Source organism: Hibiscus syriacus, unplaced genomic scaffold, assembly GCF_006381635.1.
Source record: "Hibiscus syriacus cultivar Baekdansim isolate YM2019G1 unplaced genomic scaffold, ASM638163v2 tig00003041_pilon, whole genome shotgun sequence".
NCBI lineage: Eukaryota > Viridiplantae > Streptophyta > Magnoliopsida > Malvales > Malvaceae > Hibiscus > Hibiscus syriacus.
In genome coordinates this window covers 9,682,750-9,819,258 of record NW_024061960.1, presented here as the reverse complement: position 1 = coordinate 9,819,258, position 136,509 = coordinate 9,682,750, and the positions used below count along the sequence as shown (strand labels likewise).

Below are 136,509 nucleotides of genomic sequence, written 5' to 3'. Positions count from 1 at the left end.
ATATCGACACTTTGTTCGTGCACTTGGTTTGGAAATACATTCTGGACAACATATATCGACACAAATGAATAAAGTGTCGACACATATTGTAGACCTATTTTCTCATAAAACCGGTAAATTTAAACCGGTTACATTGTAAAGTGACCTATTACATTATAATTACGGGTTTCGATGTTTTTAGGATCGACACTTTTTCTAAATGTATCGACACTTTTTCGTGAACTTGTTTGGAAAATTTATTATGGACATAAAGTGTCGACACAAATGTATAAAGTATCGATACATTATGTATACCTTTTTTTAAATAACCAGTAAACTTAGACCGGTTACATTGTTATGTTACCGATTACATTATAATTATGTGTTTCGATGTTTGTAGGATCGACACTTTTTATAAATGTATCGACACTTTGTTCGTGCACGTGGTTTGGAAATACATTCTGGACAACATGTATCGACACAAATGAATAAAGTGTCGACACATATTGTAGACCTATTTTCTCATAAAACCGGTTACATTGTAAAGTGACCTATTACATTATAGTTACGGGTTTCGATGTTTTTGGGATCGACACTTGATATAAATGTGTCGACACTTATTTGTGAACTTGTTTTGTTTGGAAAACACATTATGGACACAAAGTATCGGTACAAATTTATAAAGTGTCGATACTTTATGAATACCTCTTTTCTCATAAATCGGTATATTTAGACCGGTTACATTGTTATTTTACCTATTACATTATAATTACGGATTTTGATATTTTTAGGATCGATACTTTTTATAAATATATCGACACTTTGTTCGTGCACTTGGTTTGGAAATACATTCTGGACAACATATATCGACACAAATGAATAAAGTGTCGACACATATTGTAGACCTATTTTCTCATAAAACCGGTAAATTTAAACCGGTTACATTGTAAAGTGACCTATTACATTATAGTTATGGGTTTCGATGTTTTGGGATCGACACTTGATATAAATGTGTCGATACTTATTTGTGAACTTGTTTTGTTTGGAAAACACATTATGAACACTTTTGCCTTTGTTTTGTACCCCCAAGACGGCTGCAGCAGTCGATACCCCCAGAGGGAATGAATAATCGCCATATTTAGCAATACATTGTTTGACATCAAATTGCTCCATCAAGGATCGACACAATTCATTCCGAATTGGTCGATCCTTTACTCCTATCAATGATCCAAACCCAATTTCACTCAGCACATTCAACTGATCATTCTTTTTAAGGTGTTCAATTAATGAATACACCCTTTTTATGCTGCACCTTGTCGACACATCCTACATTTTTTAACAATATATAATGTTATTGTTCTTATATATCTTGTATCGACGTATTTACAAGTTTAATGAATACCTTCTTTTCATGTGCTTTCCTCCGTTCTTTGTATTCTTTACTATCATTCCTTGACAGTGTGATGTAAGGTTCCTTTTGAGCATCACTCATCGAATTCCATTTCGACCTCACATCTTTTTTCACCTAATATTAAGCACAAACGTTTCTTAATCAATACATTAACACTAAATAATACTCAATGTCAATTTCATTTTACATACCGAACCGCTGTGTGTGCCATCTTCCTTCATCCTTTTGCATTCGTCTATATTGTCAACATTTAAAATTTGTAATCAATTTAAAGTTCCTAAATACTTTAATCCAATTACCATTTCAACAATAATAACAAAAAGAAATTGATATTTACTAGAAGTACATATATCCACCCTTTGGTTGCTTTCCACCCATTGACTTCATTTTTCCTTCATATATCAGTTTACGCAAATCAAATCAAATACTTGTATACAAAAATCGATAACCACTCTTGTGGTAAAACGGTTGGTCTTCAATAGAATTTGAATGGCCACTACAACAAGTGTCGGCATATTTATACAAACATCAAATATCATTTTCTACCTATAATATTATATACATGTATCCATATTTATTTTCTACCTATAATATTATATAATAATCGGTCCCAAAACCTCCCTATTTCCTTCAAATGAATGGGAACACTCAATACTCAAAGTATCGGCACATTTATACAACATATAATATCATTTTCTACCTATAATATTAAATAAAAGTATCGATATTTATCATCAACCTAGAAGATCACTTTTTACATGTAATCGCTCCCAAATGCTTCTTTACTTCGAAAACCCCAAACAACAACACATAAAAACCCTAATTATTGTAATAATAAAAAACTAGGGTTTCAACAACGTACCTTTCGATTTGAAATGCAGTAACAAACAAAACAAACTTCAACGTAGAAACGCCTTCTGAAATGTAGCAACAATTACGCTTCGATTTCAAAAACTCTATCTATTTTCAGAGAAAATTTAGCTATGCCTTTATATTTACACCGGATATGTTATTTATATTTAATCGATACAATTACATAAGTGTCGATACTTTCGAGAGGATATTTACCTATTTCTCTTAAAGTGTCGATACTTGTTTACACGTACTTATTAAAGTACCGACACTTTCAACATAACCGGTAGCGCTTTACCGGTGTTGTCATTTCGATACCGGTTTTATTATATTTTTACCTATTATATTGTTATAGATCGATACATTTTCTTAAAGTATCGACACTTTTTAGGCGCTATAATTTCTTCTCTTTTAAATTACGAAAGTGTCGATACTTATATTAATTTATCGACACTTTCAATATATCCGATATCTTTTTACCGGTTTTATCATTTCGAGACCTCTTTTGTCATATTATTACCGGATACATTACTATTGATCGATACATTTGTATAAAGTATCGACACTTTTCAGGCGCTATAACTTCTTCTCTTTTAAATTACAAAAGTGTCGATACTTATATTAATTTATCGACACTTTCAATATATCCGGTAGTTTTTACCGGTTTTATCATTTCGAGACCTGTTTTTTCATATTATTACCTGTTATATTGCTATGGATCGACACATTTTTATAAAGTATCGATACCTTTTAGGCACTATAACTTCTTCTCTTTTAAATTACAAAAGTGTCGACACTTATATTAATTTATCGACACTTTCAACATATCCGGTAGCGCTTTATCGGTTTTATCTTAATGACACCGATTTTATCATATTTTTACCTGTTATATTGCTATGGATCGATACATTTTTAATTTGTATCGACACAAACCGACAAGCTAAGTTTGTCGGTTGCCAAATTTTTTAATATTTTCTTCATGATTTCCACCTATAACATTGTTATTACTCGATATTTCAAATAGCGCTAAATCAAATTTATTAAATATATTAAAATGTATCCGGTAACACCATATATTGACCGTATATTAACCTGCATGAGACAATCCCAAAATTCCGACAGTCTAAAAGACAGTACTAATCACATTGCTTTTTGGAAAACAATTTATTTCCTCTGCATAATTTTACGTATACTGTTACTGACATATGTGTTTATAATTAGGTTAAACTATACTTTTAGTATATAAACTATTACTTTTGTTTCATTTTGGTACTAAAACTTTATTTTTCTCAAAATCATACTTAACATTTAGTTTATGTTTCAATTTGATATCACGTTATTAGAAAATTAACTGAACTATGACATGGTGTTTCTTAATATTTTTCAATGATGATGTGACGTTACCTTATGGTGACACGTCAACATCACCGTTAAGTTTTTAACGGTAGGATACCAAATTAAAACTTAAACTAAATGTTAGATATGATTTTAAAAAAAATAAAACTTCCGTAAATCATAACAAAAGTAATAGTTTATATACTAAATGAATAATTTACCCTTATAAATACATTGCCATGTGTTTAAATATTGTCATATTTTAGGGTAAACTAAGTATTTAGTCATCAAATAACTTATGTGGTTTCGTTTTGTTCATATTATTATTATTATTTAAAATAATATCTAACGTTACGTTTTTATTTCGTTTTGATCATATATTGTCAAAAAATTAAACAAAAGTATTAATGTGGAATTTTTTCAATGATAATGTGATATTACATGTGGTAACATATCATCATCATAGTTATTTTTTTAACCTTGGGTGACCAAAACGAAATGTTAAATATGATTTAAAAAATTGATGATCAAAACGGAACTATAGAAACAAGTGGATGACTAAATACAAAATTTATCTTATATTTTATTTGAGAGTTAAGAGAAAAACTATAAAACTTAAAATTTATGGTGTAAGATTTGAATGAACAGATATAAATATATATATATATATACATATTTAACTAATAAATAAGATGCATATTTATTTTTCCAATTAGTAAATATATTTTATAAAATTTTATCCATCAATATGTTTGAAATTCGTAAAATTACGGGCTTGGGATGATTAAATGCATAATGTGCGTCTATTTATTAAAAGTTGAAGGAATTTAGAAATTTATTAAAAATAATTATAGTCTTTGGGAACAAAAATACATAATGGTAAATATGAAAAATGGGTAATAAGACAGTATACTCTCTGGTCTATGTGAAGGGGATACCAATTATTTATTTTAATATAGTTTATTTATAATTATTTTAATATAGTTTATTTATAATTAAAATCATCCATAGATAGAGTGGTGGAACTGGAACCAGTGAAGATTGAATTGTAAGAGGGCAGAAGGTGGGGTCTAATTTCCATCTTCTCAATTGTCAAGTGACGATAAAGCTTAAATGAAAAGTAGATGTTGAATGGGTCAAAATTGTAGGATTCCTAACGATGGTAGTTAGTTATGGGATTCTCATTACAGCTAATGCGAGTGAAGTAAGGAATTTCCACGCACGTGAATAGGCAAAAGCAGGGGGGTCGAGGGACAACGCTACATGCTGATGCTCATTACACTCCCTCTACATCTTCTAATTGTTTTTGTTTGGTAAAAAAGGGGGAAATTTAGAGATTTTGATACCCCAAACAAGAGACAGCACAGTGCACTACCACTCGTTTTCCCAATACTTTCTACCCTATAAGAACCAGCAGTTGGCTGATTAATAACAACTTTAATCACCCACTTGAGTCATTTTCAACGGTTAGATCTAACATTAATTGTTTAAATGAATAAGGACAATAAATCGGGGATTATAATCAACTTAGTTGCATTGGTTGAAAATAGTGTTACATCAATCAAATACAACACAATTATAGGCAAAGACCACCGAAATTATGCTCTGTTGTTTGCAGCTAGCAGATCCGTGGGAAGTTTTTGATCTGCAGAACTTAGCCCAACACGGTAAAAATGTAAACGCAGACGTGCAATGTTATATATTGACTGCCTTCTGTCTGTATGGTTAGGAGGGGAAATGCCCGGAATCCGTTGAGTGAACTAAGTAAAAGAAAATTAAATATTATTTTTAAAAAAAATATGAATTTGAATAATTATTTATGTAAAATATGTGTTGTCAATTAATTAAACTTTTTTAAATAAATACTTTATTATGACAGCTTGAATTATTTGGGGGAGAAAAAACGTGGCCGATCAAATCAAACCAAATTATTTGGTTTGGTTTTTCTTCACCTACATTATAACAACGTATTTCCATCATTCAGTGTAGTGCAACTGCAAAAGGACAAAGATGTAAAGAAAACAAATTTTTCTTGCCCCGACAAAAACTTGTTATTTTAAAAAAATTCAGATTACAATTAGGGTTGGGCATAGATCGGGTTTGGTTGGGTTTCGGCCAACTCGACCCAACTCGAAATTTGTTTATCCTTCACCCGGCCCGACCCACCCCGAAAAATATATACCCTCCACCTAATCCGAATCGATCCGAATTTTTGAGATAAAATATGAATCCGACCTGACCCGAAATAATAATAAAAATATTATTTTATTCAATAAAAATAGTGATTTAATTGAAAAAATATATAGAGGGGGTATTATTGTAATTATTCCTAAATATATAAGTAAAATTATGTTTTTTTGGAGGTCGGGTCAGATCGGATAATTTTTATCCTAAACCCGAACTAGATCCGAACCTGCATTTTTTATATATAAAAAATCCGACCTGATCGGGTCAGGTCGGGTCGGAACCATGCCCATCCCTAATTACAATATATTTTTTCCAAAAAATTATTTAAGTAGACTATATAAATAATCATCTTTTAAACTTTTATTCTACTCATTGAAAAAATATGTATTTTGGTCACCACCACTATTGGATAATTTGCTCATTTTAATCACCCTGCAGTTAAGGGTAAGATGACGTGGTGTTTTTAAAGTGGAGTAATGACAGATTTAGTCTTCAACCTTTACAAAGTCTCATAATTTAGTTTTTAAACTACAAAAATTAATATATATATATATATATAGGAAAGCATAAAATTTTTAAAAATAAAAATTATTTAAAAGTTACTTTTGGTTAACCTATAGCACTTTTTGAATAATTAAGAAAATGAATTTTAAATATTAATTTTAATAGTTTTTTAATAATTTTATTCTTTTATTTTGGTATTATTTTTTTTATTTTAAAGATGATCCAATGTTATGGAGTGTTAGGTCATTTATATAAGATTATTGATAATAGAACAAACCAGATTGAAAGAGCCATCTACATTATTGAGATTTTACAATGTTTTATTTGTATTAATTAATCAATGTGTCAAACTTGATGGTTATGAAAAGATATAATAATCTTTTGATAACAAATTAATTTTATTTAAACGCAAACCAAATTACATTATACCAACTAAACCCAACCCAATACATAACCGAAACCTATATAATAAAACCTAAATATCCAACCAGCATGTCAAATTGTTGTATTAATCTGACATGTATCTGTGCACATCGATTCATATAATTTGGCTCAAACATCTTATATTTTAAATTAAATTCAATGTTTTTACTATTGCATCAAATAATAATCAGTAGATTAATTATTACATCTAATTAATCGTTTTTATATTCTGTTCGCATATAAACATTTTATAGGTAAGTAATCGAGGTATATTTATCTGTATATATAGCTTTTATTATTATTATTATTATTATATATATATATATTATTGAATAATATGTGATAATTATAAGGTAATATTTATTTATATTTTTTTTCTTAAAATCATTGATAATATACACACATCCAATAAATACAATTGTTTGAATTCAAAATCTCTAATTAAATAATATTATTTTTTAACTATTAACACCGCTGAAAAATATATATTTTTATCCATAAATCCAAAACACATCAACATTAATGCATAGCAAACATTGTGTAAGTTTGAATATGGCTCCCTCCCACCTGACTGAATGCCATTTTCCCTTCTTTATCATTCTGGAAATGGACTTTTAAAATGTCAAAATGTTAGGCCCCCAAAAGGCAGCTCCAGAATAGGAAATATTATTGTGGGGTTGAGTTTCAAGCTTTCCGACCATTAATTATGCCAACAAATTACCATCTAAATTCTTCCTTCAACATTAAAAAAAGAAGTAGCACTCACTAGGTTGCAACAAACATGTTTTGTTCTTTCTAACTAACTAATCATCTCATAACTATAAACCTAATTTAGCTATTAACCTTGCCCATAAATATTATAGTGTATAGTGTATGAACAACATACTTGATACATGTATTAATAGTTAGGCATTCTAAAGAGAAGCACATGCTACATATGCTACTTTTTCATCATTATTTTCTTCCCCCACCACATATCTCGTTTTCCTCAATTGGCGCAAGATTTTCCGGCCATGACCGCGGGAACAATGTCTATAAAACAAACTTGGTAACTAATGGCAGCTTCCCACCATCAACTCATTTCCTCGCCATGGCTTCCGTTGCAAAGCACATTGTTTTGTTATTCTTTATCGTGCTTTCTTCCTCCGTCCGGATTCAAGCCAGGGAGGGTAAGTTCTATAGCAAGATCATCAACCTCGGGGCCAAAATTTCTGCTCTAGTGGAACCTACACCATCACCGGCAGTAGCACCAGTACTAGCACCCGCAACGGCACCCGCTAACATCGGTAGCCAAGATCCTTATTACGGCCTTTATGGTCACGGCTCGGGCATGTTCCCCCTTCAAAAGAGGGTGTCACCACCAGCAACACTCCCACAACTACTTCCACTTTCGAAAACGATCTCTTCGCCGAGGAGTTCGCAGATGAAAAATACGACTCCGGCTACGAGAAAAGCAGCTACAACAACAACGGCTACACCAACAGCAACTACAACGACAATGGATATAAACTCAGCAAGTATAACAATAATGGTTACGAAACCGAGAGACAAGGAATGAGTGACACCAGATTTGTGGAAGGTGGTAAGTATTATCATGATGTGAAGAACGATAATTACTACCCTACTGGATATGAGTATTCATCGAGCTATGAAGCTAGTAAAAATGGAGGTTACTATGGAATACAGAGAACTCAAACGAGTTCAACTCGATGGAAGAGTTTGAGAACCAGGAGAGGCAAGAAGAGTCTGTGCCCTAGACAGGGCCGTGGCTAGGTATAAAGGGCTATGTGCAAATTCTTATAAAGGGTCCTATTTTTTAGATATATTGACTTCGGGGCTCTATTTTTATACTTATTAATGGGAACAACCGATAGATATATTTGATTTAAGGACCTTTATTTTTATACTTATTAATGACAACAACTGATAGATATATTTGATTTAAGGACCCTTATTTTTATACTTATTAATGGCAACAACTGATAAATATATTCGATTCGGTGCCCCTATTTTTTGGGAGCCCTATGCGGTCGCTCAGCCATGCCCCCTCAGCCACGCCCCCTAGATATTGATTAATCATTTTACGAGTGAAAGAAAAAAAAAACAGAGTTTGGGATAGTGGTCCATATGTTTTGAAGACGAGGGAGACTAAGGTTTGTGGAGAGTCTTTCTTGTGTTTATTATTGTTCTAGCGTCGGTTGTGTTTTGTTATTTATGCTTTACAAATCAAAATGAATATAAGACCACACAGTTTCACATACTTGGACTTGATTTCGACTTATATGTCGTATCAATTTTATCAATTAAGAATTAAATTTGATGAATTTTGAAAACAAGATCTATATATATAAAATTCGAGACTAAATTTAATATCATAATTGATAACATTGTCATATCTATTAATTTCAAGTGGCCGAAATAAAATAAAAACATAATGTTAATTAAGAAAATATCAGTGACTAAAACAAAACAGATTAATAGTTTATACTCTTTATCCATTATTAAACTATCTTACTCATCCGAGAATTTTTTTCTTCATATATTAGTGCTTTAGTAACAAAAATCAAAGGAAGGATCAAATCTATTACTTTTGGATTTGCGGGGAGAGAAGCAACATGGTGAAAGTCATATGTTAAACCTTTTTAATTCTATTGGCATTGTTTGAAATATTTATTCATATCTTTATCCCTCTAAAATTAAAGATGTAGTATATAAAACGATTTTTAAATTTATTGATTTTGTTATAAAATTGATAATTGACTTATTTTTAAATTTCAAACTATAGATTTGTATTGACTCGACACCTTAAAATTTAATTATGTTGGTGACATGATATTGATATGTTAAAATAGTAACATCATTGAATGTATTATGTCATGATCTGATGAATTTTTAAAATACCACATCAATATCATGTATCGATTTGACAAAAAAATTATAATTTAAGTACCAATTTAAAAATTAAATCAAAATCTAGTTACCAATTTGAGGTAAACGAGTTTAGTATAAAATTATAGGGTAAAATATGCGTTTAGTATTTAAACTATATTTTCTAGTTTGTTTTAGTACCTAAACTTTTAATTTTTTCAAAATCATACATAACAGTTAGTTTTTGTTTCATTTTAGTATCTCGCCGTTAAAAACTTAACGGACGTGGATGGATAACCATTCCAAATAGTGGACCAATAGAGAATGATGGATCGACCAACATAGTTCAATTTCAGGCCTATCGGATAGTGGACCATAGGGATCAGAGGATGAATAAATCGAAGAGTTCGTCATCAATTTGAGGAGATTGAGGCGTTTCCTGGTGAAACGAAGGCCATAATCACGTTTAGGGGTCGAAAAGGTGCCACTTGAAAAGTTTGGGCTCCATCAGTCAATGGATGCGACGATCGATGACTGTAGAAGCAACGGTCGTCGAGCCTGTCCGTTAAGTTTTTAATGGTGGGTAATAAAATGAAACAAAAACTAAATGTTAGGTATACTTTAAAAAATGAAAGCTTAGTTATTAAAACGGATAAAAACTAATAATTTAGGTACTAAACGCATAATTTAGCCAAAATTATATATTAAGTCGAAAATTAAGAGTAAAGATGAGGTGGACCTCTTATTGGGCTTTATTTAACTAAACCCAGTCTATCAAGTCGAGGCGAAATCTTCTAGCCGTTTGGACCTTGCTTTCCTCTGTTGTATTTCTGGTTCTAGGGTGTAAGTTCGTCTCTCCAAGCCATTAGGGTTTTTCTTTCTGAGGACTGAGATTCTCTGGAGAGAGAGAGAGAGAGAATGAAGGTGAAAGTCATATCGCGCTCCACAGATGAGTTCACTCGAGAACGAAGCCAAGACCTGCAGAGGGTGTTTCGTAATTTCGACCCCAGCCTACGATCCCAAGAGAGAGCAGTCGAGTACGTCCGTGCTCTTAATGCCGCCAAATTGGACAAGGTACATTCACAATTCAGGATTGAATTATTTTTTTTTATCTTTTTTATATCTAAATTTCACCCACTTTTTGATTATTTTGTTTAGATTTTCGCAAACCGTTTATTGGAGCAATGGATGGTCATAGAGATTCCATCAAGTGTATGGCTAAGAACCCTAATTATTTGAAAGCAATTTTTTCTGGTTCTGACGACGGAGGTAATTTTTATATATTTAATATCAGTAGTACCAAATTTTAATGAAGTTGCTGCGAAAGATTCTAAGTTCTCATCTCCCATCATTACAGATATCCGACTGTGGGACATAGCTTCCAGGTATTCATAGTACATATATATATATATATATATATATATATATATATATATATATATATATATATATATACAATTTTTGTTGCATTACTACAATGATTGGTAGCAATTGTGAAGTCAAATATCAATTTAGTAACATTTTTTTCTTCACCTTTGATAGATTTTTTATAGTTTGTAGTTTGTTGCATTATTATTTAAAATGAATCGCGGTTGACATTTATTTTTGAAAAATTGATTTAAAGGCAAACAGTTTGTCATTTTCCTGGTCACCAAGGTGCTGTACAAGGTTTGACAGTATCGACAGATGGAAGCATTCTTGTGTCATGTGGAAGTGACTGCACATAAGACCCAAATTTTAATAGTTTAATTTGATTTTCAATATGGTGTGGAAGTTGGTTAAGCTGGAATTTAAACACAGTTTCTATCTGAAAGTAGCAACTAAACTTTTTCACTTTTCTATTCTGTTTGGGTTTTCAGTGTTAGGCTCTGGAATGTTTCTGATGCCAATCTTGCTGATTCAGATAGCCTTTCTGATAATTCAGCCAAGGTTTGTCTCTTCATATATTGTTGTATTTCTGAAAAAGCAATAGGTTTTGGTTATAGTTCTTCCTCTCTTAATTCCTTCTCCTAAACCCTGACCTGTCCCCTTTTCACTTTCTATCTTTTTTTTAAACCAAGAATTTCATTGCTACCATCCTAATCTATCTACAACTTGTATTGTTCAGCCGCAAGCAGTTTACGTTTGGAAGAATGCATTCCGGTAAGGATCACGACTTGTCAGAAAATATCTATATTCTTTTGGCCTTTTCTTCTTGTGGGCTATGGTTTCTGTTTTTTTCTTTCTTCTCAGGTGTAAACTGTAATATTTACCTTTTTCTTTTCAGTGCTGTTGATCATCAGTGGGATGGTGATCTCTTTGCCACAGCTGGTGCTCAAGTAGATATATGGAATCACAATAGGTTTTGATCTCCTTGCATCTTATTTTTTTCTTTTCTTTTTCTTTTTCTCCTTTTTCCTTCTGCATAATGCAGATTTATATATTTGTTTATGAGTTTGTGGCTTTCCTTAATTAGGTCTCAGCCAGTGACACGTTTGATTGGGAGCAGACACCACAATATCTATTCGATTTAATCCAGGAGAGCCAAATATCTTGGCAACATCAGCTAAGTACCTGTGGATGTTTGATATAAATTGAATAATGATGCAAACTGCAGAGTTCAAACCGTTTGATTTTCTAATCGTTGTATGCTCTATCCAAGAAAGTTGAAATAGATGACTGGAACAGAACAATGATGTTCATATTGATAGGTCAAATTATACTAAACATAATCTAGCATCTCATGTTTCCGTAAGTCATTTTCCAAACTTTTCGCTTCAAAGCATAAATACTCAAAATAATATTACTGGCCCTACCAACTTCCTTTTTATCATACTGAGCATTGGAACTGGTGTTTCACTGTTTCTTATGTCTGCTCCCTTGTTGGAAAGGGCGATTCTCTTTCAACTAGAGGAGCTGGCTAGGAACAAGGGTGTTATTCTTAGTTGCTGTTTAGTCATTCGTAGTTGTTTTGCTCTTTAATGAAGCAAGAAATTTAGCTAGAGCCTTTCTGGGAATAATTTTTTTCAATGTGATTGCAATTTGTCTATATCATGTTAATCAGCTATGCAGATTAATGTGCATTAATCTAGGTTTTTGTATCTTCTCATTTTCAGTGTTTTAGTATGTATTATAAAGAATTTATGGTTATTTGCATTCATTTTTCTTTTCCTGTTTTTAGTGACCGGAGCATAACATTGTATGATCTGCGGATGTCATCCCCAGCAAGGAAAGTTATTATGAGGGTAATTCTTGATACATTGTGTATGAAAACAGGGAATTGGTATTCTTGTATGAAAACAGGGAATTGGTATTCTTGTATGAGAGGATAATCAAATAATTTTTATTGCAAATATGAACCTTTTGTTCCCTTTTTATTTAATTATAAATGGTGGTGGTTTTCCTTAAAAGAGATGTATAACTTGTTAAATGCAGATCTAATGCGGAATACTTTCTTTTAGTAGTCAATGGTTGGAATTTTGCTTTTAGTGATTGCTTATCAGTAATACTGTAAAATCGATGATTCATCAAAGGCAATCTGATTTTTATTTTGTTACAGACGAAAACCAATTCTATTGCTTGGAACCCAATGGAGCCTATGAACTTCACTGCGGTAAGGGCAAACAAGTTGGAGTTTCTTTTCTTAAAACATATGGTGACATTTTCTTACGGATGCTTCTGCCAATTCTTATATGTTATTTGATATTTTTTGGCAAATAAAAGGAGAGAAAAAGGAACGAATTATTTGTTCTGAAGATCTCTTTTAAATGCAGGCAAATGAGGATTGCAATTGCTACAGCTATGATGCTAGAAAACTGGAGGAGGCCAAGTGTGTGCACAAAGACCATGTTTCTGCAGTGTACGACCTGTAGACTTGTTGCTTGTTTAAGTAATATATTTTGTTGAAAATATTAAGTTCTCTCCTTTTTTCCAGAATGGATATTGATTTCTCACCAACTGGTCGGGAATTTGTAACGGGATCTTATGATAGAACTGAGTCTTTCTTTTCTCTTTTTTGTCCACTGTTTTTGTTCACCAGGGGCATTGTTAGTGTCTAAACATTTTTTCTACAGGTCAGAATTTTCCAGTATAATGGTGGTCACAGTCGAGAAATCTACCATACAAAGAGAATGCAAAGGTTTAATTTCCAACTTTTTAGATATAATAAGGATCTAATAAGGAATTTTCAGTTTATTGAATCTGTTATTAGTTTCTGATTGCTTTCCCTCTCCTTTTAGGGTGTTCTGTGTCAAGTATAGCTGTGATGCCAGTTATGTCATTTCGGGAAGTGATGATACCAACCTTAGGGTCTGGAAAGCTAAAGCATCAGAACAATTGGGAGTAGTAAGAATCTCTTCATTTGACATGATTCATTGGGATTTCTCCACTTGAATCATATTTCCTAGCTATTGTGAAATTTGTTGAGGCTGTCTTATCAACTGAATTAACGTTTATAGCAGAGAATATTTGGTCTGTTTAGGGTCCAAACTCTTTCTTTTGATTCCAATTTTCAGTTGTAGCTGCTTTAAGATGGGATCTTCTTGGATATTCATTGTCACGGTCGGATCCTATTCCATCTCACTTAAGTATCTCATGATCATCCATTCTTCTGCCCTATGCAGGTACTTCCAAGGGAAAGAAAGAAACATGAGTAGCTTGAAGCTGTTAAGAATCGCTACAAGCACCTGCCTGAAGTCAAGCGTATTGCGAGGTAAAATTGAAACTGAAGATTTGGTTCACATTTATAAACTCGTGACAATGTCAATAAAATGTCCATATTGCCGTTCCTTTTTTTTGGTGTTTACCTAGTCTGGGCATTTTAAGGATTTTTGAACTGCACTTAGGAAATTTTTATCAAGCCCTATTTTCACCTCCTGGTATTTTTTTATATTAGGCCAGGTTTTTGTTTCCAGTGTACTGTGTTTTCATCAACTTAGAATGAAACATGGAGCAGGGGACTTTTTTAATGTTATCTTTGATGAATACAAATAATGTTGTATTAAGTTTTTAATGCCACTGTGTTGGTTATGATTGTGCAGGCACAGGCACTTGCCAAGACCAGTTTACAAGGCGGCCAACCTCAGACGCACTATGATTGAAGCAGAAAGGAGGAAAGAACAAAGAAGGAAAGCTCACAGTGCCCTTGGAAGTATAGTGACTGAACCGGTTCGTAAAAGGAGAATCATCAAAGAGGTCGAGTGAGTTGCATGTAAATGTGTCCTCAGAAACTGCACTTTGAACAAAGATCAACACTGCGAATCTGCAGTTCTCTGTTGATTATCTATTAAGAGTTTTCTCAATCAATTGACAATGAATGTATATATACCGTACCATACAAATGTAATTGCTTGGACCTAATTTTTTTAAAGAGAATAATACTCTCTTGAACTACTGAGGAGGTCGCTTAATGGGTACTAACTTGTATTATCAAAATGCTACAGTGAACATTAGTACAGTTTGAAATGCAGAATCAAGGCCAATATAACAAAAAGAAATCACATTAGTTGCAAAGAGAGAAAATTCATTACTTAACTTTAAACATACAACAAATGCCTAAAACCAACATCTAAGACGGTTGCAGCATACTGCCCAAAATCACAAGTCAAGCGCAAAAGCAGCACCATTTGGTGTTATATTGTAGCATGAAAACCCTAAACGTTCTACATCTGGAGCACCTCTTACAACTGCATGAAAATACCAACAATTCCTCACCCGGATATTACACTTCGTAAGACATAAATTATCCGTTAAGGCCGTTGCTTACGATCATCTTCTTCTTCATCATCAGAATCACCACTCTCCCGGAAACGTGGATTCTTCTCCTTTTGAATCAAAATTATGGTTTAAAATGTGCAACAGAATGTAAAAGTGAAAACGACATTGACACTGGAAAATGCAATTAGCATCATATCATCTTTTATTAGTTTAATTTTAAATTTTCTTCCTCCTTTCCTAAAAGCATTTTATCTTAAGCATTTTATCTAAAGCATCCATCTGCACCCCAAAGTGTCTCCTGACGGCTCATATATAATTAAGAGCAAGTAGAGGTACAATAATAACTCAAAAATAGTGTGGTGAAGCATTACCGGTCTAGAGTCATGGTCAGAGGCTCTCCTGGATTCATGATCCGTGGATCTCTTTGAGGACTCGCGTAAATAGCGGTCATCCTCTCGGTGTCGCTTCCGATGGTAATCTGCTTTATAAACAATCAATCAAGTCCATGAATGGCTTAAGCAGGTGTCTACATGACAAGAATGATTAGACATGCAATTCAAAGATAAATACCTCTCCCATGACGATAAGGACCACCATGCCTTCCATCTGTAATTATATAACATGTCAGTATGTTTTATCTTTTCTCCGAGCATATAAACACCCAAAACAACAACAAATGCACATGAATGGACAGAGAATTCTATAAACACAAAGTTAAAATGGTATCCAGGAGATTTTTTCTTCGGTACAAAAGGTTAAACCATGCAGGGAACAAATGATGAGTAGAAATGAAATTTGTATAAACTAAGAGAGCCAAACATTTTCCCCCTCCACTCATCATCTTCCAGTTTTCATTTGAACCATTAGCTTATCTTTTTCTCGGTTCTTTAATATAGAGCATGCGGACTAGAGTCTATAGATCCATATTTTAAAACGAGCAGAAAACAATAGGCAACTTCATGGTTTTATGAGACGAACAAAATGCAAACTATGTAGATCTATAATCAGAAGTATGTAGGAACTCACACTGAGGGGCCATAACAGGTGGGAAAGAGCCCAAGGACCCAGCACCATAATCTACAAGCTGCCTTTGTGCTTCCAACTCTCTTTGAACTAATTTTCCATAGCCACCTCTACGTATAGCGCGTTAAGGTGGGAGACAATATATAGACAAAAAAGCATTCTGAAGACATCACAATGCTTTATTTAGGAATCAATGATCGTATTTCTCAATGCATAAGATCTCACGAGCGACGAAACAAGTGATTATCCAAAATTCTGAACTGATATTAGACTTCAGTATTAATATACTTATGCATCTTATTTTAGTTTCGGAACAAAATAAGAAATTACAAGAATCAAATTTCAAACAAACAGTTGAAAGGATATCAGGATCGTAATCAGTTCGATATTCATCTCGTACCTGCATAAATGTAAAACGAGAAATAGAAGTTTAGCAATACTCTTCATCCCATTTTACATATCATAGATCCATATTATACTAGTCCAAAACTATACATCCAATTCTACAAGACAAAACAATGTAAATTTTCATCAATATATGCATTGAATCAAGCATTTGCAAAGTTGCAGGCAAAACAAAAAGAACTTACTTGGCCGCCGCTTCGACCACGGCCCCATTGCCTTCCTTCAACAAATCCCCAATCGAAATCTACACGAATCGGGCGGTCGTCAAGAATAGTCCCGCTAATATATTTAACAGCATCCTCTGCATCTTCCCTAGAATAATACCTGATGTAAAAAAAAACGCAGCAACCAATTAAGAGCTGTAAGATGAAAATTAGCAAAATTTACGGGGAAAAGAGAGTTACAAGACGAAGCAAAATCCACAAGGTGTTTTAGAGTTCTTGTCAAGGCCCATGATTATTTTCTTAATTTCACCGGCTCTGGAGAAAAGCTCGTAAACTTGTTCTTCGGTAGTGTAAAAAGACATGTTTCCAATATAGACGGTGGTCGAATTGAGGAGTGTTTGCTCGAATTCCTCTTGAGTGCCATTGAATCTTCTGTCACGGTACGCTGAAAGCTTAGCTGGGTCCTATAATTTTAACACCAAAAAATTAGAGAAAAATTATCATCTAGTAATTTACATTGAAAGCAGCTGTGAAGCAAATAACATACCTTGAACAGAGAAGCCATTGCCTTCTTCAAGAGCTCCCAAAAAATCGTTTGGTTGCATCTAATGAATTATAAAGGTCGAGGCTTTTGCCCTTTCCTTTGCCCTTGATGAACACTACAGTAAAGTAGGTAGCCTTCAGCAGGATAATAAAATATTATTGGGCCGTAACTTTTACGAATAAAAAAGGGTTCTTTCTTCTTTTTTTTAGCCTTTGGCCCATTATCGTTTACCCGCTTCGCCTTGACTGGAAAAACTTCCAAAACCCTATTCCTTGCAGCAGCAGCAGCAGCAGGAAGAGAAAGGTAAATCTTTTGATATTTCGGTACCTAAATCATCCCGAAAAGATGCCAATGACATCGTTTTTGGCCGGCGCAAGATCAGTTCTCCGATCAAGTTTTGCTCGCAACGCTGCAGCTGGACTCGCCCCAAAATCCAGAGCTGCACCATCGCTGTTTCGTGTCTCCTCAAGGATTCCTCTCTCCAACTCCATTTTCAGGTTTGCCTTTCAACTTAAAATAGCAGCAAAAAAATCAAATTTTTTTACTATATATAAAGGAAATTCTCTCTTGGTTTTGGGTGTTAAAAGGTGTCCGGTTGAAGCGAGTCTCGGTTTGCAATCGGTGCTGCCGTATCACTCTGCGACTGCTTCGGCTTTGACGAGTTCGATGCGCTCTGTTTCTCGCCGTGGCTATGCTTCGCTTTCGGAAGGTATTGTGATTTCAATCTTTTACATTACTTGCTTTCTGGTTTGTTTATTATTGAGCTTCGACGAGAACTGGATTTGCTACAACTTAGGTGCTTTTCCTTTTTGTTTTGGCTCATTGGTTCTGCTTAACCTTTTGAGTTCTCTTCTTTGGTCTTGTTGGATTTCTGAATGATTCCTACATCTCCTGTTGCAAGTTGAAGAGATTACTTTTTATACTTTGTGTGCATTTGAGGATTGAAATTTGAAGTAATAGGAAGGATCCATTTGAAAATCAAGTATAAAAATATACATCTGTTGTCTGTTTTGTAGTGTCCTTGCATTCAATAGAGAAGTAGTGGTTTTATCAATTTGTCTGGTAGAAACTTCTCATTCTTAGCTATCTAGGATGTTACTTTGTCGGTCTTTTCCTCGGCTCGATTTCTGGTAAGTTAGCATCTCCAATGTACATGTTTGTAGTCCTAGGAAAAGTAAAGAATTTGTTTGTAGAATCTCGTTCCGTATATTCGTTCTTTCAAATTTCTCGTATCGTGTTTCGTGGATTAGCCTCTGAAGGTTCTTTGATGGGCATAAAGAAAGCATCTTGGTAGAAACCACCTAACCAATAGAACAAGGGTTAGCTGGCGCCAAAAGAATCACTGGACTTATTGTTTTCTAGCTTTTGAGCTACGGATTGCATGTTTCTTAGACTAGACATATTATGCTTTTTTATTTATGAGAAGTGATTGAAGACAACATAAATTGGGCGTTTTTCCTGAAATTTCACCGGTGATCGGTATATTTATCGATCTAACACCTGTCATATTATATTTCTCGATCTAACACCCGTAGCAGTAAAGCGCGCCTTCTGACTCGCGCTATATGTTGATTTGGCGTCACGTGGGGTATATCGCGCCCCCTACACCGCGCTATATGCTGACTGGGTTACACGTGGTTATAGCGCTCCCCTGCTCCGCGCTATACCTATTTATCTGACACGTGGGGTATAGCGCGGTGCAGGAGGCGAGCTATAGCTTTAATAACCCGGCCTTTCACACCCCACCCTTCCCTATATATACCTCATCCTCAATCACTTTCATCACACCAAATTCTCTCAAATACTCTCTCGTTTAAGATTTATTTTATAATATTTTTAATATTATGTATTTAATTTATTTAAGTATTTTACTTTATTTAATATTTTACTAATATAATTTTTTTGCAGATATATAATGGAAGGTGGTCTACTTCACTTAGATGTAAATCATATATCTCGATACTTTGCTGATACGGTAACATTTTAACGTTTTAATTTAATTTTAATTATTAGTAATAATTTTTGATTTATTTAATGCATGATTATTAGATTAAGAATTAATTTTTTGTAATTATTTAATTTTAGGAGAAAGATCGTATATTAGATTTTTTTTATTAGGAATCTTAAGTTAGTGATACATAGCCGTGTCTTGCTGTATTTAGTAGAGGCTGGATTTGGTTACATAGGTAGATATCAGGGTCACTGTAAGATAGAACCATACTTTATTTCTGCCTTAGTAGAGCGGTGGAGGCCGGAGACCCACACATTTCATCTTCCGTGCGGAGAGTGCACGTTCACGCTTGAAGATGTTTCTATGCACCTGAGGCTTCCGGTGGATGGAGATGTGATATCAGGGATAGTTTCCGGTTCTTGGACTACTTTGTGCCGGGAAAATCTAGGACGTGTCCCGGAAAGTTTTATCGGAGGTAGGATACCGTTAAATTGGTTAGATGTCAATTTTCGGGAGTTGAGCGCAGACGCCTCTGAGGATGAAGTTAAGATGTATGTACGGGCATGTATACTGCAGTTGATAGGAAGGTTGCTGATGCCGGACAAATCGCGCAACCTAGTTCACTGCATGTGGTTGCGACATCTTAGCGACTTTCGTCTGGCTGGATCATTCAGTTGTGGCTCGGCAGTTTTGGCTTTGCTGTACAGAGAGATGTGTGGAGCCACTGACTACAGGCGTAATGTTATCGGCGGATCTCCTGCTCCTGCAGTCTTAGGCATGGTATTGATTGCCTTTTTTATGTCCCGTTGTGAAGAACACATTCGTATTTCCACTACTTCTGAGGTAATTATAAAATTGATTTTGTATATTAATAATTTTATACAGCGTATAATAATTTTTTTCCTTGAATAGGTGGTCTACTAATAGTAAAAATCATCAGGAACTACCTGATGATTTAAAAAAAATTAAGGTGCTAATCAATCAGAAGGCTGGCACACATGTATGAATTTTAATGTTTAAAAATTAATTTTAGATTATAGTTATATAATTAGATTATTATTTTAATAAAAAATTATATAAGATTTGTTTTAGTTTGAATGGGTGTATATTGTACTGATGATATGAGGGCGGTGATCCCACCTGAGTTGAGGGGCCCATCAGATGTTTGTATAGCGATTGTCCCTCTGATCTGTTATGCGACCGTCGAGTGACACTCTACTGATTGCGTGCTTCGGTAGTTTGGTTGTTTTCAACCAATTTCGGAAGCACCTCGTAATATGGACAAGTTGCATAGCTTAGATAAACGCGGCAAGACAGATACAGATTGGTTGGTGAGGCATCATGAGTTGGTCGTGTTGTGAGAGGATCGACATCGGCGTCTTTCCCGTAGAGAGCCCATTTTTTATGACCTCTTGATGTTTGCTGATGGTTATTATGAGTGGTTCAACAGTAATGAGAAACCGTTTCTGCTTCCCGAGGATGCACGAGGGCAGACCTTTCTGCGACGTCGACAGAGACGTGATCCGACACAGCACCATCGTCCCTCAACTCGTGGACGAAGAACAGGTGCTTTCGGTTCATCCTCAGCTGCACCAACATGACCTTCACAGCAGCCACCGCAGTCATATATGATGCCGTCATCGCCTTTCCATTACCAGATGTCGCCGTCGCCACCGTCTTCGCCTGGTTTTATGACCTCGTCGTCGCCGCCGTCACAGATGATCCCTCCTGGAGGCTATTATGGGTCTATGTTTGCAGATTCGAATTGGGGTTCATATGCTAGATATTTGGCGGGTTCAGTCTCATCACCCATGTTCGCAACACAGACACCTCCTGTACAGTTTTCACACTCAGTAATGTCTGGGTTTTATGAGTTTTCTCAGTTTTCGTAGGCTGGTGAGATAGTCAGTTATACACCTCCAGGGTCCTTATTCTATGGAGGTGTTTCATCTTCATCAGTTCCTCATCAACCTAATGTACCTGCTCAGAACGATGACGACGACGATGATGACAGCGAGGAGTCAGAACCAGTGATACGAAAAAATCCTCCTCGAAACTGACAATCATCGCCTTGCGGAACACATTCGCGTCGCAGGCACCGATAGATTTTTATTTTTATTATATTTGTATTTACTTTATTTTGTTAAATTGTAATTTTTTATTATTTCTCATTTAATACTTATTTTATTTTGTTAAATTTGTTGTACTTTTTTTAATGTATTTCAGTTCATTTTGTTTATTACAATTTAATATCAATTATTGTAATTTGGTTATCATTTACCATTTAATACTTATTGTAAGTTTGTTATATTTAAAATTATATTCAAATACCAAATTGTTATTAGTTTAATAAAATTTAATGATTGTGTTCATTTTTTAATCTTTATCATCGATTATCGAATGACATTAACTTGAAGTAAATGCAAATTAAAGTACAAGAATTATTATTTGATAAACAAATACATCATTTCCTCATCAATTGTTACTTGATGACAACAGAGTTAGACATGTTTTTCTAGTATGTCTCGGGTTTCTACAATGTCTACATCTTCTGTCTTGTCTAGATCTTTCTCGAATATTCATATCACAATGAATTCGATTGGATTTTGGACGACCACACTCCCTCAATAAACTCGGATTTGGTACAATCGGAAGTCAATCTTGAACCTCATCAGGGCCTTTGTCATTACCTATGGGGGGAAACTCAAATTTGTATACCTTAAAAACTTCAGATAGTAGGTATACGGGATTCACAAAATGGTTATAGTCTTGACGTGTATGCGAGCAAGTTGCTATCACATGAGAGCATGAATACTTCAGAGCTTGAAAAAACCTACAGTCGCACGTTCTGTCCCTTAGATTTACTCTTAACGACACAACTTCAATCCCTTGAAGAGGTCGCGGTAACTCTGTATTTTTTCCCTCGTGATAACATGTGCACGTAAATTTCGGAGGAAAAAAGCCCAAGAATTTGTATCTTCTCCTTCGACAAGAGCAAAAGCAACTGGAAGAATGTTGCGATTTCCATCTTGGACAACTGTCAATAATAAAACTTGCTTGTATTTTCCATACAAGAAAGTCCCGTCGATCTGGACTACAAGCTTGCAATATTTGACAACATTAATGCACTGTGTGTAAGTCCAAAAAACCCGGGTAGAATTGGCATCGATCGCGGAGAACTCGATCATTATGGTATGCATAGGAGGTTTCGAAGTCCACAATTATCCCAAGATTCAACCTCCGCACCAGCCTAAACCAGCCTGGAAGTTCGTTGTAAGATGAATCTCATTCGCCATGAAGTTTGACAATGGTATTTTGTTTTGCCAACCAAGCTTTTTTATAGGAGACAGTGTACCCATACTGCGATTGTATAGCTGAAATCAACACTGCAACAGCTATATGAGAGTTTGCTTTTACCATGGGCATGATGACTTTGCATATCACTTCAGAGTCCAAGTTGGGATGATCTTGGTTGACCCCTCCAGCACAACATTTGTAAGGACCGTTGTATACTGTTAGTTCACATATGTTGTTTTTCCTTTTCATTTTCGATACGCGAATCATCCATTTGCATTCGTTTTCGCGTCAGGCACAGTAGCATACATATTTTTCGGTCGTCGATCGGGTTTACTCTGGACTGAACTGAATTACGGATATTGTAATTTTTTATAGCCATCACCGCTTTTTCTTTGCTTAAAAACTCAATGCCTAAAGATAACTCACCATTATTTATTAATGAGTAATATCCATAGTCACCGAGATGAGGCATATCCGCAAATTCTGGCTCGTACATTGCACCATAATCAGCTTCATATATATGTGCAGGAGGGTCAGTTTATGACACATTTCCTGGAACTTCATCATCATCGAAGTTGAATTGCGTCGATTCTGGGTGAATGAATAGTAGAGTCTCAGCACCATCCACACCAGGCTCACGAAGCGGTTCTTCTGGTGGAGATGATGGTTCCTCCATGCTCTCCACATTTAGGTCGAAGAACATACTACTTGTACGTCTTCCCCTTGAACTGAAAGGCATATCGACATTGAGATCGAAAAAACTCGCAGTCGAATGCCTCCCCTAGAGCTTGAAGCCATCGTGTCAAATGAAAACTGCACAGATGGTTGCGTCGATGGCATCTCCATATGATCAAAGAAATTTGCAGATAAATGCCTTCCCCATGAACTGGACGCGGTGTTGCCATACAGATTATTCGTGAACCCACCTCGGTACATATCGTAAGGAGTTGCGGATGAATGTCTCCCCATTATGGCATTAAAATCATTACACATTACTGTAGTCGGGCTGTCAACTTGATCAACTTGTTCAGCCATCCTATTGTGGGAGCTTAATGATTGACCCCGAACATCAATCACTTGAACAAAATGTGCATACATCTCAATAGCGGCGTCTGAATAATTACTTTGAGCTTCAACCATCATTTCAACATCATCATTGTTCGAAAGTTTGAACGCTGTATAAGTTAATAGCAACAATGATGTTGGAAATTTGTACTACAACGACGACATTCTTCTACTACTTCTATCATGAATCTTCCTCGAAATCTTCGTTATCAGCTTCTCAAGAGTTATGTTTCTCTTTAATGATATTTTTAACAAGCTCATTTGATACGAAAACAATGTCGGTTTCATCTTCTCGAATTTCACCATCATAATAAACAATAGTTGAAAGTCGCGCCATTCTTTGAGTTTAAAAGTGCGGCAATATTATATCTGCAAAAAAATAACTGAAAAAACATGATTAAATAAATTATATATGAACGAAAATATAACACAATAAATTTTTACACATCAACGTAAATAATTTAAATAATATAATTTTATATTATTACCTACACCGTAAAACTATTTCGACGTATACTCTCGCTTTTCAATTTTACAAACATAAAAATTAATTGAAAATAATTAGTATAATATTTTTTCAAATAATCATAATAAATAATAAGTATAATAAAAAAAATTATAACAAAATTACCTTATAATGAAAAATCGCACGAACTTCTAAACTAAATATGAGAAGATTGCCAAAATTATTGACTCGTTGACGGAATTGTTGTATTAATTTATAAGTTGAGAGGAGAGATGTGATGAACTTAACCGGGGGAGAAGGATATATATAGTCATACAAGGCGCGGTACCTGCACCGTGGTATTATGGTATAATTGTCTAGATACACAGATATTGTAACACCCCCAACCCATACCCGACCCGGATATGAGTCAGAGATACTACATTGACTTTAAAACACAACTCTTAATAAATAAATAGTAAAATATTTGAACTTATATTAAGAGAATACAATAATATACATACTGTAATATGAGTTTACAAAAATATTCAGAGCATACACAACTTAACCCTTTAATTACATGACAACTGCTATTACTTAACAAAATGACCTACTGATTAAGTTGCTTCTGATCTGATGGTTGCAGGAGTAATACTGGCAAGCTGTTCACCTGTCTCTTCTAATTCCTCGGATCCTACGTGTGAAACACTCACACGCTAAGTCATCGACTTAGTGAGGCAGCAATAATAAGGCAATGTAATGTAATGAAAATGTCAGGATCATATGCGATGAGATGCAAACATGTAACTAATCAATGTAGTATACTTCATCAATATCCATACCTGTAAGAGTATGACTGTAACATTCATTATTCAGTATTAATAAGTTTATTGGCCCATGATAGCATATTGAGAACCTAAGGTATTTGAGTAATGTGAGGTTGTGCACTATGCTGTCACCACAGCTCGTATAAATGCACCGAAGTGCCCGTAGAATTGCACCGAAGTGCCCGTAGAATTGCACCGAAGTGCCCGTAGAATTATGTCCATAAGGACCACGTAGAATTCTTTAAGAATCATATACATATACTATGGATCAAGTATGTGTCTTTCAAGACTTCACACAGGTTCCAAAGGATATACATATGTCCTAAAGAACCGAGTATACCCTCTACCCTTGGCATGCCAACTATACCTATAGTTCTCATCTACATAACATGGGCTTATACATTTCCCGTAGTTCATATCGCGTAGCCATAGTATTTTCATACCTTTAACACATAGGCATCTCATTTACATACCTTTATCATATAGTGCATATAACTTTTTCTGCATATTCATGTCATGCAATACGTATAATATGAATTCATGTCATATAATACATTTAATACAAATTCATGTCATGTATCATAATATGGAATGTAATCATATGTCAAATATGGAATCTAGACTTATCACAAGTCTAGAACTGAATATACTACTATATTCATGCTATGCATATGCACTCACCTATACTTCTTTGCCTTTTCCTCGATCGATTCTACTTGTAGATTGTTCCCGAACTCGAGTAGGCTCGGTATCTACATAAACATAATTTTTAAGATGATCATCAGATGTCTATGTCTTACAATTAAGCTTTAATAGCTTACTAATTTAAAGAATTTATAGCTTAGTCTTGCTTTCTTTTCTTTCTTTCTTTTTTTTTCTCATGGGGGAATCGGTTCCCCCCCTAGGGGTATCGATTCCCCTCAAGCAATCTGGAATTTCATATACGATGAGGGGGTATCGGTTCCCCCCCTGGGGGTACCGATTCCCCTCTAACATTCTGGAAATTCATTTCGTTGAGGGGGTATCGGTTCCCCTTGAATGGGTACCGATTCCCCTAACCCAGAAATCCTATTTTTAGCCCGAAAATCATCTAATTTCAACTCAAACATACATATTTCAATCCCTTTACTACTCTTAGCTCTCATACACTTACTTAAACTAACTATTATCCATTAAATACCTCTAAAACTTAGAAATCTAATTCTCCATATAGCATTAAGAATCCAACCCAAATTCCAATATGTTCTAATTTGAATTCTAACACCTCCTACTTCTTAGTTAGCTTCTTGACAAGTCAAAAATCTGATTCAAACATCAAAACTCATTCCTATCAAAATTTCCCTAAAATTCATTTTCCAAATCATTCTCTAAAACACTTATCTTGTTGTTTTAATGTCATATAAGCTTTCCTTTAGCTTATATAACATCCAAGCTTTCATTTCCAATCTTAACAATCAAAGAAACTACTAAGGTTCAGATTCTTACCTTAATTGCTAGCCCCACGTTGAGAGAAGGAAGAGAAGAAAATAAGGAAGAATGAAGAAGAAATGGGAGGTTCTGGAACCTAAAATCACACGTGGTTATCATATATACCCCATAACATTTTATTTTAATTAAAATTTTCCTTACCAATGACCATTTGGTCCTCATCTTAATCTCATATTTACCAACCTTTATTTTTAAACTATATAATTATTCTACTTTAATCACCAAATGTTGAAACTTTGCAAATTAATCACTAACCCGGCATGGAGGATGTTACAAATCTCTCCCCCTTAAGAAAATTCGTCCTCGAATTTTTCATTGCACGAACAAATGAGGGTATTGATGTCGCATATCCTCTTCACGCTCCCACGTTGCTTCTTTTACTCTGTGATTTCTCCACAATACTTTGACCAAAGGAATAATCTTGTTCCTCAATTGCTTAACTTCATGTGCTAAAATTTGAATCGGTTCTTCCTCATAAGTCAAGTCAGAACGAACCTCAATCTCTTCTGGTGTCACGATATGAGAAGGGTCAGATCTATATCTTCGAAGCATTGAAACGTGAAAAACATCATGTATCTTTTCCATTTCAGGTGGTAAAGCTAGCTGATATGCTACCGGTCCTACTCTCTTTACAATCTCATAAGGTCCAATAAACCGAGGACTTAATTTTCCTTTCCGACCAAATCTCAACACCTTCTTCCATGGAGACACTTTTAAAAACACCTTATCTCCAACTTGAAATTCAATTTCTTTCCTTTTAAGATCAGAATAGGACTTTTGCCGATCAGAGGCCACTTTGAGGTTATGCTGAATTTCTCGAACTTTCTGTTCTACATCTTGAATTAAATCCGGACCAAGAACACTTCGGTCTTTGAGTTCATACCAATTTAATGGAGTACGACATTTTCTTCCATATAATGCTTCATAGGGGGCCATCTTTATACTAGACTGATAACTATTGTTGTAAGCGAACTCTGCCAGCGGTAAAAACTTTTCCCATGATCCTTTAAATTCCATTACGCACGCTCTCAACATATCTTCCAATATCTGAATAGTTCTCTCTGATTGCCCATCAGTCTGAGGATGAAAAGCCGTACTAAAGTTTAAACGAGTCCCCAACGCTCCATGCAAAGATTTCCAGAATCTAGAAGTGAATCGAGGGTCCCGATCCGAGACTATGGAAACAGGTACTCCATGCAATCTAATAACTTCTCTAATATACAGCTCTGCATACTTCTCCATAGAGAAATCCGTTCTAACAGGGAGGAAATGCGCTGACTTAGTTAATCGATCAACAATTACCCAGATTGATTCTCTTTTGTTCGGAGTCAAGGGTAACCCCGAAACAAAATCCATCGTAACATTTTCCATTTCCATTGAGGAATGAAAAGCGGTTGCAATAATCCTGATGGCACTTGATGCTCGGCTTTGACTTGTTGACAAATCAAACACTTAGACACAAATTCTGTGATGCTTCGTTTCATCCCTGACCACCAAAATCGATCCTTCAAATCCATACACTTGGTTCCACCCGGGTGCATCGTTAACGGACTGCAATGAGCCTCTGTTAATATCTCCTTCTTCAAGTCGTCATTGCCGGGTATTACAATTCTTCCTTTACAATAAAGATTTCCATCTGACTTAATCTCAAAGTCTTTAATCTCTTTGTTCTTTACTTGCTCAATTCTTTTCAAACACATTTCATCTTTACCTTGCAATTCTCCTATTCGTTCCAACCATGTTGGTCTAAGGATTAATTCTGCACAAAGACCACCGTCTCCCGTTAAAGATAATCTTGCATCCATAGCTCGTAAAGCTGCAAACGTCTTTCTACTCAGAGCATCTGCTACCACATTAGCCTTTCCGGGATGATAGTCAATTATCACATCGTAATCCTTTAAGAACTCAACCCATCTACGTTGCCTCAAATTCAATTCTTTTTGAGTCATCAGGTACTTCAGGCTCTTATGATCCGTATAAGTAACAACGCTCCCCATAAAGATAATGACGCCAAATCCTGAGAGCGAATACTACAGCAGCCATTTCTAGATCATGAGTGGGGTAATTCCTTTCATGTGGTTTCAACTGTCTCGATGCGTACGCTACCACTTTTCCTTCTTGCATTAATACACACCCCAACCCGTTATGGGATGCGTCACTGTATACTACAAAATTCTTGCCAGATTCCGGTTGAACCAATATCGGAGTTTCCGTCAAAATTCTCTTTAAAGCTTTGAAACTTTCTTGACATTCAGAAGTCCAAACAAATGGTACGTTCTTTCTCATTAGCTTTGTTAGAGGCAGCACAATCATAGAAAAATTCTTAACGAATCTTCGATAGTAACCGGCAAGTCCAAGAAAACTCCGAACTTCAGACACATTCTTAGGAACTTCCCAATCCATTATAGCTTTAACTTTCTGAGGGTCTACTCTAATCCCAACTGCCGAGATCACATGTCCCAGGAAAATTACTTCCCTTAACCAGAACTCACATTTGGACAATTTGGCATACAACTTTTTATCTCTTAAAATTTGCAAGACGATCCTCAAATGTGTGCTATGTTCTTCATGGGATTTCGAGTACACCAGTATGTCATCAATAAAGACAACGACAAACTGGTCCAGATAGGGCTGAAAAATCCTGTTCATGAGATCCATGAAAGCAGCAGGTGCATTCGTTACTCCGAATGGCATTACTATGAATTCATAATGACCATATCTCGTTCTGAAAGCTGTCTTCGGAATATCTTTCTCCTGGATCTTCAATTGATGATAACCCGAACGTAGATCAATCTTTGAAAATACCGAAGCTCCTTTTAGTTGATCAAACAAGTCATCAATGCGCGGAAGGGGATACTTGTTCTTGATGGTCACCTTATTGAGCTGTCGATAGTCAATGCAAAGACGCATTGATCCATCCTTCTTTTTAACAAATAACACCGGAGCTCCCCAAGGCGATACACTTGGTTGGATAAATCCCTTCTCTAGCAATTCTTGTAATTGATTCTTTAACTCTTGCAATTCTTTCGGAGCCATTCGATAAGGTGCCATTGCAATCGGAGCTGTTCCCGGCATTATTTCTATTTGGAATTCTACCTCTCTATCCGGAGGTAATCCTGGCAATTCAGCAGGAAAAACATCAGGGAACTCTCGAACTATTGGAATTTCCTCTAACCTTTTCTCTTGAGCTCTTGAATCAATCACATTTGCCAGAAAACCCTGACATCCTTGTAGCAATAATTTCTTGGCAGACATCACTGATATTACATTCGCTAACGGATTAAACTTTTCACTGTTCACACTTATCTCTATTCCGTCTGGACTTTTCAGAGTTACCTTTTTCAATCTGCAACTAACATCTCCATAATACCGGAACAACCAATCCATTCCCAGAATCACTTCAAACTCATCAAAGGGTAATTCCATCAGATTAGCAGGGAATTCAATTCCCTGAATCTTTATGGGACACCCCTTACAAACTTTATTCACCCGGGCACTCTGGCCTAACGGAGTTGTGACTATAATCTCATTACTCGTAGCTTCTAAGGGAATCCCCAACTCCTTTACTAACTTACTTGTAATATAAGAATAATTAGAACCCGGATCAATCAGTACCAATACTAATTTATCATACAACTGAAAAGTACCTGCTATAATATCAGGGTCATCACGATCTTCACTTGTCTTTAGGTTGTATACTCGAGCAGTGGATCGAACTTCAGGTTGAGCAGAGAATTCAGACGGGTTCCTTCCTCTGCCTCTTCCTCGTCCTCTTTGTGAGAAAGAACCAGCTCTTCCAGATGGTGCCGGCTCACCAATAATCAATGGACAATCACGGACAAAATGTCCAGCCTCTCCACATCGAAAACAAGTCCCAGCAGCCATACGACAAGTTCCATAATGGTTTTTCCCACACTGCTGACACTGTCTCCCTTGACCCGGAGTAGATCTCCCAACACCAGATTCCACTGACTGCGTCTGTCTAGGTCTTGCCTGACTTGCTCCCCTAGCAGACGATGCAACTGATTCTGATCTAGCTTGTGATCGAAATCCCGAGTCTCTTCCCCTTTTTGTTGGTGTTGAACCAGAATAAGTAGTCGTCCTCTTTGATGTCTGAACTCTTGAGTCCCCAAATCGTTCATTCTGAGCCCTTTCAAGAGCTTTTGCACGATTAATCACTTCCTGGAACGAGGACAGGTTTAATACTGTCAACATTTCTTTAAGTCTAGGGCGCAAGCCCTCCACGAACCACTCGCAAGCATCTTTTTCAGTAGGCACCAGCTCAGCTGCAAACCTGCTCAGCTTATTAAACTCACATTCGTACTCATACACAGAGCGGCTCATCTGCTTCAAACTCATAAATTCCTGCTTCATTTGGCGGATAAACTGATCTCCAATATACTTGCTTTTAAATTCATCTAAAAACAAAGACCAAGTCAACTGGTCGGTTGACATCCTCATGGTGACATTCGTCCACCATATCCTCGCCTGACCCCTTAATAAAGACACAGCTCCATCTAATTTCTCCACTTCGGAACAGTGGAGACCATCTAACATGATTTTCAAATCATTCAACCAAAGATCCGCTGACACCGGACCTTCCTCAGCTTCTCCCTTAAATTCGGGAGCTCCTAAACTTCTCAACTCTTTTGCTACATTAATTCTTGGAGTTAGTGGAGCAGGAGGTTGAAGACGCGTCAGAATAGCGTCTAACGTTCTAAAGAACGTATCTTGATCTTGCACAGGCACTCCTTGAGATGCCTGTTCTTCACCTTGCCTGGCCAGGGCAGGTGAATTACTGCTTTCAGCATGCCTATCTTCTCCCGCTTCACTTCGGGAGCTATTATGTTCGGACATCTAATAAGAATAACCACATTATCCTATTAGCAAAAACAGCATACTCATACTATACCAGATCAGAAGTTCTCACTATTTGTTGGCATGTATTCCATTTAAAGACTCCATAGACTCTGGTTTATGCCTAGAATCGGCTAAACCATAGCTCTGATACCATTAAATGTAACACCCCCAACCCATACCCGACCCGGATATGAGTCAGAGATACTACATTGACTTTAAAACACAACTCTTAATAAATAATAGTAAAATATTTGAACTTATATTAAGAGAATACAATAATATACATACTGTAATATGAGTTTACAAAAATATTCAGAGCATACACAACTTAACCCTTTAATTACATGCCAACTGCTATTACTTAACAAAATGACCTACTGATTAAGTTGCTTCTGATCTGATGGTTGCAGGAGTAATACTGGCAAGCTGTTCACCTGTCTCTTCTAATTCCTCGGATCCTACGTGTGAAACACTCACACGCTAAGTCATCGACTTAGTGAGGCAGCAATAATAAGGCAATGTAATGTAATGAAAATGTCAGGATCATATGCGATGAGATGCAAACATGTAACTAATCAATGTAGTATACTTCATCAATATCCATACCTGTAAGAGTATGACTGTAACATTCATTATTCAGTATTAATAAGTTTATTGGCCCATGATAGCATATTGAGAACCTAAGGTATTTGAGTAATGTGAGGTTGTGCACTATGCTGTCACCACAGCTCGTATAAATGCACCGAAGTGCCCGTAGAATTGCACCGAAGTGCCCGTAGAATTGCACCGAAGTGCCCGTAGAATTATGTCCATAAGGACCACGTAGAATTCTTTAAGAATCATATACATATACTATGGATCAAGTATGTGTCTTTCAAGACTTCACACAGGTTCCAAAGGATATACATATGTCCTAAAGAACCGAGTATACCCTCTACCCTTGGCATGCCAACTATACCTATAGTTCTCATCTACATAACATGGGCTTATACATTTCCCGTAGTTCATATCGCGTAGCCATAGTATTTTCATACCTTTAACACATAGGCATCTCATTTACATACCTTTATCATATAGTGCATATAACTTTTTCTGCATATTCATGTCATGCAATACGTATAATATGAATTCATGTCATATAATACATTTAATACAAATTCATGTCATGTATCATAATATGGAATGTAATCATATGTCAAAATATGGAATCTAGACTTATCACAAGTCTAGAACTGAATATACTACTATATTCATGCTATGCATATGCACTCACCTATACTTCTTTGCCTTTTCCTCGATCGATTCTACTTGTAGATTGTTCCCGAACTCGAGTAGGCTCGGTATCTACATAAACATAATTTTTAAGATGATCATCAGATGTCTATGTCTTACAATTAAGCTTTAATAGCTTACTAATTTAAAGAATTTATAGCTTAGTCTTGCTTTCTTTTCTTTCTTTCTTTTTTTTTCTCATGGGGGAATCGGTTCCCCCCCTAGGGGTATCGATTCCCCTCAAGCAATCTGGAATTTCATATACGATGAGGGGGTATCGGTTCCCCCCCTGGGGGTACCGATTCCCCTCTAACATTCTGGAAATTCATTTCGTTGAGGGGGTATCGGTTCCCCTTGAATGGGTACCGATTCCCCTAACCCAGAAATCCTATTTTTAGCCCGAAAATCATCTAATTTCAACTCAAACATACATATTTCAATCCCTTTACTACTCTTAGCTCTCATACACTTACTTAAACTAACTATTATCCATTAAATACCTCTAAAACTTAGAAATCTAATTCTCCATATAGCATTTAAGAATCCAACCCAAATTCCAATATGTTCTAATTTGAATTCTAACACCTCCTACTTCTTAGTTAGCTTCTTGACAAGTCAAAAATCTGATTCAAACATCAAAAACTCATTCCTATCAAAATTTCCCCTAAAAATTCATTTTCCAAATCATTCTCTAAAACACTTATCTTGTTGTTTTAATGTCATATAAGCTTTCCTTTAGCTTATATAACATCCAAGCTTTCATTTCCAATCTTAACAATCAAAGAAACTACTAAGGTTCAGATTCTTACCTTAATTGCTAGCCCCACGTTGAGAGAAGGAAGAGAAGAAAATAAGGAAGAATGAAGAAGAAATGGGAGGTTCTGGAACCTAAAATCACACGTGGTTATCATATATACCCCATAACATTTTATTTTAATTAAAATTTTCCTTACCAATGACCATTTGGTCCTCATCTTAATCTCATATTTACCAACCTTTATTTTTAAACTATATAATTATTCTACTTTAATCACCAAATGTTGAAACTTTGCAAATTAATCACTAACCCGGCATGGAGGATGTTACAGATATAGCGCGGTTCAGGGGACGCGCTATACCCCACGTGGCGCCAAATCAGCATATAGCGCGTTACAGAGGGCGCACGTTACCCCACGTGGCGCCAAATCAACGTATAGCGCGGGTCAGGGGCGTGCTTTACTGCTACGGGTATTAGATCGTGAAATATAATCTGACTGGTGTTAAATCGGTAAATAGACCGGTCACCGATGATATTTCGGGAAAAACGTCCATAAATTGAGGATTAATACTTATTTTTTGTGTTTTCCTCTACATGCTTTATTGGTTTTGATAAGAAGCCCATTAGTTCTGAGATAATATCATCAACGGCTACTGTTGTTTTTATTCAACAATGATGTAAGTGTAAACTCATGCTTTAGCGTAGATTGCATCTTTTTCATTGTAATGTTTCAGATATGTTGAGGCAAGATCCTCAATGCACTTATAATCTAACTGTTTCATGTAAACATTTCAGTTTATTCAAATTGATATAAGAATAAATTCAACACAATCAATCCCTAAGCATAGTCTAATTGTCTGGATGGTTTTTCTTGACACACTTCCTACTAAAGAAAGGCTTCATCGCATGGGGCTTATCACTGATTTCCATTGCGTTTATTGTGGTGTTGTTCTGGAAACAAGGAATCACTTGTTCTTTGAATGTCCTGCAGCAACTTCTTTATCGACAACTCTTTTCTCCCTTAATGGCTTGCGGTTTAGACATTTGTCATGGGAAGCTCTCTTTGATTGGGCTTGTGTTTATTGGAAAGGAAAATCCTTGCTTACTTCTACTATGAAGATTGCTTCGAATGCTTTAATCTACATCCTATGGGAAGAAAGAAACAAGAGACTTTTCCAAGGTCGATCTAGAAATGTTGAAGAAATGTTCCCTGCCATCAAGGAAATTGTTGGGTTACACTTGAGGGGTAGAAATATAAATAGATTAGAGTGTGTAATATTACTCTTTGTAATCATTGTGGATAGTTGAGTTTTGTTTGATTGCCGGTTATTTTTTTGAGTTAGGGCGATCTTGTAATCAGAATTATGATTGTTTTGTGCAGTTTTATGCTCTTTGGGTAATAAGAAATGAATTATCCAAAAAAAAATCAACACAATCAATAAGGAGCTTAGTTACAGTTTCTATTCAATCAAGCTTGTAATGATTGTGTGTGACAAATAATCCTAGCAGCGGAGTAAGTTTAATGCCAACACAATTCTCCCTTCTAAGAGAGTGTCTGTTTATAACATGGAAGTTGAGCTGGTAAAGAGCCAAGTTGAGTTTCCTAGTCTTGCCAAACCTACCTAGACCAGTAGATGACATTACACTTTGGCTCCTAAAAACTGCTACTACTTTTTTGTAACACTCCTATACTTGGATCAGACGTTCGATGGAGCAGGTTAGAGGTTAGTTTGGTTTAGTGAACAAAAACAAAAGAAACGAATGCCTTATTATTATACATGTCAACAAGAATGCATCATGTTAGTGTTTATTGGGAAAATCCTACTTCATTTAGAATGACTAGAGAACCAAATTAGTTTTTCTTTGATTCCTCCTGCCACCACCAACGCCATCTGTGACTGCTCTCATTCCACTTCTTCGGTCTCCCCTTTAACCGAGTCTTGCCCTAGATGTTGCCGGCAATACCGGATTATTGCCACAGCTATGAACGCTGTGAGAAGAATCATCAAAGTTAGCCAAAATAGAGGATGAAAACAACCTTACACATGATTTGATTGATATATTCAACTTACCGGTGAAAATACGGGTTTTTACACTAGAGAGATTCCAAAAGACTGTCGCTGCCGAAGCTGCCACAAGCTTTTTATGAGAGCAAGCTCTCCATGCATCGATGGCCAATTGTTTCATGTACTCAGCTGCATACCCACAAATTCATTTCCATCACTAAATTTCAAATACCAGAAAAAATCTTCAAATGTTGGGTGGTATAATTGCATACCCTTCTGGTTTATCGGGCCAGAGTAACAAGTGTTACAGTTTTGGCATGGTGAAGCTGATAAAAAATCCTGCTCCAATGCAAACAATGATTCCGCATCAAAATTTTAGATAAACACAAACTTCATTAACAGAGATTCAATGAAAAATTATATACCAAATGCACAAAGTCTCCACAGGGTTATAATGTGGCCATACTCGGCTCCGAGGAAAAACAATGGAGCTACCTGCAATCAGAAGAAAATCATGCTTCATATATAGTTTTCCATTTTGGTATCATCATCAACCAATAAGGGAAATTTTTATTTTGGTAATCACCTTGAGGGTCATGGATGGTTCCCCGGAGAAGATTTTTCTTATCACTGAAATTGCAAGATTTGTAGCTGGAAGTACCAGTTTAGCTAGTGTCAGAAAATCTTCTTCCTTCAGCTTGAATTCATTTCTCTTCTCAACATTATAACACACTGAGTTGGAGAAGAAGGAACGCCTAAAACAGAAGACCAATGTGGGATAGCACATAGAAAATGCTACAGGCATGAAGAAAAATGTCAGAGTTAGTGTAAAACTGCAAAATGAAAATCAATGGAAGATGAAAAGAGCAGGAGACATATTACCTAAAAGTAACACCTTTGGTAAAGCAAGAAGATAGGAAGCACAGACATCCGAATCCAAACCAGAGACTTGATTTTGCAACATCCGTCCACTTGACCATATCAGTAATCATCTCCCCGATCCGGTCAAGATTACTCTTTTCTCAATCATCAGCTTCTAAAACCATTAAAACCCAACGAAATGTCAAGAATTAAGAGACAAAAGAAGCCAAAAACCAAGATACATAGAAAGAAAAACATAGGGAAATATGCATACTTGGGGACAAACTCGAAGAAGAAAGAGAAGGGACCGAACTGGGTTTCTCCTTCTTCGGTTTCCCGCTACTCCTTCTTTTCCTTGGTTTCATCATCTCCTCCCCCAAAACCAAATTCCTGTCTTCTCTCAATTCCACCTCCATCCTCCTCCTCGACCTTCTACTGTTCTTAGGGGTCCCATATCCCAAACCACCCGTCTGGGCAGCCCTGGTTTTGCGATTCCTACGACAACCACCACCGTGCTCCGCCGCGGAAACTTCCTCCGCCATTTCGATCCTATCGGCAAGTCGGGTTCTTGATTTTCGCAGGGGAGAGAAGCAAAAGTTCGTGGAGAGGCAAAGAGCTGGTAGAGGATCTAAGAGGAAGAGGGGACGGTGAAGCTGGAGTAATTACTTTCTTGGGGGAAGGCGAAATGTGGTCCAAAGAAAGAAGTGGGATATTTGGTCTTTCTGGTTCTCCGGATTCAGCAACGGAGTAGCCGATTCTTGGTAGACGAGATGCTGATTTGGACTGAGCGTTTGAAGGTGGGGTCGAAATGGGATCCATTATTTGATAGATTGCTGATTTTCTTCGAATTTATTACGAGCTAAATTTCCGGGAACCGGTGAGAGAAAAGTCGAAGAATTAAAAGATGCGACGAGGAATCTTGGGGGTTGCGTTGAAGAAATATAGAGGGATTGTTGAAGAAATGGAAAGAGCCGTTGGAGAATATTTGATTTCTCTTTTGGAATTTTAAGGAAAGGGAAAGTGGGACCTCTCCTCACAACGGTAAGAAAAATGGAAAGGCCCATCTTGCTTTTCCTTTATCGTTGGTCCAACCATTTACAAGGTTTGAACTCGTCTACTGTATCTTATTTATTTATCGTCTTATATGTCGAACATTATGTGTTTGATTTTTCAATACGTACATTCTTTAATTTCATATAAATTTATCTTCTTAGATAATATGCAAATTTTTTAATCTCATATAAATTTTGATTATGCAATTCGCACAACTGTCGCATGGATGTTGACTTATCATACAATCGAGGGTGACATGTTAAGATGAACGAGTAAAAATATATTTAATAAAAAATATAAAATTGACACGTGGTACAAAATATATATCACACGGCAGCTAGCGGTTGATATAAATATATTTTAAAATAGATATGCTTAAAATTAATTTTTTTATATTTATTATTTACTTTATTAAAAATGTTTATCTTTAAGTTTTTATTAATGTTTTCGTACAAAAAAATTCTATTATCAATATATATATATATATATATATATATATATATATATATATATATATATATATATATATATATATGTCTGAAAAATCATCACTGTATTCTATAACTATATTTAAACTAGAATTATTTATTATATGTGGTGTGGTCCCGCGCTTAAGGTAGAATTATTTATTATAACTGTATTTAAACTAAATTATTTGGATAATTTAAATTATTAGGTGTAAATGATGGTTCACTTTTTTTTCGCCGTAACTATGAGATTAATTGTTTATTTTTTAAAATCATATAGAGTAAGTATATTTGGTTGGTTGAATAATTTGTCTATTTTTGTTCTCACCTATTTTCTTAGGTCATGAGTTATAAATTCACTAGTAGGAGCATTCTCATTCTTTTTCCTAGAATCTCTCATTCCCCTCCCCTCTAAATATAATTAAGATTATATTTAGAACTTGCAAAAAAAAATCAAGCATGTACGTTAAAAAAACATAATATTGAAAATGTCGATTAAAGAAATCATGTTGGTTTGGTTTTTTTAGTATTTTAGCCATTAACGATTGACTAAATAGTTATTTCACCTCTTATTATTTTTCCTTATAGCATTTTAGCCTTCAATATTTCATTTTTAAGGCAAAAAGACTCATATTTTATATCGTTAAGTATTTATTAACTAATGATTTTTATTGACGTATGATCTTTTTGTCTAAAAATGAAATGCTATGGCCAAAATATTAAAAAAATACGGCTCAAAATGACTATTGAATTGAGCTTAGGAGAATTTTTGTCATTATACCTGAAAATTAATCATTTTTATTGATATTAGATAATTTTTTTAATAGTATGTGATGAAAAACTAATATCAAATTGTTTATAAGGTATTTTCTGTGAAAGATATACCTCGATTGTTAAAAAGCTAATAATAAATAAGAATATATATATATATATACATAATTGTCGGTCTAAGTCTAGATGAAATAGAAAATTATATCATTAAATGCAAAATGGATCAACGTTTTTTTGTATTTAACCCGTCAATTATGATGAATAATATATGCAATTATTAATATTTTCGGACGGCAAATCGGAGATTAGTTGACAAGGACGAGGGAGTAGGCGTTTTTTTGTTTTGGTTAACGATGATTTAAGACCTTCATTTAGCTGACCAAACTCAACGACATTATGGTTGAAGAGTTGAGCCAAGTAGATATTTAATTTCACCTAAAACTTGCAAAACCCTGCCTTATTCTTTGTATTGAGACGCCATTTGCCACCACCCCAATTACCCATGGAGATAGATCGAAGAACGACCGGAAGTGATCATTTTCTAAAATTTAATTTTTTATATAATTTAATTTTTAAAAATATTATTAAAAACTTCATATAAAATTTTAAGTTTATTACCGTCACAAATTATTCGAGCATGAAGAAGAAAATGCAGGACCCAACATAACGTCATGCTTCACTTTGCATTACAAATAATTGGTCTTTGCAAAATTCAGCCCAAGGCGTAGCAGTGTAATTTACTTCACTTGACCGACTCCACCTAAATTGCGAGAAAATTCAATTCTATTATGTATAGGCTGTTGCTTAGGCTAAGGCTTGTGCTATTGGCATGACTACTTCAAAAGCAGATGTTCAGTATTTTGGACACGCTGATCATTTAATGACGGTCACATGCTGCCGGGCCAGAACAATGCCGCCCATTTTATATTGTCGAAAGATATTGAATCTGAGGTGAAATTGGTTAGATTTTTATTTTTTGGTTTATTTGATTTTGAACATTAATTATATTATTTTTAAAAAAACACCGTCTGTCCATTATTAATGTAATCAGTCAATATGATATGGCTCCATAAGAAGGTATCAATGCTTATTGATTGGAAAGTGTAATGCAATAAAATATTTATTAAAAAATATTTTTTGTTATTTTATATTTTCTCGATAAAATTTAGGGAGGCTAGAACTAAATTATATCTTAAATTATAAATAATTTTATCATCCTATTAATTTGTAATTTCTCAAATATTTAATGGATTTAAAAGTAATTGACCCTTTCTAAGAATCACAATGCCTTTGCCCCCGTCAAAATCAAATTCAAACTAACATTTGATAAATAAATCTACATGCATGAACCCAATTACTTGAATAATAAACTGATTGTTGTTATTCTATGAGTTTTTCGATTTGAGCACTATGAATGTCAAGAGCACGAGTGTTCAACGTCAAATGGTTGAGAGTTATTTTTAAACAAATATTATCTTATGCTTATCCCGATTAATAAAAAAAAATTTGACATAAATTGAAATACACGTCATTAATATTTTAAGAGTTGTGTAAGAGATTTCTAAACTAACAAAAAGAAATATATATGTCATTAATATTTTAAGAGTTATCTTTGAAATATATTGTCTAACATCTCTCAAGTTTGATTATCAAGACCTTCAAAAACAAAATGGTTTTTTAAACTAGCAGTTAACTATATGTTAAAAAAATCAAATTGAAATAACCCTTGTAATTTGAGGATTGGGATAAAATATTTTAACGTTTAAAGATCAATTTAGAATCAAATCATAGTTTGAATATTGATATAAAATATCTTGAAATTTAGAGACTAATTTAAAATAAAGATTATAATTTGAGGAGCTATTATATAATTAAATTTAGATCCTAATCTAATGACCGAAATGATTTCAATTCCACATATACAGAGTTAGGGAGATGTGCAGTCAATTAGGTGTTTGACTGAGGCGCCGCCCAAGTTAGGAGACAATGCGATACGTTGTACGAGTGTTTGTGTCACGCGGAAATTTCGAGACAAGCGGCGAGGTAGTTGATGTTATGCCGGCTTTTGCATTCACCGCTTTGCACTTTCCCTTCACGCTTTTCCCTTTTTGAGTGGATTTCACTCTCCACTTAATTTCAAGTTTCAACCTCCAACAGCCCACGTATACCCCAATCCAATGATACTAATTCAAATTCAATTAATTAATAAATCTACTATTTATGGGTTAGTGGGGAGCGCGTTGAGCACGACCGTTTTGGGAAAGTGGGGAAAAATGACAACCCTCCTTCGATGCTTTTAAGTGATGACTGATGATCAATTCAAGTGACTGACAGTATCAGCTAATATTCGGAATTTACTTTCCTACACCGACAGTTAAGAGAGAGAAGAGCTTAGGATCAAAGTCACAGATGAAGCGACGCGTGTCCACTGCGCTTCTCCCTTTTGTAGCTTCTGTCATCTGCTCCTGCTTCTATTTATTAAGACTGATCCACACGCATTTGACTCAGAGCAAAACAAAGGGGGAAAGAAAGCTGTTGCTATGGCTCCCAAAGACAAAAGTGGAAGCAAAATCTTGATGAAAGCAAACGTTAATGGAAATGTTAACAGCAACAAAGAGGTGCATTTTAGGGGTGTAAGGAAGAGGCCATGGGGGAGATACGCCGCCGAAATCAGGGATCCCGGCAAGAAGAGCCGTGTTTGGCTCGGTACTTTTGATACGGCTGAGGAAGCTGCCAGAGCTTATGATGCGGCGGCACTTGAGTTTCGTGGACCTAAGGCTAAGACCAACTTTCCTTTACCGGATGAAATTATCAACTACGTGAGTGACAACAAGATCCGGAACCAGAACCAGAACCAGAACCAGCAGAGCCCTAGCCAAAGCAGCACGGTCGAGGAATCGTCCAGCCCAACGGTGGCGCGTGAACTCAACACTGTGACCGGAGCAGTATCTAGATTCCCTTTCGCGTACCACCAGCAGCTGGCTCTGACTGGTGGAGTTGCCAATGGTAGGTTTGGCGGTGTGGCTCAGTCGCGGCCGGTTCTCTTTTTCGAAGCGTTGGCGGGAGCTGAAGGAGTTTCTCGAGTTTATCCCGTTCGGTTCGAGCCTGTCGGTGTTCAGTTGGGTTTGGAATTCGCCGGCGTTGACCGGAGTGAACCGGACTCCTCATTGGCCAGTCCTTGTAAGGCAAAGATACCAGCCCCTGCTCTCGACCTCAATCTTCCTCCTCCGGTCGATGCTTGACATTTTTCAATCTTTTTTACGGCGTCATCTTAATCCTCTACATCTGAAGACGTAGGAAGCTTAGAAAAAAAAACAAAAAACTGATATTAATCCGTGTATTTTCTAATCTTTTTAGCCACGGTTTAATCCTTACTCTGATGTAAATAACGACAGTAATTTGTGTTCTATTTTAGCAACCTAGAGGAAAATATTATACATTATCCTAGATGTTTTTGGTGTTTCCTCTCAATCAAGATTAACCATCACTTTATTTCCAAGATTAATTTTTGAAATATCAAATCTTTATTATTCAGTTCTTGGCACTTCAAATCTTCTTATCAGATGATGGATACAACCCAATAGCTTAAAATAGGATTCAAATAAAGAGAAAATGACTCGGCAACCGTTTCCCCAACCAATTCATACTAACAGTGACGATATTAAAAAAAAAGGAAACAAAGAAAGCTCCAGTTCAACGTAAAAAAAGCAGCGATCAGGCGAATAAGACGCGTGTTGGCACTTGACAGATGGTGGTGGCTTATGGTAATAGCCGGCAAGCGGCAGGCACGTGTACTTTAATTAGATTTTGGTCGCCCAATTAAATTGAGGGTCGATTAATAAAAAAAAATATTTTTAAAAATATATATAGATACATAATTTAAATAAAATATTAATATAATAGAAAATAACCTAAGTGACCAAAAATTCTATATAATATACGATTTTAACTATTTTTTTCGGATTTACCAAAATGACCAACAAAATCGTAATGCGATCGCTAATTCGCAACGCGATCTCCATTATCGCAAATCAGTTTCCAGATTCGCAACGCGATTATGACTATCGTAATGCGATTTTCCAATTTCGCGTTGCGATTTTCCCAATTCGCAATGCGAATTAGGAAAATCGCAATACGAATACGTAAATCGCAATGCGCATCTTACTATCGCAATGCGATTTACATAGCGCCATTCGTATTAACGCGTATTTTTTTTTTCAAATTCCAAACGCGAATTTTTTTCTTAATATATCGGAAACTGAACCGCCCACAGTAATCGTAACTCATAACCTCAAACCTAAAATCACAACAATCAGTCTCATCTCCATCTTTCACTCTCTACGGCGAAATCCGTCCCCATCTCCGAAGATTTCCGTCCCCATCGCCGGCGAAATCCCTCACAACCATTCACGGTCAGAAATCCCTCACAATCATTCAGAAATGGAAAATCAACCTCCGATGGTTAGTTTTTTTAATTATTTTTATTTTGAAATTTTTGCATTATTTTAGGTTTTTCATATTGAAATTGATGATAAGTTTACTGGTAATTTCAATAATAGATTAACCATTTCACTTAGCTTTCTTATTAAATTCATTCGATTGCTGCCAATACTGCTAAACTGTTTAGCATGTGAAGTTAGTATTTGTCTTTGTTTTGTCTTTTGGTTGAAGTAATGCAGAAGAAGAATAGTTTCGAGAATGAAAATCGCAACGCGGAAATAACTATCGCAACGCGAAATGAAAATCGCAACGAGATAATCGCAACGCGAAACCAAAATCGCATTGCGATTTTTATTTCGCGTTGCGATTCTCTTGTTGCGATAGTCATTTCGCGTTGCGATTCTCTCGTTGCGATAGTCATTTCGCGTTGCGATTCTCTCGTTGCGATAGTCATTTCCGCGTTGCGATTTTCATTATCTCGTTGCGATTTTCATTTCACCAAAAGACAAAACAGTGTTGCAAATTTTAGTTTCAATAATAAACTACTATTTATGTTTATTGTTTTTGGTATATCTTCACAATGTAGTTTTTGGTATATCTAACTTGGTATGTTTATTGTTTTTGTAGAAATTTTTTTCGGCTTCATTGACATTAAGAAATAAAGTTAGCCTAGCCACTACAATTGCTTCGAAGCTTTCACCTGCACAAAGAAAATTATTTGAGGAAACCTGCTTCGGGCCATGGCTGAGAGTATAGAATCCGGGTGGAGATGCTAATTTGACCCCATTTGTGTCTTCAGACCATGACTAGCGATCTACCCGACAGTATACAACGTGGTGAGGAAGAGATATGGTTTCATTTTCCACCGGCGTATACTTGTTTTGGGCGGAAGGAGTTCTGCTTAATCACTAGTCTACGATTCGGACAAGATGATGTAGGCCGGTACACTCGTCATATCACCCGCCCATCATGGTTATCCAGTGTTTTTCTTGATGAGTCAATAGAGAAGTCGAACTTAGACGTCGACGACATTAAGAAATTGTTTAATAAGAAAGATGGTTTTACTCGGATGAATGACGTCGATGTTGTCCGAGTATGCCTTCTACTTCTTTTGTATGCCGGCTTTTTAGGAAGAGAGGCCAGACAACCTATTCCTCATGAGCTAATATTATTGGTAGAGGACCTAAATGCATGGAATCTGTTTCCGTGGGGTTCGTATATATGGAAAGCTACCTGGACTAAGTTGTCGTCTGCCTTTGATGACCGCAAAAGTTTGCGGGGGCGATGGGTCGAAATACACTTTGTCAGGCTTTGTTTGGGCATTTAAGGTAAGAATTTCTATATAATGTTTTCAAAATTATAATTAATTATTTAACAATTACTAATGTTTGTTATTATATTGTTTGTAGATTTGGATATTCGAGGTTTTCCTCAGCATGCGGACATATGCATTAAAAACCTCAAATGATATTCCTAGGGCTATTTCCTGGAAGAGGAAACGTCTGTTGGATTGGGAAGACTTAATACCATATGCGATAATAAATAATGTAAGTTAACACAAATACTAACATATATAAACAAGTTATTAATAGTAGACGTTTAACTTTGTTTGAGTTTATATATTTTTAGGAGGCCAACACTCCATTACAGAGGATGACACCCACGGAGGCTTAGCTTGCCACTGATTGGTGGCAAGCTAGTCAGCGTTTTCTTGATGGCACGAATGATGAGTAGCCTCCACTTCCTCCACTTCGAGAGCCATCACCTCACCCAGAGCCATCACCTGATATTAAACAAAGACAAATATGTTTCAAACTTGCATTGTATTCACCCAAGTCATTATTCTATCATAGTTCACAAAATGCATCAGATAACATTCCAGAAGTAAGCACTTATATAAACATTTAAAAGGACAACATATATAAACATTTAAGAAGAAGAATAGTCTACTTTCGCAACACGAAACTTACTTTCGCAACACGAAAATGACTATCGCAACGCGGAAATGGCTATCGCAATGCGAAATGAAAATCGCAACGACAAAATCGCAATCCGAATAAGTAAATCGCATTGCGATTTTCATTTCGCGTTGCGATTTTCATTTCGCATTGCGATTTTGTCGTTGCGATTTTCATTTCGCATTGCGATAGCCATTTCCGCGTTGCGATAGTCATTTTCGTGTTGCGAAAGTAAACTATTCTTCTTCTGCAAATTGAAACTTGAATGGATTGCATTACTTCAACCAAAAGACAAAAACAAAACCAAAAACAAATACTAACAAAAATAGTTTAGCAGTATTGACAGCAACCGAATGAATTTATTAAGCAATCTAAGTGAAATGGTTAATCTAAGTGAAATTACGAGTAAATTTATCATCAAGTTAAATATGAAAAATCTTAAACTTACCTCGTTGCGTAGAGTATGAACCTCATTCTACAACGATGCTACCATCTCATGTAGAGCGGCTACCTCACCGCGTAAAGTAGACACCTTAACACGCCATGCACCATCGTCTTTGCGTAAAGTACCGACCTCCTCACGCAAGGAATTGACCTCATCACGTAACTCTCCTAACTCATCCCGTGGAGGTGGAGGTGGAGAACAGGGAGATAAACATCGTGGCATCTTTGTCGGTCGCCTATCTTGCGGTGATGGTGGAGAAGAGGCTCGATGATGTGATAGAATAGGTGATGGCTGTCGTTGTGGAGGTGTATAGTTGGGTCGATCAGGTGATGGCTCTGGGTGAGGTGATAGCTCTGGGTGAGGTGATGGCTCCCGAAGTGGAGGTTGCTCATCATCCGTGCCATCAAAAAAACGCTTACTAGCTTGCCACCAATCAGTGGCAAGCTCAGCTTCCGTGGGTGTCATCCTCTGTAATGGAGTGTTGGCCTCCTAACAATATAAAAGCTCAAACAAAGTTAAACGTGTACTAGTAATAACTTGTTTATAAACATATGATAGTATTTATGTTAACTTACATTATTTATTGTAGTATACCGTAGTAAATCTTCCCATTGCAAGGTCCGTTTCCTCTTCCAGGAAATAGCCCTGGGAATATCATTTGAAGTTTTTATTGCATATGTCTTCATGGCGGGAAAGACCTCAAATATTCAAATCTACAAACAATATAATAACAAACATTAGTAATTGTTAAATAATTACTTATAATTTTGGAAACATTATATAAAAATTCTTACCTTAAAGGCCCAAATAAAGCCTGTCAAAGTGTATTTGGAACCATCGCCATGCAAACTTTTTCGATCATCCAAGGCAGACGATAACTTATTCCATGTAGCTTTCCATAAATACGAGCCCCACGGAAACAGGTTCCACGTATTTAGGTCTTCTACCAATTTGATTAGATCATTCGGAATAGGTTGTCTGGCCTCTCTGCCTAAAAAGTCGACATGCAAAAGTATTATAAGGCATACTCGGATAACATCGACGTCATCCATCCGAGTAAAACCATTTTTCTTATTCAATAATATCGTCAGGTCTTCCACGTGTAGATTCGGCCTCTCCAGCTCAGGAAAAACCCGGGATAACCATGATGGGCGGGTAATGTGTCTAGTGTACCGACCTACATCATCGTGTCTGAAGCGTAGACCGGTGATTAAGCAAAACTCCTCCCGCCCAAAACACATATACGCCGGTGGAAAATCAAACCATATCTCTTCATCACGACGTTGTATAGTATCTGGTAGATCCCTAGTCATGGTTTGAAGAAACAAGTGTGTCAACATCGCATCTCCACCGGGATGTTGTACTTTCAGCCATGGCCCGAAGCAAGTATCCTCAAACATTTTTCTTTGTGCATGTGAAAGCTTCGACGCAATTGTTTTGGTCAGGCTGACTTTATTTGTTAAGGTCAATTGAGCCGAATAAAAGTTCTACAAAAACAATAAACATACTAAGTTAGATATACCAAAAACTACACTGTGAAGATATACCAAAAACAATAATAAACATAAAGAGTAGTAGTTTATTCTTCAAACTTAAATTTGCAACACTATGAATTTCTTATTTGTCTTTGTTTTTTGGTTGAAGTAATGCAATTCATTCAAGTTTCAATTTGCAGAAGAAGAATAGTTTCTGAAAATGAAAATCGCAACACGAAAATGACAATCGCAACGCGAATTTGACTATCGCAACGAGAGAATAAAATCGCGTTGCGATTTTGTCGTTGCGATTTTCATTTCGCGTTGCGATTCTCGGTTGATTTAATAAGCAATTTAAGTGAAATGGTTAATCTATTATTGAAATTACCAGTAAACTTATCATCAATTTCAATATGAAAAACCTAATAATAATGCAAAAATTTCAAAAAGAAAATTATTAAAAAAACTAACCATCGGTGGTTGATTTGGTTGATTTTTCATTTCTGATTGTGAGGGTGGCTCTGAGAGATGGAGATAGACGGATTTCGCCGGAGATGGGGACGAATTTTGTCAGAGATGGGTGAGAGAGTGAGAGATGGAGATAGGACTGAGTTGTGATTTTAGGTTTTAGGTTATGAGTTGCGATTACGGGATATACTGTGGACGGTTCAGTGTTCCAATATATTAATATTCGTGTTTGGAATTTGAAAATAAAATACGCTTTGCGATACTAATGGTGCTTTGAAAATCGCATTGCGATTATGTATTATCTCGTTGCGAAAGTCAGTATTGCGCTGCGAAATTAAGTATCAAACTGCGAAAGTCAGTATCGCGTTGCGATTTTGTATTATCGCGTTGCGATTTTCCAAATCCGCATTGCGATTTTCCAAATTCGCATTGCGAATTAAGAAAATCGCAACGCGAAATTGGAAAATCGCATTGCGATAGTCATAATCGCGTTGTGAATCTAGAAACTGATTTGCGATAATGGAGATCGCGTTGCGAATTAGCGATCGCATTGCGATTTTGTTGATCATTTTGGCAAATCCGAAAAAAGTTGGTTAAAATCGTATATTATATGAGATTTTTGGTCAGTGAGATTATTTTCTCTTAATATAATCATGTTAAATATTAAAATTTTGCCATATAATTTGATAAAATATATATTTATTATTAAATATAATTAAATGACTTAAGCGTAGTTTACTCTGACATTAATTATGATTTGGATTAATGAATTTGGTGTTAAAAACGGGATTAATAGGAGGAAAAGGTCGTCTGTCCTGAAGCTGTTGGACAAACAGTGAATGGCGGCAGTAGCGGGTAGCGGGTAAAAAGGATTCCACACGGAAACAATAAAGCAGCACGTCACTCGGGACCTCTTTTCGATTTCAGAAATTCGTTTCCCCCGTGGGTCCCGCTGTTCGTCGGCGAAATATGTGGAGTAGATTTCGCACCTCTTGTTTCATGACGGTACCGTAATTACACGCGACTTCAATAATCATACATTTCATTTCATTTTTGTCAAATTCTGTAGTTAGACCTTATTTTTCAAATAATTTCGTTGGTGGGAGCGTTACCTTTGGTTCCATCTCGTAGCGCGTGGGATTCAAAAATAATGTTAGAGGGAGAAAGGACGATGGGCGGCACGTGAAGGGGGAGCGGTTGAGTACGGCGCCCAAAAGCCGCAGAAAGAAAAGAAATATATGGTAATACATGTATTTAATTATTTAACTATTATTTTGATCATTTAATTTTTTATTTTAAAAATATAATTAATGTTATATTTTAAATTTAAATTTAATTATTTATTATTAAAAAATTAAAGGTAATACTTACATATTATTATAAGATAATATCATAATATTATTATTAAAAAATATAAAAAATAAAATATTATATTAATTATACTGTTATTTTTTAATATTAATTAATTAAAATAAAATTAAAACGTAAAGATAATGATGATAACAAAAGAAAATAATAAAACGGAAATAAAATAATGTTGGGTAGTTAAATACAAAATTTAGCCAAAAACAGTGTGACGTGTTGGAGTGTGAAAAGGCAGAGTGTAAAGCATGGCCGCCGCTGTGGGTGTATTTGTTTGTTTTTTGGGGGTCATTTTTTGGGTGGTTGTTCAGTGGGGTCGGTTCCCTTTATTTTGTGTTGTTGCATGTTTGCGAGCCAAGTGTCTGGGGCACGTCGAATGCAACCGTCAATCGTAAGGAAAAGAAGAATAAGACAAAATAAGGTGAGTGGGCGCGGCTACTATTACCAAGTGCTAAATTGCTATCAAAATCATCACCGCCCTGTTTGGGGGTTGGGCGGGGGACTCGTGGCCCTATGACAGCGAGATGCCGTGGCTTTGGTGGCGCACGGACCTTTTTGCCTATCTTTATTATCATGCCTTCATTTTGGAAAGCTCGTTTCAACACATCACATGAATGTCAATCCCGTAATTTGGCTATAATAAAATCATACACTACACCTGTTACTCTTCCATTTTTTTACAAAATTTTAATTCTCAAGAAAATTAAAAAATCACAAATCGGTAACTGCAGTTAGACGTTATTTTTATTTTAGTCGTTAATGTTCCATTTTATTTTCATTCTAGGCACTACTGTTAATTTTTTTGTAAATTTATTTTCGTCACTCATCTTAAATCTTATTATTATTTTAGCCATTTATTTTATGTAGAGTTTTTACTTTTTAAAGAAAATATTGGGTGTATTTAAACACTAATTATCCAAGATGCATAGGGTCAAAATTTATTAGACAAATGTTTGATATTTTTTTAATTAGAGGACAATATTTCATGAAACAACTCAATCGGTCTTAAATGAATAATAATAAACAAATCCGGTTCATGTGTAAATATTTTAGTTGTTGGTTGAAAATAAAAAAAAAATACATAAAATTCTCGTTACAACCGAATTTAACACGGGTGATTAATCTATAATAAAATCTAAAATAATTTATTTTACAAAGTTTAACGAGAATGACTAATGAAAAAAATATATATCTAACGGCGATGGTGCTAAATTTACATTTATTATTATTGATGATCAAAATAAAAATTTATGAAAATTGGCTGACTGATGTAATTTACCGTAAAGGAAATCATTGAGTAAACAATGTCTTATATGAAATTTGAGTAAATGGTGGTCCGACACATTTAATATAAAGTTTTGATTACAAAAATTGAAATGGAAATGCACCGTAGAAGATAGTTGGGTTTAGAAAGCGGCTAGGACCACCAATTGGGTTATCAATGCAGATGCAAGGGTTGAGCATGTATAGATCGAGGGGTGTTGAACCTCTTAGGAATTTTAGATTTTTTGTATTTTTTATTGACTAGTTAATTTTGTATCTCGTAAAATTTTATAATTTCACGTTTTAAAAAGTTTTAATATAATTTCTTAACTTTATATTTTATAATATAAATTTTTGGGTCTGTCTCATTTTCTTTGTTTACATATATGGTTCATATTTTGTGATTTTGGTCATGAGTAATGTTGGGTTTATGATATAATGATTACAACCTTTTAACTTTATAAATACAACATAAATGATTATTATATGGTCTAATTTAAAAATTAATTTATTTTTTAAAAAATATGCTTTATTGGATTTATGTGATTTTATTAACTATATATATGTGATAGCTTTATAGGTCTGGGACGTGATCGTACTTTTTAACATTTTAAAATTTTCAATATAATTTAATTTTTTATTAAAAAAATAAATTTTATACTCTTAAAATTTTTATATAAGTTTTCAATTTTATTCCTTTAATATAAAATTTTACATTCGTTCATATACAAAGCCACATGTGTATAGGAGAGAAACATATAAATTAGAGAACAAAAACCTGAATCAGTTTCAAATGTTTTCATAATTTGATTAATTTCTCTAACAAGGCTTATATTTGTTACACTCTTGTTCATATTCAATTCAATTATTAATCTTAAGTTTTAAATAATTAAATATATTTAATTATTTATTTGATATAAATTTTTGTTTTTATTATTGAGCTCGCAAAAGTACTTAATATATATATATTTCTTATATGATTTATTTTTTCTCTTTTTTCATAAATAATTACAAAGAAAGTATATAATACTTTAAATTAAGTAATGTAGCCATAAATTAAAAAAAAATAGAAGTGATCCTTTACATGTATACATTGAATTCATCATTTGGTTTAATGTAGCCATAAACATGGATTTGACTCGATGCATGATTCAAGCAGAAGAAATACAAAAATATATACCAAGGCTCTGCAATTAGCACCAAGAAAATCAAGTACTTGGGTTGTTTCTGCAATGGATTTCACGTTCTCCCTTAACAAATGACGACAGTTAGGGGAGGGGGGGAAATTGAAGTCATGGATGTGATCTAAAACAATTTGCACTTTCTTTTTTGCCCTTTTTTGAAAAGGCCATCAGTACTTGGTCATGAAATTTATACAATTATACAATGAATACACAAGAATTTCGACGGTTTTAAATTTTGCTTATGTTGTATCTCAGTCATCTTCTGGAAATGGAACCAGGCAAAATGTGGGCACTGGACTCTATTCTCAACCTGAAAAATATATGTATACAAGTGATTTGGGTTGATATAATCAAGGGATAAACAAAACGAAACCGCAAACTCGGAAGAATTTTTGAAACGATATCTTGGAAAAGAACTAAAGTTTGGATGTTCAAAGTTTACAAGTTGATTCTGTGTAGGTTTGAAGGAAATACAAATCCTATGAGGTAGAAAAGCAAAACCCGTTTCTTCTCACATGTCAAGACTGGCATCAAGTCGTTACCTCAATGATAAAGTGGAAAATTTTTCTTTAAGCTGTCGGTAACGAACGGCGGCAAGTTGGGCATTCCATCTTTATGTCCATCCACCGTTGCAAACAACCGGAATGAAAGAAATGATCGCACGGTGTTACCTGTTAGAGAAATGCAGTTTAAATCAAGTCCACCGGTTCAAGAAAATGATCTTGAATATCCCACCAATTGAAGAATAAAAAAACACAACAGTATACCATGCAATCTCTTGAACGTTGCGTAACATCAATGGCAGTCATACAAATGACGCAGTCTGTGGTATGATTTGTTTCTGGATCAAATCTTCTGTAATAGCTATATTTCTCGGGTAGTATCTGCAAACCAAAAGTTCATAGTAAAATCTTCATAACTAGTCCTTGGAAGCTTCAGATAAATTCTAACACACTTGAGAAAATGAACATCCAAAATTGCCAGCAGGTCAAGCTCATATCACTATAGAACAAGCAGGTTGTAAAAACGAACAATACACGATTCACTGAATTAGAAATTTAGAAACGGCTAGAAAGGAACAATCTACAGTGATAACAAGTTCCACAAGAAAATGGTTCCCCTATCACAAGGGAGGGTTGAGAAGAAAAATGAATTCGTTAACCACAAGAAGACCTTCATTATAACAGTCCTAAACTAATCACAACCAACCCTGGCCTACGCCCCCAAGGTGTTTTCAGTCGAGTCGGTATTATTGGCAACAGAAGTGCACTTACTCAGGTTAATGAGTTATCATAAAAGAGTTGAAGAAATGAATAAAAAGGTTATACATGAAAAGAATAACAAAACTGCAACTGACCTGACGAGGAATAAACCATCGAGATCCAAGATAGTGCTGAAGAAGAAGAATGGATGCTTGAAGTCCAATGAATACACCCAAACAGATACACCAGCTCTTGTCAGGCTCGATTCGCATGAAGTTGTGAGGACATCCAAATATATATAATGGAATTGCTAGCCGAGTAACAGTCATGCCTAAGATGTAATGAGGATGCAAAGGTTTTCTTGAATCACGAATGACATTGGTGATTATTTGAGGTATCCAAAAGGAGTACAGAAGGAGAAGTATGGGCCGCAAAAAATTATGAAACTCATACATGATCAAAATGCCTCCTAAAAGGATCCCATCTGCAGATATTTGTACTAGTTAGATCAGAGCAATGCATCAACTAGACATAAACTTCATAAATTAACAGATTCCAAAAGCAATTCATAGGATATAGTATCATTGAAAAAGTAAGGGCATTGAGCAGCTAACATTGAGGACCGTTTAGAACAAAGAGGGATCAATTGCACTCCCTTGATCATTTCTCAAACTATTTCTAAAAGTATCGCTCGTAAATGATATAATTTCCTTTTAGTATGTGACACCCATAATCCACTTTAGACTTTCTAGCATCATTTCCTATGTTAGAAAAGTAGTGCTTATGCCATCCACAACCCCCTTTTCCACTCTCTCTATACCTTTCAGTTTCAGGTTCAGGATGATGTTCTACTATAACCGTAAAGACGGTCAAATTAGTTTTTCAAGAAACCATCTTTTGGCTTTTACTAACACTAAGCTTCCTACAGATTTACAATTTTACACCGGCCTGGTCTATGGCTGTATTATCCTCTAGGTTTTCAGCTCTTCTACCTATGGAAAGAAAAAAAATTAAGTGACCTTGTATTATCAGTCAAGATAATAATGCTAAGATTTATATAAAGATACTTGATTTAAAGAGATCAACTAGATTTGCTTATTTTAAATAGAGATGCAAGGGAGTGCAAGATGGACATGTAATCTTTTCCCAGGTATATCCTATTGATAGAATATGGTGTATGAATAGTGAAATTTTTAAGAGCATCAAATAACTGGGAACACTATCAGGATTAGACCGAGTATCAAGGACAAGAAGCATGATTTATGAAAATCCATAGAAACAAAAATAATGATTGTGAATGGTGGCCAGGTAAGTTTATGCAAGAGAAAAAGACAATAATCATTTGTCTATACTCCATACATCACTTTTGGCAAATCATATGTACAAAAAAATTCAATCCACAAATGCAAAAGCTTTTCTGGCACTTACAGAAACGGCTATATAGAACAGATAGCTCGCGCCTCATTGTCTCCCAGCCTTCACCGTTATTCATAGGCCTACTTGCCTTCCATATTGCGAGAAGGTACCTCATCTCAAAAATGGAGAAGACTACAAACTTGAAGAATGCCGCCGTTGCAAAAGCATTAAATAAGGATTCTGCATAAAGAAATGCAACATGAACTTAGTAGACATAGACCTTTGAAAAGAGCAGGGTAGTAGAAGAGATCTATTATTCTTTGTTAAGCCATCAGCCTACTATCAGGTGCAGAGCAGATTCAATGTGCGCTTTCAAATGAAACCATTCACATTTGATACTGGACAAGACTTGCCCACAAGTAAAAAGGAATAATCTTTGAAATTTCTAGCAATCATTTTTAATCTGAGAACTATAGTGCCCATAGTCCATACCGAGACCAATGCAAAGATAATTCATCAAGTTCTAGTCTTGGATCCCCGTTCTGGTTGCAAATAGAGTTCAACCACTTCAGGGAATGGATATAATTGAAAAGGAAAAGGAGAGACCTTATGTTCTTTATATATTTATATCTTTGCAAACATATGTCAGATGAATTAAATAATATTAGCATTTCTTTGGGACAGTAAATTAATCCTCACCAACCAGTATTCCTGCAGTGAGATGTAAGAGGCAAAGATAAGCATCCATGATAGCTTGTAGACCAATCGTTAAAATTGAAACTTTTGCAGCTCCCTGATAAATAAGAGTAAAAAAAAGCTTTTATTAATCACTAAAGGTTAACGCTATATCAAAATATAGCACCCATGCAAAATAAGCTTGTTCGGTTATCCTTTACAATATATATACTTTAAGTTCTTACCGATTGTGTGTTGCTATGTTCCATTTGTCTGATTAACAGAAGGACTTGAAGGAAAGAGACCTGATGATAAACAATTAAGGAATACAGGCAAAACAGACCAGTTATATTGCATTGAAAATGACAAGGGACGACATATAAAGGATACAAAGGTGACCATTAAGGTGTAGTTAACTGCTTTGTTGTAATAGACTTCAATATTGACAGAAGTCGCATTTAATAGTATAGGTGAGAAACAATCTCCATCATCATCCACTGTAGGACTCTCCATCAATCCTTCGATGTGATAACGATCATGATCTCCATCTATAAAAGGTCAAAAAACTGAATTTGAATACTCATAATGTCATAGTAGATAGTAGTTAGTACTATCTGTTCCCAAGAGACATTTGTGGTCAACATTAAAAAAATTGTAGCCGTAAAAAGTGACCCATGTATAACTCGCGAAATTAACTTGGTCTTTTGCCTGCAAGAATTATCTGGTAAGTTGCTTCCGGTTGATGCACATTCCAATGACATTTTGAGATTTATTTTGTTCCAAAAAGATGAACGAGAGCAGCTATATAAATAAAACACCATCTCCCAGGACATTTCATAAATTAAACCATCAGCCCTTAATCCCAGACACAATCCAGATACCTGGGAACCCAATTGTTTGCAATGACAATTTACTGATTAAGCCTATGAGGAATAATTCAATATTTCTTCTTGAATTTCTTAATTTAATAGATTTGGTAAAAAGTGATTCCCATACGCTGGACAAGAAATAGACCAGAGAAGAATGTAATAGTACAAGAAGAGGATGAGGCATGATGAATGATCTAAGAAGTTGAGATAACTCAAATACCATTTTGGCTTGATGAGATGCGCGAAATTTGGGCAGCAATTTCTATATTGCAATGTTTCTCCATCTCATAAATCGGTGCTGCAATAAAAGAAAACAACATTCACCATATTGCATACTTAACTTGAGCTTAAGCAAAGCAACATAGTTATAAATTACAATATTTTCTTCTCCATATTTTGTCACGTGGAGAATCTTGGAACACTTGAGATGAGAAAACTCCAAGCTGTTCAAAGACATTGCAAGTTAGTAATCACAATAAATAAACATCTATAAAAAAGGACCACAAAAACTGTTTGCTACACACAATACTAATTCAAACATTAACTAAAAAGCAACTTATGGACATAGTCATCCAGAGCCTACTGCAAAATACGCGGTTATAAATAAAAGCCCATAACTCAGAAATACAAATTCAAAGTCTTGCAAGACCAAAGAGACCTCAGGCTGAAGTGAAACATGAAAGGAAATTATTTATTTTAGCCACGTATCAACTTTCTTCAAGTTAAAAAGCCAAAAATCTAATACATAGGATAAATAGCCCCAATCCGAGACTGTAACTATATAGATAAAGTAGCAGTCGACTGTTTTGTCCTATTGACCAGACACTCAGATAATACCATTACTCTAAAGAAAAACTTTTGGAGACAAAAGCAACAAACTAGCAAAGCATTATATGGGGACTTCTACATTTGAACCCACTCTCAAATTCCAAATATGATGTAGAATCAACATTAAATGCTAGTGCCAACCTCTTAGCCTAGTGGCAAGACTTTGGTGTTGTGTGAGAAATTGGGTTCAATCCCCTAGCATCCCTAGCTCCTTCCCCCAATTATAAAAAATAAATAAATATATTCCAGCGAACCACAAATGAGTATGATACGAAGCACTACCAAATGGTATGGGTTGGACAAAATATAATCTTCTTCCTGACTCAGCTCTCCCTCCTTTCCACTGCAATGGTGTGCCAGTAAAATATGTCAGAATTGAAACACAATGAGCATTCGCAAAATGTCATCTTAAAAGAGATATGCATGGACGTGAGAAAGTTAACAAACATATTTCATTTGCCTTTGCTGGTAATTTGGTGGATTTGAGTTCTGAACCCCCCCCCCTCTTCCCCTTCTCCCAAAAGTTTCCCAAGTCAAATAGAATCTCTAAAAATTAGGTAAAAACGGTTTGGAATACTTTTATTTGCACCCTTTTGTTGCAGCTAGTCGACTAGTATGCATTTCTTAGTCAAGCAACATCCAATCAGGATGAAAGCACTTTTAATGAGCAATCAACATATTCCAGATTTACCTGTTAGCTACCATTCGAAGCTGTCTGAAAGGCCATATATATACACCCTCTACCCTTATCTGAGCACCACCAATATTGTGTTTGTTATCAAACACGTCATGGAAAATAATTACACCCTGTTAACGCCACCACGGATGAGAAACAAAGTCAGATAATAATTAAAAATGGTAAGATACAGCCTACACTATTAAGAAGCTATAGTCTTTATAGAGAGTGTTCTTACTACAAAGAAAGGAATAAATATGATTAGGCAAAAACCTAAAGAGGATGTAAGAAAATCAAACTCAATAAGATAGCCAGGGTATCATCAGTGTCATGGAATTTCTTATCACTAACAACCAAATCATGTCTCCGGGCCAACTATAAAAAATATCTCGTGTGTGTATATATTTTGCATCTACAACACAGTTCAAGTATCCTAACAAGTTCACAGGGCAAGCAAAATAAGAGTGAATTTCCTTAATATGATCAAGAACCCCCTTACCTGAACATAATGTACACCAGTTATTTTTGTTGGTGTGCTAACTAATTCAATGACTGAATCACCAGCTGATTTCCTGAAATCGGCAAATTTGGAAGAGCTATTCATAGACTCCAGAAATTGCCAATTGCCTGCAATTTCCAAGTCAAACCAACAAACAATTGTCAACACAAATAAACTTGCTTAATGAACTCGATGATTGAAGTTAATCCATTCTATTTCAGTGATAAACTAAATACCTCAGAAAAATATTTTTGGAAGCTAGACAATTCATTAGTTTCCCTCATAAATAAGGCTTCTTTTTTTTTCTTTAGTCATCAAGAAAAAATTGACACAAAGCATCCGGTTTGGTAAATAAATTTGCATTTCCGTTTTACTTTGAGTGTTCATGGAGTGTGGGTTTTGAGTCTTTGGCAAAAGATAATTTTACCAATATTTTCCAGTAAACTCATCATCTAATCATGAACAACTGAAGTGATATATAAAATAAAATACAGTGTTGGAAAAAAAGAGATGAAGCAGGCAAGACAACACAAGCAATCAATCACAAAACCGCATGCTACATCAGCCATATGCAATAAGATCCAGAAAATACCCCCATGAATCAACTCAAATATGCATATGATTGAATTTGAGAAAATTTCCTTACCTCGATAAGTTCCTGTTATGTTCCATGCATGAAATGGACCCAATTCGCTTTCATCTTTTCTAACAAACAGCCACTACAGGATACAATAAGAATATCAAGAAATCTACAGCACCCAAAATGAAGAGGATAAGGGGTGAAGAACACATGGAAATTTAAACAGCGGCAGAAGACCCAATTTTTTTTCTTAATAATTTGCACCAGACAAACAATTAACTTTAGATCAAGGTGGTCAAATTTTTCAAAATATTAAACGATCATAGAACCCCAAACTTCGAGCATTGGAAATTAGCTCTCCATTATGAAATCTACACATAAACGCAACCTAATTTCCGGTTCCAACCACATATGTTATCTGGGCAAGATTGTTAAATTCCATCATCAAACTTGACATTTCCCATTTCCATTTTGCAGCATTTCATTATACATAAAAAAAAACAATAGCTAGTCAAAACCTATAAAACTGCAATGAGTAAAGCACTAATGCGGGAAAAAAATCCAAATTTGACAAAAATCAGAAGCACAATAAATCAATAACAACTATGAATTTCACATCCAGAAGCAAAATAAAAATTTCATCTTTGCTTAATGGAAAAAAGAATCAAATTTAACAAATAGTTAACATCAAAAACGAAAAATCATATGGAATTAAGAAGCACCAACCTCATCCCCCCATGACCGAGCCCTCCCTTATTGGTCTCAATCCGCCACTGGCTTTAACATAACAAAACCAAACCATAATCCAAAAACAACCCTGAACACAAACCCTAATCTCCTCCTCCTCGAAATCCACAAAAAATCCAAATATTCCCCGGTGATCATATCAAAACCCCAACATCCCATTTCACTAAAAACAAAACCAATTTGCTTTCTCTTCAAAGGAAAAATAAATATCCAATTTCAATTTCCAACAAAGAAAGCAAATATGTTCAGAAACTGATTTAGGTGGTAGATTATCCGAGAAAATAATACAAACCCACTGCACATCAAGGAGAGCGCTAATAAAAGAGATTGCTTCAAGTAGAGCTATCTGAACCAACAATAACCAAATATCAAACAGTAGAAAACGAGAGCTCAACAAACTAATCCCCCCTTCCTTCCTCTTCTGGTGTATATAAAATTCAATTCTTTTATAATTGGTTTAATTGAAGCAAACCCGGCAAAGAACTTACACCAGAAACAATTTTGGACCCAGAGACAGGAACAACACACTTATTCAAAAATATTATTATCAGAAAATACGTGAAGAATACATAAGAAAATTTTAATCTAAAAATAGCTTGGCTAAGTGTTGGTTTGTTGTTGTTGACATGTTTGCTTAAGTTTTGGTAATTAGAAGTCGAGAAAGAGAGTCTCCGCCCTCTAGGTTTTAGTTGGTTCCGTTACGCGCTATGTAGCGGGTTGGAGTTACGTACCAATCAGGGAGAGTCAACCATTATGGTTGGGTCATTACCTTTTGAATAAACTACACTATAGTCACTGACCTTCTAGGACAATTTCACTTAATCAATGTAATCTAAAATTTTTGTTATAATCACTATTGTTAAGAAAATTTTTCATTTTGATCACTAGACTATTTAACCATTAAAAAAACTAACGTGACATGTTAAAAAAACTTAAAAATTAGAAACTTTCATTTCTTCTTTTGTCTTTCTTTCTATTATCAATCGATGGTTTATTCGGTCAAAAAGATCATCGAACTACTCATCTTCTTTTTATTAGAATTAATCGGCGAAAATTAAGCTTTTATGGAGTATGTTAATTTTGAAATCTTGAATTTTTTTTAGAAAGAAGACTTTAACATACTACATTGACTTTTTCTAAACAATAGTTAATGACAGTGACCGTAATAAAAAGTGAATTACAAGTTTAGTAGTTATAATACAAGTTTTGAAAATTTGATGATTAAAATGAAATCATCCTAAATATTTAGTGATCATCAAATGTAGTTTACCCTTACCTTTTTTGGTGTATTAATTAAAAAAATATTTTTTTTAAAATTTTTAATGAAAATTATTTTAAACTTTATTAGTTAGAGGCCAAGACATTAGAACAACCAAGAAATTTTATTCTTTTCTATTAAACTATTTTATATTTACCGAAAATAAAAAAAATTAAATAAAAAGGCGTAACGGAAGTTTGGTGATCATCAAATGTAGTTTACCCTTACCTTTTTTGGTGTATTAATTTAAAAAACATTTTTTTGAAATTTTTACCGAAAATTATTTTAAACTATTTTTTAATGAAAATAAAAAAAATATTAAAATAAATTCACATCTAATTTTTGAATTTGATAATTTTAAATTTAATCTTCACAAGAAATTAAATTTAAATAAAAAGGCGTAACGGAAGTTTGGATTAGTGTCTCGTCCGTTGAAGTTGAAGTTGAAATATTTAAAATTTGTAAACAGAGTTCATTCGGCATCTGTCTTCTACTGCATCGTTATCTTTTTAAAATTTAAGTGTAGGTTTGACATAGTAAACTAGTTGCAAATAAATTAATAATTACGCTGTAGTTAAATAATCTATTTTTATTGATAAAATGTAATTAAAATAATTTAGTATATTTATATATTTATAGTTTATATAATATAGATAAAAGTATAAATTTAAAGAAACTTTTCAATCAACGGAATTGTCTTTTATTATTATAATATAATTAAGTTGACATTTAAAAATATTTTTTGAAATTTTTTATATAAACAATAATAATAATAATAATAATAATAATAATAATTTAGATAAAATTCATATAATTATTGAAGTAAATAATTTATAATCAGTTATTTGAAAAATGACTCTTTATATAAACTATAGAATTTGTTATTAATAATTAAGTGTGTATGTACATTAATAGAATTATTATAAAACATAATAGTTAAATGTTTTAAAATAGTTATAATTTAATCAATAATTTCATAAAAAATTAATTATTCATATAACCTGCAAAATTTATCTAGTTCTTCAAAGAACAATTATCAAATCATGTTCCAGTAATAATAACAACATAGAAGGATAGAAGATCATATAAATCGACAATGAGATAATATAATAATACAATATTTTAAATTTTAAATTTATCGTAGATAATATGCTTTTTAAAATATTTTTAATAATTTTAAACATGATAAACATATAATAAATTTATATCGTGCAGTCACTTAAATTAGAATCATCGATTCTTTATATTTTAAAACTTTATATTTATATATTTAAATTGTCTTTATAAAAACAAATCATTTATTAAAGAAGTGCATAAACATACGGAAGGAGTAGGGGTGAGAAAAATTAATCTGGACTCGACTCGACTCGAGAAAAAAATTGATTTGAATTGATTTCGAGTTGTAATTTCATAATTTGAATTGACTCGAAAAATTTCAAGTTCAAATCGAGTTGTAAAATACAACTCGAATAACTCAAATTTTTTAGTAATTAGTGGATTGATTTTTAAATTTGAGTCAAATCTCTTAACTCAACTCCTTATGATATATGTATATTACATATAAAAAAATATGAAGATATATATATATAGTTATAGTTATAAAAAATCATTTAAAATAGAATCAAATAATTTCATAATATTATAAATATTTACAATTAAATTTAAACAAAAACTCGAAAATTCGACTCGATTTATACAATTGCATTTTATACAGGGGTATAAATGAACAGGGTTTGAATTAATAAATTTGTGTTTATGTTTGTTTGTTTATTTTTAAAAGTGGCGTATTAGGTTCGTTCAGTGTTCATGAACATATTCGTTTAATATTCGCGAGCCGAACATGTTCGTTTATATGTTCAGAAATATTTAGAATTTTGTTGAAATTACACCACTACTCTTTAAGTTCCATAGGTTTCACAATTTCAAATCCAAAGTTCATCGTGTGTTTAATTTAGTCCCTACTTTCACTAATATTTAATATGTCAAAAAATAAAAGAAAAAAGACAATCAAATAAACAAACCTATAAGCGGTCAATAAACGAACTTTCAAAGGAGCTTAATCGAGAACATATAAAAAATGATATATTGTTGTTTGTGTTCTTCCGTTTATTAAATGAACATAAAATTTTTATTCATACTCATTTATTTAGCTTCAAAAGCGAACATAAATGAATATTATACAAACGATTTACAAATAATTCATTGAATGCTCTATTCATTTATTTCCCTAACTTTATTAAACATTAAGAGACTCTCGTATTGAGTCTAAGAATGTTATTTTAATGTTGATATGTGATTTTATCGAGAATACAAGTGAATTTCGTTAACAATAACTTGTGAAATATCAGGTAAGATATAGAATAGCAGAAGTATTAAGAAAGTGTCCTCAATGTAATGAGATTACAAACTCTAATCAATCCACAAAGTTTTAGGAAAGAAATAAATATATAATTAAAAATAAAACAGAAGCGAAAGGAACGGTGTCCCTTTCCCCCTCCTTTTATGTACGCAAAAGGTACATAACAAATGCGCATCCGGGGAATCGTACCCCGGTCAGTACCGTGGGAGGGTACTATGATACCACTACACTAGATGCGCCTCTATTCTCTAGTTGTTGAATATTATACATTTTAAATATTTAATTAAAGAAGGAGCACAAAAAATGTTTCTGAACTCAGGAACATCTGTATTTAGACTACAAATAGCTGGTGAATCTAAAAATAATACACGTATAAATGTGACAAACTACAAAATTTTTATTTGAATTTATTTCTTTTACAAAATTTGATACATTATTTATTATATGTTTAGATATTATTGTAGTCAACATGAACAAGTACAATATATCTTACCATTACAATTAATATATGAAAATCAGTGAACCAAAAATGCTTTAATCTTAATTTTAAAGGGTTTAGCTGCATAACCGTTAAATCCGCATCTGCATGCTAGCTACGTGTAAGAACTCAAATAGGTAAGATAAAGGTGCCCTACGAAACGTCTCTGCTAATCCAATTAAGAACCGACTCGATTAATTATAATTCCTGCTAAATCACTCGCCATTTGCCCCTATAATCTCACGCTCTTTCCTTAAACCGTTTGCATGCTTTACAACGGTAACTTCGTCCCTCGATCCCATTCCCTTATAAATACCAATCCCCAAGCTTCAATCTTCTTCAACATAAGCTATTGCTTGCTTTCTTTGAGTTCCTTTTGTTGTTTCAGAATTGCAGTTCCAATGGGGTATCTTTTGATTGTGATGCTGCTGTGTTTTTTAACTTCAACTCATGGTTACAAGTTCTACGTTGGTGATGGAGATGGTTGGGTTGTTACTCCTTCTGAGAATTATAATCATTGGGCTGAAAGGATGAGATTCCAAGTCAATGATACTCTCTGTAAGGATATATAGTTTTTTTCATGTCAATTTGCACTTCTTTTTGGGGTTTATCGTGCTGTTTTTGTTGCAGTTTTTAAGTATAACAAAGGGTCGGACTCGGTGCTATTGGTGACGAAAGAAGATTACTTCGCCTGCAACCCAAACCCGGTTCAGTCCTTAACAGAAGGCGATTCAATCTTCACGTTTCATCACCGGCAACGTTGAAAATTGCAACAAAGGGCAAAAGCTCATCGCCGTGGTCATGGCCGTACGACACAAACCACCCCAGCAAAAACCTCCTCCTGCTTCTCCTTCTCCATCGGCATCACCAGTTCCCGATACTAACGCTCCGGCAGAGTCGCCTAAGAGCAGTGAGGGTCCATCGGATTCGGATGCTGGGATACCAGCTCCGTCGTCGGAGCAGAAATCGGGTTCATTCGGAGTAGTATGTTCTACTCGGTTGGTGTTGGGATGTAGCGTTTTGGTCAGCATGGCCTTGGGGGACGTAAAAATGGTTTGTTTTTGGAGCTGAATTGTTAGTGTCAAAAGGTGGAAACAAAAATAGAGGGGAACCGGTTGTTAATCAACTTGTTATATTTATTTTGTTATTTATTTGTTTTCAGATAAACTCTAAATATATATAATGTGTCTTTTGTTTAAAAATAAGAATAAATTATTTATTAAATAAACAAAGATAAAAGTTAATGAAATTATAAATTAAAAATATAAAAAAGTAATACATTCATCAAAATTCAAATAGATCTTGTTCATAATAAATTCATAAATTCTACCATTCTTTTAATAAAAAAAAAGTTAATTCTACCACTTAAATCTATAAGATTAAGGTTAAATTGGTGAGAAATCTTAATCAATAGGTTAAACATGGAGATTTGATCCAATTTGAGGAAAAACAATAAAAATGTCAAAGGATGTTTTATTTTGAGGGTGATTATTTATTTCGAGGAAAAACATATAATATAATTGAATGAAATATAATTATTATTTCATACATTTAATTTTTAATATGTTATTGTACAAACTTCAGTGACCTTGGTGGTAAAGTAATTATTGTTATTTATTGAGATCCTGAGTTTAAGCACTAGAAATATCATGATACGAGCGTTCAATGTCAAAAGATTAAGAGTTATTTTTTAATAGATACTATCTTACACTTACCCCAGATTAATAAAAAAAATATGTTATTAGTATTTTTTTTTATTTTAGTTAAAAAATAATTAATCAACGGGTCGGTTGAGATTAGTTAAGGTAAAGCCTTGAGGATTGGAAGAGCAAAAATAAAAGAATAAGTATTCGAAGTTATTAAAAGGTAATACGTGTTTAACATATTTCTTAATCATTAATAACATATAAAATCTTATAAACACAACTGCTTAAACTCAATGTCAAAAGATTGAGAATTATCTTTGAACAAATACTACTTTGTACTTATCACATATTAATAAAAAATATGTTAACAGTATTTTTTTATTTTAGTTAAAAATAATTATTCAACCGGTTGTTCCGAATTAGTTAAGGCAAAACTTTAGGAACCGGAAGAGCAATTAAAAATAATAATAAGTATTCAAGTTTATTAAAAGGTAATATTTATTTAGCATATTTCTTAATCATTAATAACACATACAAATCTTATAAAAGCAATTGTTTGAACTCAATCTCTCTAAGAACAAAAATACACTTAAGACCACTCTCAATGCTTTCTTATTAATTCATTTCATATTTCATATAATTTACTTTGGTTCGGTTTTATTTATATATTTATTTATCTAAGAATTAAAATATAAAAATTATTTAAATAATTTATTCAAAGGGACAATTTTAAACATTCATTTAATTATATAACAAGATTATGTTTAAATAATTTATTTGAAGTGATTAACTCACACTAAAATTATAATTAAAAAATAGATATACAACGTGGTTAATGTTTTCTATGGTTTAGGGATTTAATCAAAATAAAAGGTGAATTGAGCACAATGTACTCTTAACATTATGATTTTTGTTTTGAGATGTATTTGTGCACCTTTGGCTTTGAATAATTTGATTGCAGATCACGAGATTTCGCTTCTTCCCCTCGTCAGTAGATGCTAATCCCAACGAATCGGAGAATGACTTGGACCAACGTCAAGTTCCACTGCAGAGAACTGAGGTGCTCGACCAAGTGGTATTATGAGATCCTTCATAACCTCGTCTTCTTCCACGCTTATCTGGGCACCAATAAAGACAGCAGTGAGTATCACAAAAAAATGAAGCTTTTACTAGGGAAATGAAACAATCAACTCATTTCTTATGCTTTACAATGTATCGACTCAGTGATCTCTTGAATATATTCAGTAACAGTCTAATGGTAATTGGAATCTGCTTCTCATGTGTCACCACATAGCACAATGTTGAAGTTTGAACTTTAGCTATCACAAGACTGAAGTTTCAAGAATTTCAGCTTATATTTTTACACTGAAAAATATCAATAGGCCGCATTTACGATCTCAGCACCTCACCTTGTGAAGAAGCATCCTCCCATTAGTCATTTTCAGCTTATATTTTTACACTGAAAAATATCAATAGGCCGCATTTACGATCTCAGCACCTCACCTTGTGAAGAAGCATCCTCCCATTCACCTTGTGAAGAAAGCATCCCCATTAGTCATGTGTGGAGTCAGGGCAGGTATTCTACATACAGAGAGGGAATCGATAAACAGGAGAACATTACTTGCCACTGTTCCATTCTGAATGCTGGAAGTGCTTCCAAGGAAGACATTGTATCTAGCGGGGCCTGAATAAAAATCCTTTAAAGAAACTCAGAAGCAAACTCAAGACTATGGGAACTGCAAACAAGAGCTTTTATTAAAGCATATGAAGTCATTGCCTGAAATATTATATTACAACTACAATAGATCTGCCAAATAAAATAGTTCAGCATCCTCAAAGACAAGAACGAATTAACAATTCACATTGTGGGTTCAAAATTAGTACCATTCCTTGCTACAACGTAGATATCAGAATAGGCAGTCTGAGATAGTGACAATAGCGGGTAAGAATGAGAAATACAGCAGCAAGAGTTTCTTAAATTTCAGAAGAACGACCATCTCGTAAGACAATTTTCTGCGGATATCCCCCCATTAACTGAGAGGTACTCTTCATGGAAGTCATCTCTCCCATATATACAAGCCAAAGATGAAGATGTTATCCCTTAAAAAATGGCATTCCACATTGTTGCAAAAGTTGACATCTGATGGACATAAAAAAAGAATATAAGCAATTAACAGAAGTAGAAAATGCAGAAATCATCTTGTAAGGTACACGAGACTTGCAGTTAAACTGAAACCCTTGGTGGAGCATCAAACCATGAGTCCTCTGGTCAAAAAATCAGAGGGTGGAATCCCAGGTTTTGTTGGCCACTTTACAGGGCCTTCTTCTCGTCCAGATTCTGCTTCTGGTTCAATTGTATCAATATTCTTCACTTGCTCCTCCTTGTCCGCTTCAAGTGGATATGGCAATATGATAATCCAGCTTCAGAAACTGAACATAAAATTGGGTTATGAACGAACTCAGAAGTTCTGCTACAACACTAAAACTTGGAATCCACATAATTCAACTAATGAACCCAAATATACACACCAGCATCATTGACATCAGAATCTCCAGATGCCACAGCTGCTGCTGCGTTGCTCAAAGCCATAGCAAGCTTCTGCGGATGCAAATCGAAATATGTTATCATCATCACCATCTTCTGCTCTGGCACATATTTCAGAATCTCCTCTATGAGTATCCATCTCTTTAACTTCACAACGACTGTCTTTCCGAGCTTCGCCAGCATTTTTATTATCAGCCCAACTAACTGAGCGGTTAAGTTTCTTTGCTCCAGCAGATTTAAGAGAGGATTTGAGCACAACCTCACTTGATCCCACAGCCTTGTCAGTATCGGTTTCCTTCTCTGCTACAGCACTAATTGTACCTGAACCACTGATTGACACATTTAGTTGAAGGCAGTTCTACAATGCTAATTTTTTTTCCCTCAAAGCAAATGAGGATCCGGTATCAGACATTTTCCTCAAAGTCTTTACAAGCTCCTTTTCCTTGCACTTCTTTCGATTTCAAAACAGAACCCTGTCTAGACCCCGGGGTTGTCTTGGAAGCAGTATGTTCATCATTCATGATTATTTCACTAGTAAAGTCCATCTGATTAATAACTTCTTTTATACTGCTCGGCTTCCTTCTAAGAATTCCGGAATTCCTGGAACTGGTATGTTCATTGTTCATCATCATAGCACTAGTAAAACCTATCTCATTATCAACAAAGTTATCTCCTTTACCCAGCTTGGAATTGCTAGAATCAAACACTGCCAAAAAAAACCTCGCATTTGTAAAACTAAATAAAACGAAGTTTTTTCTCAGAATAATAACTTGAATAGTTGAGGGGGGGAAATCTAATCTCCATTTTTGCTGTTTTTTTTAAGGTGAAGGATTAGACACCAATTCTCTTTGTGGAACATAGCCTTCAATAGCATTGGAAGGACCCACCAAAGAAACTTCCCCAGCTTTTATTTCCTCATTCTCTTTATTCTTCAAGTTCGAAAACCCTAAATCCCCATTCTTCCCCAAACCCACGTCACCAAACAAACTCAAAATCGAATTAAGTTTCACGTGATTCAAAACGGAACACCTCTCTTCTTGTAAACTCCCAAGAGAGAGCTCCGCTATTAATCAGGCAATCGGCGGAGCAAAACCTGCTGGTTTCTTGTAAATCATAAACTGTGTTCTTTCAAAGAGATTCGATAACGGCCGCTTCGACGGGGCTCCGAAGGTAAGGGGTTTTGGCAGAGGGCGATACCGCAAGTGTCGGTGATCGGCCTCTCGGTTACGACATCCTCGTAGTCGCTTCGAGAAATTGAATCGAAGGAGATTAATTGTTTATCGTCTCGGATTCCATCGAGAAGATGGAGTTGAATCTTGTGTACGGCTTCTGAAACTGAGATTGACTGGTTTTCGCCATTGAGTTAGAAGACTTTGGAGCGATTTTTTTCCCCTCCTTTCTTAAAGGAAATTATTCATTATTAGCAAAACAAATATTAATGAGTAATGTATAAATTACTCATGGTTAAAAAGTAATTGCGGGGATAGCTCAGTTGGGAGAGCGTCAGACTGAAGATCTGAAGGTCGCGTGTTCGATCCACGCTCACCGCAAACTTTTTTTCCTCTTTTCCGTTGGGCTTTGTCTCTCTTAGCGGGTATGGGCAATTTTCTTCCACCTCTTTCTGGGCTAAAATGTTCGGTTCCTTGGAAGAGAATAGAATAGGGATGGAATGCATTTCTACCCTGAAACATTTAAATATCATATTATTTAAAAGTTTTACAAAGTATAATATAATTAAAAATAATAATAAATTTGATAATTTTAATGTTTTAAAGCTCAGCCCTGTAATTTACTGCTCCCGCTACAGCTCTTTGATCAACCTCCAACACTATCACTATGGTTCTTTTGTTTTGCTTCCCAAATCAGTTTCTTGAACTGTTTTAAAATAATATACATTTTATTTCCTTTGAATTGATTAGACCTAACTAAGTCAATTTAAACTTCGTTTGAACTAATTTTGTTATTTATTATGTGTAATTCTTGAAATTATCATTCAAGTTCTTAACCAAATTCAATTATTTTTAATTCTTTCATATAAATGTTTAATTAAATTATATTAATGTCCTGCTGTTGTTGTTGAATCATTGGGTATTACAGTCAATAGTAATACAAGACAAAAGTTAAGGGCTGTAAAAGGTATTATTGAAAAATGTCGGTGGTGATGGTTGGTCCATTAATGGAGGACCAAAGCATGCCAAAATTATTCATCCTACTATATAACTCACCGACATAGGCTATGGAGTAAGACCTAAGTGTCTGTTTATTTTTATTGCTTTCCCACATTTTCCCCTAGTAATTAATTTTTTAAGAAATAAATTTAAAAAAATAAAGGGGCTAAAAAGTTCACAAAGTTGGACGACAAGAGGCATTGTCCGGTTATAGAAATTTGGATAGTTGCTGGATTTGTTATAGTCAAAGAGTATAGGGTAAATATATTTATTTTAAATTAGTATCTAAAATTGATTTCATGATTCAAACAAGTCATTTAATTTGAACAAGAAGGTCATAATCTGGTACCTAACTGGACTAAAAAATTAGGTGCGAAATTGAATCCTTAGACTGAGTTAAAGTATTGGATAAAAATAATTAAGTGCCAAATTGAAGTTAAAGTCAAGTTCAAATTCGAAATAATGTGTTTACCCAAAAATATAGTTGAATAATACTAAAACATATATAAAAAATATATATTTTTAAATGTATTATTTGTAAATGTTGCCCTTACCTTAGTCTCTTACAGGATACATAGGTTTGCTCAAAGCATTTCAGAACTGTGACACATCTACTGAGCACGTATATTACACGAACCAATGAGATGATGCCATAGTGCTAGAGCTAAATCAGATTGATAGCAATTGCGCTTGGTATTTCCCGTTAACTTGATCGCTCAAATCTGAGAGTATCCAATTTTTCATCATCTCATCTCAGAGTCTCGGACATAGGAGACTACCAAAAACTCTCTAAGAAAACAATCCCAAATAGACATGGAGCAGGAGAAGGGACAAGACGCGCCGCCGTCCACTTCTCCCACATCGACACCACCTCTTCTTCCTCCGCCTCCGCCATCTTCATCATACGCGTTGTTCTTAACGATTATGAGCAAAAGGAGAACATGGGTATTTCTGTTTGTTCTGGTTTACGCTATCCTTTTAGTTTCTTCGTGGAATTCCCTGAAATCGATACTTTCTTGGTACAAATACCAATCCCGATCCTCTTCTCCTTCTTCCTGTTGGCCTGCCCTCTATGCGTCCGTCCTCCTCGGTGCCGTTTTCGGGCTGCTTTCCATGGTTGCGGCGCTGGCTGTGGCGGTGCCGGCCACTCTGGTCACGTGGATAACTATTGTGGTCTTGCTCGCTTTCTTTGGGAAACCAAAACGGACCTTGGTGCTCGAAGGAAGGAAAATCACTATAGAAATCGCTAGCTTCGTGTTCAAGATTTTGTTGAAGGAAGGGAACCTTGTGGCTGCTGTTTGTGCCGTTTTGGGTTACTTCGCATTCGTCAGGAAGAACTCCGGTGAGTGATTTGAGGCCTTTTTTTAGCTGGAGATGAGGTTTTTGTATGTGCATATTTGAAGAAAAATGTAGATTTTTCATTTTTGTTAACCTTTTGTTCTCCTTTTCCATCTAAGACGTCGTTTATTTTTTGTTAATTCAACTTAGATTAGGCATTACCGAAAGCAACGACAAGACTTTTATTACAGGGCTATGTAACAGTTATTACCCCCTGTTCTTGTTGCTTCTCTGTATAGAAGTACTCACGAGCTGTTATTTTCACTCACTTCAAAACTTATCTGTTTACAGAGTAAATGTTTTCCATAATTTAGTTTTTTGTAATACTAGTGAAGGTAACTGTGTTTTGGAATGATTTCCCATTGCTTTACTAAAAGCCGTGTCGGGTGTGGAAATGAGGGTTTGGTCCCCCTTCAAATGCAGCATTGCCATTTATCTACGGCTTGGACATTACCATCTTAGAGATTCTGAGTTTTGCGTGACAGAAAGTAACCCCCTACCCTTACTGACAGAAAGTATTCGAATATGAGTAGTATATACGGTACGATCCTTAGACTACATGAAAAAGACAGAGACAAAGGTAAGCATGCTTGTGTCCAGTGTATATCCTGTAGTACCATGCCTATTTCCACTCGTCAAGGTTCATGTTGTTAAAGATGGCTGAGAGCTGTTCCTCTGAATCATCATCGTTGCACTTCCAAACTGAACAACTCCGATATGAATATGAATCACAACGCAATATGTCACAGTTAGGAGAGCAATACGGTGTAACGAAGATCGTTGCGTGCAGGCAAGCCAACCAATCATGAATGCCTTGGACATAAGAGCAAAGAACAGTGCCCCAATGAGTGTCATGACATCGATGTCGGAGCTACACATCACTAATCTTGTGTTGCAGATGACAAATGGATCTAACTTCGCATGATTGCAGCTCTTTCTGCATTGATTTTTTCCTCGTAACTCATATTTAGAACACGGTTGAGAGCGTTGTGCTTGGGTTAAGGCTTAGGGGCTAGCCATGTGAATCGCTAGCACAATAGATGAGGCAAATAATTATGTGAACCAAGCTATATTGCTTGCCTTTCAAATTAAAAGTCGTCAGCTTTTTCCTGGTAACATGGTCATAGTTTCGCCAACGTTACCATTGGATGCCCGACATCTTCCAAGGATTGAAGTCATCGGTTGTGGACCATCTATTATATATTTATTGAAAGTGTCTAGAAAAACGGACATTGTGAATGGGCTTAATATGTAAGTGTCTCAAAAAAAATTATATTAATCTGTTTTTGGGTTAATAAGGAGAAACCCAAATTATGTTAGCCCAATTAACACATCTTTGCTATTGATTCTGGTTTGGTTTGGTGCTGTTGCTGACATGACATGATGGTGTTTGGTTACCCATTTCACACTTGAGAACGGAAGCAGATGCTACGTACTTATTTAATTTCCATTTAATGATATTGACTTATGTATTGAAAATTCAACAAATGAAGCAAACAGTCAAATGATGTACTCTGTCCTAAATCACTAAATTATCAAATTAGTTTTAAGACTGATTCAATCTCTCTTTGCCTCTATAAAAATATTATATATACCCCATTGATTCTTCTGAACTATAGTCACTGCATTATCAAGAACGTTTATGTCACTGCCAAAAAGCTAAACATTATTACTAACTCAATTTGGGAAGAAGACATCCTGTCATTAATTATTTATCATTTATACAGTATACTATTATATATTTTCACATCTTCTCTTATTAGAAAAAATAAATTATATAGTTAGTTATTAAATTTTAAATTCTGCATTAACTTTAATTATAATTTTAGTTGTTAAATATTAAGTTTTGCATTAATTTTAATTATAAGTTTTAAAACGATTCTATTAAATTTTAATTTTAGATTTACTTAGGACATGAAGCCGTTAAATCATTAATATCATAATGAGGAGGTAGTTTCTTCCATGTTTTTGTACAAGATTGCCGTTTTCGGTCAATCATCGGTCACTATTTACGACAAAATCAATACCAAAACGTTAGTATTTTAGTCTTCTTTTCTCTCCTTAAATTGGTTTTTTACTAAACTCATTCAAAATCGATGAAAACTTATCTAAATGTTTGATATTCTAATGCTACGATCTTCTGTGACAATAATTTGATGAGCCTAATTCTCATGTATATTGTTTGTCTTATTGAAAGAATGATTCTCATCATTTTAATTTTTTAACAAATACTTCAAAACCATCCAATCTAAAAAAGTAAAAAAATATGGATTTTTGTGTTTAGTTTCGCGAGTTTTAAAGAAGTTTTGAAAAAATTTAAATAAATAAAGTATAGATAAAGATGAGACAAATTCATTGATATGACAGTAAAAAATGTCGGAGAATGATAGTTTAAAGTTACGGTTGAAAAATGATGAAAAAACTCTATTTTAGTTAAGAAGATTATGAAGTGAAATAAATAATAATTTTTTAACATAATGTTAGTACCAAAACTACCACGTCATTCTACCGTTTCGAATTTAATAATCTAATACTTTAATTGAATTCAAAAGTTCAGTATTAAAATTGATATAAAACTTAAAGGTTGATGATTAACGGAATAATCTACCCTGCCAAAAATTTCTTTCGGTATTGAGTGAATATATGTCTACAACAAAGCATGTGTACGTATAGATTTTGCGCCCAAAAGAAAGAAGCGTGTGTACGTATAGATGTGAAAGGAGTGTAGCCCACGTTGTGGGGCTTTCCACATGGAAAGCTTTTGTCGGTTATCAATTAACAGGTTGCCTAACCTAATCAGATTTCTCTTATCAAATGCGACCATGGATTAGAGCAAATGGAATCCCCCGCAATTATTTTAAAGCACAAAAAATAAAGGAAAAAGCTCAAAACTTCACAGGCCAGGAGAATCCAACTTCCCCAGTAATTTTTCTTTTCTTTTACGGGGAGGTAATCACATGGGCCGAGACACTTGTTTCGGTTAGCTTTATTAAAATTCAAGGAAACTGTGGGGGAAATCAGGTGCAGTGCTTGTATCTGTGATTGTTGATACCCAGTATTACACCATCCCAATCTTACCTTTGTCTTTGAAACTCTTGGGTTTGCTTTCTTTGCCCTTCATTTTCAGTCCCTTCATGTTTTCTCCCCCCTCATTTCTTGCATCATTTTCTGCAATTAAAACCACCCTAGTTCCTAAGCAGAAACACTTAAACTTGCAAATCTATCTGCTTTGTTTGTTATGTTTATACTTTTTTTGTGTGACCATATGAAGAATGATCTGCGTTCACATTGGAGTTTAAGGTACTGTAACTCTGTAATCTCCACTTTGGGTATCCTTAAATTTTGGAACTTTGTTAGAAGGGTACCCAAATAATCTGTCCTTTTTAAAAAAGTAATTCTGGGATTTTTGCCTGTTGATTGATTTGTAGGTTGTTTGCTATACAGGAAGGTTATGGCTGGCAATGGGATGTTATACCCAATTCTTGGATTTGCTTCATGTGTGGCTTTTATTTATATGTCTTTTGGTGGTTTGAAGCTTAGTCGTTTCCCTAGGGAACAGAGATTAAGTTTTGTGGAAAGGAATGGGACTCAGTTCTTTTTGGATGGGAAACCTTTGTATGTTAATGGATGGAATTCTTACTGGTTAATGTCCCATTCTGTGGAGGAAAATACTCGACCTAAGGTCAGTGCAATGCTTCAAGCTGGTGCGAAGATGGGTCTCACTGTTTGTAGAACTTGGGCCTTTAATGATGGAGGCTATAATTCTCTCCAGATTTCCCCGGGCAATTCGATGAGCGAGTCTTCAAGGTATTTGTTCTGAGATTCTGGTTTTTTATTTTGTAAATTTTGATGTCTGCGTTGTTAATTATCAGCTGTATAATCACAATCCTATATGATCCGGGTGTTCAATGCAAGCACCGTTTCGGTTTTGAGCTTACAAGAGATTTACAATGTGCATATTGAAGATGATTTAGATTATTGCACAGTTGCTAATCTAAACTAGGCTTGTCTTGAATATATGTGGTAGGGCTCTCTAACATGAAATCTAAGCGTTCAGATTTCAAATTGCTTCGTTTTCTCAGCTGCTTGATTAGAAACATGTCAAAAAACTGTGAATTATTGACTCTGTTGTGCTCTCTAATGTTGGTTAGTATGATTGTAGAGTACTTTTTCTTAATAATGGTTATTTATGTTGATGACGTTCCTTTTCTGCAGGCCTTGGATTATGTCATTGCAGAAGCAAGGCAACATGGAATTAGGCTCCTTCTTAGCTTAGTAAATAACTTGCAACCATATGGTGGAAAGACACAGTATGTCAACTGGGCGTGGCAAGAAGGCATTGGTTTGAGCTCTTCTAATGATTCCTTCTTCTTTGACCCATCAATCCGCAAATATTTTAAGAATTATGTCCTGGTATCTCACCATCTATCTAAGTTCTACTTGTATTTTTTTCCTCATATTTGAATAATGAGAATTTTTCCCCTGCATCGAGATGCATGTATATCACCGCATATCTTCTGTGAACTGCTCTTGGAGTGCTAACATTACATTGTTAAAATATACAAGTCTTAATGTTCAAAGGGGAATCTGATACCGAAAACGTCATATCAACTTGCTTCTTATTAATTTAGTCCTTATTGGATATGACCCTATAAACAAAAAGGTCCAATCGTTTCATCTGTAGATAACAAACACAAAAGCTATTAACAACAATGTGGTTGTGAAAGAGAACTGAAAGTGATAGGAAATGTGTTGCTAAGCTTTGTGAAGTATTGTACTTTATTTTTCTTTCTTATTTTATGCCCGAGGGGAAGGATATAGGTTTGTTCTATTTATCATTGATTCATCGCAAGGAGCTTGCATATTAGATAGTATGTCACAAGTATGATTCTTACCGGGTGCTAGCCAACAATAGTAGGAACATACTGTCTTCCCGGGTTCTTCTTTCTACCAACACAATATATATTGAACCTCATTTCAAATTGTTAAGAAACATGATTGTGTGTGAATAAGGTTGACAAGGCCAACTAACTGTATGATCTCAAATTTGAGGGATAATGTAGTTTCTTCCTACGATGTTCTTTTTCTATATTTGCAAGATAAATTCAAAAAATCTTTTCTAAGCTGCAATGAAGTCTTATTGTGATGTATTTCTTGCTCTCAGACCGTCCTCACCAGGAAGAACACCATCACAGGAATCGAATATCGGAATGATCCTACCATCTTTGCTTGGGAGTTGATAAACGAACCTCGTTGCATAACCGATCCTTCTGGGGATACTCTTCAAGTAAGTTATGAGATCTTGCACTATTTAGATGGACCAGAAAAAGACCGTACATGTTATTTTAAGCACTGATGAATGCAGTATTGACCCTGTATTGGTTTCTAACTTTTCTCTATAATCTAGACCAATTATGTTTAATTTAGATGAATGTTATGGTGTTGTGCAAAATGTTCATATTTCAGAAAACAGGTTTTACATGTTGTATGCATTCATCTCAAAGACCAAGATTTTACTTTCTTCCAAGATTTATCGTTTTGTATCGTATCGTGAGTTCAATTTTATGGCATTCCATTGCAGGATTGGTTAGAAGAGATGACGGCTTTCGTAAAATCAATCGACAAAAACCATCTATTGACCATCGGCTTAGAAGGATTTTACGGTCCTAAAAGCCCCAAGAAGTCAACTGTGAATCCAGAAGAGTGGGCATCAGCCCTTGGATCTGATTTTATGCGCAACTCGAACATTACGCATGTTGATTTTGCCTCTGTTCATATATATGCCGACCAATGGTAAGCAATATTGACCACTATTTATGAAATGTATCAGTATGTATGTAAAATATCAATTGCTTGATACGGAATAAAGCCTTATAATTTTCTCGAATCTTTTTCGTACCCTCTTTGGTAGGTTTCATCATCTCGGTTTTGAAGAAAAACGGAACTACGTTTCCAAGTGGATGCGCTCACACATTGAAGATTGTGACAAGGAACTGAAGAAGCCGGTTATGTTCACAGAGTATGGCTTGTCCGACCAGAACAAAGACTACCAGCCATCCCAACGAGAGCAGCTTTATAGAACTGTTCTAGACATCATTTACAAGTCTGCAAAGAAGAAAGGGTCAGGGGCAGGCGCTTTAGTCTGGCAATTCTTCGTCAAAGGAATGACAGAATACAGCGATGATTTCGGGATCGTACCATGGGAGTCCCAACTGATTTACAAACTGAACATAGAACACTCGTGCAGATTGGCTAGAATCCAAGGACTTGTTCAAGAAAACGAAAACTTCAAACAACTGTGTTCCAAGAGAAAGCAAAGCTAGCGGTATCAAAAAATTCGATTCGTTCTGGTGAGGTAGTTTGTGGCAGATATAAAAAGTTTATTGTACTGTATTTTTTCTTCTTCTCATATCCCATACAAATTACAATATGGTTCAAGTAGATATGCAGATATATATAGTACTTGATTGCGAGTTTGCTGCAAAATTTTCGTAGCAACTGTGAACCGACTGTCTACAATGATTACCAGATCGTCAATGCATGTTAGAAATTTGAATGAATCCCGATAATAGCACCTCTTCCAAATTTCAAGTATGTTGGATGAGCCCCAACTAATTGTTGGACATAGCAGATACAGCATTCACAATCAAGAAAATATCTTTGAAAGAATCTGAGCTGGGAAATATTAAACCTCGAATGGATCCAATCCAGTATTTTTTTTCTATTTGCAAAACTTAAACCCCAAAGTTGAGAAATCAAGGAGCACACGAATGTTTATTTATTTATTCAATACATAGAAGATAGGGTTTTCAAGTCATTATGAAGATTAAAAATGCTCAACCACGCTTTGCCAATCTCGGAGAAGACCTTGTCCCTGTTCCACCTTGCTGCAGCTTGTCTTTATCGTTCTTCAAACCCTTTACAATCCTCCTCCTCTTCTTCACGACCTCGGATTCAGCATTAACCTCCTCGGCAATCTTCATTACATCGCCAACGATTCCATCACTGAAACTCCTCTTCTCTTTATCATTTGCCACCCTCTCAAAATCATCCCAGCTTCCTCACTGGACCTTTCCTCGACGCCCTCTTCGCTTCTCTCTTCACCACCATTTCATCACTTTCACTTTCGCTCTCCACGTCGTCGTCGTCAATAAGATCGAAGAATCTCTTCCTCTTAATGGCCATTGGAGCAGGAGGGGGCGACATCGAAGCATCCCTATTGTTTTTCATAACAATCGGATCATCATCCTTCTCGTTAAGGAGCTTCTCGCGTTGGGCTTTCAGTCTCTTAACGTTGCCTTCGATCCGCCCTTGGAGACGGAGGCGCTTGAAACTGAGGCCACCCATGGACCAGTGCGCTTCGTTGGCCCAGGACAGCAGCGGGTCAAGGACCGGAACCGGAGGATCCACGCGTTCGGAATTGAATCGGGTCTCGGTATAGATACGAGGGCGCGGAAGGCTGCTGCCGTAGAACTTGCCCGGGCCTAGAGGAACCACCATGTTTTGGGGATTGGTGGTGTTTGCAATTGTGAGAAGTTTTTGAGAAATAACTTTAGATTTCAAAAGGGTTGGATGAACTGAGTGAGAGTCGGTTGGTGGGGTTTTTATCCATTGAAGAAGGTTAGTGTGGCGGGTGAATTTAGCGGGAAACGTCTGGTTTGGCGCCCAAACTTAGCGCCACCCTGAACTGGCGAGTTTTTCGTTAAGCATTTTACCCAGATTTGATTTGATCTAATTTGTTCCTGGGCTCTCCTTTTATGGGTATTTTCCACTTCTTTACTGGGCTGCCTTCTAACGGCCTTTCTCAACTTTGATCGTTTCCTGGTACTATACTGAGCCAGCGTCCCATCATGCACCACAAACTATCCTAAAATGAATTTTAATTGATTTGGTTTACATCATTCAACTTTTGTGCTTATATCTGCTCAAATTATAAATTTTGAGATTTGCATAAGTGATAATATTATATTTATGATATGGTGAATAATTTATAAAAATTATTTAACAAACAATTATAGGTATAAGATATTTATATGTAAATTTATTAGTTTCACGTTTTAATATTAAGTTATATATTTATCATTTTATTTAAAATTTGTGTAAAAATAAAACTCATTTAGTGACCTCAATGGTTAGATGGGTGTTGTTCTCTCATGAGGTCCTGAGTTCGAGTAGCTGACTTGTCAATGATTAAAAAATATTTTGAACAAATACTATTATATTGTAATCATCTTAAACTATTAAAAAAATGTATAAACGTAATAAAAATAAAATTACTTTTACAATAATTTAATTATTATTTAAAAAGAAGGGAATTGTTGGATACACAATATTACCTATTTTAGGGTTTAGGATTAAAGATCTATATTTTAGTGTATATAGTTTGATTTTAGAATTTAGACTCTAGAATTTAAAAGGTTTAGAATTTAAAAACGTGTGGAAGTATTTTTTTTTTCACCAAATTATCAAATAATAATCCTTAACAGAATGATACTCTTATCTTTTTCAATTTCAGTTTATATCTGACTAACGCATGATATCATTCTGGTTAGGAGTTTTAACAATTATTTTAAAGGATATTATTTCACATGCAATCTAGACAAAATTTATTTTATACAAACCTGATTATTTTAATCATAAATTCTAAAATACTATCCTCTAAATAATAAATTCTAAATCTAAATCCTAAAACATAAACCCTAAATAAAATTTCTAAATCCTAAAATATTCAGATTTGAATAATTAAAGTTTACAAGATAGTATTAGATAAATTTTCTTAATATGTTTTATGTGTATAGTATATAATGATAACAGGTCGAGTTGATTCGGGTTTTTATCAAATCCGACATGACTCGATAAACAAATCTCATTCACTCAAATTAGATCCAACTCAATTTTAAAGAGGTATCATTTTACCTCAAACTGAGTCTAAAATTTGAGATAAAAAATCGCATCTAGTCCAACAATATATATATATATATAATATTTTTTTTATAAAATAGGGACACTATTGAAAAAAATCATAGAGAGTAATATTATAGTAATTATATTTAAATTATCTTGGGGTTAGCCGAAAATATTTCACTCTAGATCTAAATCCGCTTTGACATCATCATTTACAATACCCAACACGACTTAACTCGGCCAAATTCAATCCGAATAATTTTTTTTAAAAAAAAAGCAAACCTATCAAACCAAGTCTAAATTTATAAAACCCATATTAAATTTATCAAACCATTTATTTAATATTTTATATTGTTAGTTAACATAATTCAATAAAAATAAATATTTTTTTAGCACATGCCTAATATAATATAGTAAATACCATATGTAATAAAGATGGACACGGCCACATGGTAGCATGTCTCATGCTTCCCTTCATGCGTACGACTCAAGTGTACGTGTTTTACTTTTACCTAATGTGGTGCTCTCTTTGCCTTACCCAACATTAAATGTGTGTGTGTGTGTTTTAAATAAGTTAACTAATATCTTTATTCCTTAATTATTGGGATAATTCAATCACAATTCACAATACCGCTGTACTTGATTACTGCCCAGTGCCCATCATAATGTGTTTACATTTGTAATTTTATTTAGGGTTAATTCCATCAGAAACCCTCCAATTTTGATGTAGATTTTAAATTTATCTTGAAACTTCAAAAAAAAAAGTTATAATGAAGTATTCAGAATATCTATATCGTATCGATTATGTCCATATTGTCAACATAGTCATTAGTTTTACATTAAGTACATACTAGAATTTGCACAAACCAAGTTATTTCGATGTTCAAAGTGATGATTGTTATTCTTAGAAGTCCTAGGTTCATGCACCAGGGACAACAAAGGCGTTTGATATTTCATTGTCAAATAGATAGAAATCTTTAGAACTGATGCTATCTTATAATCATTTTAGATTAATAAAAGAAATACAAACAATAATTTAACGTAAACTTATAATATATGTGTGTTTAATCATTAGTTTTGAGCATTAAATATTAACTTATATTTGATATAAACCAAACTTCAAAGCGTGAATCAAGCTTATCTATTATGAGAACGATTTATATTTTACGTGTTAAGAAAAAAAGTAGCTATATTTTTTTAAATTTTATTGGCATTCTCTGTTTTTCAACACATCCATGCATTAGATCCACACTAATATTTTGAGGGCTCAATTATAGTGTTGCTTTAGTTTAGGGTCCAATTCAGAGTTATGGCGATAGTTTGGGGCTTTTATAGAATTAACCCTTGAATTAATAAAAAGGTTAAATTAATAAAACAACTCTTCGGTGTTAATATTTTCTTTCCACGCAATTCTGCCCCGGAAACTATTGAAGAAATTTCGGCTTTCAAATTATCTCATTAAAAATAAATTATTTTTCCCCAAAAGTATTTTTTGAGTGGGTGTGTCTAAATGTACCAAATGTTTTACTAAACATACCAATTCTTTTAATAGAATAATAGAAAAGGAGAGAGAAGGCATCATTTTTATTTCTTTATTATTTTTTAATAAATGTATAGGGTGTATGGGTGGCAAAGAAATAAAATTGGGTAAATGGGTTATGTTAATGTGTGACGCACGGGTTGGGTGTTATTCTATCAAAAGTCTCATATCTGTTATAAATTTGTTCGATTAAAAATATTTGTGATACCTGAAAATTCAAAGAAAAATAAAATTAATATGTAATAAAAAATAAAATTAAATTGAAATTGAAATAATTTAAACAAATCAAAACCTAATTTTTTTATTATTTGAATATATATATTCTCAATTCATAATTTTTTCTGATTTAACTCAAAATATATAAAAATGTCGAAGATATTTTTTGTTATTAATATTTAACTCTTCCTTACGACTAACATATGGGTCTTCTCATACAGATGCAATGTCACTTTTATATTCTAACATTAGTCAGATCATCTAACGGTTAATAATACGATGGCCAAAAATCAATGGATGAGATGGAATTGCGCACGCCAAGCTCAAACCAATGTGCGCTAGGGGTGTGCAAATTCGGGTCAATGATTTTTCGATCCGTGTCCCGACCCAGATGTTTCGGGTACCTGTATGTCGGGTACCCCGATACTCAAATTTTTTTCTTCAAATTATTAAATTAAAAAACACACAAATTTAAAGACTAGAATCACTTGAAAATCAATAAGTATTCATATTTTATCAGATTAACTGTTAAATGTTTATTTTATGTTTTTTAAATTTAAATATTATGTTTAATGTGAAACTCTAAATATTATGAGGTTTTATTTAATGGGTAGTGAGATTTATTTATGATAAATTTTAGTGTGGTGGATTATTTAAAATAATAGATAGTGGTTTAACTTGGTATGTTTAGAAAAAGTTGGTATCTTTAGTAGTACCCTTTTTGAGTTAGCGAAGATCAGTCTTTTCATGGATCTTCGTGTAGACGACGCTTCGATCTCCAAGCGACTTAAACTCAACCAGGTTTTTTTCTTCTTTTAATTAAGCCAAATCATGACGTATGTTTTTTACTGTGGTGTGCTTTATAGTTTGATTAAGAGTGTTGGAGTGGATGGAATTTGATTTTCGTTGCTTTTTGATGAATGATCTTTTGATTTGATTGTCGGCTTTTGATCGGAGTTCTCTCTCTCTCTCTCTCTCTCTCACTGAATGAGATTCGTATGGAATTCTTTATATGTATTTTTTTAAAGTCTCTGTTTGGTTGCTGGGAAAATTCGCTCCAAGGGAAAAAGTGAAGGTCTTTCCTGCACGTGGATTAGAAAAAAAAAAAGGTTTCTACTTGTCTTCCGCTTTGCTCTCATGTTTCCCTGTGGCCAAGCAGAGCCATGGATTAATTTCTGTTTGTTTGGATTTGCCAAATCGTTTTCACGTTATTATTTGTTTTCTCCTCTTTCTTCTTTGAACCAAAACTCTGTTTCATCCATAGTCTGGTGTATTTTAAAGAAAAAGCTGCCATGTAGTATTTTTGCATGCAAATGTTTGATTTGGCATTTATTATTTTTAATGATTTGGTCGGACTTCTCTTTTTTCCGTTCTTTAATATTTACAATGAAAGACTAGCTTTTTTTTTAATTCTAAAGAAATTTGTTTTTTTAAAAACCTAAATTATAATTTTTTTGTTTCAAAATAAATTATTAAAATTTTATAAGTCTAAGACATGTTAGATAATGTTATTTTTTAACAATGGTTACTGTTGGGAAATAAACGAGTAATTTTCCTATAACCAGATTAGTGAGAACGCGAAATAAAAGCGGAAAAATAATACCCGAAATTGATAACAGAGTTTAACCAATTTTGACTACGTCTCTTGACTGCTGCAGATCTTTTACTAAAGAGAGAAAATTTACAGGTGTTTACAAAACACTCACAACTCACAAGAGAACTCTCTAAACTCTTTAGTATTGGGAGGAAGAAATGATTTGAGATAATTTTGAAGTTAAATGAGTTATGTATTTATAGTTGAAGCTTAAGGATTAATCTTAAAAATATCCTAAAGTGTATGGACTAAAGTGCAATTATACCATTAAAAAATAACAAAATCAGTGTGCACCGAAAGCCACTGAATTGCATAAATTTGTCAAATTTAGCTTCCACCAATTTTGACTTTTAATAGTTACCACCTAAAAATACAACAAATATAACGAATGTAAAAAATTCTTTAAACACTTATTTTTACATTAAGTCTTTTTTTATTAAATAGTGGTTAATTTTATTAAATAAATATAGAAAATATGATAAAATTATAATTTAAAAATTAATTATATTAACATGTTATTTTTATGATATATACAATTATTATTAAATAACAAAAATATGATTATAGATCAAAGTTGAAAAATTCAACTAAAGTAAATGATAAGTATCATTAATACTAATATAAAAAATAAATACATTAATGACAACATATTAATAATTTATTTTATCATAACTTAAATGCAATATATCTAGAGTTATTGTTAACAATTATCAATACGAGAGAATCAATCAGATCGGAAATAAATTAGTTAGATAAAATGATGTAAAATCCAACCCAAAAAGGAAAAAAACTGTGCTAGTAGAACAAATAAAAAGAAAATTTTCCTATGCACAAAGCTTGAGAAAAAGCTACATTCCGTTTTACGATCTCTAAGGAAAGCGTAGAACATATTTTGAGGATAAGTTCTTGTCATTGCCATTTTTCTCAATTCTATATAATTGTATTAGACCATTTGGACTCCCTTCTGATATGCAACCCTTTTCAGTTTTCACTTAAATATTTTGCTTCAACTCTATGTTGAGGAACCAATCTTCTTGTTTAGATTCTTCTGTCTGATGCAATGGATATTGAACAAGTTGATGATTCAACTACGATTTTGATTCGTTCTGAGAAAGATGGACTGGACAGCAAGGGAAAAACTAAGATATGCTGTGAGAAGAAGGGCGAGGACAATGCGGAGGTGTTGCATTTTCAAATAGAAACTGCATTTTACCTAGGCAAAACTTTTTATTTATTTCACCAGCTGGTCTTTAATTGAATTTACTTCTCTATTTTTTTTCCAGGATGCTTCAGCCAATGATCAGGGAAATTCTGTCAGTATAGCAGGGTCTGAGGAGAGTAACAATCCTGTCAAGAGTTCTACTTCGGCATCAATCAGTTCTAACTCTGATTTGTCCTATGTTGATGATGATGAGGATTGTGACGATGCTGATGATGTTTCTGATTATGGCGACGATGATGATTTCTTATATGTAGATGATTATTCAATTATGCAATCCCATTTTGATAACGTGGATCTTCCTCATGGGGTTGAGGCTTTGATTCCTTGGTTGAAAGACTCTGCTCCAACCGGAAATCTGCCTCCTGCCCTTGGTGTCCCAACCGCCCCCACGACATTGGCTGATATCAAACTGAAGTCGACTTTTTCCGATACTTCAATGGTCTCAAGAGAGTCGGGGTCTGATTGCAAAGGAGGAGGAAATGAAGAAGATGGAGATATGCAAAAATTTCTCAGCTTCAAACATTTTGATGTTGTGGACGATTTCTCAGACCATCATTACAGCAATATGAACTCATCAGGAGGGGTAAGTATGCATCTTGTTTTCTGTCATGTTAAATTCGTCAATTTTAATATAATATGTTTTCTTTAACTCTCTCTTGATAGCAACCAAAGGAGTGGGCGAAGCAAATACAGGAGGAGTGGAAGATTCTTGAAAAGGACTTACCAGGTGAGTTGTGATTCATGAATATGTTTTCTGAAATTTGGTGCCATTGTCATAGTAATTGATAAGGAATTAAATATGACTCATTGTTAACTATGGCCATATCTGAAATTATACGAACATTCCCCAGCTGAATAACGTCGTAAACTACAGCTGCAGTGATTTGAATGACTCATGCTCCCTCTATTTGTTTTACAGAAACTATATATGTGAGTTTATGAAGGAAGAATGGATCTCTTAAGGGCTATCATTATAGGACCTGCTGGTACTCCATACCATGATGGCCTTTTTGTTTTCGATTGTTTCTTCCCTCCGAAATATCCCCACGAGCCACCGGTATGTATGTTCAGTGTGTATTTATGCACTTACAACAAAAACTTATTTCACATTGCTGAATGAGTATATGATAATTTCTTGTCAGATGGTTTATTACTACTCTGGTGGCCTCCGGTTAAATCCTAATTTATACAACTGTGGTAAAGTATGTCTCAGCCTTTTGGGTACATGGCATGGAAGTCAGAATGAGATGTGGGTTCCAGGGCAATCAACCATGCTACAAGTATTGGTTTCTATACAAGCTCTTATTCTGAATGCTACACCTTTCTTTAACGAACCTGGGTATGAACGTGTTTATGTCGGGGCTGAAGGTGAGAGGAAGTGCAGGAAGTACAACGAGCAAGTATTTATTCTATCATTAAAGACCATGATTTATACACTAAGAAAACCGCCCAAGGTATATGTTTGTCCATCAATTTTCTTCTTTCATTATTGTTATACCTTCTTTTATTTTTTTGGTCGAATCGGTCATGTTTTCGCTACAGCATTTTGAGGACTTTGTTACCGGTCATTTCCGCAACCGTGCACTTGACATCCTTCTGGCGTGTCAAGCGTATAAAGAGGGTGCTATGATAGGCTCTGTCGTGGTTAACGATGCTGTCCCAGACCCTAACAAACTCGTACAGGGTAACTCCGAGGTATTTAAAGGAGCAATACAGAAGATGATCAATGCGATGACTGGAGTTTGTGAAAAATGGGTCAACCAACTGCGAGCAGTTTCAGGCTAGCAGAAGCTGATAAGTATTAGGTCTAAAATGTAGGGTTGGATGTGTTAAGCCATTACAGAAGCAGATGTGGAGCCGTTTAGTATGCCTTTCTGAGTGAATGATTTGGTGAACGCAATAATTTTGATGAACTTGATTACATTTTGACTACGCTTGGTATATAATTTTTGGGTTGGTTTAGCATACCTTTCGAAAATAAATGTGTTAGAGAAGCAATTTCAGAAATTAAGATTATTTAATTTAAGATTTACGTGTTTAATATTTCTTAGAAAAATATTTCTGAGAAGATAAATAATCATTTTAAATATGACGTTAGATAAAGTTAAATGTTGACTTGACATAATGGCATGTGTAATTGAAGTGTTGACGTGATGTTAATTAATAATAAGTCGATTAACAATTTTTATAAAAAAATAGTTTGACTAAAAATAAAATATTTAAAAAAAATAATGATTCAAAGTGAATTAAGAGTGATAATTCAGATAAACATTAAGGGTGGATTATAATTTATAACACTATACCTTAACGGCCATAACTTCACTGTTACCATTCATGAAGACGATTTCTGGGTACCTCGTACAGGTACAGAATCGCATTGATGTCAATTGATCAAACTACATGAAGCAACGATAACGGCTGTTTCTTTCCCACTCAACAACGATGATGACGTTAACTCTTGTTATTTTACCCTAGATCCATGGACGTAAGGAAAATGTCAACTCAAATAGCCACCAGACTGTTTGGATTATCAATCATATAAACAATATTTATATCACAGAAATTTGAGAAGTTTACACACGACTCTGCCGTCAATTTATCATCATCAGTATCTTTTTTGGTCGCTAAAACATAATAATTGAATAAAATCCAACATGAGACAAATATACAAGAAGAACCATAAACTCTTGCGTGGGGATATTTAGAAGTAAAACAAAGACAATCTTTGCAAGCAGACTCGGGTGTACATCCATGAATTACAGACCAGGTTGAACAAACAAGACATACACCTAAAAGTTCAACGAGCCAACATGAATATGGGTTTATCATCTATGAACTGCAACCAAGATCTTATTGTTTAAAAGAAATTTTGCTTACCAGAAGATATCGAATCAAGGTAGGCATTGGAGGATGGGGAGTGGCTTTTATCCAGCTCCGCACTGAACATGTGATGTAGAAGAACATCAACTCTTTGACTACGAGTCTTCGTGCTGTGCATCATAACGGGAAAAGAGAAAATCAAAATGCCACTTTATAGTTAAAACATCGAACAAACTGAGTGCGAGTAAATGAAAAATTGTAGCGAGACAGCAAATACAAACCCAGCGAGTCTTCTTCCACCTTTTCCTGATCCAGCATCCTGGGAATATGAAATAACACCAATTTGTCGGATAACGGCCATGGTAAACGGAAATGACAATGTGCCCATATGCATACATGGTAAAGCAATGAGATTATAAAATGTACCAACCTTCTCGTCACCTTCTTCACCAGTCCCTGATGCATCAAGATCCATTTCAGCGAAGAATGCCTCCAAGACAAAAGCTACAACCTGTATTTACAGAAGAAAGAAAAATAAGTTTTTTTCCCATTTTATAATGCGTCTGCATTGTTAAAGGCAATGAGAATAAATATTCTCAAGACTTACCAAATTCAAAAGCAACAAAACAGTAACTAGGTAGAAGCTGATAAAATATACAAGGGTCCAAGAAGTTCCAGTTAATTCCTTGTAGCTCTGTAACAGCAACTCAGAAGGAAAATGAAAAAAATCAATGCCTCCAGGAACGGGTATATCATTCAGGAAACAAAAGAGCATACAGGAGCAAGCAAAATTCCATAGAACTTGTGCAAAAGAATGCAATAAAACTAGAAATATACTATATAGAATTTCAAGAATATTTGCTGAGAAAAGAGTATTCATATCGGATGCAGTAAAACAATCCACTCAAAGTCCAGACATTTACCCCTCACAGTCCACTAGAAATCATTCCAGTTTATTAGTACTACACTTTCTTGTGTAAGCGTAAAACCGCTTATACATTTTTTTGGTGCAAGAATGCAAAATGTTTAAAAGAATAAAATCTAGGTGTCCTAGCTATGTATGTATTTATTTTTCAGAACTTTCCACAAAGGCATGGACCACGGATATTGAATCTGTGCCTCATTTTATGTTAACGTGAACATAGCTTATCAAACAAACAATATCCCGAATACAAAAGGTGTTACACATGTTTTCAAAATTATTTTAGATGCTCAGAAGTTCACAGAGACTATATGAATTAACTATTGAATCAAAGAAACAGCAATATTGCACCAAGATAAAGTTGCTATAGTGTGAATAGATTCCAATAACTTTTAAACTAACCCATTAACAGCTATAATGTAGAAAATATGCTCTTATTCAGCAAGTGTTGTAAGCAGAGGCCACAAGCAGCAGTGAGGAATATATCCAAAAGTGCAATAGTGTAATTCTATCCTAAATGACCCTTGAAAAAAAATACATCGAGATGATGTATAGCAAGGATGTTCCTCTACATGTCCTACACAGAAGTGTGTTGAAAAGACGACAAAAAAAATAATATATATATATATATATATATTGACACAATAGCAATACCTGCATCCATATTGCCAATTTCCCATAACTAGCAAGTTAAAAAGAGTGACCATTCCGTTTGGATAATCATTAAAATTGAAGAGCAAGTAGCTGATTTTGTCAAGGAAAGTAGCTGAATATTATATAGTTCAAAACATGCAATTGTCACTAAAGATACCTCCGAAACCAAATGCAAAATTCTCTAAGCCTGTAAATTGCCATGATTGTCAGTGCAGCCTATTTAATTTAAAATATTACGAAGGCATATATAAGTCGGGTTTATAGAAACGCCAAAAAAGGATACTCATTTTCAGTGAGCTCTGTTGCATCTAGATTGGGATTCCCAGACAATCCCACCAAAGATCTAGAACAAATGGTGATAATTTCCATTAGTAACATAATCAGAACATTGATTGCACTGAATAATAATCCACAATGAAATCTGGAGTTCTAGGAATTTGAAACCATTTTTCACTTGAATAAATAATTCATGACAACTCCGTTGTTTGATATATGAGGCAACTTCAATAGAATGTTGCATCTGAAAATCCTGGTAGGCAGGCAGACGACGGTAGAAATAAAATATCCATAGTACCTGTACACCAATTGAGCAATAGATGCATAGGACACAAAATATAGTCCCAAGATATGGCATTAGACTTGGTATTAGGGTTAATAATGTGGCAACAAAAGCTTGGTAACTTCGGACATGCATCAGGAGGCTTATCAATCTTAGCATTCTGGCAAGAAGAAGGTAGCGAATCCTGTAGACAAGAATAGGCAACAAAAGGGATATTTAAAAGCTAGAGGAAAAAGGGACATCCAAAACAAACGATGTTAACTAGAATTTTTTTATAACATATTTAGAAATCATATGCTTAAAAAATGATGCATATAGTACACAAACTTTGAAATATTTTGTCCTTACCATTCTCCATTTGAGAAAAATGAAAGTCCATCAGGAGTTGCAAAAGTTACAGTTTCTCCTATAACTGCAAGTACAAATTTGATAAAACTAAATTCAGTAGCCTATTAACAAATGAAGCGTTTCAAGTTGAATGGACAAATATTGCAAATGTGAACATGTAGTAGTGCACATGCCATTGCGCTATCCCCAACTTGTACCCTACTTGTTTGCAAATTTATAGAGTTCACTTCATTTGAGAAAATCAATACAGCAGCGGCATATTCCTTAATATATTGATCATGATATGCAGCGTATTCCTTAATATATTGACCATAATATGCAGCATAATCCTTACTATATTGATCATAATATGTCATTTCATAACTTCAATTTTTACAGGTTACGTAAAACCTTCTACAACAGTCAACATTTAAAAATCGGAATAAGATCAATAAAAGTCATCTCCTAACAATGCCATCCTCTATTATCAGTCACCGAGGAAACTCTAATCCAGTCCGCTTAATTTCTACAAGAATTGACGGTTGACACAAATGAGAATCAAGTTTTCACAATTGATTTAACCGGTAATTAAATTATGGTGTCATCTAATATAAGAGCATGAAACAAAATAATTCCTGAAATTTGCTTTCTGAAAGCTCATTGTGATGTTATTATTATTATTATTATTAGAATTTCAAAAATACAAAAAATAAAATTGGTCGCTTTACTTTAGTAGATCTAGGTAAATACCAATGATTTAACTTGGTTAATTACCTATTATCCATGTAATAAGAAAATCAAAGCGATTCTGACCATCCCTCCAATAATTTGCAAAGCCATATGCAAACACTTTCAGTGCCATTTCCAGTACATATATCCAGCCTGTCAAATGAAAACAATCGGATGAAGCACCATGAAAGTATGCAATAACATGTCATTCATGTTGCACACGACAAAACTTAACGAGCATTAAATCATGCCAGGGAGTTGACTAACAAGCTCAAAAATCTTGACATGCATTAGAAAGTACCTACCAAAGACAAACTCAACCTCTTGCCACACCTTCTGTCCGAGTTGTTTTCAATATCAAGCTGCAGGCGAATTTATATCACGGAAATTAGTCCAAGACTGTAACTCAGAATTTAAATTTGGCAATATGAATCCTAGCGATCAAACCATCTGAAGCAAAAATAAGGAAAAAAAGTTCACTCTTTTTAGAACTCCATCCAATGATAAAAAGATAATGGTAAAAGCAGATTTGGGGTCTTCTGTTGATTTATTAGTCGGAAATGACCATCCAGCTCAGTTGGTAGAGCACAAGGTTATTAACTTTGGGGTCATGGGATTCGAGTCTCACGGAAGACATTTCATAATTTGGAGGTCTCCTACGGAAGCTGCTCTCAACTTGGCGTTAGGGGCAGCCTACTATCCTACCTCCCTTACCCATCACATATGAGAATAAGGGTCAGTTAATTTTGTTGATTTATTAGCCGATGATGCACATGCACTTTCTTTCTTGTTTCTTACCCTCACTTCCCTACCCTGCCATAGGCACCTGACCTTCAGATCATTGCATAAGCTACCTATTTACTTTTAGCTCCAAATAAAGTTTAGGTGGCAAATATGAGTCCATGTTGGAAAGAGCAAGAAACAGTGTAGAAGTTGGGAATCACATTGCTGGACTCTAGTTATGGTAGTTGTAAAGCAATTGATGGAGGGTTTCTGTGATCATTCATATTTAATTTTTTTCCTGTGAATTTGATACATTCACATCATTCTCAGAATTGAATTGACAAATTCTTTCAGCAAACTAGAAGGGAAGTTACATGTAATCTAGATGCAACTAGTAACCAAGTAGTTTCCTATGCTTAAGCGCATGGCATGCCTCTTGGAGAAATGGAACAATTAATGGAAAAAATTTAATCATATAGAAAGGGAAGGGAAAGCTTTAAACAATATTTAGAGGCTCCAACTCTGTACACGATAATAGGCAAGAAAGAAATCAACACACCAAAGGCACAGTTCTACATAGTTTCCAAACTCTTAAATTTGAGACAAAGAATTAGTTTGACTCCAATGTGGGAGTACTTTGTAGGAAATATAGTCCGACAGCACCAGCATCAGATAAATTGCAAGTATAGAAGGCACCAACAAAACCAGCACGCACAAGAGGCATAATTCTACCTAGTTTCCCAAATCTTAAATTAGATATAAAATTAGTTTCGCTCCAATGTGCGAGTACTTCATTGGAAATGTAGTCAACAATTGACAGGTTCAGCATCAGATAAATGCAAGTATATTTGTTCTGTCAAATTGTGGAACTACTTGCATCAAACTAGGAACTTATCAAAGAACCTTAATTGTTAAAGAAAATTCTATACTAATATTCATCTAGATGAAATACGTTAAGAGGCATACCGTTGTCACAACAATAACTGCAAACAGATTCAGTATGAGAATGAAGGATATTATGTATCCAAATTTGGGACTCCGAACAAAGGCTTTCAAGTTTTCAGAGAACGGTGAACGGTAGATTTGAAATCTTTCAAACAAAGGTGGCTGCACACCATAAAAGATCCTGTTGTCATAAATATGAACATGCTTTGAGAAGGTCAATAGAAAAATGGACTTACAGTATCCTCCTTTTGAAATCTTAGACCAATGGCGTTGCAAAGATCAGTAAATTCATCCAAGTTGATCTACAGGTAGAAAAAAGATAAAATTCAGAAATGATTACATTAAACGAAGAATATAGAGTAATAACATTGTACAAACAGTCAATGCAATGAGAAGAAAAGACCTACATATACTGACCGGTACACCAAAAAGGGGAAAATGCTCAATTTTAATCAAATCAAAATGGTGAAGTAATAAGTATACCTTGAAGTCACGACTATCATCCATCTCATCAAATATTAACTCAAATTCTTCCCTTGATATTTTTGGCAAAGACCTGAATACGACAATTGAAGGCATACTTTAGCATGCACAATATCAGAACTAATAAAAGAAAAGAGGTTGAAAATTCAATAAAATCAGGTACATTGATACATTAAGCTACCTAAGACCAACTCAAGAAATATGAACTACAATCTTATCAATTAACTACATCCACATATTTTTTCTTTCATAATTGCATCAAATATTATCAATTATAAGATACAAAGAGAAAAGTAGTTAATCTTTGACAATCAAACAGGAGTTTGATTTTTTTTCCTTTTCTGATTCAAAGTGTTTTGATCGTAATTAAGATTAGCAATGTGCTAAACAGACTTAACAAGAGAGACAACTTCTTAATAATGCTTAAAACTATTCCCTTATTTGATACTGTTAAATACTTCCTGCGTCCTTTCTTCTTTCTTTTCTAACATAATTCACTTCCTTTTACCCCGAATAGTCAAATCTTAAATAACTTAAACCCGACAGAACCTGTGCAAATTCCACATCTTAATACCTATTAGAAGCCGGAGAAATATGTATCAATGCAAGAGATAGGAAGGAAGTACTTCTAGAAACACATTAAATATGGTGTTGTAAATAGTACCTGTACTAATTTAGTTCTTCAAACAGATGAATGCATTGCTCCTTGTTGAGGAACCCAACATTCTGCATGTAGCAAAGGAGCATTCAGAAAACTTAACTAAAACTACATCACTACATTCTATAGCCTTCTCCTGAAATGTGGGGTTGGCTACATCAATAACGCAACGATAAGTGTTTTCAAATATCATGATGATAGTCAACAAGGTAAATTAAGGTGACTAAGATTGCATAAAAGAAATAATGATAATCCTTCCTTTCCCAAGCAAAAAAACAACAACAACAGGGAAAACCACTCAAACAGAAAAAAGAATTGTGTTGAAAGTCTTCCACAACTTCTCTCTAACCTAGGTGTTTCAAATTTCAAATTTTCACGAGCCCAGGCGCTTTGATTATTATTCTCTTCTCCGGTACCAGTCGTCAGCCGCCGCATGCCGTCGCTGTCAGCAGTCCGCCGCCACACTCCGACCACTGTTTGACGCCAATTTTTTCCTAAGAAGATCGCCGGTTATTTGTGATATAAAATCTGGCCTTAGATTTGCGTTTGAGACTTTCAATCAACACAGATCTTCAAGAAGCCCACTGCCATTTTTCGCCGCTTTCCGCCGCCTGTGCACACCATCGTTTCTCCACCAGAATCAGCGTCGTCTTGCGTCCAGAACCCTCATATCCTGTGTCGAGAATCGTTTTTTATTATCCTTTATTTTCCAGAAATCTGGTTCGGCTAGGAAAAACCCTTTCCTCCAACTTTCTGTTCATTTCCAGATTTCTCCATGGAGCCTCAACCCCCGTCTCAGCCCAGGCGAACTAGAGATGCATCAGGAGCGGCAGGTGAAACTTCTGGGAGCAACAACAGATATGGTTTCTCCTACTACAGTAAGGAAAACGTGGGAGGGAAATTGAAAAGGAGAAATAGGCGTGCTTTCACCGACGTTTGCTGGCCAGTTTGAGGCAATATGGTGATTTCTCTCTCCCGTGCGTTCTGATATGAACGCTGTTCTGGCAGCCTTGGCCCGGGAGGCTGGTTGGACAGTTGAGTCCGACGGCACTACCTACAGGCACTGTCCTTCCCACCATAATCAGCAAAACTTAAGAGAAATTTCTGCGAGGTCGGGTGAACATTCTCTATCAACCAATTCCTTGGAAAAATGCGCTGTTAAAGGAACATTAGACTGTCAACCTCCTGTGGTTAGGATTGATGACAGTGGTATTTCTCCTTCACAAGGTGGGAATTATAGGATGGAAAAGCTTTCTTTAGTGGAGGCAACACCCGTTCTTTCTACTGCTGAAGTGGATCACCATGAAATCAAGAAGGGGTATTCCAACGAAAAATCTTCTGAAGTAGCGAGACAAAGAAGAAACGGATTTCAAAACAGGCAAAATGAAGGTCAAATAAATGGTAGGAATGGGTATAGTAATGGATGCGTCTCGTTATTAATTGAGAACCTTCCGGAGAAGATCCATTGGAAGAGACTTGGATATATATTTGGTACACACAGTCAAGTTATGGATGCCTTCATTCCTAAAAAAAGGAATTTGAATGGGGTTCGCTTTGGTTTTGTTCGCTATGCTACAATTGAAGAAGCAAGGAGAGCGATCTTAAATATGAATGGCTCTCGTATCGACGGCAACAAAATTGGTGTTTCTTTCGTTAAATTCAAACCTCGACATTCCTATTGGAGGAAGTCCTCGACAAGTGTTCTTCGCAAGTCTGGGTTGGAAGATGATTCGAGGAAGAATCTTTATAAAGTTGAAGGTGTTATAGATGAAGAAAAACTTCAGGTGTTGAGCAATTGTCTAGAGGGGTGGTGCAAGGACTTTGTCAAAATTGGTCATCTCGCTAGACAAATGCAAGCGAAGGGCCTCACTGGCTTCACCTTAATGAGAGCTGCTGGTAATGCGATTTTAATTATTTTCGAAGACAATGCTTCATTGAGAAGTGTGGAGAACGATAAATCAAAGATTCTCGCAGAGTGGTTCTCCATAGTCGAAGCTTGGTCAGAAAGTTTGGTAATGGAGTGTCGTCGAGTATGGTTAGTTTGCGAGGGTGTTCTTTTTCACGCATGGAATTGGGATACTTTCAAGAACATTGCTGAAAAGTGGGGTTTATTACTAGCTATCGATGAAAGTTGTCATTCTCCATCAACCTTTGATCGGGCAAAATTCAAGTCCTCACAAAGGCTGATTCGAGAATTGATGCGTTGGTGGAATTGAAGGTTGGTGACAACTTCTTCAAGGTCATGGTGCATGAGATAGAGCCTTCATTCAAACCAAACTCTTGGACTCCTAAAGAAGACGAGTCCTCATTGATCTTGTCTCTTCAATTGTGGTTTTGTTTAGTCTTTACGGTTGTAGGTATTGCTTTTAATTTGTATCATGTTCTATTGCGATGTTTTATTCCTACTGATGGGGTGTAATTAGGAGTAAGGTGATTAGACTGTGGCTTTGGATGAGGTCATTTGAAGTTAAGGTCTTTGTTGTAAAGGTGTACATCACCATGTGAGGTTACTCCGTGGTGTTTTGTATTGGGTAATATTATCAATAAAATTTGAGGTACTCTTCTTCCTTCCAACGGTCGTTAACATACTTTTAGTATGTGAACGAATACGAAGGGAGTTTTTAATGAGACCTCTAACTTCTATCAAAAGAAATTGTGTTTGGAAATGATGATAGTCAGATATTTTTGTCCCTACTTTATTCAACCTAATGTGAAAAATGTGTTTGGATAAATCTAATGGTGGGAGCTTCCAGTTCATGGATAAATCAACCTAATAAAGTCAAAAAAATAATTGGGAGAAATGTATTTTCCATTGAAAAGTTTCTTTCCAGAAGTGAACACAACAAATAATCCAACCACCAATAGCAACTCAAGGGCATAAAAATTCTCTCCATATCAACTTTACATGATAATTCAAACATCTTTAACCATGATAGATTCTGCTAAAAGAAACATGAAAGATTGATGGTAGTGGTTTAATTTCTATCTTTGAGCCGCTCATCATCAGAACTGTCTCCATGCTATCATTCCTTGTCTTACTTTATCCATTTATTGTCTTTCAAATTAGATGCTTAGACAATATCATATGTATCTTTATTCATCTTATCTTTCAGATACACTTTTAATATAGTATGTAATGCTGAAGGACTTATATATATATAGTGAATAAGTCCTACAAATCCCCACATCCAGATCACCATGGGAAAAGTCTACCACAGAGTTGAAGCTATGCACAAGTTAGACATACAAAGATTTCTAACAACCCTATATTGCTCACAAAGATAGCAGCATTCACATATAGCAATTTAGAATGCAAAAGGGATACTCAACCAATAAGTGAATAATGTACTTACATAATCATCAATAAGGTCAAAGGCTTTACACATATATTTCTCCTATTCCGGTCCATCTCAGAGACTTGTTTCGCAAGCTACAAGAAAAGGAGATTTAAGCATATACTAAATCTTTTTTTTTCTATGAAATGAAAGTCGTCATTAGAAATATTCAAATAATAACAGATCATACAATCAACAAAAAAATAAAGGAACAAACCTCAGAGAAAATGTAAAGAGAATTAACAACAAACCTCGCCTTTGAAGCTGTCATATACAACAACAAGAATCAAATTTGTGACGAAGTAAACCCCGATCAGGACATAGAGAACAAAAAAGAGGGAGTACCAACGTGAAGCCCTGTAGTCAACAGATTGAAAGATAGTAAAAAAACAAAGGACTTTTCAAAAAGAAATTAGGTTGTAACATGATCAAAGTATACAATAGAAGATAACCATCCTGATTTTCTTAAGAAATGCTGATTTACCTATTGTAATTCAAAAAATGCATCAATAAAGCTAAACTCAAAATGAGTTTACCATAAAAATTTCTCTATGGCGGGGGGGGGGATGCCATCCAATTCCAACCATTTTTATACATTAAAGAAAACAAAACATTTCTTAACAGTACAGTAAATTACATTAACCAAATCACCATTTCACTCCAAACTTACTTATAGGCAGGTATCCATACATTTGGGTTGTTGGATGTGGTGAATAAAACAAACATCTGATACAACGTGATACCATATGAGGTAAATACCATTTTACCCTGTTCTGTATCTTCAAACATAACATATGCTATCCAACTGGCAAGCAGAAGAAATAACACCACAGAGCCTGCAATCGAAGCAGATGAGACAGTAAATAAGATTGTGCTCGGAAAAACATTAGTATATACTTATGACCAATAAATTGGACCAGATTAGAAGGCAAATACATCTTGTTTCAAAATTAAAATATAGAAGGCATTCATACTGGTATGGTGATAAGAGAGTATACAAACCAAGACATTCAAGTAGGTTCCAAACAGCCAAAATGATGATGCTACTTCGTAGTTCCCTAAAAAAAAAAAGAGAGGACAAATATTAAATGAAAAAAGCTGAAATCATGGAGAGCAAACAAGCTCAACTTCCTTCAAACATGTACATTAAAAATGGTCAGTAAAATCATGTAATTTTTACAATGATAACGTGAATTTGAAGTCAAGATTTATAGATCAAGTTAAATAGGTCACTCAATATGTAAAAAAGCTAAGGAACTCTGAAAACTATTGAAGAACTGAGTTCAACTATGGGCATAACAATCTATAAATAATCAACTTGTGACACCCAGAGCAGACCATTTAGCCTTAGCTCAACCTATCCAAAAATTATTAATTTTTTCTGGTTTTCTTATATGGAGAAAATGACACATAAATGTTTGAGGGAAAAAAACATACTTCTCACCGCTTTATTTTAACCTTACACTTCAACTGGTTGTGGACCCAGTTATAGAAAAATACACTATAGAGAAACATCTATACATAACTAAACGGTTTCAAGTAAAGGGTGCCGTCAGCCCAAGAGGAATCATATTTTCTTTTTCTTTCTCCCTAAAAAAGGATTAACGAGGGGACGTGACCCATCCATAACCTTCTCTCAAACCAATGAAGGTAGCCTAAAAGACTAGGATAAATTTCTAAAACCAAATCAAATCTGATAAGTACACGCCATGCTCCATCTCATGGCAGCACCAAGCAGTTAGTGATGTGTAACATCATGCTTACTCCAGAATAAATGCTGATATTAAGATCAATAACTCGTCTAAATCTAGGTTGTCAATTTTATCTGCTTGTGAACCTTAGTAGCACATAAACACCATATAAAATTAACTATTCAAACTTTCAAATTACCCTCCAACTCTCTATTATTCTTGAAGATCCATATGATCTCTCTGATCACATCAAGTAATGAGGATGACCATGGAAAAATATGTTTGGTAGTTCCAAGTTACATGGTGCCTAATTTCACAGCATGCATATACAAAACCACAAGCATAAAATTTTGACTTAGTGTAGAAAACAAACTGTGTAGAAAACAGATTGTAGAAAACAGACAAGTCTGTTATTTTTATTCTTGTGTACATTCAGTAGAACATATTACATATTATATACAAATTATGTCTCTAAACTAGGAAACTCTAAGAAAGGAAACTAATCCTAGGAGATGTAATCCCTTGAAATAAGGGATTGAAAAACAGAAAATAATTACAGAATCTCTTAACTTAAGGGATTGACAACTCATTTTTATAATTCCTACACTCCCCCTCAAACTGGTGTATATATGTTGTATATACCCAGTTTGAATGACATCTTATCAAAAGTCACTCGTGGAAGGGCTTTGGTGAAGATATCTGCCAGCTGTTTCTTCGTCGGAATGTACTGCAATTTTGCAACTCCATTGTTGACCTTCTCGTAAATAAATAGTATGTCTATCTCAATGTGTTTCGTTCTATCATGTTGCACTGGGTTTTTTGCTATACTCATAACTGATTGACTGTCACTAAAAATCTCAAATTCTTCTTGTCATCTAAGTCCAGTTCTGTGAGCAGTCTTTTAATCCACATTCCTTCGCATATTCCGAGAGCCATTGCTCTAAACTCTGACTCAGCACTACTTCGAGAGACAACAACTTGTTCTCTACTTCTCCAAGTCACCAAATTACCCCAAACATAGGTACAGTAGCCACTAACTGACCTTCTATCAGTTAATTCACCTCCTCAGCTTGCATCCGTATAAACCTTCACTGTTCTGTCTTGATTTTTTTTTCTAAATATAAGTCCAGCTCCTGGGGTAAATTTCAAGAACCTTAAAATTTTGTTAACAGCTTCCAAATGTTCTTCTCGAGGATCACTCATATGTTGGTTGACAATGCTCACTGAGTATACAATATTAGGCCTGGTCAGTGAAAGGTAGATTAACTTCCCAACTAACCTTTGGTAGATTTCCTTGTTTACTGGATTTCCAGTCATTTCCTTGCAAAATTTCAAGCCTGGCTCATTGGAGTTTCAACTGGTTTGCAGTCGAGCATCCCAGTTTCTGCAAGAAGATCCAAAACATACTTACGTTGGTTTATGACCAGCCCTTCCTCGGACCTTGCAACTTCCATACCCAGGAAATACCTCATACTCCCTAAATCCTTGGTTTCAAACTCCTTTGCAAGATTCATCTTTAGCTTTTCTATTTCTTCTATATCACTGCCAGTTATAATCATATCATCTACATAGGCAATTAGGAGGGTTATCTTACCACTCGGTGTAATTTTTTTGAATAATGTGTGATCCGCTTGGCTTTGTTTGAAACCATTATGTGTCATAGCCTTAGCAAATCGATCAAACCAAGCCCTGGGAGACTGTTTTAAGCCATATAAGGATTTATTGAGCATGCACACAGTTTTCTTAGTGACATTTCCTTCTAATCCGGGGGGGACCTCCATGTATACCTCTTCTTCAAGGTTCTCATTCAGAAAAGCATTCTTTATGTCCAGCTGATGCAATTTCCAGTCCATGTTAACAGCTACTGATAACAATATTCTGATGGTATTCAATTTTGCAACCGGTGCAAAAGTCTCCTGGTAGTCGATGCCATAGGACTGAGAAAAACCTTAGCAACCAGCCTTGCCTTGTATCTTTCCACACTCCCATCCGAATGATATTTGACTTTGAATATCCACCTGCATCCAACAGCTCTCTTCCCTTTTGGCAAATCTGTCAAACTCATATCATTCTTTTGCAACGCTTTTATCTCTTCTTCCACATCCTTTTTCCACTTAGGAGATTGAAATGCTTCTGTCACATTTCTTGGGATTTTCAGTGTTAATGCTGGCAGTGAAGGCCCTGAAATTAGACTGTAATTTCCCATATGCAACATACTTATTTATGGGATGAGCAGTGCATTTTCTTACCCCCTTCCTAATAGCAATAGGAAAGTCATCAAGATCAACAGTAGTAGCCTCTTGGTAACCATCATTACCTTATGTTTCAGCTGCAACAGGATCCGAATCTGGTTCTTGGCAAATGCTAGGCTGACTGATTTCTTCAGCAACATCTTTCCTTCTTCTTGAGTAAACACTGAATTGTTTCGGTTGGGGAGTTATGGTTTCAGGATCATTGTTAGGTGCATTTTTGGTAGTGGTGGAAGGTGTTTTGCACGGACTAGAGTGCTGAAATAAGGAGGAAGGAAATTAATCAGAGTTATTTAGGTTATTCTCATCACCCTCCCTAGGAACTGGGACAGTGCTAGCCGGCTTTGGAGAGACAGTAATAGGTAAGGAAATGATAGGCTGTAAAGAAATATCGGTTTGAACAGGTTGAAATTCCTTGTAACTCTCCCCGTGAATTTCTATTCCTGAAAAATAAGGTTGGTTTTCAAAAAATGTAACATCAAAGGAGAAATAGGTCTTTTTTGTGGAAGGTGAGTAATACTTGTAACCCTTCTGACTCGAAGAATGGCCCAAGAAAACACACTTTATGGACCTAGGATCTAATTTCCCTCTGTTGTGGATATGAACAAAGGTTGTACACCCAAACACCCGAGGAGAAAGACTTGAGTTTAAATGTTTAAAATGGGGATACAGCTGAAACAGAACCTTAGTAGGAATTTTGAAATCTAAGGTTACTTAGCATTCTATTGATGAGGTAAGTGGTTGTAAGAAGAGCTTCCCCCAAAGATACTTAGGAGCATTAGCAGCAAACATAAGAGACCTAGTAACCTCTAGAAGATGTCTATTTTTCCTTTCTGCTACCCCGTTTTGTTGAGGTGTGTTGACACAAGAAGTAAGGTGAACAATGCCTTTTTCCTTAAAAAAATACCCAAGGGTTTTATTCAAATACTCACTCCCATTGTCACTCCTTAAAATTTTGATTTTTGTGTCAAATTGGGTTTCAACTTTTTGATAAAAACTTTTAAAGAGAGACTCAACTTCAGATTTTTCTCTCATTAAGAAAACTCATGTTGTCCTAGAGTAATCATCTATAAAAGACACAAACCACTTATACCCAAAAATGACAGGAGAGAAGGGCCCCAAATGTCACTATGGATGATGGAAAAAGGTATTGTTGGTTCAAATTTGGTTGGAATATATGGTTTTCTGGTGTGTTTGGCCATTTGACAAATTTCACAGGAAAAAAAAGATGGATCTTTATTAATGAATAAGTTCGGTAACATTTTGGAAAGATAGAAAAAAATAGGATGACCTAATCTAGAGTGCCATAACATAATTTATTGGTATTGGGATCAGAAGATAAAATTGGTTTCCTAAGAGCACTGGATAAGGCATGATTATGAGATGCTTTACCTCCAAGGGTGTACAATCCTTTGCCCAGCCTAGCACTGCCAATCACCCTCTTCGAGCCCTGTGCCTGAAAAATGCAACCACCAGTACCAAACACAACATTACAACCAAAATCTTTAATTAATTTACTGACTGACAACAGATTGCATAGAAGTCTAGGAACATAGAGGACATTATGAAGTAGTAGATTTTTGTTTAATGTAACAGAACCACTATCTTTGACTGTAGTGAGAGAGCCATCTGCTATTTTGATAGAAGCTGGTAAGTTGCTTTCACTATATTCCTCCAAGAGATCAATATTTCCTGTCATATGATCTGATGCACCCGAGTCTATTATCTATTGTACCGAGGAAGCATATGGATTATTTCCATCAGTAGTAGTATAAGTCCTGCTCAAAATCTGCTGCAGTTCCTCTATGTTTCTTGCTAAAACTGCTTGAGGAATCATCTTGAGAGGCAATATGAGGCTCCTTTGAAACCTGGACCGTGTGGGCTGCCAATCGGCTGGTTTTCCGTGCAGCTTCCAACATTGATCTATCATCTGGCTTCTTACAATGTTCACACCAAAGGCGATTTTCCTCTGTTGCTTTGAAAATTTGAAATCTGAAAATCAGATTGAGAGGGGCTGGTCTGGGAAGTGATTTCGGATGCTGAGGGATCCGGATTAGCCATAAAAAATAGAGTTAAATAGGAATTGATTTAAAGAGAAGCGGAAATCGGATTGATCGCTCTAACCTGATACCATGTAGAAAACAGACAAGTCTATTATTTTATTCTTGTGTACATTCAGTAGAACATATTACATATTTATATACAAATTATGCCTCTAAATTAGGAAACTCTAAGAAAGAAAACTAATCTTAGGAGATGTAATCCCTTGAAATAAGGGATTGAAAAACAGAAAATAATTACAGAGTCTCTTAACTTAAGGGATTGACCACTCATTTTTATAATTCCTACACTTAGGTTCAGTTCTGGGCATGCACATGAACAGGCATGCTTGTCAGACATATAAAATACAAGCATATACACGCGAAACAACTTTACAAAAAAGAAAGGTACAGATTTTCTCACTCAATACCTAATGCTTAGGATGAAAAGAATAACTCTGACATAAGGTGCAACCCTGAACGGAAGAGAATTCATGACCACTGGAGACAAATAAAGGAAAAACACCAGTAAATCTGCAACCAATTAATAGGCAGACGACCTGGAAGTTGAATCAAATATGCAGTGTTAAGCTACATCATAAAATGGAAGAGCAAAGCAAATTATATCCTGAAGAGAACTATGAGGATAATAACAGGGGAAATCAAGATAGTAAATTCTATTCATAGAATTGAATAAACAAAAGAAGCAGTTTTAGCCCTTTTGAAAGACATAATAAAAGGGGGGATTACAACATGCAAAAGCCAATATCAAGTTGTAAGAAATTATCAATGACAAACATCATCTATAAGAGGCAGTTACTTTCGAATTTTTGGTTTATGGAGGTAAAAAGAATAGAAGAGCACAAAGTCAAATCTTTTATTGAAACAATAAGTGTTCAACTTCATAGAAATAAATTCTACACAAAGTCCATATAGTTGCAAACAGAAGATAACTCATATACTAATTAAAAAGATTGAAAATTAATATACGTTCAATAGTTTTTCTTTATGAAACATCCACAGTGCAGTTGAGGAATGCTATTTTAGTGTTGCAACATGTATAAATTTCAAAGCTTTGCTTCAGACTTCGGGATATGAGCAATGAAATGAGACCGTCAACTTAGGATTTGATTATGTTCAGTTGAATGATATATACAAATAGATCCGTAGACGAATCATACCGGTAGGCGGTAGCCCTGTTGAGCAACTCAACCATTTACGATAAAAGGTCAAGTTTGGGGAAAAGTCTACAAATTTACAGTGAAATTGTCGAGATTCACTGGTTTTAGTTACCAAATTCAACACACCGCCACAAGCATCAACTTAAAACATGGTTATTGCATAAGATAATAAACTCAAATAAAGCAACACTTCGCAGCAGAAGGTTTCTTTAGGAGGCAACATAAAAGTATTCATATACCTCCCAGGCGATATAAACGAGAAATAAGATCATTTATTCGAATAATATCCAAGGCCAACTCAAGTATACAATGGCCTTTACCACCCTCTTCTCTGAGAACCGCCGGAGAATTGTACATTTAATCTATCAAGCACAGCATTGAAATCTGGTGGCTGACCACTCTCCTCCATCCTATGAACACTAACAACATGATCACTTCTGAAACCCATGCTCACCAACTTTTCAATCAGCTCGTTGTAAGGATGGTTGCGAACAAACTGTGAATGGTTGGGGTTCCTAACCATAATGTTAGGGCCACTGCCAGACTGAGTCTGAAGGGAGACATTTGATGGGGGATACCCACCCTGTGAGAAGTTAGGCTTGCAACGGATGATGTGTTCTGCTCGCTTCACTCATAAGTCATGTATGCATTCACCTGAGGAAAGGGAGGATTGGAGCCGTGTCCTGTGTACCTATCAGTTGGTTGCACACCAAAAGTACCCTTGATTTGCTGAGGTGGTTGCTGGGGAGTTGTTCTGCCAGGCACTCCATACCCATAAGGAATAGTATCAGCATGGCTAGACACAGGTTGAGGAAGTCCAGAATATGAAACTTGCATGGGCATGCTGTTTGGCAACGCTTCTGGCTGAGATGGGTTTGTTGATTGTGTTGGAGGGTAGGAAGGGTAAGCTGGTGTTGATGGGGGCCTCATCTGTGGCTGCATAGAGGACTGCTGCTGTGGTGGCACTTGCTGCGATAATTGTTGAGGCCATTGCTGCTGATGCTGAGGGAATGATTGGACCTGATTAACTTGGGACTGAGTAGGCTGTGGTGGCATCCTAGACATGTCTTGTATCTGAAGAGGTTGGTATTGAGGATCAGAAGTTAAATATTGATTCTGAGGGTGTGTGCTTGTGCTGGGGTTTGCTTGGGTGGGGGATGGAGCAGGGGGTGGAGCTGGAAAAGGAGCTGCAGCTGGAGCTTGGGGGGTGGATACTTGATTTGAAGGCATGTAGTAGGATTGCTGGGTCAAATTCTGAGATGGAGCTTGAGAGGGTGGCACCACGGGTTGTTGTTGTGATGCTATTTGAAGAGGCAGCGCAAGAGCTAATTGCTGGGTTTGGATCTCAGATGTGTGTTCAAACTTTTTGGAATTGGGGGCAGGGGTTGATACTCTCTCCTCGGTTGATTGTGAATGACTAGAAGAAGACTCCTGTGCAAGTTGTAATTTAGCCAACTCCTTCTGAGTCTCAGCAAGCTCCTGCTTATCTCTTAAGATCTGCACAGACCTGTGGACCTACAATGTGCATTGAATACTCCAGAAGTAATTATCTTGAATGAAACGGAATTCAACACATTCATAGTATTTGACTACGAGTTTTCTCCAAGATAGTTGACCGCAAGATTAAGCCAAAATGTAGACTGCGAGAACTTCGAAAACATGCAGATTCATTTAGAAAGAAACTACCTTGAGCCTAAAACCCATATTTATTAGTGCCCCAAAAATGTTTTTTTAAGAAGCCAAATTGGTTCCAACAACAGAAGAAACTGAAATATATAATCATAACAGCTGGGACTCAAGACCGTTCTTTTGCCATCCCTATTATCATACTTCTAATTCATGCTTGCTCTAATTTAGATGATACATTGGCACTTCATAAGCGAAGATAAATGTAATTTTTACTTCAAAGCGAAATAAGGAAGCACTCTCTAAAGCTACAAAGGGGGAAAAAGCGCTCCCTTGTCAGGGTAGAGTGAAAAGAGGTTGTGTATCTTAGAGTCAACTAATCGATGAAGCCGCCTTATCTGAAAACATAGGAAATAGGATATTGTTCAGGGGTACTCACCTCTTGTAGATGTTTCTCAATAGATTTAAGTTTTGAATCTGCATCTCCATTCCCACGAACTAAATCAGCTCGCATTTCTCCTATTGATCTATCAAGATTGTAGCAATATAGCTCCAACTGTGACAATCGAGAACTAATTCCTTCAAGAAAGCGCATGAGGTTGTCTGTGTATCTTTTCATGGTTTTTTCAACGGTAGCATTCAAATCTGAGGCGTAAGAATCCTCGGGCTGGCTGTATCCACTAGGTGGAAATACTGATCGGGCCACTCTTCCTTTATGAAACTCCTGCAGAGTAGGTATTACAACAAGATTAATTATTTACTCTTGAAGGAAAAAGGCACCAGTACGCCACTAGCTCGATAACACAATGAGGAAAATTGAAAAGGTATCACTGATTTTTTCACATAATAGATTGGAATGCAAAGCAACCCCAAAGACAATCTGTCTTGGTTATTGTATGCTATCATAAAGGAATTCATCATAGGCTCGATCTAATAGCATGAAAACTTTTGGGGGCCTAAATTACGGTTCGTGGAACTTCAATGGAAGTGTATGTTATATTTCTTACTCTGTTTACATAGGGAACAGTAAACACAAATGCTCAGGGTCAAGGATCCAATGCTTTAATAAAGACATATAATAACATGAGCAAACAAAAACCCGAAACTGAACTTGATCCCTCTTCAATAACATTACCAAACCACGTACCCATAGCCGAGTATTCAATAACCATAGCATGTTATTAAGGTGTGAGTACTTAATTAATTATAAAAGCTTATCACCGAAAGATAAATGACTAATCTCGGTTCTATATGTCAAGATGAGATGCTTAATCAATGGCAAAAACGACAAGGTTTCTAAAAACAAACGAAAAGCCGAAGAACCATTCCAAAAAAAAGGAACGGGGGGAGATAACCTAATGTCAAAATTCATTTTTATACACTAAAATCTTCCTGTAAATTATACAATTATTTTAAATAAAAGGGGGAAATACTAACCCTTACTAAATTAAGGTCAAACAGTCGATCAACTAGATCAAATTAAAGAAAAAAATCCAAATTTGCCACGGAACAATGCTAATTTACATTGCTAAGCTTTTCCAATCATACTAACCACTCGATTAATCCCAAATCATATTAAATTATACCCAATAAATAAAGAAGAAAAAAACCCTAGAAATTAAATTCCGTCATACCTTGTCGGAGCTGTTGGGTTCGGCTTGGTTGCCATTAGACGATTCCTGGTTCCCGTAGTCCTCATAGGAGCAAAGAATATCATCGGACCCGAAACCGAACAATTTGGAACCACCCAAGTTTCCCCGACCCGATGATCCAGATGCCATTTCCTCCGAAAACAGACTAGATCACAAATCCAAACAGTAAATTGCTTTTCCGGCTCTTAATTTCTCTTTCCGGAAGAAAGAACAAAAAAAAGACAATTAGAAGAAATGAAAAAGAGAAAGACTGTAGTTTTGAGTTGTATGCAAGGAAAGGAATTTTGTTTTAATTTTATATGTAAACAGAGATGGGCGCGATAGTCGATAAATGTTTTTGTTGGTTGGAATTAGATAAGGATGAATGATGATCTGACCTTTTCTCTTCCTCTTTAGCTCTCTATTTTGTTTTTGAAAAAAAAAAATTATCGATAATCAGTATATTTATTGATCTAAGATCGATCTGATTATATTTTGATCTAACACCCTAGTAGTAAAGGCGCCTGTTGTCCTGCGTTATATGCTGATTTGGCGTCACGTGGGGTATAGCGCCCCTTGTACCTTGCTATACACTGACATGAGTTACGTGTGGGCCCCTGTATAGCGCGCCCCCTGTACCACGTAGGGGTATAGTGCGGATCAGGGGGAGCTATACGTCACGTACCTGAATTTACTTAACGAGGTCTGGTCCGCGCTATATCTGAATAATTGCATAGAGTGGTGTAGGTAAGCGCCTTATATGGTTATAATACCCCCTCCGCCGGTTAAGTTTCTCACATCTCCTGTCATCTCTCCTCTCAACTTATAAATTAATACAACAATTCCGTCAACGAGTAATAATTTAGGCAATCTTCTTATATTTAATTTAGAAGTTCGTGCGATTTTCGTTATAAAGTAATTTCGTTATAATTTTTTAATTATACTTATTGTTTATCATTATTTGAAAAAATATTATACTAATTATTTTAAATTAATTTTTATGTTTGTAAAATTGAAAAGCGGGAGCATACACGAATAGTTTTGCGGTGCAGGTAATAATATAATTATATTATTTAAATTATTTACGTGATGAGTAAAAAATTTATGTGTTATATTTTCGTTTTATATATAATTTATTTAATCAGGTTTGTTTAGTTATTTTTTGCAGATATAATATTACCGTACTTTTAAACTCAAAGAATGGCGCGCTTTCAGCTATTGTTATTATGATGGTGAAATTCGAGAAGATGAAACCGGCGTTGTTTTCGTATCAAATGAGCGTGTTAAAAATCATTCAAGAGAAACATAACTCTTGAAGGATGATAACGAAGATTTCGAGGAAGATTCATGTTGGAAGTAGTAGAAGAATGTCGTCGTTACAGTACAGATTTCCAACATCATTGTTGCCATTAACTTATACAGCGTTCGAACTTTCGAATAATGATGATGTTCAAATGATGAAGCTTAATTAATTATTCAGACGCCGCTATTGAGATGTATGCACATTTTGTTCAAGTGCGTGTTGTTCGGGGTCAATCATTAAGCTCCCACTATGAGCTGGCTGAATAAGTTGATCAGCTGACAGCCCGATTACAGTAATGTGTAATGATTTTAATGCCATAGTGGGAGACATTCATCCGCAACTCCTTACGATATGTATCGAGGTGGGTCCACGAACAATCCGGATGGCAACACCGCGTCCAGTTAAGGGGAAGACATTCATCTGTAAATTTCTTTGACCTTAATATGGAGATGTCATCGACGCAACAATCTGTGCAATTTCTATTTGACACGATTGCTTCAAGCTTCAGGGGAGGCATTCGACTGCGAGCTTTTTCAATCTCAATGTCAATATGCCTTCTAGTTCAAGGGAAAGACATGCAAGTAGTAGGTTCTTCGACACACTACAATAAATTTCTATAATTGTGACAAATTTAATTTTGTCAAAATTAATTTGTCACTATTAATATTTTTTTTGTGACAAATAATATTTGTCACTTAAATTAAAAAAGATATACAATTATGGCAAAAAAGCTAAAATCGTCATAATAATTTATCACAATTAGCAAACATGTGTAACATATGGTGTAAAATAAATTTTATAATGAATTTTTGTCACAAATGTTTCCTCCAATTTTTTTTGCGCTAAATTAAAGGCATATAGTGACAAATTTTGTAACTAAAAGTTTAATAACCAATACATAAAAAATTTCACAACAAATAATGATATTTAGATTTGTTGTGACAAATTTTGTTTGTGATTATATATTTTTATAGTCACAAAATGTAGTCAACCAATATCTCCAATTTTTTTAAAAAAGTAATGATTTGTAACTATAAGCTATAATTATTGTTACAAAAAAGTTGTCATAACAAATAATGAGATTCAAGTTTAGTAAAAAAACATGTTTGTCGTTATATGTTTTAATTATAGTGACAAAATATATTGTCACAAAGATTCACTCCATATGTTTTGCGCAAAAAAAGTCATATATGACAAATTTTGTAACTATAAGTGTTAATAATTATTATAGAAAATTGTCACAAAAATAAGGATATTCAAATTTTTAACAAATTATTGTAGTTATAAATTTTAACTATAGTGTATATATATTGTCATAATTATTTTTCTCTATTTTTTTTGTTTCAAAAGTTATATTGACAATTTTTATAATTATAATTTATAGTTATTGTTATAAAAAAATTATAACATAAATAATAAAATTCAGGTTTTTTGTAATCAATTATTTTTTTACTTATATATTTTAATCATTCTGAAAAATTATTATCATAACCATTTATCCTATTTTTTACTGTAAAAAATATTATATAATAACAAAATATATTGTAATAAAGATTTTCCTCCATATTTTTTGCTCCAAAAAAATCATATAGTAACAATTTTTGTAACTATAAGTGTTTATAATTATTATAAAAAATATTGTCACAAAAAATAATGGTATTCATTTTTGTGACAAATTATACTTGTACTTAAATTTTAATTATAGTGATAACAGATATTGTGATAAATATTTTTTCTCCATTTTTTTTTTGTTTCAAATAGTTTATTCATAAGTTTTGTAATTATAATTTATAGTTATTGTTATAAAAATATCATATCAGACAATAAAATTTGATAAAATATAATTATTACTATTATTATAAAACAAAATGTTCAAAAAATCCAATTTATGTGATATATATATATATATATATATATATCAATGGCATTTTCAAACAAAATATTTATCAAATGTTTTTATTTATTTTTACGAAGCTAGTTTGATTTTTTTTCTCTAATTATAATTATGTAAATAATTTAATCAAGTAAATAATTTGAATAATTATGTAAAAAAATTAATAAAGTAAAGAATTTAAATAATTATAACTATTTGAGTGATTAGATCCATGCTTGATGGTATAAACCTAACCTCATCACAATTATACCAGTATAACGACTAACACGTATATCATGACCGATACCTAATACATATAGATGATTGTCTGGACCTTTGCGCTCTAGGAGTTTTATGGCATCTTCTTCATTGATTAGTTTTGTCTGGTCGGAAGTCGGTTTCTGTTATGATATTCGTTTTTCTTGGTTTGCAGCTAGTTCAAGGGTCTGGTTGAACATTTATCTTTGTTTGATGGAGTTGGTAGGCTGCGTTGAACTGCGCAGGTCTTCTCCTTTGGTTTCGGTCGTTTGTATAGTTCTCTTGGGAAGTTTGCTTGCACGAATGATCGATTTAGTTTTACCATTGCAGAGCTTGTTTATTTTGTTCCACTAGTTCGCCCTTTTTTAGGAGCGTTTCTAGAATGTGTGCACTTCTATGGCTCAACGATAGTTCTTTCCAAGGTCGGGAAGCTGCTGATGATGTGTCTCGTGCTACGGGGTGCTGTTAGTGAATGCTCTCCAATTATCATTCTTTCTGGTTTCACTGTTTTGGCCCATTGGATATGTGCAATGGGAATTGTTGTTTGGCTAGTGATGGATGTATGTTGTAGTTTTTGGATTCGATTATTTCCGCCTCAAGGTATTCTCTTTTTCCTCCAATTAGGATTAGAGATGTTTTTTTAATGAGGTACTTGAGGTGGTATACTTTGTTCCCTTTAATACAAAATACCCTCTTTCAAAAAAAAAGTGAAGCATCCAAATGCAACTTAATAATCTATGAAAATAAGTTTAGAAGTCTAATTAATAAATATATTTTTTTATTAATGGACATGATATGAATTGAGAAACACTTACATATCGTTTTAACCAAGAGGGAAATTCAACTTGATGTCTTTGTTGTAGGTCAGCATTCCCTTGATTATGAATTTCCTCAATATGCATTATATATATTTAAAATATATATATATATATATATAATTAGTAAATCATAAAGTATAATAACATTTGAAGTGTGACGGATTAAGGGAATATAATGGAATCGAGTGAACCGGATAGACGACGGAGTCGGTTAGGGCCGTTTTAGAAGATATAAAGTAACGAGAAACATCTTGGAGAGAACGGCTTTAGGGCGTAAAAGAAAAAAAAAACAAGCCGTAGAAGAGGGCTCTCTCTTGGTTGAGCTTATTCCCCACTATATTTACCCCCACTAGTCCCCTTAATAAAAAAAAACTTTTTCAGGTAATTTTCCATATCTAATCTTCTTCATTGATTAGTTTTGTCTGGTCGGAAGTCGGTTTTCTGTTATTATATTCGTTTTCTTGGTTTGCAGCTAGTTCAAGGGTCTGGTTTTGAACATTTATCTTCTGTTTCTTCATTCATCTAATCTGAAATTTCCATATTTGTTTCTGGGCTGCTTTTGAAATATTGATTTTATCTTATTCTTTTGGCGGTTTAAAGATGGATCGTTATCAGCGAGTGGAGAAGCCGAAAGCATAGACACCCATTGACGAGAATAAGATTCGAATTACCAGTCAAGGCAGGATGCACAGTTACATCACTTATGCCATGACTCTGCTCCAGGTTAATTTTCTTCTTCTTCGGGTTTGATTGCTGCATATTTAGACCTTTATTAGATTGGGGCTTTGATTATTTTGAGAAATGTGTTATTTCTTCTGTAACCCTTCTGATAGGAAAAGGGATCGAATCAAATAGTTTTGAAAGTAATGGGAAGAACCACTAACAAGACTGTGACTATAGTGGAGTTAAAGTCATGTTTTAACTTTTATCTATGTGAATGGTTTTATTCTTTGGTTGTTTATTTTTAAGGTGGCTGACATTTTGCTCCATTTACTTTTAATGTAGAGAAGAATTTTTGGTCTACATCAGATTACATCGATTGGATCCATGGATATAACAGATATGTGGCATCCTCTGGAGGAAGGACTTCCGTAAGAACCATTTGGTTTCTTGTTGTTCTTTTAATGTCGTTAATATGCTTCGTTAGAGAAGTTAGTAACCTTTGTTTATTTACCACAGTTTGGAGACCACCAGGCACGTGTCAATGATCACTATAACCCTTTCGAAAAAAGAATTGAATACATCCTCTGTCAGGTAAGTTCCTGTACTTGTTTCTCTTTAAAAAAGAAGTGAGGTCAATTGTGTTCTTTTGTTAGTCATGCTTGTTTTTTAATTACATTTTTATGAATGTGGAAACTAGAAAATATATGCATATGGAAGGTTTTATGCTTCTAATGATTCTGGTTTGATGTTTTATTTGACATGATTCATGAATAACTTCCTCATTCAGTACCAGCCTCCATTACCAGCTGATCAGGTGAAGGCATCCACAGAAATCGATCACGAAGGAGATAGGGATGCATTTCATTAGCCGCAGTCCGCACAACCATTTGTTTTTGGCGATGTTGAATGACTATATTTGTTTTTTATAAATTTCTCTTTGTCACAATATTTTATCAAAATAAAAAATTGTAACAAATTTATTTAATCAAAATAATAATTTATAACAAATATTAATTTCTCATTATAAAAAAATTGTGACAAGTAGTATTCTTTTTCAATAACAAATTGTAACAAAATGATTTAGTCACAATAACACGTTAAGTTTTATCATAGTAAAAAATTATGTCAAATTTATTTCTTCCCAATATTTTATCAAAATGAAAAATTGTGACAAATTTATTTAATCAAAATAACAAATTCTAACAAATATTAATTTCTCATTATAAAAAATTGTGACAAATAATATTCTTTCACAATAACAAATTGTAACAAAATTATTTAGTCACAGTAAAAAGTTATAAAAAATATTTAGCGACGAAATAAAAGTTGTGACGAAATAAAAATTATTTTGTCTCTGTAAGTTACATTTAGTGACGAAATAATAACTGCGACAAAATGATTGTTGTTGCCTTATGTATTTTCGTCACAAAACCCTTTATATTTGATGTTTAAATATAAGTTAGCTATGACAAAATGTACTTCTCGTGACAAAATGGTTAATTGATAGTGACAAATATTTTATTGTGATAAGTTAATTATAGTTACGAAATTTCATTGTTACAATAAATACAATACAATGGTAACAAACACAATTTTGTCACAATATACTTTACATGACAAGGTTGTTCTAACAAACATGGTAACAAATAAAATTGGTCAGAATAAATATATCGTAACAAATTTAGTACTTTTAGTGATAAATAATTTTGTTGAAACAATCGAAATTTCTTGTAGTGGGAGGAACCATCATCTCCACCAGAAGAACTGCTTCGTGAGCCTGGTGCGGATGGTGTTGAGACTGGACTATTCATTCACCCAGAATCACCGTAATTCAACTATGATGATGATAATGTAGATGAAGTTCTAGGAAATGTGACACAAACTGACCCTCCTGCACACATGTATGAAGCTGATTATGGTGCAATGTACGGGCCAGAATTTGCGGTTATGCCTCATATCGGTGACTATGGATATTACTCATCAATAAATAATGGTGAGTTATCTTTAGGCATTGAGTTTTCAAGCAAAGAAGAAGCGATGATGGCTATCAAAAATTACAATATCCGTAATTCCATTCAGTCCAGAGTCAACCGATCGACGACTGAAAAATATGTATGCTATTGTGCCCGACGCAAAAACGGATGCAATTGGATGGTTCGCGTATCGAAAATGAAGATGAAAAACAACATATGGGAACTAACAATATACAACAGTCCTCACACATGTTGCGATGGAGGGGTCAACCAAGATCATCCCAACTTGGACTCTGAAATGATATGCCAAGCCATCATGCCCATGGTAAAAGCAAGCTCTCATATAGCTGTTGCAGTGTTGATTTCAGCTATACAATTGTAGTATTGGTACAATGTCTCCTATAAAAAAGCTTGGTTGGCAAAACAAAATGTCATTGTCAAACTTCATGGCGAATGAGATGCATCTTACAACGAACTTCCAGGTTGGTTTAGGCTGGTGCGGACGTTGAATCCTTGGATAATTGTGGACTTCGAAACCTCCTATGCATATCATAATGATCGAGTTTTTCGCGATCGAAACCAATTCTACCAGGTTTTTTGGAGTTACCCACAGTGCTTTAATGCTGCCAAATACTACAAGCCTGTGGTCCATATCGACGAGACTTTCTTGTATGGAAAATACAATCAAGTTTTATTATTGGCAGTTGTCCAAGATGGCAATCGCAACATTCTTCCAGTTGCTTTAGCTCTTGTCGAAGGAGAAGGTACAGATTCTTGGGCTTTTTTCCTCCGAAATTTACGTGCACATGTTATCACGAGGGAAAACATTTGTGTCATTTCAGATCGCGGAGCTGGGATTAAAGCAGCAATGGAGTCTTTGGGTCCAATGTGGCAACCACCCTTTGTCCAACATAGGTATTGTCTCCAACACATTACTGCGAACTATCATGGAAGGTACAAGAAGAATGATGAGCGTCAATTAATTGTGCTCATAGGTAAGTGAAAACAAGTTAGTAAGTTATACATTTTTTTTATCATTTTAATTTTGCAAAGAAAGCAAGTTAGTAAGTTATACATTTTTTGATCAGGTTACGAACTACTTCCTCAAACGTTTGAATCAATGCTTCAAGATTTACGGGTGAAGAACGAGGAAGGATACGATTACATCAGCCTCATCGATAAAGAAATATGGACGAACGCATATGTTGGTGGATATCGATATGGACACATGACGACCAACTTGGCTGAGACAATCAATTCAACCTTAAAGGGTGCACGCCACTTACCTGTAGCGAATTTGGTAAAAACTACATATTTTCGTTTTAGGGCGCTTTTTGCGAAGCTCAGGGGACAAGCTCAAACATGGATGCAAGGCGGTCATGTCTATCACCCTAGATTAGTTGCAGATCTACAGAAAAAAATTGCTGCATCAAATGGAATGTCTGTAACAAGCTTCTCTAGAAGGCATGAAATGTTTCGTGTCACAGAGTTGTCACGACCTCTTCAAGGGATTGAAGCTGTGTCGTTAAGAGTAAATATAAGGGGCAGAACGTGCGACTGCGGGTTTTTTTAAGCTCTGAAGTATCCATACTCTCATGTGATAGCATCTTGCTCGCACACACGTCAATACTATAACCATTTTGTGGATCTCGTATACCTACTATCTGAAGTTTTTAAGGTATATGAATTTGAGTTTCCCCCCATAGATAATGACAAAGACTCTGATGAGGTTCAAGATTGGCTTCCGATTGTACTAAATCCGAGTTTATTGAGGGAGCGTGGTCGTCCAAAATCCAATCGAATTCATTGCGATATGGATATTCGAGAAAGATCTAGATAAGACAGAAGATGTGTGCATTGTAGAAACCCAAGACACACGAGAAAAATATGTCCACATCTGTTGTCATCAAGTAACAATTGATGAGGAAATGATGTATTTGTTTATCAAATAATAATTCTTGTACTTTAATTTGCATTTACTTCAAGTTAATGATAACCAAATTGGTATTTGAATATAATTTTAAATACAACAAACTTACAATAAGTATTAAATGATAACTAAATTACAATAACTGATATTAAATGGTAATAAACAAAATTAACTGAAATACATTAAAAAAAGTCCAACAAATTTAACAAAATAAAGTAAGTATTAAATGAGAAATAATAAAAAATTACAATTTAACAAAATAAAGTAAATACAAATATAATAAAAAAATAGTTTCCCGTTACTGTTGAACACTCATAATAACCGTAAGCATACATCAAGAAGTCAGTAAAAATGGGCTCTCTACGGGGAAGGCGCCGATGTCGATCTTCCCACAACACGACCCACTCATGATGCCTCACCAGCCAATATGTATATGTCTTGCCGCGTCTATATAAGCTATGCAACTCGTCCATATTACGAAGTGCTTCCGGAATTGGTTGAAAACAACCAAACTCCCAAAGCACGCGATCAGTGGAGTGCCACTCGACGGTCGCATAACAGATCAGAGGGACCATCGCTATCCAAACATCTGATGGACCCCTCAACTCAGGTGGGATCACTGCCCTCACATCATCAGAAGAATATGACACCCATTCAAACTAAAACAAATAATATATAATTTTTATCAAAATAATAATCTAATTATATAACTATAATCTAAAATCGATTTTTAAACATTAAAATTCATACCTGTGTGCCAGCCTTCTGATCGATTAGCACCCTAATTTTTTTCTAAATCATCAGGTAGCTCCTGATTATTTTTCCTATCAGTAGACCACCTATTCAAGGAAAAAAATTTATTATACGCTGTATAAAATTATTAATATATAAAATCAATTTTATAATTACCTCAGAAGTAGTGGAAATACGAATGGGTTCTTCACAACGAGACATAAAAAGGGCAATCGATAACATGCCCAAGACTGCAGCAGTAGGAGACATCCGCCGATAGCATTACGCCTGTAGTCAGTGGCTCCACACATCTCCCTGTACAGCAAAGCCAAAACTGCCTAGCCCCAACTGAATGATCCGGCGAGACGAAAGTCGCTAAGATGTCGCAACCACATACAGTGAACTAGGTTGCGCGATTTGTCCGGCATCAGCAACCCTCATATCAACTGCAATATGCATGCCCGTGTATACATCTTAACCTCATCCTCAGAGGTGTCTGCGCTCAACTCCCAAAAATTAGCATCTAACCAATTTAACGCTATCCTACCTCCGATAAAACTTTCCGGGACGCGTCCTAGATTTTCCCGGCACAAAGTAGTCCAAGAACCGAAAGCTATCCCTGATATCACATTGTTGAGCTAATCGATTGACGGAATCGACCAAGAGGGGGTGAATTGGTAATAAAAATTTTGGTTGAAGCTTTTGCAGAAAATTGAAAGAAATTGCACAACGATTTAGAGTGGTTCGACTTTCTCAACCAAAGTCTACGTCCACTACCTTAGCTATCCACACTAAGGATTTTCCACAAATTCACTAATTTGTCTTTCTTTTGAGGACAAAGAGTAACCTTACAAACCCTCAAGAATTATACCCCAAATTCTTGATAACACTCTCTCCCAAAGAGAATAATACAAATTTGCAAACTTATAAGGAAATCTTCACAAGGTAGATTGTTTGCACAATTCTAGAACAAAGAAAAGAACACTCAAGAATGAATAATTGAGCACACTAAGTGTTCTTGAAAGCAAAATGAATATTGAATGAAAAATAGGCTTGAAATGCTTAAACTTGAGGTTTGATGCTTTCTCTTTGATTCTCTCTTGATTCTATTTGCTTGATGTTTCTTGTTATTGATCAATGACTTCTAAGATTGCTTAAATACACCTTGAATCACTTTTGAACGTTGGGGATCATTAATGAAGATAATATAGTTGTTTTAGTGTGAAATCAATTAATAAAACAGTTTGGAGCGTGGGGGGAATCGGTACCCCTTAAGGGGAATCGGTTCCCTAAGTGTAAAATTCAAATATTTCGACCGTTAAACTGGGGGGAATCGGTACCCCCTTGGGGGGGAATCGGTTCCCTCTGAGCAATCTGGAATTTTTGGCTTTGAGATGGTTCAAAATATTTTGTAAAATTGTTTTGAAATTATTTTAAGATTAAAACTTAATTTTACACTTGAGTAATGATTAAAAATGACATTTGAAAGATTTGGAGTATTATTTTGATATTCGAATAATTATATTGAATATACTTAGAAAATCTTTTTGGAAAATCTTAAAATTCATTTAACTTATTTTGTTATATCGAAATATCAAAATGTTTTCAACAATCTCCCCCTTTTTGATATAACAAAATATTTTAGTAATTTTAAGATTTTTAAATCAAGTTTTGAAATTACTCCCCCTTACTTTAACACTTCTCCCATTTAAAACACTTAACACTTCTCCCTTTTTTTGTTAAATCAAAAAGACATTTTAAAAGATTTTAAACAAGGTTATCAAATTATTTAGCCAATTATATATAGTTTAAGCTGCTAAGATCACAAGCAAGAGAAACGTTAACCATTAGTTTCATAATCAATATTCACAATTAATGTGACATGACAAAATTGGTCATATATCTAACATGATGTAATGCAATAATGAATAAATTTAACCACACAATATATAAGTTCAAACATCCAAACAAATCCAAAGTCTAACAATCCACAAAATCAAACATTCCAAAATATTCAAAATGTTGAAACAATAATCTTTTAGTTCAAAGTTCTAAAGCTAAACACAGAATCAAACATCCGGATCGGGAGGAGGAAAACGAGCTCGCATAGCAGCCATCTCATGTGAGAGTGCATCAATACGTTCATTCATCGAAGCGTTGTTTGTGCGCATCTCTCGGAGAATTTCTAATTGTTGAGCTCCTATTGTGGATAAATGGGACTCTATAGAAGTAAAGCGCGAATCCATGGTAGCATATCGGAAATCGAATGTCTCCATAAAGGATTGAAAATATAGAGTCATTTGATGCGTTTGTTGTGCTTGCTCCTCGGGCTGTTCAGGCTCATCTTCGGCTTCATCGATGTCTCGCAATAATTGTTGAAGCTCGGGATCATCGTCACCTTCTGGTGGAGCTCGTGAAGAATTAGCTCCCAGAGTATTTTCAGACGATCGAACCCATTCACCGGTTTCCTTATCATTTATCCATCCCGTTCTCGTTAAGGAAAGAAGATTAATTTGTTTCTTTAGAGGAAAGGAGGCATCTAGACCAACTCTAAGCCCGGCTTTAGAAAATAGATTACTCAAAATGCAACCGTAAACTAGAGATGAACAAAGTCTCTTGTTAGGAACAAGATTTACGATTTCAACTATTTCAGCAAAAATGATCTGAGGTAGGTTAATTTTAATACTGTTTTCGAAACAATGTAACCACCAAAGATCCAAGGCTCTAAGAGTAGAATAACGACCTCCGGATGGTTGAAACCACCAAGAAATCATTAGATGAAGAAAACGTTCATGAAGGTCTAAGACAGTCGCACTATCCCTTCTTTTATAACGAGATCCTAAAATTTGTTTTTCATTTGAAATACCATCGTTATCTAATCCTAATGCCTTGGCTATGTAACTCGAGTTAATATGTAAGAATTCTCCTAGGAGGTAGGAACGAACTTCTATGGTTTCGGTTTGAGCTCGGTTTTTAACACAAACGACATTAGAATAAAAGATGCGAACAAGTTGATGATAAACTATAGGTTCAAGGTCAAAAAGTTTATCAAATTTTCACTCTTGTAAAAGAGGAAGATATTTAAAATTAATATCTAACATAGCTTGACGAGAAGGGATACGTTCTTCTCTAATTTTGTAAGAGTCGATATATTGATAATACCAAAAACGATGATTTCTGGGACCAGGATGATTGAAGCATGAATTTTGGATAGTTAAATTGGGATCAATCAGATTAGGATTAGGAATTGGAATTTCAGGAATAGGAGGTGGATTTGGTTGACGGTGTGAGCGACTAGATGATGACCTAGCACGTTTAGGATTGGACATGGTTTAGGAAATCAAAATAAAATGGATAACATGTAATTTAGAAAACACATGTATGCAATTGAATCAATCCCAAAACTCAATTGAGTCCTCAATATATCAAGGTTCTCTAAATCAATCCTAATGGGTAAAGTTTTTGAAAACTTTTGAAAAATACAGTTTTGAGAAACAATATATGTATAGTTTTCATAACAACAACATTATTCAATCAAAACACAATAATTTGAAAAACAAATTATTTATTTATTTATTTATTATTTCGAAAATTTCAAATATTTTGGAAAAATCTTGTGTTTTTTTATGAAATTAGTTGTAATGTCTAGTTTCTAATCACTAAACAATCAATGCCCGGTCACTATTTCTATCTAGAACTAATTAAAACTAGTCATATGTTCAAAATTAATGAAAAAGAGAGTTTTAGAAAATTTTACCTTGAAAGATGAGATTGAGTGGATTTTGATGTTGTTTGCACGATTTTAATGATGCGAGCGAGTTTAGAAGATGATATTTGAAGTGAATTCCGATTAAAATCGTTGATTTGAGGCAAAAATGGAGATTTGAGAGAGTAGAGGGAAAGAACGGCGGCAATGAGAGAAAGAAAGGTTTTGAGCTAGAACCAAGGGTTCTGCCCGATAAAACCAGAACCCCATGGGGGTATCAATTCCCCTGTGGGGGAAATCGGTTCCCCTTCAAAGGGGGAATCGGTTCCCTCATGGGGGTATCGATTCCCTGTGCACCAAAATGCTAAAATTCGATTTTAAACACACAAAATGCTAAATTAATTTTCTCTAGTGGTATTGGTAACTCATATATTGAAAATTAATCATGTTCAAACAATCAAATTAATCTTTAAACGATATTTGAACATAAAATTAATTTTTCATCAAGAATCATAAACTCTCCCTAACTAATAGCAATGAATGCAATCAAATATTAGCATTTTTCATTTAGTCTTAAAAGTGCTAAAATTATTTTAAACACTAAGTGAAGATAGGTTGGTCAAACCTAATTCTCTCCTAAGTGTCCAAAATCTTTCCTTGTCTAAAGGTTTTGTAAATATATCCACTAATTGGTGCATAGTATCAACAAATTCTAGAACTACATCTTCCTTAGTGACATGGTCTCTAATGAAGTGATGTCTTATTTCGATGTGCTTAGTTCTAGAGTGTTGGATGGGATTTTTAGTGAGACAAATAGCACTAATATTGTCACACTTGATAGGAATGGTACCTACTTCAATTCCATAATCAAAAAGTTGTTGTTTCATTCATAAAACTTGTGCACAACAACTACCAGCTGAAATGTATTCGGCTTCAGTGGTAGATAATGCAACACAATTTTGTTTCTTTGAAAACCAAGAAATTAGCATATTTCCAAGGAATTGGCAAGTACCGGAGGTGCTTTTCCTATCTAATTTACATCCTCCATAATCCGCATCAGAAAAGGCATGCAAGCTAAAGTTAGAGTCTCTAGGATACCAAAGTCCTAAACTAGAAGTGTCCTTAAGGTATCTAAAGATTCTCTTAACAGCTAGTAAATGTGATTCCTTAGGACATGATTGAAATCTAGCACATAAGCAAACACTAAACATAATGTCCAGTCTACTTGCAATTAGATAAAGCAAAGAGCCAATCATTAACCTATATAATTTAACATCTACACATTTACCTCCTTCATCTAAGTCAAGCTTTGTTGAAGAGCTCATTGAAGTGTCGTGAGATTTGCTATTTTCCAGTCCAAACTTTTTGAGCATATCTTTGACGTACTTAGCTTGATTGATGAAGATGCCATCTTTTCTTTGCTTGATTTGGAGTCCCAAGAAAAATGAGAGCTCCCCCATCATGCTCATTTCGAATTCACTTTGCATTAGCTTAGAAAAATCTTTGCAAAGAACATCATTAGTAGAACCAAATATTATATCATCAACATAAATTTGAACTATTAATAAATATTTACCTTTATGCTTTAAAAACAATCTAGTGTCAACCTTCCCTTTTGAAAAACCTTTTTCAATTAAAAAATTTGACAATCTTTCATACCAAGCTCTAGGAGCTTGTTTTAAACCATAAAGTGCTTTTGTCAATTTAAGAACATTATTCAGAAATTTTGAATCTTCAAAATCTAGAGGTTGTTCCACATACACTTCTTCTTTTATAAAACCATTTAAAAATGCACTTTTAACATCCATTTGATATAATTTAAATTCATGAAAACATGCAAATGCTAATAACATTCTAATTGCTTCCATCCTAGCTACGGGAGCGTATGTTTCATCATAGTCTATGCCTTCTTCTTGCGTATACCCTTGAGCAACAAGTCTAGCCTTGTTTCTCACTATATTACCACTCTCATCAAGCTTATTCCTAAATACCCATCTAGTACCTACAATAGATTTATTATTAGGCCTTTCAACTAATGTTCATACTTTACTTCTCTCAAATTGATTTAATTCTTCTTGCATAGCCATAATCCAATGTTCATCTTTTAATGCTTCTTTAATATTCGTAGGCTTTATGCATGAAATGAATGCAACATAATTACAAATATTTCTAAGAGAAGATCGAGTTGTTACCCCTTTGGATGTATCACCTATAATATCACCATCCTTGACATAGTTGTACTCTCTTGGATCGGATACTTCCCTTTCTTCAATGGTTGGATTCTCGAGGGGATCATGAGTTTCCTCATCTTTCGTTTCTTCCTTTGATGATGATTCTCCAACGTTATGTCTAACGTCATTTATATTTATAATCCCTACATCATCGTTAACACAAGAATCCTTCCTCGGAAGGGGATTATCATCGAAAACAACATGTATAGACTCTTCTACAACTAAAGTTCTTTTATTAAATACTTGATAAGCTTTAGAATTTAAGGAATAACCCAAAAAAATTCCTTCATCATTTTTAGCATCAAAATTGCCAAGGTTTTCTTTACCGTTGTTCAAAACAAAACATTTACATCCAAAATGATAAAAATAGCTAATGTTAGGCTTTTTATTTTTGAAAATTTCATATGGAGTTTTCTTTAAAATTGGCCTAATCATTACTCGATTTACAACATAACAAGAGGTATTTGTGGCTTCCGCCCAAAAATATTTTGGCAAATTATTTTCACAAAGCCTGGTTCTAGCCATTTCTTCTAAAGTTCAATTTTTTCTCTCAACAACTCCATTTTGTTGAGGGGTTCTAGGTGCTGAAAAATTGTGACTAATACCATTAGAATTACAAAACTCAGTAAATCCAAGATTTTCAAATTCAGTGCCATGATCACTCCTAACACTAGTTATAGAGTAAAATTTATCGTTTTGGATTACTTTTGAAAATGTGATGAATTTTTCTAATGATTCATCTTTAGTACTTAAGAATAGAACCCAAGTATATCTAGAATAGTCATCTACCAAGACAAATGCATATTGTTTTCCACCCAAGCTAGTAGTTCTAGTTGGCCCAAAAAGATCTATATAGATCAATTGTAATACTCTACTAGTTGATACGTCATTAATGGATTTAAAAGAAACTCGCTTTTATTTTCCTTTAGCACAAGCATCATAGATTTTATTATTATTATTAAATTTAAGCTTAGACAACCCTCAAACTAAATCACCTTGAATTAGCCGTTGCAAAACACTCATACTAGCATGTCCTAGTCTCCTATGCCATAACCAACTATCATGTTCATTCTTAGCAACTAGGCACAAATTAGTCATATCAATAGAATCTAAGTGCACCATGTATATGTTTCCTATTCTATGACCAACAAGCATAATCCGATTAGATGCAATGTCAATGACTTTACAACCATTAATATCAAACATGACATTGAATCCCTTATCACAAAATTGACTAATACTCAATAGATTATGCTTTAATCTATTCACATATAAAACATTCTTAATTTGTATGGAAGAGGTATTACCAATAGTACCAATACCTTCAATGTGACCTTTTGAATCATCACCAAAAGTCACTTCTCCTCCATTTTTGGCGTTAAGCTTAATGAACCGGTTTTTGTCTCCGGTCATATATCTTGAGCATCCACTATCAAGGTACCATGAATTTGGATTTGTTTCCCGTGCCTTGTAGCAATGCTCATTTTCCTACAAACATAGATTAATTTCTAATTTTTTGTACCCAAATTCTTTTGGGTTCATATTCATTAGTTTCCAAAATCCTAGTCCCCTTAGGTATCCATTTGTGTAGAATATCCTTATCTTTAGTAGTAATGATCTCTTTAGGAACCCATATACTTCTAACGATTTTTCCATTAGAGGTTCTTTGGGGACCTCTATGATTGTAGTTTTTAAAACTTTTTCTAACAAAGTTGGATTTTGAATTTTCTCCATTTTCAAAACGTTTTGTTCCAACTTTATCAAAAGAAGTTTTAAGATCATCAATTTTCATTTGATGATCATCATTTATCTTTGAAAGAAAATTTTGTAAATCCAAAATTTTCTTTTCAAACTCTTCTAGTTTGATTTGCAAATCTTTGATTTTACTTTCAAGATCGTTGTTGGTTTTGGATATGAGTTTATTTTTATTTTTCAATTTTGAAACATCATTTTTATATTTTAAAAACAATTTCTCATAATCCGTAGCCAACCCATTATATTCCTCTAATAACTCATCATAGGATAAATTATCAAAATCAGATGAGTTAGAGGTTACCTTAGAATCTTCCCCGAATGCCATCAAGCACAAGTTTGCTACTTCTTGTTCCTCTTCATTGGAACCTTCTTCATCGCTCCATGTAGCCATATGAGCCTTGTGCTTATTTTTTGATTTACCCTTTCTCTTCAGTTGTGGGTAATCATATTTGACATGCCCCAGCTTTTTGCATTCATAACAAATGATCGGGTCCTTCTCTTTTGGTTCATTTTTTAGGCCTTCATTTCGTTTGAATTTTCTTCCTCGGTAAGGTCTCATCATTTTTCTGAACCGTTTGGCAAACAATGCCATTTCCTCGTCATCGTCATCTTCATCCGAATCAGTCTCATTTTTTGTGGATTTGAGAGCAACTCCAATGTTTTTCTTCTTCTCATTCTCCTTTGGTGTCTCTTCAATCTTATCAAGGTCCACCTCATCTTCAAGCATCATTTCATGAGTGAGGAGTGAACCGATTAGCTCTTCAAGAGTTAAGGATGTTAGATCCTTAGACTCGATGATTGCCGTCTTCTTTGATTGCCACGATTTTGGGAGGAAGTAGACTAACTTCCTCACAAGCTTTTCATTTGAAATGATCTCTCCATATGATTTGAGACCATTGAAAATCGTTGAGAATCTATCCGTCATAGCTTTGATATCTTCATTTGGTTTGATCCTGAAATTTTCATAGATATGCGTTAGAATACTGATTTTAGATTTCTTTACCTCATCGGTACCTTCATGAGTGACTTGAAGTTTGTCCCATATTTCTTTGGCGGTTGTACAAGATGAAACTCTTCCGTATTCATCTAGTCCAAGAGCACAAAATATGATATGGATGGCTTTGAAGTTGAGCTGGAACATTTTTGTTTCTCCTTCACTCCATAATCTTGGATGAGTGAGAGCCTTGAAGTATCATTCTTCTACGACATTCCATGATCCCTTATCACTTGCTTGAATGAAGTACATCATCCTATTTTTCCAATAGGCATAATTAGCCCCATTGAAGAAATGAGGCTTGTTGACGGGCATTGAATCGAGACCGGAGTCGAAGTTTGAAGTAGAGGCCATTGATAACTTTGATTATCGATGTAACTCTTTTCGAATCGACTCAAGAGGCGATTAAACCTTCAAATGAGTTAGGCTCTGATACCAATTGTTGAGTTAATCGATTGACGGAATCGGCCAAGAGGGGGGTGAATTGACAATAAAAATTTTGGTGGAAGCTTTTGCAGAAAATTGAAAGAAATTACACAGCGATTTAGAGTGGTTCAACTTTCTCAACCAAAGTCTACGTCCACTACCTTAGCTATCCACACTAAGGATTTTCCACAAATTCACTAATTTGTCTTTCTTTTGAGGACAAAGAGTAACCTTATAAACCCTCAAGAATTATACCCCAAATTCTTGATAACAGTCTCTCCCAAAGAGAACAATACAAATTTGCAAACTTATAAGGAAATCCTCACAAGGAAGATTGTTTGCACAATTCTAGAACAAAGAAAAGAACACTCAAGAATGAATACAATTGAGCAAACTAAGTGTTCTTGAAAGCAAAATGAATATTGAATGAAAAATAGGCTTCAAATGCTCAAACTTGAGGTTTGATGCTTTCTCTTTGATTCTCTCTTGATTCTAGTTTCTTGATGTTTCTTGTTATTGATCAATGGCCTCTAAGCTTGCTTAAATACACCTTGAATCACTTCTGAACGTTGAGGATCATTAATGAAGATAATATAACCGTTTTAGTGTGAAATCAATTAATAAAACAGTTTGGAGCGTGGGGGGAATCGGTACCCCTTAAGGGGAATTGGTTCCCTAAGTGTAAAATTCAAATATTTCGACCATTAAACAGGGGGAATCGGTACCCCCTTGGGGAGGAATCGGTTCCCTCTGAGCAATCTGGAATTTTTGGCTTTGAGATGGTTCGAAATATTTTGTAAAATCGTTTTGAAATTATTTTAAGATTAAAACTTAATTTTACACTTGAGTAAGGATTAAAAATGACATTTGAAAGATTTGGAGTATTATTTTGATATTCGAATAATTATATCGAATATACTTAGAAAATCTTTTTGGAAAATCTTAAAATTCATTTAACTTATTTTGTTATATCGAAATATCAAAATGTTTTCAACACACATCTCCATCCACTGGAAGCCCCAGGTGCCTAGAAACATCCTCAAGCGTGATCGTGCACTCTCCGCACGGAATATAGACTATGTGGGTCTCCGGCCTCCACCGCTCTACTAAGGCAGAAATAAGGTATGGTTCTATCTTACAGTAACCCTGATATCTTCCTATATAACCAAATCCAACCTCTACTAAATACGACAAGACACGGCTAGGTATCACTAACTTAAGATTCCTAATAAAATGATCTAATACACGGTCCTTCTCCTAAAAATAAATAATTACAAAAATTAATTCTTAATCTAATAATCATGCATTAAATAAATCAACTAATTATTACTAATAATATAATTAAATTAAAACGTTAAAATGTTACCATATCAGCAAAGTGTCAAGATATATGATTTTCATCCAAGCGAAGTAGATTGTCTTCCATTATATATTTGCAAAAAAATTATATTAGTAAAATACTTAAATAAATTAAATACATAATATTAAAAATATTATAAAATATACCTTAAACAGAGAGAGTATTTGAGAGAAATTAAGAAAATTTGAGTGAATTTGGTGTGATGAAAGTGATTGAGGATGGGGGTATTTATAGAGAGGATTGAGGTATGAACGGGTGGGTAATTAAAGGTATAGCGCGCCCCCTGTACCGCGCTATACCCCACGTGTCAGATAACCAGGTATAGCGAGGCCCCTGATCCGCGCTATACCCTTACGTGGCGTATAGCGCATATCAAGGGGGCTATACACAAGTGTAATCCATGTCAGCGTATAGCGTGGTACAGGGGGCGCTATACCCCACGTGGCGCCAAATCAGCCTATAACGCGGGGCAATGGGTGCGCTTTACTGCTACGGGTGTTAGATCGGGAAATATAATCTGACCGGTGTTAGATCGGTAAATATATCGATCACCGGTGATTTTTCAGGAAAAACGCCCATCAATATATATATTTTTGGATAATTTCATTTTATTATCCAAAAAAAGCAGAAACCTGCTACACAATCAATAGTTTAACTCCTTCCATTACAAATAACAAAGGAAACAACCATTACAAGTGAACCTTAAGAAATAACCTATTTCACACAAAGGGAATCGTTCTTATGATAAGCTAATAGCTCATTCTTTCAATCTGAATAGTTTCTTTGATGTCCTTCAACACATCACCCACCAATCTAACTTTGCCCCCAAAAAGTCTAGTATTTCTCTCGTTCCACATGTCATACACATGACCAACCCAAACAAGCTTAAACACCCTCACAATGAGAGATTTTCCTTTAAAACAGTGAATAGTCCATGCCAACTCCCTTTTCCAGCAACTAACATTGCGAGTTACACCACACAAAGTAAGGATATCATCCCACAACTCCCTTATAAAACCACAATCAAAGAACAAGTGATTTCTAATCTCAACCTCAGCACCACAAAGTACACACTTATCATTCTCAATGCTTAATCTAATTCTCAAAAGTCTTACCCTGGTAGGAAGCCTATTTAGAATAGCCATCCACACAATGATATTGTGATTGGGAATACGTCCTGGAAACCAAACCAGGCTATGCCGTGGAACCTTTGGAACTTTAACACGTAAATCCTCCCAAATCTGCCCAGTTTTAAAATCATTGCCTGAACCAACAAATAGATGAGAAATAGCATGCCTTAGTTTCAACATGCTTTTAAAGCTCCAATTGACATTAATAGGAATATCCATCTGCAAAAAATATGCATTCCTAGTCACGTAAGCACAAATTCAAGCCATCCAGAGGGAACCTCATTTTTTAATTTATACCTTAAATTATTTTTTAATTTATCTTTCAAACTATTATTTTTATCTAATTTTGATTTAAAAAATTAAGTAATTTGAGAGATAAATTAAAAATATTAATCTAAAGTATAAAAAAATATTTTTTATGTGATTGAGGTGCTTAACACTTATTCATTTAATGAGTTAATAAAAATTAGATTTATCAAATAAAGTATGATTACAAGAGACATCGGCCTAAAACATAAAATTTATTTATTTTTTTCTAATAAAACATAATGTCATCATTGTTATTGTGGTTTAAAAAATAATATCACGGAGATAATGATGCTAGTGATATATCAAAAATAAAAAAATAAAAAAATAAAATATTATATATATTATTAAAGTAAATCAAAATTTAAATATAATTTTATATCTAATCAAAATTTATGTATAATTTTAATATACATTCTATTAGAAAGAGAAGAAAAATACAAAACACATTATATATTTATAAAGTAAGGTACCACATTAAAAGATTTGATAAATTTTAAGGCGCAAATCTGCTATTATTCCTTTTCTAATTAAGTACATGGTAAACTTTGTTTTGTTCACAAGTTTCACGTCTTGAACAAGTAAACCAAACCCATTTATATTGTATAACCTTATTGTTGGGATTTTGTTGAAGCTCAAATTGACAACCGAATGATTTATCAAGAGGGGGTGAATTAGCATTTTGAGTTTAGGGAGTAATGAGTAAAAAGAGTTAGACAATATACACAAAGATTTATAATGGTTTAACTTCTAAACCAAGTCTACACTCACTACCTAAGCTCTTTACTTAGGATTTTTTAAGAAATTATGTTCTTTCTTTTTACAGTATCAAGAGATAACATTTACAACTCCCTAGTTTTTCACATGCTAAGCTAAAAACAATCCTCTTTACAAAAAAGATAAGAAATGTAAACAATAAAACCTCTCAAAAGGAATATGTTTACAAAGATTAAACTCACTAAAACACTAATATTTACAAGAGAAAGGGAAATAAGAATTAAAAATTCTTCTCTTGTGTTTGATTGTTTTGATAGGTGTTCTAACCCTTCTTCAAGTGTCCTCAATTTGTTTTTATATGTTGGAATGAGTTTATGGTCGTTTCTAGCCATTGGGGATTAATTTTATGCAAAATAAAAATTGCCCAGGACAGGGAGTATCGATACTCTTTTAATGAGTATCGATACTACCTTTGTAATATTTAAATGAAATCCGTTAAATATCGTTGGGCTTGACCAATATCGATGCTATGCTTCATGGTTTCGGTACCCCTTTGAGTATCAGTACCTATTTTGCATTCTATAATTTGAGCAATTTGGAAAATAACTAGTAGTATCGATACTAATTAGAGAGTATCGATATTTCTCTTACCTTTGGTATCGATACCAAATAAACAATATTGGTGTTGTTCATATATTATCGACACTGTAAGAACAGTATCGGTACTACGTACTAAAAAAACTTTTGAAAATTTTGAACAAATTCAATCAAGTCCAAAAATATTTTGTCTTAATTTGTTATATCAAAATATTATAAAATGTATTTCAAAAATCTCTCCCTTTTTATATGACAAAACATTTGAAATTTTGTTTTTGGCAAAACTCCCCCTTAATAAAACATTTCATGAAAAAGATAAATGTTTGGAAAAATATTAAAGCTCCCCATTTTTCATTAAGAAATTGAATTTTTCAAACATATACTCATCCCTTTTTTGTTATATAAAAAATAATTCAACTTTAAAATTCAAAAATAACAATGAATAGTAAGTGGTAAATTTGACATTAAAATCATTTGAAAAATCAAAGCTCCCTCTCAATAAAAGCATTCCAAACTTGACATTAAAAGCTTGACATTTAAAAAAAATCAATTTTAACAAAGATGAACAAGCATTTTAGTAGCACATGAAATTCAATATATCAAAGTCTAATAAACTTTATGCAATACCAGTTATAGTATTTAAGTGCATGTGCATAAAGTTATCCAAAAAATGTTATGCATTTGAAAAATTGATATCAATTGTTGGAGAGATATCATTTGCACAGAGGTGGGGCTAGGACAAGCACAACTTGAGCGACGGAACAGAGCCCCATAATAGCAAAGGGCCCAAAAAAATAGATTTATTACAATAAAAATCTCTCTTTTTTGTGGTCTAACTCCACTTTACGAGAAATGAGTTCATCTTCATGATCTCCCTATCCCACACCGTTAGGATTTGAGTTAGTAATATCACTAATCTCCCTATATATAATGCATTCAAGCTTTGTAATTGCTAGGACAAATAATTTGCACTCTTTTTAAGAATTTGCACAGGGCCTCCAGCGTCCTAGCCCTGCATTTGCATTAAATCATATGCATAAACATTTAAATTAAGGTCAAAAATTAAAATTTGTAAAAATAAAGCATTAAAACCAATTTTAACCAAAATTCATTATAATAAACTAAAAATTATGAAAAATCATTAAAATTTTAGAAAATGTTCATCACAACACTTTTTAACATACATGAGATAGAAAACATAAAATAATTAAAATCAAATCTCATGCATGCATACAACAAATAGACAACCAATTAATCAAAACAAAAACATTAAGCTTAGAGGTTACCATTCCTTTTCAAGTGTGGCTAGAGCATTTGAATATCTTTACTTTTATCACCATTGCTCCTACACACCTACAAGAGATATTTAATTGGATTTTCGTATTCAAATTGCTTTGGATCCTTGAACGTTAGTTTCAATGCCCCTTGTTCCTTTTGGAACCCATACTTGTTTAATTTTAAAACGTTTTTCTTTCTTTAAAAGATAAGTATGTTCCAAGTGACCATGAAAATGGCAATGTGAGCATTTTGCTATTTTTAAATATAATGAGTTGTTTCTAGAAATTAATTATTTTTCCTTTGTTAAGCTTTCAAATTTAACTTTCAAATCAATTTTTTTCTTTTTCTAAATCGTTGATTTTGATTTTTTAAAAGCTCTAAATCATTTTTTAAAGTTTCATTTTGTTTTTCAAAATCAACTTTTTCTTTCAAAACCAAATCATTTTCAACTTTAAAATTTGAAATTAGTTTCTTATATTTGGAATTCATGGTCTCAAATTCCAAATACAACTCATCATAGGCAACTTGTAACTCATCAAAAGAATAAGAATTTATTCACTAGAGTTAGAATATACATCATGCTCTTCAAAAGCCATTAAGCACACCGTCTTTGTTGGTTATTCTTTATTGTTTCCATGAAGTTCTTCGAGCTTATTCCAAAGCACCTTGGCATTTGAACAAGAAGAAACTCCTTCATAGATATCGGGACCAAATGCACAAAACAACATGTGCATGGCTTTAGCATTTTGTTGAGTTTTATTCCGTTCTCAAGCACTCCACTCTTTCATCTTCTTCTTTGGAGAAGAGTAGTCATTCTTGATCATCTCCCATGCGTCAAGATCATTGGATTGGATGAATAGTTTCATTAATTTCTTCCAATGACGGTAGTTAGCTCTATTGAAGTATGGAGACTTGTCGATCGGTTGGGAGTCTTCCATGTGGAATGAGCCGGAAGAGGAGGTCATTTTCTTGCTTGTGTCGAAAATAGACAGAGCTTATTCAAGGATCATCTCAAGGTTGTTAGACCTTCTAATGAGTCAAGCTCTGATAGTAATGGTTGGGATTTCGATGAAGCTCAAATTGACAAACGGATGATTTGCCAATAAGGGGTGAATTAGTTTTTTTTGAGTTTAGGGAGTAAGGAGTAAAAAGAGATAAACAATGACCATAAGGATTTATAGTGGTTCAACTTCTCAACCGAGTCTACATAACGTACCTAAGCTCCTCACTTAGGATTTTCTAATAATTTCACTAATTTATTATTTCTTTTTACAGGATCAAAAGATAACATTTACAACTCCCTAGCTTTTCACATGCTAAGCTAGAATCAATCCCCTTTACAAAAGGATAAAAATGTAAACAAGAAAAACCTCTCCAAAGGAATGTGTTTACAAATATTAAGCTCACTAAAACACTAATATTTACAAGAGAAAAAAATAAGAATTAAAAACTCTTCTCTTGTGTTTGATTGCTTGGATAGATGTTCTAACTCTACTTCAAGTGTTCTCGACTTGTTTTTATATATTGGAATGAGTTTGTGGTTGTTTTTATCCAATGGGGATGTTTTGGAGCTATTGGGAATTAATATTCTTCAAAATAAAATTATCCAGGACAAGGAGTATTTGTACTTCTTTAATGAGTATCGATATTACCTTTGTAATATTTAAATGAAGTAGCCGTTAAAGACCGTTAGGCTTGACCAGTATCGATACTATACTTCATGATATCGATACTACTATGTAAAGTAGTATCAGTACCCCTTTGAGTATCTATACCTATTTTGCATTATGGAATTTGAGCAATTTGGAAAACAACTGGTAGTATCGATACTACCTAGAGAGTATCGATATTTATATTACCTTTGGTATAGATACCACATGAACAGTATCGGTGTTGTTCATATAGTATCAATACTGTAAGAACAATATCGGTACTACGTACTAAAAAATAGTTTTGTGCTCAAATTCTAGTTTAATAGACTTTGAATTATATTTAAAAACTTTTGAAAACTTTGAACAAATTCAATCAAGTCTAAAAACATTTTGCCTTAATTTTTATATCAAGATTGTTGGGATTGTTGAAGCTCAATTTTGACAACCGAAAATTGTACAAAATGGTGAAAAAGAAAAAATTGTTTATGGAGTAAGGAAAAAGAAAGATAGACAATTTTGCACAGCGATTTATAGTGGTTCGACTTCTCAACTAAGTCAACCTCCATTACCTTAGCTCCTCACTAAGGATTTTCCAACAAATCCATTAATTTGTTCTTTCTTTTTTAATGACAAAGAGATAACCTTTACAAAATTCCCTAGATTTTCAAAGGCTCAGCTAGAACCAAAACCCCTTTACAAGGAAAAAAATGTAAACAAAAAAACCTCTAAAAAGGAAGTTGTTTACAAAGAATTAAAGCTCACAAGAATAAAATATTTACAAGAGAATAGGAATAAAGAGTGAAAAGCTCTTCTCTTGTATTTGATTGCTTAGATAGGTGTTCTAAACCTTCTTCAAATGTCTTGAACTTGTATTTATATGTTGGAATGAGGTTGTGACCGTTTATATACATTGGGGATGATTTCTAGCCGTTTGGGGGATTTTTTCTCTGCAAAAATAATTTACCCAGTACATAGGGTATCAGTACTCCTATAGGGAGTATCAATACTACCTTTTTATTTTTAAATAAAACTAGTTGTTGGGCCTGATGATGTCTATATTAAGCCTATGATATCAATACTACTATGTAAAGTAGTATCGGTACCCCTTTGGGTATCAGTACCATTTTTGCATTATGGAATTTGAGCAATACTGGTAGTATTGGTACTACCTAGAGAGTATCGATGCTTCTCTTACCTTTGGTATTGGTACCACATGAACAATATCAGTATTGTTCATATAATATCGATATTGTAAGAACAATATCGGTACTACATATGTTGAAATTCATTTTTGTGTTCAAATTCACTTTTAATGGACTTTGAATTATTTTTGAAAACTTTGAATAAATTCAATTCAAGTCTAAAAACATTTTACCTCAATTTGTTATATCAAAACATTATAAAAAATGGCTCAACAATCTTCCCCTTTTTTATATAGCAAAATATTTAAAAATTTATTTTTGGCAAAACTCCCCCTTAATAAAATATTTAATGAAAAATATATCGAAGATAAAAATTGTTGGAAAATATTCAGCTCCTCATTTTTTATTGAGAAATTGAATTTGTAAAATCCATACTTCTCCCCCTTTTTGTTATATAAAAAATAATTTAACTTTAAAGTTTAAATATAACATTGGATAGTAAGTAGTAAATTTGACGTTAAAAACATTTGAAAAATCAAAAGTTCCCCCTCAAAATAGCATTCCAAACAAAAAAATGACTTTAAAAACATGACACTTAAAAGACATTGAATTTCAACAAAGATGAATACACAAGTTAGTAACACATGTAATTCAATATATTCAAGTCTAAAATACTTTATGCAATACTAATTGTTGAAATTAAATGCATATGCATAAAGTTATCCAAAAATGTTATGCATTTGAAAAATTGATATCAATTGTTAGAGATATATCATTTGAAATAATTCACATGCATAAACATTTAAATTTAGGTCAAAAATTAAATTTTGTAAAATCAAAGCATTTGAAAAATTGATATCAATTGTTAGAGAGATATCATTTGCATTTAAAATCAATTTTGACCAAAATTCATTATGATGAACTAAAAATTATGAAAAATCATTAAAAAATTTAGAGAATGTTCATCATAACACATTTTTCAACATACATGAGATAGAAAACATGAAATCATTTAAAATCAAAATGCATGCATGCATGAAACTAAATGAGCAACCAATTATGTAAAATCAAAAAACTTTTAAGCTTAGAGGTTACCCATTCCTTTTCAAGTGTGACTTGAGCATTTGAATATATTCATTTTCATCACCATTGCCCCCCTCACCTATAAGAGACATTTAAGTGGATTTTGGTATCCAAACTGCTTTGAATCCTTGGACGTTAGTTTCAATGCCCCTTGTTCCCTTAGGAACTCATACTTGTCAAATTTTAAAAGATTTTACTTTCTTTATAGAACAAGTATGTTCCATATGACCATGAAAATGACAATGTGAGCATTTTGCCATTTTTAAAAATAATTAGTTGTTTTTAGAAATTAATTCTTTTTCTTTTATTTAAGTTCTCAAGCTTAACTTTCAAATCAATTTTTTTTCTAAATCATTGATTTTCACTTTTGAAAGCTCTAAATTATTTTTCAAATATTCATTTTGTTTTTCAAATTCAACTTTTGCTTTCAAAACCAAATCATTTTCAACTTTAAGCTTTGAAATTAATTTCTTATATTTGGAATTTGAGGTCTCAAATTTCAACTACAACTCATTATAAGCAACTTGTAACTCATCAAAAGAATAAGAATCTAATTCATTTAAGTTAAAAGTTGCCATTGAATCTTCTTAGATGGCCATGAGGCATAAGTTGGCTACTTTATCTTCATCACTCCAAGCTGCCACAAATGTCTTCTTCTTACTAGATCCCTTCTTTATGAGGGGACATTCATATTTGACATGTCTCGTTCTTTGACATTCGAAGCACACCGGGGGATTATTCTTTTTTCTTGATTCATGCTTCAGTTCCTTGGAATTCATGAATCTCTTGAACATTTTGAAGAGCTTGGCCATCTCTTCTTCTTCTTCATCGTCTTCATCCACCTCTTCATTTGAATCTTGATTGCTCTCGTTGGTGGATTTGAAGGCAATGCCTACCTCATTCTTCTTCTTGTTTTATTTTTTTTATCTTCTTCGTATTCCTTCACCATCAACTCATGAGTGAGAAGAGAACCAATAAGTTTATCAAGAGTGAGAGACTTTAGATTCTTAGCCTCAATGATCGTCGTCTTCTTCGATTGCCAAGACTTTGGAAGAGAGTAGAATATCTTTTTCACAAGCTTCTCATTAGGGATTACTTCTTCAAATCCATTGAGACCGTTGACAATCATAGAAAATCTATTTGTTATAGCTTTGATGTCTTCATTGGGTTTCATCTTGAAATTCTCGTAGCTATGGTTGAGAAGACTTATCTTGGTTTCCCTCACTTTATCGGTTCCTTCATAAGTGACTTGGAGCTTGTCCAATATTTCCTTGACATTAGAACAAGAGGAGACCTCTTCCATATTCATTCGGGCCTAATGCATAAAAGAGGATGTGCATATCCTTAGCATTGAGTTGGAACTTCTTTTTTTCTCCATCACTTCAATCATCCATCTCACCGGGTGGAATGAAGTAACCATTCATGATTGAGTTTCAAGCTTCTAGATCATTGTCTTGAATGAAGAGCATCATCCTATTCTTCCAATAAGCGTAGTTTACTCAATTGAAATACGGTGGCTTGTTAACCGGTTGAGAATCTTCAATATAGTAAGAGCCGGAGGTCGAAGCCATCTTCTTGTTGGTTGTGCCGGGAATCGGTAGAGCTTATTCAAGGATTGTCTCAAGAATGTGAAGCCTTATAAAGACTTAAGCCTTCTAAGGGTTGATAAACCAAATGTTGGGATTGTTGATGCTCAATTTGGATAACCGAATATTGTACAAGGGGGTGAAAAGGCAAAAATTGTTTAGGGAGTAAGGAGAAAGAAAAAATAGATTATTTTGCACAGCGAGTTATAGTGGTTCGACTTCTCAACTAAGTCTACCTCCACTACCTTAGCTCTTCACTAAGGATTTTCCAACAAATCCATTAATTTGTTCTTTCTTTTTCAAGGACAAAGAGATAAACTTTACAAAACTCCCTAGCTTTTCAAAGTTTCATCTAGAACCAAAACACCTTTACAAGGAAAAAGATGTAAACAAATAAAACCTCTAAAAAGGAAGTTGTTTACAAATAATTAAAGCTCACAAGAAAAAAATATTTACAAGAGAATATGAATAAAGAGTGAAAAGTTATTCTATTGTGTTTGATTACTTGGATAGGTGTTCTAACCCCTCTTCAAGTGTCTTGAACTTGTGTTTATATGTTGGAATGATGTTATGATCGTTTCTATCCGTTGGGGATGATTTCTAGCCTTTTGGGGATGTTT

General features: G+C 34.5%; 11 protein-coding genes, 2 non-coding genes and 7 pseudogenes across 14 annotated transcripts; 11 read left to right on the top strand and 9 right to left on the bottom strand.

Moving 5' to 3' along the window:
* Window positions 1-7,685: 7,685 nt before the first annotated feature.
* On the top strand, window positions 7,686-8,503 carry LOC120167260 (protein E6-like). Its single transcript, XM_039176334.1, has 2 exons — window positions 7,686-8,015; window positions 8,057-8,503. The coding sequence occupies exons 1-2, from the start codon at window positions 7,782-7,784 to the stop codon at window positions 8,462-8,464; spliced, it is 642 nt and encodes a 213-aa protein (XP_039032265.1). The 5' UTR covers window positions 7,686-7,781; the 3' UTR covers window positions 8,465-8,503.
* Window positions 8,504-10,357: 1,854 nt separating this feature from the next.
* LOC120172461 lies at window positions 10,358-14,884 on the top strand (annotated as a pseudogene).
* Window positions 14,885-15,019: 135 nt separating this feature from the next.
* Window positions 15,020-17,513, bottom strand: LOC120172428 (nuclear cap-binding protein subunit 2-like). 2 transcript variants are annotated; one of them, XM_039179887.1, is made up of 8 exons: window positions 17,393-17,513; window positions 17,086-17,309; window positions 16,867-17,005; window positions 16,643-16,676; window positions 16,280-16,390; window positions 15,824-15,859; window positions 15,625-15,734; window positions 15,020-15,360 (listed from the first exon to the last, which is right to left on the bottom strand). In XM_039179887.1, the coding sequence occupies exons 1-8, from the start codon at window positions 17,408-17,410 to the stop codon at window positions 15,286-15,288; spliced, it is 747 nt and encodes a 248-aa protein (XP_039035818.1). In that variant the 5' UTR covers window positions 17,411-17,513; the 3' UTR covers window positions 15,020-15,285. The 2 variants fall into 2 exon arrangements, with proteins under 2 accessions (XP_039035818.1, XP_039035821.1); XM_039179890.1 differs by having other exon boundaries at window positions 15,625-15,731.
* Window positions 17,514-17,612: 99 nt separating this feature from the next.
* Window positions 17,613-18,833, top strand: LOC120172453 (protein NUCLEAR FUSION DEFECTIVE 6, mitochondrial-like). Its single transcript, XM_039179910.1, has 2 exons — window positions 17,613-17,886; window positions 17,977-18,833. Exons 1-2 carry the CDS (start codon window positions 17,735-17,737, stop codon window positions 18,266-18,268), a joined length of 444 nt encoding a protein of 147 aa, XP_039035841.1. The 5' UTR covers window positions 17,613-17,734; the 3' UTR covers window positions 18,269-18,833.
* A 15,379-nt stretch (window positions 18,834-34,212) lies between these two features.
* LOC120174065 lies at window positions 34,213-34,659 on the top strand. The gene has a single exon (XM_039181042.1). It carries the CDS (start codon window positions 34,213-34,215, stop codon window positions 34,657-34,659), a length of 447 nt encoding a protein of 148 aa, XP_039036973.1.
* Window positions 34,660-35,157: 498 nt separating this feature from the next.
* Window positions 35,158-37,040, bottom strand: LOC120172417 (annotated as a pseudogene).
* A 3,987-nt stretch (window positions 37,041-41,027) lies between these two features.
* On the top strand, window positions 41,028-42,043 carry LOC120172445 (ethylene-responsive transcription factor 9-like). Its single transcript, XM_039179899.1, has one exon. The coding sequence runs from the start codon at window positions 41,050-41,052 to the stop codon at window positions 41,749-41,751; it is 702 nt and encodes a 233-aa protein (XP_039035830.1). The 5' UTR covers window positions 41,028-41,049; the 3' UTR covers window positions 41,752-42,043.
* A 9,623-nt stretch (window positions 42,044-51,666) lies between these two features.
* LOC120172384 (transmembrane E3 ubiquitin-protein ligase FLY1-like) lies at window positions 51,667-59,143 on the bottom strand. The gene is given in 15 exon segments (XM_039179853.1): window positions 51,667-51,775; window positions 51,872-51,988; window positions 52,462-52,790; window positions 53,735-53,902; window positions 54,362-54,455; window positions 54,583-54,642; window positions 54,728-54,885; window positions 55,427-55,504; window positions 55,583-55,649; window positions 56,317-56,377; window positions 56,726-56,841; window positions 57,210-57,337; window positions 57,856-57,928; window positions 58,516-58,537; window positions 58,539-59,143. Coding segments are annotated over 15 exon segments (1,626 nt in total). The 5' UTR covers window positions 58,592-59,143; the 3' UTR covers window positions 51,667-51,673.
* On the top strand, window positions 53,951-71,152 carry LOC120172397. The gene is made up of 3 exons (XM_039179859.1): window positions 53,951-53,961; window positions 69,655-70,332; window positions 71,085-71,152. Exons 2-3 carry the CDS (start codon window positions 69,804-69,806, stop codon window positions 71,135-71,137), a joined length of 582 nt encoding a protein of 193 aa, XP_039035790.1. The 5' UTR covers window positions 53,951-53,961; window positions 69,655-69,803; the 3' UTR covers window positions 71,138-71,152.
* On the bottom strand, window positions 62,322-62,392 carry TRNAG-CCC. Its single transcript has one exon. It is a non-coding gene; the product is annotated as a tRNA-Gly (tRNA).
* LOC120172407 lies at window positions 63,033-63,724 on the top strand (annotated as a pseudogene).
* Window positions 65,214-68,497, bottom strand: LOC120174055 (annotated as a pseudogene).
* On the top strand, window positions 68,300-68,372 carry TRNAF-GAA. Its single transcript has one exon. It is a non-coding gene; the product is annotated as a tRNA-Phe (tRNA).
* Window positions 71,153-73,666: 2,514 nt separating the features above from the next.
* LOC120172365 (mannan endo-1,4-beta-mannosidase 2-like) lies at window positions 73,667-76,739 on the top strand. The gene is given in 7 exon segments (XM_039179837.1): window positions 73,667-73,689; window positions 73,773-74,110; window positions 74,113-74,135; window positions 74,544-74,741; window positions 75,493-75,615; window positions 75,910-76,121; window positions 76,240-76,739. Coding segments are annotated over 6 exon segments (1,299 nt in total). The 5' UTR covers window positions 73,667-73,689; window positions 73,773-73,779; the 3' UTR covers window positions 76,652-76,739.
* A 336-nt stretch (window positions 76,740-77,075) lies between these two features.
* Window positions 77,076-78,035, bottom strand: LOC120172374. The gene is made up of 2 exons (XM_039179849.1): window positions 77,566-78,035; window positions 77,076-77,532 (listed from the first exon to the last, which is right to left on the bottom strand). The coding sequence occupies exons 1-2, from the start codon at window positions 77,826-77,828 to the stop codon at window positions 77,376-77,378; spliced, it is 420 nt and encodes a 139-aa protein (XP_039035780.1). The 5' UTR covers window positions 77,829-78,035; the 3' UTR covers window positions 77,076-77,375.
* A 3,672-nt stretch (window positions 78,036-81,707) lies between these two features.
* On the top strand, window positions 81,708-85,750 carry LOC120172354 (annotated as a pseudogene).
* A 545-nt stretch (window positions 85,751-86,295) lies between these two features.
* Window positions 86,296-96,969, bottom strand: LOC120174043 (annotated as a pseudogene).
* Window positions 96,970-103,371: 6,402 nt separating this feature from the next.
* On the bottom strand, window positions 103,372-106,576 carry LOC120172304 (transcriptional regulator DEF1-like). The gene is given in 5 exon segments (XM_039179792.1): window positions 103,372-103,718; window positions 103,720-103,749; window positions 103,751-104,634; window positions 105,185-105,469; window positions 106,380-106,576. Coding segments are annotated over 5 exon segments (1,629 nt in total). The 5' UTR covers window positions 106,527-106,576; the 3' UTR covers window positions 103,372-103,435.
* A 4,561-nt stretch (window positions 106,577-111,137) lies between these two features.
* LOC120174033 lies at window positions 111,138-112,159 on the top strand (annotated as a pseudogene).
* A 14,988-nt stretch (window positions 112,160-127,147) lies between these two features.
* Window positions 127,148-127,747, bottom strand: LOC120174026. Its single transcript, XM_039181023.1, has one exon. The coding sequence runs from the start codon at window positions 127,745-127,747 to the stop codon at window positions 127,148-127,150; it is 600 nt and encodes a 199-aa protein (XP_039036954.1).
* Window positions 127,748-136,509: the final 8,762 nt, after the last annotated feature.

Excerpts from the sequence above, each read along its gene's own strand:
- LOC120167260 (XM_039176334.1), top strand. The coding sequence starts at position 7,782 with ATGGCTTCCGTTGCAAAGCACATTGTTTTGTTATTCTTTATCGTGCTT. Across the intron at positions 8,016-8,056 it reads ACGGCCTTTATGGTCACGGC|AACACTCCCACAACTACTTC; the intron begins TCGGGCATGTTC and ends GTCACCACCAGC.
- LOC120172428 (XM_039179887.1), bottom strand. Across the intron at positions 16,391-16,642 it reads TCGAACTGATTACGATCCTG|GTAGAGGTGGCTATGGAAAA; the intron begins ATATCCTTTCAA and ends AACGCGCTATAC. Across the intron at positions 15,361-15,624 it reads CTGACCATGACTCTAGACCG|GAGAAGAATCCACGTTTCCG; the intron begins GTAATGCTTCAC and ends TTGATTCAAAAG.
- LOC120172453 (XM_039179910.1), top strand. The coding sequence starts at position 17,735 with ATGCCAATGACATCGTTTTTGGCCGGCGCAAGATCAGTTCTCCGATCA. Across the intron at positions 17,887-17,976 it reads CTCTCCAACTCCATTTTCAG|GTGTCCGGTTGAAGCGAGTC; the intron begins GTTTGCCTTTCA and ends GGGTGTTAAAAG.
- LOC120174065 (XM_039181042.1), top strand. The coding sequence starts at position 34,213 with ATGGTTTTTCTTGACACACTTCCTACTAAAGAAAGGCTTCATCGCATG.
- LOC120172445 (XM_039179899.1), top strand. The coding sequence starts at position 41,050 with ATGGCTCCCAAAGACAAAAGTGGAAGCAAAATCTTGATGAAAGCAAAC.
- LOC120172397 (XM_039179859.1), top strand. The coding sequence starts at position 69,804 with ATGGAGCAGGAGAAGGGACAAGACGCGCCGCCGTCCACTTCTCCCACA. Across the intron at positions 70,333-71,084 it reads ATTCGTCAGGAAGAACTCCG|AGCAATACGGTGTAACGAAG; the intron begins GTGAGTGATTTG and ends CACAGTTAGGAG.
- LOC120172374 (XM_039179849.1), bottom strand. The coding sequence starts at position 77,828 with ATGGTGGTTCCTCTAGGCCCGGGCAAGTTCTACGGCAGCAGCCTTCCG. Across the intron at positions 77,533-77,565 it reads AACGAGAAGGATGATGATCC|GTCGCCCCCTCCTGCTCCAA; the intron begins GATTGTTATGAA and ends GGATGCTTCGAT.
- LOC120174026 (XM_039181023.1), bottom strand. The coding sequence starts at position 127,747 with ATGGATATTCCTATTAATGTCAATTGGAGCTTTAAAAGCATGTTGAAA.